This window comes from Sus scrofa, chromosome 6 (assembly GCF_054392235.1).
Source record: "Sus scrofa isolate SSC_HxYL_T2T_F1_AM1 chromosome 6, Sscrofa_HxYL_maternal_Yorkshire_Landrace_v2.0, whole genome shotgun sequence".
Lineage (NCBI taxonomy): Eukaryota > Metazoa > Chordata > Mammalia > Artiodactyla > Suidae > Sus > Sus scrofa.
The window spans coordinates 21,424,091-21,568,269 of record NC_139388.1 but is presented as its reverse complement, the minus strand read 5'-3'; the positions used below and the strand labels follow the sequence as shown (position 1 = coordinate 21,568,269).

General features: G+C 43.9%; 3 protein-coding genes and 1 long non-coding RNA gene across 9 annotated transcripts; 1 reads left to right on the top strand and 3 right to left on the bottom strand.

Annotated features, from left to right (window-relative positions):
• Positions 1-16,148: 16,148 nt before the first annotated feature.
• On the bottom strand, positions 16,149-24,421 carry GINS3 (GINS complex subunit 3). Its single transcript, NM_001244332.1, is given in 3 exon segments — positions 16,149-17,582; positions 19,555-19,788; positions 24,081-24,421. Coding segments are annotated over 3 exon segments (651 nt in total). The 5' UTR covers positions 24,267-24,421; the 3' UTR covers positions 16,149-17,351.
• A 47,327-nt stretch (positions 24,422-71,748) lies between these two features.
• Positions 71,749-92,928, bottom strand: LOC106510490 (uncharacterized). Its single transcript, XR_002344545.2, has 3 exons — positions 91,653-92,928; positions 89,310-89,374; positions 71,749-71,865 (listed from the first exon to the last, which is right to left on the bottom strand). It is a non-coding gene; the product is annotated as an uncharacterized LOC106510490 (long non-coding RNA).
• On the top strand, positions 87,348-103,253 carry PRSS54 (serine protease 54). 5 transcript variants are annotated; one of them, XM_084959843.1, is made up of 7 exons: positions 87,358-87,510; positions 88,232-88,322; positions 91,546-91,717; positions 97,459-97,717; positions 98,310-98,441; positions 101,530-101,793; positions 103,101-103,253. In XM_084959843.1, the coding sequence occupies exons 1-7, from the start codon at positions 87,508-87,510 to the stop codon at positions 103,158-103,160; spliced, it is 981 nt and encodes a 326-aa protein (XP_084815969.1). In that variant the 5' UTR covers positions 87,358-87,507; the 3' UTR covers positions 103,161-103,253. The 5 variants fall into 5 exon arrangements, with proteins under 5 accessions (XP_084815966.1, XP_084815968.1, XP_084815969.1 ...); XM_084959844.1 differs by having other exon boundaries at positions 87,375-87,533; positions 91,546-91,674; XM_084959840.1 differs by lacking the exon at positions 103,101-103,253 and having other exon boundaries at positions 87,348-87,510; positions 101,530-102,288.
• Positions 99,136-135,765, bottom strand: CFAP263 (cilia and flagella associated protein 263). 2 transcript variants are annotated; one of them, XR_014804856.1, is made up of 10 exons: positions 135,553-135,765; positions 132,730-132,856; positions 131,077-131,238; positions 126,822-126,977; positions 125,978-126,058; positions 122,746-122,901; positions 120,683-120,790; positions 103,590-103,745; positions 102,008-102,595; positions 99,136-101,692 (listed from the first exon to the last, which is right to left on the bottom strand). XR_014804856.1 is itself a non-coding variant. In NM_001244688.1 (9 exon segments), coding segments are annotated over 9 exon segments (1,134 nt in total). In that variant the 5' UTR covers positions 135,654-135,743; the 3' UTR covers positions 102,432-102,508.
• Between the last annotated feature and the right edge of the window lie 8,414 nt (positions 135,766-144,179).

Genomic DNA, 144,179 nt, shown 5'->3' with positions numbered 1-144,179 from the left:
ATTTTATGCATATGAACTCTTTAAACACTATAACCCTCCTATTATTGTCCAGACTTTGCAAGTGAGGAAACAGGCAGAGCGACTGAAATGCATGCAATAGAGCCAGCATTTGATGGGGTGTGTCTGACTCAAGAGACCATATTCTTTCTTGGGGGGGGCTGCTCCCACGGCATATGGAGGTTCCCAGGCTACGGTCGAATCGGAGCTACAGCTGCCAGCCTACACCACAGCAACAAGGGATCCAAGCCGTGTCTTTGACCTACACCACAGCTCACGGCAATGCCAGATCCTTAAGCCGTTGATCGAGGCCAGGGATCAAACCCCCATCCTCATGGATGCTAGTCGGATTTGTTAACCACTGAGCCACGGCAGGAACTCCAAGATACCATATTCTTAACACACTGTGGGTTACATGGGCTGTGCTCCAACCACACAATAAAATCATTTAAATTTATGTAGGAGTTCCTGTCGTGGCTTAGTGGTAACAAACCCCATTGGGATCCCTGGACTCCATCAGTGGGTTAAAGTTCTAGTGTTGCCGTGAGCTATGGGGTAGGTCGCAGATATGGTATGGATCCTGCATTGCTGTGGCTGTGGCGTAGCCCAGCAGCTACAGCTCCGATAAGATCTGCAGCCTGAGAACTTCCATATGCCACAGGTGCAGCCCTAAAAAGGCAAAAGAAATTTTTATAGACAAGGGATTTTTTTGGTGGGGGAGAGGGCACTTGAAATTATATACCAATTGTCTGAAGATCCACCTTGCTGGGAAGAGAATGGCTTTATCAGGTTCTCAAAGACATCCAAGAACCAGGGTTATCGACTAATTATTCTACATGAATAGTTCAGGTGACCATATCCTACACATGGGTTATCAACTGTTTAGCACAGTCTTTTTTGGGGCAGCATCCACAGCATGTGGAAGTTCCAGGGACAGGAATTGAACCTGCGCCATAGCTGCAGCCTGGGCCACAGCAGTGAAAACACCGGATCCTTAACCCACTGCCAACCAAGGGAACTCCCAGAAAAGTCTTTTAAAAAAATTCATTTTAGCTTCTCTTCTTCTACATAATCTCTCCTCTTCTTGTCCCTAAACCACATTAACAACCTAGAATGTCACCACAGAAGACTCTTTAATGACTTGGAAAGATCTTTCAAAATATAATTAACTGAAAAAGCAGGTTTCTCAAAAGACTATACATTATGACCACATTTTCATTAAAAATTCATAGGTATGGAGTTCCCATCGTGGCTCAGTGGTTAATGAATCCGGCTGGGAACTGTGATGTTTCGGGTTCGTATCCCTGGCCTTGCTCAGTGGGTTAAGGATCCGGTGTTGCTGTGAGCTGTGGTGTAGGCTGGAAGCTACAGCTCCAATTACTCCCCTAGCCTGGGAACCTCCATATGCCATGGGAGCAGCCCTAGAAAAGGTAAAAAACAAACAAACAAAAATTTATAGGTTCATTTATACACAGTAAAAAGACTCAAAGAGATTATAAGTTAATAGCTCTCATTCCTGGGTGATGGAATTGTGAATGTTTTAAAATTTCTTTTCTGGTCTTGCTTGTATCCTTTACATTTTTTGCAAGAACATCAATTGCTTTTTGTAACTAAAGAAACTTTTTTTTATCTTTTATTTTTTTAAGAAAAAGGGAGTGGTGTTCCCGTCGTGGCTCAGTGGTTAAAGAACCCGCCTAGCATCCATGAAGATGAGGGTTTGATCCCTGGCCTCGCTCAGAGAGTTAGGGATCTGGTGTTGCTGTGAGCTGTGGTATAGTTGCAGATGCAGCTGGGATCCCACATTGCTGTGGCTGTGGTGTAGGCCGGTGGCTAGAGCTCTGATTCCACCCCTAGCCTGGGAACTTCCATATGCTGTGGGTGCAGCCCTAAAAAAGACAAAAAAGAAAAAGGGAGCTTTGGGGAAGATATTTTGGAAGTAGCTGTCAAAATTTTAAGTGTATATGCCCTTTGATCCAGCAATTCCATTTCCAGGAATCTGTTCTATAAGAAAACCTTGCATGTGAACCTGAATATACACCTAACATTTCAATAAATTGTGAAAATTACTAAACGGCCCAAATCCTCAGAGAAGGCAAGTAAATAAAATAAAATATTCAATAAAATATAACACCTCCATATTTTTAAAACTGTGCAGCTGTTAAAAAAAGAAAGAAAACACAGTAGCTAGATCTCTGACTCTCTGACAAGACAAAGAGACATTGCAGGAGTTCCTGTTGTGCCTAGCGGTAACAAACCTGACTAGTATCCATGAGGATGAGGGTTCCCGGCCCCGCTCAGTGGCTTAAGGATCCGGTGTTGCCATGAGCTGTGGTGTAGATTTTTTTTTTTTTTTGTCTTTTTGTTGTTGTTGTTGTTGCTATTTCTTGGGCCGCTCCCTCGGCATATGGAGGTTCCCAGGCTAGGGATTGAATCGGAGCTGTAGCCACCGGCCTACGCCAGAGCCACAGCAACGCGGGATCCGAGCCACGTCTGCAACCTACACCACAGCTCACGGCAGCGCCAGATCGTTAACCCACTGAGCAAGGGCAGGGACCGAACCCGCGACCTCATGGTTCCTAGTCGGATTCGTTAACCACTGCGCCACGATGGGAACTCCTGTGGTGTAGATTGAAGACACGGCTCGGATCTGGCGTGGCTGTGATATAGGCTGGCGGCTACAGCTCCGATTCAACCCCTAGCCTGGGAATTTCCATATGCTAAAAAAAGACAAAAAAAAAAAAAAAAAAGAGAGAGAGAAGTTGCAGAACAGATGTATACTAAGGTCCAACACACATAAAAGCCGTGTATAAAAGTGTAAAGGCGTGGAAAGGGGACGGGAAGGAAGCCGCCATCTGTTGGTGATGGTTCCTTGCAAGGAGGCACTGAGAGCTGGACGTGGGAAGTAACGGTGAAGCGGACTTTGCATTCTGTTCTGAGTTATCTGAATCTTTTACATGTGATTTATGTAACCAAATAAAAAGCACGCGGTTAAAACATGAGAATTCTAAAATGACAAAAGCCTCCACACTCCAAGATGCATTCTCCTTTTCCAGGGGGGCTGCTAAGGGCTCCACCTGCAAACTGCCAGGAAGTCTCAGGAAGGACCAGGGTCCCCGTTACTGTCAGGATTAGAAACAGGCTCAGTTCCCGGCCAGGGGCAGATGGTTATGTAAACAGGGTACAGCCCTGCAGCACATGCTTATGCCCTAAGCAAGAACAGTGACCACGAGGATCTTGGAGCAGTGTGGAAATGAAGGGACAGAAGCCAAGTGGGAAACTGTGCACAGCGCGCCCGCCCAGGAAAGAGGCGGAGGGCGAGCCACCGCCGCTGTTGTGAGCCAGGTGGGATTCTGTCCTCTTGGTCCAAACCTGTTTCTCCCTGGGGCTTGCTCGTTGTGGCCGCAAACCTGCATGTTCTCCCCCTCCCCTACATTTAGTCACTGCAGCCTCTGCTCCCGTCACTTCTTTCTGTCCCCACTGCTGGTCCGGGCACCATCTCCCCCTGCATGATGGCAGTAGCCTCCTCACAGGCCTCCCTGTTCCCAAAGGCCATCTCTGCCAACCTGATCTGTGCCTACACAGCAGCCAGAATGGTCTTCGAGCTTTTCAAAGGTAACTCGCATCGGTTGCTTCCCTGTTTCCTCGTTGCTTGTATAATATTACATTTGCCCTGATCTGAGCCTTTGTGGTCTGGTCCTCGATGCTGCCTACAACCACTTTTCACTTCCATCTCTTGGACTGTATTCCAGCTGCCCTGGCCTTTCTGCCCCCTTCGCCACCTGGGCCTCTGCTTACCCGGCCTCCGTGTGCCTGGCTATGCCTTACTCCCAGCCTCTCTGCCACGGTAGCCTGCTCGCCTGTGCTGGATGCCCAGCCTCCCCCACTAGCCAGCATTATTCGAGGGCTCACCGTGGGTGGGATGCTGCTCTAGGCGCTGGACAGAAAACCCATTTAGTGCTCTCAAGACCCTGTGAGGAGTTCCCGTCGTGACTCAACGGTAATGAACCCGACTAGAATCCGTAAAGATGAGGGGGTTCGATCCCTGGCCTCGCTCAGTGGGTTGAGGATGGCTGTGGCCGTGTTACTCTGGCTGTGGTGTAGGCCGGCAGCTGTAGCGCCCATTTAACCCCTAGCCTGGGAATTTCCATATGCTGCGGATGCAGCCCTAAAAAGCAAAAAAAAAAGACCCTATGAGAGCAGTATGATTAGGACTCCCATTTTACAGATGAGGAAAGTGAGGCACAGAGGTGGGCAACTTACCCCTAAGTCGGGCACCTCTGAAGTGACCAAGCTGGGATTCAAGCCCATTTCGCCTCAACCCAGGGCCTGGGCCCTACGTTATGAAATGATCCTGCCTAAAACCACTGATGAGATAAAAACTGACGCTCTCCTTTTGAAGATCTGAACTGGCTGGAGAGCAGGCCGTAGGCGTCATCGGCCTCGGTGGCGCTGAACACCCGTCTCCAAGCCTTTAGTGCCCATGGTGATTTGGGGACATGATTTGACCTGTTTTTGTTTCTTTCCTGGATAGACTAAGCCATAATTGACTTCTCAAACTGCCTTTTGTAGATTTTCAAAATATTGAATCCACGAGTCCATTTCCCTACTGTAATTCTCAGTAGGGTCTCACCGCATAAAGGGGGTCAGCCCTAGCACCAGTGCTCTGGCAGCGCCCCTGGCTGCAAAAAATAGGGGACTCAACGCCTGTTTGGGTTCTATTTTTATTAAAGTCCCATTAACTTGTTTCTCTCAGAGTAATTAAAGTGTCCAGGCCTCATGCTCTGCAGCGCTGTGGAGGAGGCGCTTTTTAAAAGTCAGCATTCTGTTCTGTTCTGTTCTGTTCTGTTCACAGGCAGAGAACTTTCCTTTCCAAAGGACCCCTGGGGGTTGACATCTCAGGCTCATTCTCAGCCCCAGGTGGGTTTTCTTAGCAGATAATTTAGGAACATTCTCTGCAGTTGATCTCAAGTTCACTGAGGTTGCAGATAATATACTTTTCCTTCTATAGGGTAGGGTTTGTTTTGGTTTGGTTTGGGTTTTGTTTTTTTGTTTTTTTTTTTGGTCTGATTTTTGTAACTCAAAACCAGTTTAATGGCTTCCAGTGAATGTTAATTTCTTCCCCACCTTGTAAGAGTCTGAGCACTGCCCCAGGGCACAGAGGCCAAGTGTGAAGTTTCACTTGGCAGAGGTGTAGAGAGGCATTTTTCTCTCTACCTTTGCACTTTGAATCAGCCACACCCGTGAGAGCCGGGCCCTGTCCTCCCTTCCATGCTGGGGTGGGTGCGACTTGCTCTCTGCCAGGCGCCCCGCCGTGGGACTCTGCGTTTTAACACTGGGCACATTCTGGAACTGGACAGCTTCAACCATTTAATAAATGGAGCATCTCCTGGGTACAAGCTTGGGGCTTGGTGCTCTGGGGGACCCAGTAGGTCTGGAGTGGGGCCCGAGAACTTGCATTTCTAACACATTCACGGTAGTGCAGATGCTGTTGGTCTGGAGACCCCGCTTTGAGAATCACTGCTGCAGGACTTTGCTTCCATGTCACTCCCCCGGGAGGCCTCCCTACGAGCCCCACCCTGACCCCAACACACACCCCCTGACTTGGGATGGTGCTTCAAGCTCTCAGGCAATTTGTACGGGCTCTTGCTTGTGATGGTCTGGTCCCTGCTTCCTTCCCCCACTTCACTGCCTGTCACTCCTCCTCGTCCTCCACGCTCCTGCCATCCAGGCCCGCTTTCCCATCCTCAGAACAGGCCAAGCCATGGACCCCACTGTTTCCTGCCCCAGGGTCGTGGCTCTTGCTCCCCTCACTCCAGGAAGGTTCTTCCCTGGGTTCCTCACCCGGCCGATTCCGCGTCCTGACTCCGAGAGGCCCGCTATGAACATGCGGGGTGAAGAAAGTCCCTGGAGCTGATTTCCCTCACCCGCCCTTTAATTCACATCACAGACCTTGTTGGAATCAGATCTAATCCACCGTGGGAATGTAAACCACAAAGGCGGGGAGGAGGGACCCTTCTGCTGCCTGCTGAGGACCCCGCACCCGGTGCTGGCGGAGGAGAGCATCACTGCAGAAGTGAAGGAATGGGGTCAGGTCCTGCTCTCAGCGAATTTGCATTGCAAGAGGCTGGAAAACCAGCCAGGCTTGCCCTGTGGGCTCCTCTTTCTGCAGACCTCCCTGCCACGGGGCCAACCATCAGCCACTGGGCACTGTTTTGAGCAAGGGGGTGGGGTGCGGTTGGAGGGAGGCAGGGGAGGTTTGTGAACAGCCCAGCTTGCAGATTAGACACATATAATCCAATCCAGAGGGCTGCGTTGTGTTCTGCCAATTGAGATACCAGATGAAGCAGGCCAAGGGCCCCTGGGGCGAGATACCAGGCAAGAGAACTTTTCAAAAATAGCAACTTGTATCTCAGGAATGAGCCTGAATTGTCAATGACAGGAGCAGTGTTCTGAAACAGAAAGCGGAGTCCTATTTATACTGCAAATCCTGGTGACGTGACATAGGCATAGCTTAGGTCAGTTTCCCCAAAAGACATGCTTAGGAGTGATGGCGTTGGTGATAGCTATAGAAGCTGTACTCGGAGGACCAAAGCCGAAGAGAAAGATGCCTGGTGGTGTGGTAGGAAGAGATGCCCATGGCTCCTGGCTGGGCTCTGCCACTTACTGGAGCCGCTAAGAGCTGCCTTCAGGATCAGCAGGATGTGTGTTCGCACCCTGGGCTCAGCACCTGTGACCTTGGGCAGCTGCTTAACGTCACTTAGCCTGTCTCTGTCTCTGGAAAAGGAGGAGAAAAAGTAATTTTGTTTTCAGGGTTGTTGTAAAGAGTACATGAGATATCAAGATAATGTGTATAAAGCTGATATTGCAGTGCCTAGCACAGAGTAAGTACTCAATACATAAAAGCTATTATTAGCTACAACACTGAGACGTTTTAATCAGGTTAGAAAAACATAAAATTTACCATCTGAACCACTTTTAGTGTACAGTTCAGCAATGTTATGTGTATTCACGTTGCTGTGCAACAAATCTCTACAACTTGCTCATCTTGCAGAACGGAAACTCCGTATCTTTGAACAACTCCCCATTCCCCCTTCCCTCAGCCACCTTTTTCTCTGTTCGCAAGAGTCTGACTGCTCTAGGTATCTCATATCAATGGAATCACACAGTATTTGTCCTCTTGTGACTGGCTTATTTCACTCAGCATAACGTTCTCAAGGTTTATCCATGTTGTAGCAGGTGTCGGAATTCACTTTTTCTTTCTTTCACTTCTTTCTTTCTTTCCTTTTTAGGGCTGCAGCTGCAGCATGTGGATGTTCCCAGGCTAGGGCTGTAATCGGAGCTGCAGCTGCTGGCCTAGGCCCCAGCCACAGCAATGCCAGATGTGAGCTGCATCTTGGACCTACATACATCGCAGCTCACGGCAACACCAGATCCTTAACCCACTGAGTGAGGTCAGGGATTGAACCCACATCTTCATGGATTCTAGTCGGATTTGTTTCCACTGAGCCACAACAGGAACTCCCTCCCTTCTTTTTAAGACTGAATATTCCATTGTACATCTATGCCCGCCTGCCTGCCTGCCTGCCTTCCCCTGTCTCTTTCACGGCCATTCAAATGGGTGTAAGGTGATATCTCATTGGTTTTGATTTGCTTTTCCCTAATGATGAGTGATGTTGAGCATCTTTTCTGTTCCACCAGCTCTATATCGTCTTTGGAGAAATGTCTCTGCAGTCCTTGCCCATTTTTAGAATGGGTTGTTTTAGGTTGTTGAGTTGTAGGAGTTCTTTATATAGTCTGAATATTAACCTCATATCAGAATATGATTTGCAAATGTTTTATCCATTCAGTACTTTGCCTTTTCATTCTGCTGACAGTTTCCTTTGATGCACAGCAGTTTTGATGTTTGATGTAGGCCCTTTGTCTCTTTGGGCTTTTGTTGCCTGTGCTTTTGGTGTCATAGCCAAGAAATCATTACCAGATCCAATGTCGTTAAGCTTTTTTCCCGGGAGTTTTATAATTTTAGGCCTATGCTTAGGTTTTTAACCCATTTTGAATTAATTTTTGTACATGGTGTTAGGTAAGGGTCCAACTTCTTCATTCTTCCGTAGTAAGAATGAACTTTTATATTAAAAATTCTCTTACCTCTTCCTGCCTATTTTCTCTTCTAGTGAAAAAAAAAAAGTAGGTTAAGAACTTTTCTATTCATCAAAAGATTCTACAAAGAAAATTAAAAGAGAAGCCACAAACTGGGGGATTTTTTGTAACACAGATAACTGATAAAAGATTTGTGTGCAGAATACTTCTATAATCAGTAGGAGAAAAGACAAACGACCTCGTAGAAAAATGGACCAGACTCATAAAAAGGAATTTCACAGAAGAGGAAGCATGAATGGACAATGAACATATAATAAAATACTCAGCCTCATTAGTGCTCAGGAAAATGCAAATCAGCATCACAATGAAGTATCATTTTATACCAATTAACTGGGCAAAAATTAAGAAATCTAATAAGGAGGACTCTTCTACATAACAGATGGGCGAGTAAATTGGTACATGTTGGCAGTATCTTGTGACGCTGAGCACTCACAGACCCTACAAGCCAGCAATTGAGCTTTTAGGTGAAATTCACCCCAGAGAAACTCTTAAATACATGATTCAGATGTGAGCACAAATGTGCATGATGACAATGTTTGCCATAGAAAAAAGGACTGGAAATGAACCAAATGTCCAATGATAAGAGAATGCTTATGGAAATTGTGGCATGTTCCCAGAATAGAGTATCATTCAGCAGTAAAAATGAACTGTAAGAACCTAGCTGAAAGTTAAAACGTAAAATTGAGTGAAAGAAGCCTGGGCGCGGCAGGGTGTTATTTTTACGGAGTTCAGAACCAAATCAAAAAACCACATTCATTAGAAATAGAAAACAAAGAGGTACTAAACCTAAAATCCGGAAGAGTGATTTCTCTGGGGGGTGGAGGCAGCAGGCATGCAGAAGGAACCAAGAAACTGACTATGTTCTAGAACTTAAGTGAGTGCAAGTTTCCTGGGTGTTCTTGTCTTTACAACATAATCTAAAATGTGTTACACGAATTCTTTTACATAGATTAAATGTAACATGGCAAAGAGTTATTCTATAGCCTGTAGACCAGTTAATCCTTGCACACCCCTTCAGCACCAAGCTTTTGGGCAGCAGCCACTAATTTAGGGAGATTGGAAGAGAAACTCTCCATTCCTCCACCGTCTGTTTATTTTGGGAAGAAGTTGGAAGGAGCAGGTGGGCATGGCCTCTGAGGCCTCCAAAAAAAATTCTGGGCACCAAACCCAGAGTAGAGGCTGGATGTTGATGAGAAGAAGCACAAAGAAAGGTCCTGTGGCCAGCAGGAGAGAGTTCGATGGGTGACCTGTAGATGGCCCAGCTCCCAGTCCACCCTTAAACTGGGAAAACTGGCCTGCGACTTCCTACCCTTTGGCCCAAGGCAGACAGGGAGTGAGTGGCCATCAGGCAGACATCTACTACCCATTACATTCCTAGAAGGGAACAGGAGTGACACTACCCAACAAAGGGGTCTCCGTGGGGGCCTGAAGACATAACTCTTTCCTGAGAGACTATTTCACAACGTACGTCCCCAAGGGACCCTGCCACACCATGTGAATGACATCAAAGGGGGTGTGTATGCTTCAGCCAGAATTAAGTAAGGCAATCCATCCATCTCCATTTAACTCAGCTAAACAGTTCTCTCAACAGATACATATACAATAAGCCAAGACATTTCCCCCACCCCCCATGGTTTCTGTTTTATTTGCAGTGGTAGAAAAGCCTTTTAAAATCACAATCGTCTTGGAGGTCCCGTTGTGGCTCAACGGAAACGAATCTGGCTAGCATCCATGAGGACGGGGGTTCGATCCCTGGCCCTGCTAAGTGGGTTAAGGATCCGGCGTTGCCATGAGCTGTGGTGTAGGTCACAGAAGCAGCTTGGATCCCGCGTTGCTGTGGCTGTGGCGTAGGCCAGGGGCTACAGCTCTGACTGGACCCCTAGCCTGGGAACCTCCATATGCCACGGGAGCAGCCCTAAAAAAGGCAAAAAGAATAAAAATTAAAATAAAAATCACAATGGTCTATGGATAGAACAGCCTTTCAAATGGAGTAAGGTTTTTCCATTTTTACTGATTTCTTTTAAGAATGCTTTAAAATACCATATGATATCACTTATATGTGGAATCTGAAATACTATACAAATGTAAACCCAGACACCTACAATGAATTCATCTTCAAGAAAGGAGGCAAGAATATAAAATGGGGAAAAGACAATCTCTTCAGCCAGTGGTACTAGGAAAACTGGACAACTGCATGTAAATTGATGAAACTAGAACACACCCTCACACCATGCACAAAAATACACTCAAAATGGTTTAAAGACTTCAACATAAGACATGACACCATAAAAATCCTTGAAGAGAACACAGGCAAATCATTCTTTGACATGGTCTCTGAAATGTTTTCTTAGGTCAGTCTTCCAAGGCAATAGAAATAAAACCAAAAAAATGAATGGGACCTAATCAAACTTACAAGCTTTTGCCGAGTGAAGGAAACCACAAACACAACTAAAAGACAACCTACTGAATGGGAGAAAAGAATTGCTTATGATGAAACTGACAAGGGTTTAAGCTCCAAAATGTACAAACGACTCATATAACTCAACAGCAACAACAAAACAACCTAATTGAAAAATGGGCAGAAGACCTAAAGTGACATTTCTCCAAAGAAGACAAATGGATGGACAGTAGGCACGTGAAAAAATGTTCAACATCGCTAATTATCAGAGAAATGAAAATTAAAACTACAGTGAGGTACCACCTCGTACCAGTCAGAATGGCCATCATTACTAAGTCTACAAATAACAAATGCTGGAGAGGGTGAGGAGGAAAAATAATCTTCCTACACTCTTGGTGGGAATGTACACTGGTACAACCACTTTGGAGAACAGCATGGAGGTTCTTCAGAAAACTAAATATAGAACTGCCATACGATCCTGCAATCCCACTCCTGGGTATATACTGGGACAAAATTATAATTCAAAGATACATGCACCCCTATGTTCATAGCAGCCCTAGTCACAATAGCTAAGACACGGAAACAACCAAAATGCCTATCAGTAGATGACCTGATTAAGACGTGGTGTATACACACACACACACACATATATACATACTGGAATACTATGCACCCATAAAAATGAAATAATGCCATTTGTAGCAACATGGATGCAACAAGAGATTATCATGCTAAGTGAAATAAGTCAGAAGAATAAAGGCAAATACTGTGTGAGATCACCTATATGTGGAATCTAAAATATGGCAAAAATGAACTTAGCTACAGAACAGAAACAGACTCAAAGACATTGAGAACAGACCCGTGGTTGCCAAGGGAGAGAAAAGGTGGGGAAGGAAGGATTGGGTCTTTGGGATTAGCAGAGGCAAACTAGTGTACACATGGGATGGATACACAACACGGTCCTGCCGTAGAGCACGGGGAACTATATTCAATATCCTGCGATAAACCATAATGAAAAAGAATATTTATATATAACTGAGTCACTCTGCTCTACAGCAGAATTTAACACACTGTTAACCCACTATATTTCAATTAAAAAATAAGTAAAATAAACAAAGTGATTTTTTTTAAAAAAGCCTTAAAAATTGGAGAGCTTGATTTGCACTGCTGACTCCACCTGAACATGATGTATTGTGTTACATGGTGAGCTCTCCCTAAAAATCTTTGAAATGATCTAGAAATTCAGCCAGTAGGATCCTGTGAAATGTTGATCAAGGGCTGAACTGGCTCAAAGCCTGAGAAAATACTTCCGGAATGCTCAGTGACTTCAAGAAGAGCATGTTACATAATTTTTATCTGGATTCTTGGATGAAGAAATGAGTGAACACAAAATGCTAAATTAGAAAATGACAGTGTCTTTTGAAGAGTTTTTTAAGTGTTTTGCTCTTGAATCTAAGAGATAGCCAAGTGCCAGGCCCTCTTGTTCCCATTAAGATAAAGCCCCACTCTGGGAACAGCCGTTGTCATCTCTCCCTCCCATGACCCCTGCAATGCTGGCTTTTTAATTTTTTCTTTTTCTTTTTGGTCTTTTTTGGGGCCTCACCCGCGGCATATGGAAGTTCCCAGGCTAGGGGTCTAATCGGAGCTACAGCTGCCGGCCTACACCACAGCCACAGCAACTTGTGATCCGAGCTGCATCTGTGACGTACACCACAGCTTATAGCCACGACGGATCCTAAACTCACTGAGCGAGGCCAGGGATCGAACCTGCGTCCTCATGAATGCTAGTGAGATTCATTTCCGCTGAGCCACGATGGGAACTCTGATGCTGGCTTTTCATACTGGTTTTGGTCTCTAGTTTTTCTTCAAGCATCAAAATGCCTCCTCACCACCCCTTTCCATCAACAAATCACACCATCTTTCTCTCCCCTCTCTCGTCTCTTGCCCCTGAATCCATAGCTTTTAGCTCATCATTTGCTTTCTGCATCTAAAGAAACAATCTTTAGGGCAGAATTTTAGTTGCCCAAAGGGATTCCTGCAAATCATGTGAGAATCAAAGAAACTTCTCTGTCAAGGGCGATACAGGAGCAGAGAATGTCATAAAGATATAATCCTCTGGGCTCTTTTTTTTTTTTTTAAACTGGCCATGGGTGGGAGATGTTTGTAAGGATTAGCTTGTTCTACATGTTCCCTTTACTGATTTTGAAGCAGGAGCAGTGCCCAGACACTCTCTTCAGAGCTGCGCTGACACTTGTTAATGATGTTGGCGTATAAAGCCATGCTCATTTTAAACTCATTTAGACACAAGGGAAAATGAGCTAGCATGTGCCAGAAGGGAAAGAGGAGGAAATCAAGTAACTGGTGTCAGAGGGAGAAAGCAACAAGTTTATGGTACAATCAAAGAGGCCTTTTCACATCAGATGCAAGTACTGGGGGGAAAAGTGAACATTTCAGGTGAAAAGCAAATACTCTCTCCCTTCTCGATTCTCTCTACGCCAGCAGCTTCCGCCTGTACAATCCCAGGTCCTTGGCTGGCCCCAGCTATGCACCACGACGCAGCAGCGAAGACTTTCCAATACGCCTGACTTCTGAAATTAATGTAGGGAGGAGTCTATTGCTGTTTTGCACTCCAAACTTGCTCTCAAAAATTATTGCTCCCCAAACGCAACGTAAAACTTGGCATTTTATTTTAGAACAGGAAAAGGACCTTAGTGGAAAATCTGGTGAAACCTAACGCCTGTGGCTTAGTCAATAGTATCTGATAAACGTACCATGATTACATAAGACATTAGGGAAAGCTAGATAAAGGATACAGGGGAACTGTCTATACTATCTTTACAACTATTCTATAAATCTGAAATGACTTCCAAATGAAAACGTTTAATGAAATGATGCCCCTTTCGTTGACTGACTCTGACAGATAGGAGACCTCTGGCTTCTGGGGCCGCCTCTTTTGTTCTGTCCTTTAGACCACGACTCAGGCACCAAGAGAGCAGAATGCTTGTCTCACGTCCTTGGCAAGCAAGTTGTGTCTGACTGTGTCTGGTTGTACGGTGTCTCCTTTGATTAACGAGGCAGAAAGGCAGAAGCCTGGAACAATCAACAAAATGAGCTCAAACAAAACCAGGCTGGGCCTGTGTGGCCTGGGTCAACCATTTGCCTCACAAGAGGGCAGCTGTATACTGACTTGCCTTTAATTCACTATACATTTTATTCACCACTCATGAATGATGGGAGGTTTATTGCCCATTCAAAATGGTAATATCAATAGTTAGAGAGTTCCAAATTTTAAGACACTTTTCTTTAGGTTCAATGCATTTAGTTCTTTTAAAAATTGTTTCTTTGTGTAATCAATATTCAAATTTCCAGTTTAATAAAACTAAACCAAAGCAAACCAAAACCCAAAAATTTCCAGTTTACCTACGGTTGAAATTAAGATTTTTGTGCGTGTGTGCTTTTTAGGGCTGCATTCGTGGCATATGGAAGTTCCCTGGCTAGGGGTCTAATCAGAGCTACAGCTGCCGGCCTACACCACAGCCACAGCAACACAGGATCCAAGCCATGTCTGTGACCTACACCATAGCTCAAGGCAACACCAGATCCTTAACCCACTGAGTGAGGCCAGGGATCGAACCCACATCCTCCTGGATCCTAGTCGAGTTCGCTGACTGCTGAGCCACCAAGGGACTCCTGAAATTAAGATTCTTGAAGTAATTCTTACAGTTTAAGCAACTATCCTATGTTTTGTGCAACAGGTTACTTCAGGGATAGAATTTTCTCTTGAAGACAAAGGTACTTCCAGAAACACGAGTACAGCCTTTGCAATTATCTTCCACAGCCAAGATCAGGGTTATAGACCATAGTTTCACTTAAACACAGTTGTTCTAAGCATAGAGATGGAAAGTACTCCTGGGATTTCTTGAAGATTGCTGGACCAGAAGAGAACAGAAAGAGCACACTGACTTCTGTATGAACTTGCATGAACTTCTCAGTATTTCTGCATTCCAATGTCACTACTTTGGACACAGTATTCCAGACACTTCTCAGGTTCCGCAATGCTGAGAGATGAACAAGACACTATAAAACGCTCAGAACTCTCTTAGGCGGCAGAAGGTGATTTTTTTTATTGAAAATAAGGGACAGATTATTTCTGCTATAGAAACAGTAAGAAAATTCAATACCCAGTCGCTGGGGTAAAGATGAACTTTTTTAACAAATGGTGCTGCTATGGCAGAGTGGCCTTTTTCTGCGAAGGGAGGGTTTTGAGCAGAGGAGTAATCTGATTTACTTTTAAATAAGACCACTCTGGCTGCTCTGGTGAGAAGAGTCTGAAGGCGAGGAGGGCGGATGAATGCAGGGAGGCAGTGGGAAAGCGACCCCAACATCCCCAACAGGAATGGAGGAGGCGGCGGCAGGGAGACAGGGAGGTCCTGCCAACCATACGGAGATGCAGAGCAAGAGCAAAAGGGCCAAGGAGGACCACTACATCTGTCCTGAGCAGTGCGGAAGGATGGAGTTGTCAGAAACAGAGATGAGAAAGATGACAGGAGGGGGAGACTGAGAGAGAGTAAGACGAGAGCCTCAGTTTTAGCCGCATGGGCTCAGACGTCCCGGTGGAAAGTCCAGCACGTGGTCGTCTGGGGTTGAAGGGAGAGGTCTGGCTGGAGATGGCATTTGGGAGCCATCAGTGTAGAGATGGTGGTATTTAAAGCCCGACACTGGAGGAAGTCAGAATGGCCAGAAGAGACCTAAGGACTGAAGCTGAAGACTTCCAAAACGCTGAGGCCACAAGAGCGGGAGGAACTGACCTGGGAGACCGAGTCTTGTCCCCTCCTCTAGGAAAGTCCAGCTTGTACCCCAGGGAAAAACCTGAAGACAGTGAGGTCTTCTGTATATAACTAAGGCCAACTTAGGCCCGAGTTACCTGGGAACAGAGCCTTTAAGGGAAAGAGCACACATTCCCCTTGACTGGAAGAGCGAGTTGGTATTTGAGCTCATTTGTTGACTTATTTTGAAAAATTCAGCTCTTTGGCAAAGGGAGCAAATCATAATCCAAGAGTGATGTGGGGGACGGCTGCAGGGGGGAGAGGGCTAGGAATTGACAGGCTCGAAGGCAAATTTGTAATTAGAAATGGGGTTCAGACGCTCCTTGTAATGTAACTCGTTCAGAACTTAAGATGGAACAAATTCTGAACGTGTGCACTCATGTATTCTTGGCATGTGGCCGCTGAGCAAAATTTTTAATAAGAAAAAAAAAAAAGGCAACAGCCTGAGGATTGACTTTGCAAACAAAGCTGTCTATGAATCCAAAAATTAAACAATATGCTCTTCTCGCTGACAATGAATTTCATTTGCAGGCCCTGACTCTACGTAAAAGCTCTGCCAGTAATGGAAGTCGTCGTTCTTTTTTAGGACACGGCACATCCCAGTGGAGAATGTCCCCGACATTTATGAGTATTGTGCAAACAAAAGAGCAGTTGCTAAAACATGGATTTATTTGGACATTACTGTCAAATACAATCAGACAAAAATTCTCTGATAGCTTTGCCTGATCATCTGCAGGACTCCAGTTACAGAAATAGAACTCGGACAGAACGTATGCAGGGGCAAAGAGGATCATTTATTTAGCACCAAAATCAAATTATAAAAACCTCAGTTCCATCTTAAAACAGGCATTTAAAAAACATTTTTGACATTCTAAGTCTGCCCCACAACATCGGCACAATTTGGAGACTGAAACCCCACCCTAATTTCCAACGACACAGGCAGTGGTGGGAAGTTGGAAGGGGAGCCAACAGTGTGGAGACGGCTGCCCCTCGAAAGGCCCAGGGGGTCCCAGGAAAGCTGTGCCCGACTCTGCCTGAGGTTTCCTCCTTGATCGCCCGGGGAAGGGTTTTGTGGTTGCTTAAATGGATTCTTAGTAACAGGTCAGGAATCTTCTCTGTCATAACATTGCGAAATTTATTGACGAGAAAAACAACGCTCACGACAGCCACGCTGCTGAGCTTCTCAAACAGCCCTCTTCATTAGGCAACCCTGAAGCTCTGATTTCAATGTCACATGGGCTGGTTACCACCCTTTAATAACTACTTTGCAGTTCCAAACGACTCCCTGACAGCTTTGCTGGGGAGGGAATGGCAGAACCTTGCCACTGCTCTAAAGATCTGAGGCAAAGCAAGCTCAGGTTAACCCTTTCCCGTCACTACAGAAGAGGAAAGCAACGTCTTCTCTTTAGTAAAAACCATGCCACTCATCAGCCTTTCCCTTTGCCTTCCTAATTCCTGGAGACAGTTTTTGGAAATTGGGGTAACTCCCCACAGGCAGGTGGTAGGGGATATTTACAGGTAGGGCCAGCATCCTGGGGGGGGCTGTCCTTTGTGGCACCATGAGGAAGATGAGGCATGGAAGCTCAAGAGAACATTCTGTGAGCAGGCGAGGAAGGCCCATTTCCACCCATGCTTTGGAGCTGGTGGAACTGGACATCTAAGGCCGTCCCCACTCCCGTGAGGAAACCCACTTCCAACTCTATTGCGACGTAGGTATTGATGATCCTTATTTGTGAAGGGCTTGGACTTCTCCCTGGCCGTGGGCCCCTGGGTCACGCAGGCCTGGGCTGGGGGTCAACAGGTGGGACACCCCCAGCATATCCTTTCCCTACCCAATGGTACCCCTCCCAACACTCCTGCAGGAGAGAAGCCGCAGGATGGGACGTGATGCTGGCCCTTTCCAAGGCGAGCTGGGCTTCATCAAGGACACACAGAGGAAGACGTCTAGAGGGAGCAGTTCTGTGTTCTTCCGGCCTTCAGTCTTCCATGTCAGGGAGTTTTCTCTTCTTGTAGTTCTGAACAAGGTTGGAAGCTGTGATCTGAGATGCCTGGCCCTTCTCCCAACACTGAAAGTCATTCAGTCCTTTCTGCCCTGTTTGAAACAAGCCTCTCTCCATTTCGTCCAGCCTGGCTACCAGTGCCGAAGTGTCTTCGTTGTAAGCGTTCTGGGCGGAGTCCATGATGCGGCGGAAGCGGCCAATAAACGTCTGAGGAAGAAGAGAGAGAGAGAGAGAGAGAGAGAGCGAGCAATCAGATACATTTTTAATCCCTGGACGTCCACACTGCGTGAAAGGGAAAGATCTGGTTTAGGACTTGGTCTGAGTCTCCACTGCTGCTCAGGCAAGTTACTGCGAGTGGCCGAGTCTCGGTCTCCTTGTCTGGACTGTGATGAAAATCCACTGAAGCAACATGTGTAGAGCACCCGGCAAATGGCGAGCTCCTCAGAAAGCACTCCCCGTTATTATTAGAAACAAAGGCCATAAAAATGTATTGTGGGGAGTTCCCGCTATGGCTCAACGGGATCGGGGGCATCTTGGGAGCGTTGGGATGCAGGTTTGATCCCTGGCCGGCACAGTGGGTTAAGGATCCTGCATTGCCCAGCTGAACCCAGGATGCAATTGCAGCTTGGATCTGATCCCTGGCCCAGGAACTCCATGTGCCTTGGGACGGCCAAAAAAGAAAAAAAAACCTACTGTGGTCACGTGCAAACAGGTTTCAACCAGAAAAGCCTCCTGATTTAACTGAATGCAGTTTCTACTTTTTTTCCCTTCCATCTGAGGGCAGGAGGGAGACATAGGGTCTGCGAGTGTCATTTTATCACAGGGCTCTGAGTCCACGCCACAAGCCTTTGCTGCAGTTTCTTCAACTGCCTCCTGGTGGCGTCATCTTCTGTGTAAACAACCTTAATCTACAACACGTCAAAGCAGTGATGCAAAATGAAAACATGTCACACCCTAAAAAGGGCAGTCTTCCAATTCTAAAACATGCTCTCGTGACATCCTAAGACAGACGGATCCTCCTTTTCAGCTTTCTGCTCAAAAGAGTTTCATCAACTCCAACTGTCTGCAGTCGAGGTATTGAGGTCTTTGTCTGAAAGGACAGCAACAAAGTTTTCCTTTGCTGCCCACATTAAAAGCAGCACTGGGACATGTTAGGCCAAACAGCCCTGGAGGCTGAGGGAGGGTGTCTCCACAGTCCAGGGAGCAAACATGTTTTGAGCCAGCACTTCTTGTAAAGCTAGAAACAGGGAAGTAAAACCTGAGCTGGAAAGGATGGTTTCTTCTAATATTAACAGAGTAAAAATAACCTTGGAACATTCAAGTCAGATTATACTGTAAAGGATGGTGACACATGAATAACACTGCTTTGTCCATGCAAAACAGTGGTCACAGTTTAGTAAGTGACACTGCATAATCTCACGACACCTTTATAATTTTGGCATTATCATCATCTCCATCTTACAGGTGCAGAGTTGATGCCTAGAGGACTCAAGGAGCTTGTCTGAGTCACACAGCTAGTTCGTGGCCAAGACAGGATGTGACCCCAGAACAGGGGAGAGGAACAAGGAACCAAATGATGGGTGTATCTCCAACAGGAATCCTCAGGCCTGTCCTGAGGCCGGGCTGGGACTATGTATTTAGGTGTCTGTCACCTGTAATCAACCATCACCCCTTTCTAATGGCCAGGACTTCCTGTTGGCCCCAATTCTTAGCAAGCACATATGAAGAGGGGCAGACAAGGAGTTCCCACTGTGGCTCAGCAGAAACAAACCCAACTAGGATCCATGAGGACCCAGGTTCCATCGCTGGCCTCGCTCAGTGGGTTAAGGATCTGGTGTTGCTGTGAGCTGTGGTGTAGGTGGCAGACGAGGCTCGGATCCCGAGTTGCTGGGGCTGTGGTGCAGGCCAGCCGCAACAGCTCCGATTCAACCCCTAGCCTGGGAACTTTCATATGCCACGCGTGTGGCCCTAACACACACACACACACACACAAAGTGCCGGACAAGTCACACGTTAAGTGCATATATGATTGGCAAACACAGTCTAACTGCAGGCTGGCCTGGAATAATAATAAACTGATGATATAAATCATACACTTTCCCGGGTAAGAGTCTGGTGGCTGCCTCGGCTGGCTCCCGAGACGTGTGCAATGCCACAGGTTTTCACAGCCATGACTTGCCTGCAGGAGAGCCTGGGAGATGTCTGCATTCTCTGGGCTGTCAAAATGCAGGAGCTGGGAGCCGAACCCGTAGAAGTGAGGCCCCATTTTGTGGAGGTCCACCACGTTGGCATCTGCACCGAACACCGTCCTCCAACCCTCCTGGTAGATCTTGGGAAGTTCCACCGAAAGGATCCGCCGCTTGTTGTCGAAAAGTCCTTTTGCTAGCCACAAAGGGAGCTCAAGCTTGGAGCCCTGCACGGGACAGGATCGTAGACTTTAAACACATATAACACGGGAGGGAGACGTGCCTGACAAAAAGGAAACGGCCGTGGCCTGAGGGAATATCAGTGCTGCTTGAGGCGAGGGATGGTCAAACGCAGACAATGTAGCTGTGACTTGAAGAAACGAACTGTGTGGGCTGATGCTGGCATGTGCTAGGTAGAGGGTGCCTACATAACCAGCTCCCAGTTAGCACCTTGGAGGCTGACTCTCCAATGAGCTTCCCTGGGAGACAATATTTCATGCATGTTCATTGTTAGAATTAAGCGTGTCCTGCATCCAGCCCCGTCCACTGGGACAGGACTCTTGGAAACTTGTCTGGTTTTCTGCAAACGGCATCTCATGCACCCTTTCTCTTTGCTGATTGTGCTCTGCATTCTTTCATCGTATTCACATTTAAACATTAAGTATGACTATCTGATGTGTCTTGTGAGTCCTCTTAGTGAATCATCAAACCTGGAATTGGGATCCTTTGGGATCCCTTGTACAGACAGAAATGGAGAATCTATCATCAGAAGACTCAGAAATCAAGAAGCAAGAGGAGATCCTGCTGTGGCTCAGTGGGTTAAGAACCCAACACAGTGTCTGCGAAGATACGGGTTCAATACCTGGCCTTGCTCAGTGGGTTAAGGATCCAGCATTGTTGCAAGCTGCAGCGTAGGTTGCATGTGCGGCTTGGATCTTGTGTGGCTGTGTCTTGGCATAGGCAGCTGTAGCTCTGATTCAACTGCTAGCCTGGGAACTTCCATATGCATCAGGTGCAGCCCTAAAAAGAAAAATAAATAAATCAATAGAATAAAAATTAAAAAAAGAAAGAAGCATTACTAGAGAAAAGAGGGACATTTGACAATAACAAAAGGGTCATTAAATTCACAAGAAAAATATAAATATCTGTCTAAACTGACAGAAGTCTTAAGAGGAAACTGAAAAATCTGTACCTATAGTGGGAGACGTTAACATATCTCTTGAGATAAATAAGAAGTAGCAAACAAAACTCAGTGAGAAAACAGACAATCTCAACAAAATAAATAACCAACTCGACCTCATTTATAGGTAGAGATCACGTACTGTGGACCATGACCTCAGAGTATGCAGCTTTTCAAGTGCATATAGGTTAAACTGATCTCATGCTGGGGCTTAAAGCAAGTGTTAACTTTTGAAAAACTGAAATGATTCAGACTACATTCTTCGACCACTGGGAATTAAGCCAGAAATCAAACCCAAAAATGTACAGAGCAAAATCCCCAAATGTTTGGACCTAAGCACCAGTCTTCTAAATAATCCATGGGTCAAAGAAGAAATCACAATGAAAAATCAGATTAAATGAAAATCAGATTAAAACTTGTGAAATGTAGTTAAAGCTGTGCTTAGGAGAAATGCCCAGCATAAAGTTGAAAAATCAATGACCTACGTACCCATCTCAAAATGTTAGGAGAACAAAGAAAATTAAGTCCAAAGAAAGTAGAAGGAAAGTACTTTAATTAAGATAAGAACTTAATGACCTAAAAGTACAAATGAGAAAGTTGACAGAGCCATTACTTAGTTCTTTTAAAAGCCTAATGCAAGAGTTCCCATCGTGGAGCCCGGAAATGAATCCGACTGGGAACCATGAGGTTGCAGGTTCCATTCCTGGCCTCGCTCAGTGGGTTAAGGATCTGGCATTGCCGTGAGCTGTGGTGTAGGTCGCAGACGTTGCTTGGATCTGGCATTACTGTGGCTGTGGTAGGCCAGCAGCTGTAGCTATGATTAGACCCCTTGCCTGGGGACCTCCATATGCTGTGAGTACGGCCCTAAAAAGACAAAAAAAAAAAAGACAAAAAAAAAAAAAAAGGGACTAATACAGTTGGTAAACTCCCAGTAAGACTAATTAAGAAAAAGATCACGGGAGTCCCCACTATGGCTCAGTGGTAATGACTCTGACTAGTATTCATGAGGATGCGGGTTGATCCTTGGCCTCGCTCAGTGGGTTAAGGATCCAGTATTGCTGTGAGCTGTGGTGCAGGTTGGGGCTTGGATCCCCCATTGCTGTGGCTGTGGCGTAGTCCAGGGGGTACACGTCCGATTCAATCCCTAATCTGGGAACTTCCATAAGCCTCAGGTGCAGCCCTAAAAACACCAAAAAAAAAAGAGAGAGAGAGAGAGAGATCATAATTTCTCAATAGAAAGAATAAAAATCCAGACATAGTTATAATTCTACAGATGTTTAAAAAATAGTAAAAGGCGGAGTTCCCATCCTGGCACAGTAGCTAACGAGTGGTTAGTGGATCCAACTGGGAACCATGAGGTTTTGAGTTCGATCCCTGGCCTTGCTCAATGGGGTAAGGATCCAGCGTAGCCGTGAGCTGTGGTGTAGGCCACAGACGTGGCTCAGATCCCGCGTTGCTGTGGCTCTGGCGTAGGCCGGTGGCTACAGCTCCGATTAAACCCCTAACCTGGGAACCTCCATATGCCGTGGGAAGCAGCCCTAGAAAAGGCAAAAAAGACAAAAAGACAAAAAGACAAAAAAAAAAAAAGAATAGCAAAAGGCTATAATTAAAAAAAAAAAAAAGAGTAAAAGGATGTTCTGAGCAACATTATACCACTATATTTAAACATTTAAATATTCAAATTCCTAGCAGGAGGAAAACCAACATATCAAAAGTAACACAAGAATAGAAAATCTGAATAGTCCTATATCTAAGAATGAAATTAAATATGTGACGTTTTACTCAAATTTCCCATGCAGAAGAATCCTAAATAATTTATGCAGACACTCTGCCCTCAAGGAATGGAGCATAATTCCCCACTCCTTAAGCATAGCTGCACATAACAACTTCCTTCCAGAGAGAACAGTGTGGAAAGGGTGAAAAGAGTAATTTACAGTGAAGAATCCTGACAAACCCACCTCAGCTAAGTGATCAAGGTTCCTATCACCATGATAAGTCATGCTGATGGTGTATACACCCTGGTAAAAGGGCACTTGACCTCTATGCTCTATGGTCTTCCTCCTCAAAACACTGTCTAATTATGAGAAAACCATCAGACAAATCCCAAATGAGGAACATACTCTACCAAAAAGTGGGTCAGCACTTCACAAAATTCCTGATCATTAAAACCAAGGAAGGTCTGATAAACTATCAAAGCCATGAGGAGCCTAAGGACCCATGGCTACTAAATGCAATGTGCTGTCCTGGATGGGATCCTGAAACAGAAATAGGGCGTTAGGTAAAAAAGAAGGAAATACGAATAAAGTACGTAGGGCACATCTCTGTCTACCAGTGCGCAAGAGAATTAAACCCTTCACTATCATATTGAGTTTTCCGTCAATAAAGAATGTCTAAATTCTTTTTTACAATGAAGATAAACTTTAAAACATTATTTAGAAACACGGAGGTGAATCTTGAAGAAACTCTGAAAAACATAGACTGTGGAGATGGGAAGGGACATAGCAAGGCAAGGCCTGCTATGTTTTGTTATAAATCTTTTGGTACTATTGACTTTTTAAACTTTGCATATGTCCTACTTTGAAAAAAATTAAAACAGACCAAACAAAAACACCCTTCTAAACAAAACTCAGGTTAAATAGGAAATCAAAAATAACCATTACAAGCCAAGTTCCTGGGACAAACTCGTATTTGAAGTCATGCAGTCTTAGGTTCGAATCCAAGCTCACCGCTTATGAGTCCCTGGCCAAGTTACCCAACCTTTCTGAGCTTCAATTTCCTCCCATGTAACAACACTTAACAGTAGGGTTGTTGAAAAATTAAAGGCTAATACACGGAAAACTATACTCCCCCTGCCCTATCCATGCTGGCAATAAAACTCAGTAAATGGTAGGTGATACTGTCATCGTTATGCAGGAATGAAATTAGCAACTTGGGGCTCCCCGATATTATTTGCTCCTACAGAAGCAAAAACTTTTGTTTTAAGGCAAAAGTGGTCAGAACCATTGGTCCTCAAGTATTCAGTCGGTGCCAATTCTAAAGCAAGAACACATGCCGGGGAGAGAAGACACTGCTGAATTTGGTTGGTTTCAAAACTGAGTGTGGGAGGGAGCTCAACGACTCAGTGTAAATTTCGTTTCCGTAAGGGTCGCGGAGAGTAGGTAGGGAGAAAGACTCTAGAGCGCGGGGAATCGGCGGACAGAACTCCTTTAGCGCACTTCCGGGCCCCTCCTTAAAACTACAGATCCCAGGAGGCAGGGCGCCCGGTCATGCGGCCCCAGGGCCGCAAGGCCCACTGGGAGTGGTAGTCTTTTGGTTAGGGGATCCGCGCCAAAGGCTTACCTGTGGGATCGTGTTGTCTGTCTCGGCCCCTCCGCTCCGGTCCAGGAAGAAAGTGCCGAGGCGCGGCATGGGGATCTCAGTGCGCACCGGGAGCTTTTCGTGGGACATCAGGATATCGTCCAGGGAAAGAAAGTTCTCCTCAGGCCCCAGCGCACCAGACTCCACCCGGAAATAAGCCTCGGACATGGCGGCGGCTGGAGCTCCTCTGCTTCCACTCTCGTTGTTCTGGAGACCTCGGGGAGTCAGGGATGTAGAAGGAGGAGGAGGTGGCGGTGGCTGAGGCTGGTCAGGATTTTGAAGGTTGAGGAGGTCCTTGCGGCCACCTGGTAGGATTCAAACTCTTTTCCCGCGCCCGGGGTTGGGCCAGACAGAAGCAGTCGATCTAGGCGGGTCTTCCCAGGAAGAAGCAATCGACAAAATCTGCGGATTTGGTTTTGCGCAACTCCGTGGTGAGGGAGCAGTAGGTGGATCCGCACTAAGTTTTCTTCCCGCAGTGTAGCCCAGGGTGAGAACTTCAAAGAGAAGCAGGAAATGCCTTTGAAGCTGCAAGAAGCGTCTGCACTAGACTGAGTTATGTGGTCTTTTAAATGTTTACATGAAATTAAAAACACTTTGCAGTACATTTAGGGGCTTAAAAAAGACCATTGCGCCCTTCCTCTCAGGCCTGATCCAGTCTGGCTTAATTATTACAGTTTGTCAGTCTCTGAGAATCTCTGTTAATCTTGAAACATTAAAAACAAAGCAACACTCTAACACTAGCCCCTGACAGTCATTACAGACTTTTCGGAGGAGGTATAGTAGGGTAGATGGGGGGGTGGGTGGGTGGAGGAGCACACGTGGCTTGCAGAGGTCGTCAGTCTATGTCAGGACCTCCCGGTTCACCTTACCATCAACGGCTAACTCCATTTGTGGCTTTTATTTTAAATCCTTAAAAGAAGAAATCTGATGGGCAGTTCATCTCTTTTTGAGGCAGGCCACAATGGTCATAGGTGGCAAGACATTCCATAGATTGGGTGCCTGTCAGGTGCCATCACTGCTCTGGTGGGAAGGGGATGTGATACCAGACTTGGGGGCGTTAGTCAGGGCTATGGATGGTGGCAGTGTTGAGAGAGGCACTACAAAACTTACTTCATAAATCAGGACATTCTGGGCTATAGAGCCATGAGCAGAGGGTTCATGGAAAAGGAATGTGTATTCATCATGTTTTTTATTTTCTGTCCTTTATGAAGCTTTGATATCTTGGGGCCTTGCAGCTCGGGTAGGAACTGTTCCTCCCAGGGTGAGCTAATTCCTAGAGTCGCAAACAACTTGCCTGTGAACATGCCTTCCATGTACAAACTAACTGATCCAGAGCCCATATCCCAAGCCTTTATCTAACTCCCACATACCAAACCAGTATTTCCCCGCCCTAAATCACCCCAGGGCCAAGAACTGGACAGATGGAGACCAGCCTTATTCAAACTATCCAATCCTAAATTTGTTTAAACCTGCCTACTCTGCCTCACCCATTTCTTCCCACAGAAACTACACTAAAGGCTCTGGGAGTGTTTTCAGGGTCCTTCAGTAAAGGGGTGTCCTCCCCTCCCTCCTTCTGCCTCCTGGCAGGCCCGTCAGGTACTTCCCTGTGTGACCCTACATGACATGATATGCTCCTTTCTCTTGGGAAGGGTGAGCATTGAAACTTCTTTCAGTGGCACAGACCACTCTGTCATCACTCAGTGATCTCTGTAAGTTAAAGCCTGGGCATCGGCAAGACAAGAGGCAGTGGGGGAGGCGGGCAAATCGTGGGAAGCCTTGAGAGCTCTTCTAAGGGGGTTAGCCTATTCCATAGGAAATGGGAGGAAAAGTGTAAGGTTTTTGAGCCACTGATACCATATATCTGAGCTTTAAGTAGAGAATTCTGGCAGTGGGTGAACAGGGAGCGATTAGACACAGGGAACCCCGTTTAGAAGCCGTTCAGTGAGCCGTAACTGGCAAGTAAATGGATATAGAAAAGAAGGATCGAGAAGGTCAGAGATGATTGAGGTTTTTAACTTAGTTGATTAGGTGGATGGAGGTGTCACAAATAGATGTGCAGAGTACAGGAATATGGGCAGCTGGAGGCAGAAGATGAGTCTGGTTTGGCACTCATGGAGTCTAGGAGCCACTGAAGGGGCTGGGCTGCAGCCCAGTGGAGAAACCAGCCTTGAATTTTTAGTTCTCTATTTTGTGGGAGTTACCCAAGAGTCTTTTTCTGTATCATATTTTCAATGTTTAGTTTGCTCTCCTATTCAATACAAAAATAAACCTAATTTATAGCCAAAACTTATAATGCCTCTGATGAAATGGATCTAGAGTACGGGACATAGTTTGGATGGAAATATAAGTTAATTTGTCTAATTGAAGGCAATGTGTGTTATTTGCTGACAAGGATAGTAAGCTATTTTTGATGTCGAGACGGTTGAGATGGATGCTTCATGATCTATCAGTGCCAAAGGAAGGCATTATTTTTGTTCAGAGACTAGAATATTGGCTTAAACTCAAATACCACAGTTATTCTGATACTAAGGTAACAGGCCAATGTTTGAGATAAAATCAGAGTACCTTATTTTTCTAATTTATTGTCACGGCTCATTGTGAAACTCTTATTCATCGCTTTGATGTTTTTACCCTACTTAATGTTGTCTCCTCGACCTAATAAGTGAATAAGCTAAAAAAAATGAAATGAGTGTAAGTCTGAGCGTATGATGCTAAGCATTTGCACTAATTCATTGACATAAGTGGCACATAGTTTATCAAGTAGAGATCGGTTTACAGCCTAAATTATAAAAGCCAGTAATGCTTCTTTTTTCTATGAAAGCTGGTGTTCCTTAGTACCTAGCCAACCAATCTATGCACCAGAATTACACCAAAGAGAATTTCCGTATATTTATAATCTTCAGACTATATTCAGTAAATGTGCAATATATGGAATTTCAGTCTTCTGAAAAGTGTCCACTGAATCCCTGAAAAAAGAGAGTAGCTTTTCCTCGCCAGTCATTTCAAGATTGCGCAATTTTAGACCTGTGGAACTGTGCAGCATAAAGCAAAACCACCAGCAGCTTTAAATTTGTTTTGAATCCCAGTGCTTTCTAAAGTTCTTCCATTGGGGAAGAATTTCTCACAGTGGGGAGGCTGTGATGCCAGTGACAGAAATGCAGATCCAGGGTGTGGGGAAGGGCACATGAGGGGTGGGGCAGGAAAGAAAGAAATGCATTGGACTCTACCCTCCCAGTCACCTGCTCGGCCAGAAGTTTTAGGCTGTTCCTTGATCCCTCACTTGGTCCATCAGCAAACACTGGCTCTACTTTCATAGTTTTTCCAGAATCTGACCACTGCCCATCATGCTGGTCCAGGCCACCATCATCTCTGGCTGGCAGTTACTGGTGCTTCCTATCTAGCCTTGCTTCTGTCTATGACCTCTTTATCGTTCCTTCAAAACCTCAGGCACTCTCATTCCGCTGGGCTTTCCACTGTCTCTTCTACTCCCTAGAATGTCTTTCGCTCGGATTTCCACATGGCTGGTCCTGTTCAGGTGTTTCCTCAGAAGTCACCTTGAATAAATGAAGCAGTCTCAACAAGGCCTTCCCTAGCCCCCCATCCACAATTTATTTTATTTATTTATTTTTGCCTTTTGAGGGCCGAACCCCTGGTTCATGGAGGTTCTCAGGCTAGGGGTCGAATCGAAGTTGTTAGCTGCCAGCCTACACCACAGCCACAACAATGTGGGATCCGAGCCATGTCTATGGCCTTAACCTTAGCCGTGTCTATGCTCCTTAACCCACTGAGGGAGGCCAGGAATTGAACCCGCATCCTCACGGATGCTAGTCAAACTTGTTTCTGCTGAGCCACACTGGGAACTCCCAATTTTTATGTGTGTGTTTGTCTTTTCATTTATTTATTTTTTGGGTTTTTTTTGTTTGTTTTTTGTTTTGTTTTGTTTTGTTTGTTTGTCTTTTTAGAGCCACACCTGCAGCACATGGAAATTCCCAGCCTAGGGGTCGAATCGATGCTGCAGCTGCTGGCCTATGCCACAGCCACACCAGATCTGAGCTGCGTCTGTGACCTACACCACAGCTCACAGCAATGCCAGATCCTTAACCCACTGAGTGAGGCCAAGGATCAAACCTGCATCCTCATGGATACTAGTCGGGTTCTTTACCACTGAGCCATGACAGGAACTCTTTCATCTACAATTTTAATCTCCCCCACTGACACCCAGTATTTCCCTCCCTTTTCCCCTCAGCACTGACTTCTAATGTCCTGTGTATTTTACTTATTCATTTTGCTTATTGTCACCCCTATTAGAACATGAGCTCCGTGAGGACAGGGATTTTATTTTGCTATATCCTCACTGCCTAGTGTGTGGTAGGCACTTCATAAGTATTTATTGAATGAATTTGTGGTTATTTGTAGTAGTGATATTTTCTTTTAAAACATAAAATAAAAACAATGGATCAGTTTTAAGTAACTAATAGTACAAGTGGGGCAGCTATTACAACAGTCACAAGCGGTAGCAGTAAAACATTGAAAACATTGACTGAAGTGCTTAAAAATACTTTGCCAAGGTACAGGTTCAGTCACATTTAACATTTCTAAATCCTTGAGCTTCAGTTATTATTAATGCCATGATGAAAACTCATTGACTGGGCTCTGCTCACTTAAATTCGTTAATGTTTGGTGGAATAGTATTGAGTTGGATCTTTATACCAACTGTAAAAACTGGAATGCTTGGAGTTCCCGCTGTGGTGCAGTGGGTTAAGGATCTGGTGTTGTCACTGCATCGGCTGGGGTCACAGCTGTGCCACAGTTTCAGTCCCTGGCCCAGGAACTTTCCATGCTGAAGGTGCAGACAGAAAAAAAAAAAAAGGAGATAAGATTTAAAATGGCTTAGTCTCTCACCCATGACACATTTCTAACAGCCATTTATTCTTAATTGCTATGTTACTTCTGGGATCCGACAAGCCTGGGTCAAACTTCCATCACTTTAATTGGCTCCGTGACTCAGGCGAATTATCTATTGGAAGCTTAGATTTTGCATCTATGAAATGGGGATTCTATGATACCAGCTCAAGAGTTTTGGTGAATTCATTTGGAATGAATGAGCCAGTTTATGAAGAGCACTTAGCTCAGGGCCTGGCCCCTGTAAGGGCTCATTAAACATCCTCCTTATCAGCATTATTTGTACCGTGTTTATTCATTGCTGTATCTTTTTTTTTTTTTTTTTTTTTTTTTTGGTCTTTTTGTCTTTGTAGAGCCGCACCCGCAGCATGTGGAGTTTCCCAGGCTAGGGGTCTAATTGGAGCTGTAGCTGCTGCCCTACGCCATAGCCACAGCAAGGCAGGATCCAAACTGCGTCTGCAACCTACACCACAGCTCCTGGCAAAGCCAGATCTTTAACCCACTGAGCAAGGCCAGGGATTGAACGTGCAACCTCATGGTTCCTAGTCAGATTCATTCCCACTGTACCACGACGGGAACTCCTCATTGCTGTATCCTTAACATCTCAAACAGTACCTGGCGCCTAGCAAAAGCACTCAGTGAACTTTTGTGAAATAACTATCATCATTCACTATTGTCGTCATTGATCAGGGCTTGGCTACATTTGCCTCCAGCCCTAATTCAAGTTTCTAAATGCCCTTGACGATGATAAATTATTATCTTTCTACTTTTCCATGCAAACATTCAGTTAGAATTTCTTTCTGAGGAGTTCAAAGCCTTAAAATTTTTTAATTTTGAAATTACAGTATTATGTTTGCAACCTTATTATGTAAGGTTAATGGATTTAAATCACCAGAGTTCATTTTTACATAATGTAAGTGTTCTTTTCAGTTGAGCTATTTCTTGAGCACTGCTTCAAAACGCCTTCAATGAGATCAAAATAAATTGATGGGCATGATGCGACCTTCTGTGTGGGTAGTGCTGATTTTAGATTCTTCCCACAGTCTTCAGCAGAAATCGTAAATCCATCTTATATATTCAGAGATTTTGTCTCTGTGTGTGTCACCCTCATAACTTGGCAAAGGAGCAGATATAGCATCATTATAATAGGGGTAATTCATTTAATCCAACTTTTCCTTTTCTGTGCTCTCAGCTCCATAAAAATACCCTTTCCTCCCATTCATATATATATATATATATATATATATATATATATATATATATATACCTTTTTCTGCTAATTTATTATATAATTTAAGCCATGGTCTGATAGCCAGAGTTTCTCCCAGTTCAGGTGGAGTGGAGTTCGTCTGAGGAGAATATGGGGGAAGAACAGCTGTCATTTATTCATCAAGATGTTCAGATGCCTATTAGATGCCCTGGGGCTGCTGATGTGAACATGTAGAATAAAATGACATGTTCTGGGTTGTGAAGGAGATTGGTGCCCAGTAAAGGGAACAGGAGCATGAGGTGATAAGATAGATCTGTGTCTGAAATCTCGTGGAAGTTCAGAAGGAGTGATGGATTTTGACCTGGACAGAACAGGGGTTTACAAAGGCTCTGCCAAGGAAGAGGCGCCAGAATGGGGCCTCTGAGAGTGAGTAGGACTTTTCTTACAGGCCCACCAATGCAAGGAAGGATCATCCTAGACCCAAGGATCAACTCTGAGTAAAGATGTGTGATTGTGGAAGTTCAGAATCAAATTTTTCTTCTTTTGAACAGGTGCCTCCTTTTGCCTTGCATATGCTGGCTAGTGCCTCTGCCAGCTGTCTGCTTACCTGAATTTTCACATGGAAAGTAACAGAAAAATCTAATTCAAACCTGCCTAGGTGACAAGAGATTCTAGACTCCAAAACTGGAGCGCAGGACTTCATGATTGGTTGGTCCAACAGCCCAAGGAGGTCACTAAGAATCTATCTTTGCTTTGCTCTGCACATGCTCATGTTCAGCTATGGCTATTCCCCTGAGGTCACAAGATGTTTACCACTTAAGTTACCAAGGACCTTTGTTCTTGTCCAAGCAAGGAGAGCATTCAGTCCCAACAGAGTCCTGACATTCACCATCACTGATAGGTTTAGATCATAAGCTCACTCCTGAGCCAAGAACTATAAGATCCAGAACTAATTAGTTAAGTCACTCAAGGCCCATCTTTAAAGGTGGCATGGGGTCAGGGTCCCTAAAACACATGGGCTGCACAACAGGGGAGACTGGAGGCCAACTGCTGACAATCTAGATGCTTTTAGGAAGGAGGATGCTGGGAGAGAACAAATACTGTCCACCACAGTCACTATCCAAGGGAAGAATTCAGTATCACTTCCTCTCTCACCTCCCCATATCTAGCCTTTCAATAGATCCTGCTGATTCTTTTTGTCATACTTTTGTCTCCAAAATTACCTTTGTTCAAGCCTTCGTCATTGCTCACCTGTATCCTCAAAATGCCTCCTGACTGGTTTTCCTCTGCCTCTGTGCTCTCCTTCCTCCTAAGTTCCTTCGCACTTTCCCATAGTGATCCTTTTACCCCAAAGATCTGATCCTGTTACTCCCTTGCCTACAACCCAATGCTCCCATGGGTTATTGAATAAATTCTAAACTTCCTGATAAGTCATATGTGTTTTCCATGACCTGTGTATTTGTTTGCTAAGGCCACCATCCCAAAATACAGCAGACTTGGCGGGCTTAAGCAACAGGTCTCCTCACAATTCTGAGGCTGAAAGTCCAAGATCAAGGTGTCACTGGGATTGGCATCTCTTGGGGCCTCTCCCCTGGGCTTGCAGAAGGCTGCTTTCCTGCTGTATTATCACATGGCCTTTCCTCTGTGCATGCGTATCCCTGATGTTTCCTTCCCAGAAGGACACCAGTCATCCTGGATTAGGGTCTCTCCCTTATGAACCCATTTTACCCTAATTACCTTTTCAAAGACTATATTTCCAAATACAGTTGTGCTGTGGACTTAGCACTTCAATATATAAATTCAGAGGAGGGGCACAATGCAGTCTGTAATAATATGCTTTCCATCTTCATCCTCTGATACTTGCTCATCGTTACCCTACAATGAACCTTCCCAAAAAGCAAAGATTGGCTGGAGATGTCTGATTGAACACAACCACACATACCACCCTCCTTCCTGCCTCCCCTCTCCTGAAATGCCACCTTCTGTCTCTTGGTGGGTATTTTATATCTCTACATGAAACCCATAAAAACACAGGAAAGCTATAAAGAGTGCCACCAGAAGAGCAGGTTATACATGCATTCCTTGTGATATAGAAAGCAGATGGGATCAGATTGATAGAAAAACTGGAGCAAAGAAAAACACAGCTCAAACAGGGATAGAAAAAAATACTACCAAGAAAACTAGAGCATTTCAGGGATATTCTAAGCTCAGGCAACAGATACCTGGAGCAGGAGGAGGTACTGGGGGGAGAGATGAACATCTGTGTTCATGAGAGCAAGTCGGGGCTTGCTTCTCCAGCACAGGGTAGAATCGAGAGGATGTCAGCAAGATGAGCTCGGCCCCTGTGCGAGGATGATGTGAACTTGTGAAGTGGCACAGATTTTTGGAAGGCCCCCCAAAGTACATGCTCATCACAAAGAGGAAGACACACTTTTACAATGGAAAGAGCTGATGGTCACCACCCTACGGAAGTGATCAGACCTGACACGCTCATGGCAGGACAACCTGACACTATATGCCTAGCGACGTCAGGCGGTAGAATGTATGCTGAATCACCTGTGAAGCATTCTTGCCCAAACAGTAAACCTGAATCCAATCGAGCCTCTAGACGTAACTTTATGAGAAATATGGGAGTGAGAGAGGAGGGTTTGAGGAAGAGTTAAATAATACCCAGAGGGAACAAGTAGACAAAATCAGAATGTGGAGCATCCTAAGAGGGCATCACTAGTAAAATATTATCCCAGGGGATCTGGTGCCTTGAGTGCAAGGCAGAAGTTTATGTCTCAGACTTAAGATGGTGCTTCAGAGCCCTCTCGGTTGTGCCAGAATCTCTCTGAGACTCTTAAGGGCCTGCCTCATCGCTCCTCTCAGCTAGATATCAGGGCCTCTGAGGCGTCTAGGGGGAAGTCCACTAGCAGCTTCACAGGGAACCCAAGATTAAACAAAAAGGCATCTCTCCGAGAGCTTGATCCGGATGTAATGGGACAGGACTCTGGAGGACTCTTGGAAAAGGATGTGTTTGTTTTCCATGTGAGCCGCAGTACAGATGGTCTTCATCTTATGATGGTTCTACTTACAACTTTTCAACTTTGCCACAGTGCAAAAATGGCACACATTCAGTAGAAATCATAAGTAAGTTTTGAATTTCAACCTTTTCCCAGGCTGGTGGTAGGTGGTAAGATACTCTCTCCTGATGCTGGGCAGTGGCAGCCCCAGCTCCCCACCAGCCACACCATCACAAGGGTAAACCACCCATACACAGACAGCCACTCTGTTTTCCACTTCCAGTGTTGTTTTCAAGAAGTTACATGAGGAGTTCCCATCATGGCGCAGTGGTTAACAAATCCGACTAGGAACCATGAGGTTGTGGGTTCGATCCCTGGCCTTGCTCATTGGGTTGGGGATCCAGCGTTGCCGTGAGCTGTGGTGTAGGTTGCAGACATGGCTCGGATCCCGAGTTGCTGTGGCTCTGGCGGAGGCCAGGAGCTGCAGCTCCGATTGGACCCCTAGCCTGGGAACCTCCATGTGCCACAGGAGCGGCCCTAGAAAAGGCAAAAAAAAAAAAAAAAAAAAAAAAAAGAAGTTACATGAGACAGTCGACACTTCATTACACAATAGGCTTTGTGTTAGATGATTTTGCCCAACTGTAGAATAATGTTCTGAGCACACTGAAGGCAGATTAGACTGAGCTATGACGTGGGTAGATTAGGTGCATTAAATGCATTTTCAACTTGTGAGATTTTCAACTTATGATGGGTTTATCAGGATATAACCTCATCAGAAGCTGAGGAAGATCTGTAATGTGTGGCCAGAAGGAAGACCATGGCAGTTTTAAAAACACAGCTTGGAATTCCTGTTGTGGCTCAGGGGGTTAAGAACCCAACCAGTATTCATGAGGATGCAGGTTCGAGCCCTGGCCTTGCTCACTGGGTTAAGGATCTGGTATTGCCACAAGCTGTGGCATAGGTCGCAGGTGTGGCTCAGATCACTCATTGCTATGGCTATGGTTGTAGGCCAGCAGCTTCAGCTCCGATTCGACCCCTAGCCTGGGAACTTCCATATGCTACAGGTGCAAACTGAAAAAAAAAACAAAAACAAAAAACCCACCACCACAGCAACAAAACAGTTGTTTGAATCTAAGTACTGGGTACATGAGTGTCCATTATACAATTCTTTTAACTTTTCTGAATGTGAACATTTTTGTAATAAGAGCTGAGGGGGGAAAAAAAAGACCAGGGAAAATGATAAAAACGTTCCCAACTTCTTTAGTCATTAAGGAAATGCAAATTAAACCCAAAATGCAATACCACCCACCAGAATGGCTAAAATGAAAAGGACAGAAAAATGTTGGCAAGACTATGAAGCAAGTGGAATTCCTTCATAGACCACTGGTGGAAACATAAATAGGACAACCATTTTGGAAACCTGCTGGCAGTGTCTACTAAAGCCCACATACATCTACCCTATGATTCAGCAATGCCCCCTCCAAAAAAAAAAACAAAACTATTTAATGTCCATCAAAAGATATATAGCAGCTCCCTTGAGAGAGGTTGCAAACTGAAAACTACCCAAATGTACATCAACTGGAGGAGGAACAGATAAACACATGTTTATGAAATGGAATGCTCTCCACCCACCAGAATGATAGACCCACAACCACGCTGGACAATGTGAACGAAGCTTGCAAACAGGCAAAGTGAAAGAAGACAGATATAAGAGTACACACTGTATGATTCCACTGTTTTAATTAAGATTGATGCTGGAGTTCCCGTCGTGGCGCAGTGGTTAACGAATCCGACTAGGAACCACGAGGTTGCAGGTTTGATCCCTGGCCTTGCTCAGTGGGTTAACGATCCGGCGTTGCTGTGAGCTGTGGTGTAGGTTGCAGACACGGCTCGGATCCAGCGTTGCTGTGGCTCTGGCGTAGGCCGGTGGCTACAGCTCCGATTCAACCCCTCCTGGGAACCTCCATATGCCACGGGAGCGGCCCAAGAAATAGCAATAACAACAACAACAAAAAGACAAAAGACACACACACACACACACACACACACAAAAAAAAGATTGATGCTAACATCTTAATAAAGATAACAAATCTGGAGTTCCCGTCGTGGCGCAGTGGTTAACGAATCCGACTAGGAACCATGAGGTTGCAGGTTCGATCCCTGGCCTTGCTCAGTGGGTTAACGATCCGGCGTTGCCGTGAGCTGTGGTGTAGGCTGCTGACGCGGCTCGGATCCCGCATTGCTGTGGCTCTGGCGTAGGCTGGTGGCTACAGCTCCGATTCAACCCCTAGCCTGGGAACCTCCATATGCCGCGGGAGCGGCCCAAGAAATAGCAACAACAACAAAAGACAAAAGACAAAAAAAAAAAAAAAAAAAAAAAAAAAAAGATAACAAATCTACAGCAATAGAAGTCGGGATAGTCACCCTTGGAGGGGCAGTGACGGGAAAGGAACACAGGATGTCGGGGATGTTCTCTTTCTTGATGTGGGTGCTGATGAAAAGGATGGGTTAAATTTGAGCAATTTTCTGTATACACGCTGCATTTCAGTAAAAAGTAAAGAAAGAAAAGAAAGGGGAAAAAAAAGAGCCAGCCCTCTTCTCCCACAAATACTGGACACTCAGCAGCTGTGTCATTTATCCCCAGGATAAAGCCTTGACTGGAGCTCTCTGAAGTGGAACTTTTAAAACTGGTTCCAAGTAAGTCAGGACCCCGATAACTCCTCTCAGAATATATCAACCTCCTCTTTTTCCAACAGGTGGGCTGTCTTAGAAGACCAAAGATTGACTTTCTTCCCCCTTTTTCTTTCTTTTCTTTTTTTTTTTTTTTTTTTGTCTTTTGCCATTTATTGGGCCGCTCCCACGGCATATGGAGGTTCCCAGGCTAGGGGTTTAATCGGAGCTGTTGACGCCAGCCTATGCCAGAGCCACAGCAACGCGGGATCCGAGCCGCGTCTGCGACCTACACCACAGCTCAGGGCAAAGCCAGATCGTTAACCCACTGAGCAAGGGCAGGGACCGAACCCGCAACCTCATGGTTCCTAGTCGGATTTGTTAACCACTGCGCCATGACGGGAACTCCTCTTCCCCCCTTTTCAGCTGCACCTGCGGCATATGGAAATTCATGGAGTAGGGGTTGAATCGGAGCTGCAGCTGCCAGCCTACAACACAGCCATGGCAACGATGGATCTGAGGTGAAACTGTGACCTACTCCAAAGCTTGTGGCAACACCAGATCCTTAACCCGCTGAGCAAGGTCAAGGATCAAATGTGCATCCCCACAGAGACTATGTCAGGTCCTTAACCTGCTGAGGCACAACGGGAGCTCCCAAGATTTACTTCTGAGTTACAAAAATAGACAGAATGACAGACAGAGATATTTAATCCTGACTCCCAATTCTAAGTATGGACAGATAGCCAAGAGTCACCAAATTAGGGAAAAGCAATACCAAACAAGGAAGCAGCAAACTCAACCACAGAAAAACTAATAACCAAAGAAGTGGAATTAATGAAGCCATCCAAAAACTTTAAAATAATTATAATAAATACTTTCAGAGAGAAGAAGCTGCAAAAGGAAAAAAAAAAAACAGTTTTTGGAAACTGAAAAATAACACTGTGGAGTTCCTGCTGTGGCACAGAGGGTTAAGAATCTGGTATTGTCTCAGCTTGGGTTGCAGCCGCAGATTGGATATGATCCCTGGCCTGGGAACTTCCATACGCCATGAGTGAGGCCAAAAAATAAAAAACTGAAAAAAAAAAAAAGCACCACAAATACACACACACACACACACACACACTTGCAAAAACGTGACGGAGTTCCTCTTATGGCTGAGTGGGTTACAAACCTGACTAGTATCCATGAGGACGTGGGTTGGATCCCTGGCCTTGCTCAGTGGGATAAGGATCTGGCGTTGCCGTGAGCTGTGGTGTAGGTCACAGACGTGGCTCGGATCTGGCATTGCTGTGGTTATGGCGTAGGCTGGCAGCTGCAGCTCCAATTCAACCCCTAACCTGGGAACTTCCATATGCCATGGGTATGGCCCAAGAAAGAAAGGAAGGGAGGAAGGAAGAAGAACGTGGTAAGTAGGCCACGTAGTCAAAGAGACTCAGGTGAGGCTGCTGTGGAAGATGAAGCCGAGGGATCCTCGCAGGATGTCTCACCAAGGTGCAGAAAGATGGAGCCTACCAAGGGAAAGCTGAGACATGCAGGGTGGATCTAGAGCTATTAACACCCAACAGGCACTATAGAAAGAAATCAGAGAGAATGGAGAGTAAGCAATAAAATGAGTAATAAAAGAAAATTTCCCTTGAGAGAAGAAATAAACCTTTAGATTAAAAGGGCTCACTCAGCTCTAAGCAGGAAAAATGACAAGATTATCTGTGCCCAGACACCTGATGCTGCCAATTTATAATCCTAAGGACAAAAACGAAACCCAAAATGTTTCCACAGAGGACAGCTAGGTTACTGACAAAGAAACTTTTAAGAATTAGACTTGCTATCAGACTTCTCATTAGAAACTCTGGATGTTAGAGCAATATATTCAAAGTTTCGAGGGAAAATGACCTTGAATTCAGAACACTAGATCCAGGCAAATTAGCATTCAACAGTGAGGCCGATATACAGGTATGTTCAGAAAGGTCAGAACTCACAGGTTTTGCTGTCCATAGACTGAAGATTAATACTCACTCAAGGATGTACTTTATCAAAAACATAATTAAAATGGATCCACAAAAGAGGAAGATGCAAGATCAAAACCATGAGTTACTGACATTTCTATTCCTGAACCCAAAACTCTACTTGACATACACACACAAAGCCCACAATAGCTGGAATGATGGTCTCAAACTGTCACTGTACAGGGTTGTGCAGAGTAAAAGGATCTGGAACCGAGATCTATAGGCAAAAGGGGAGACACTCTATGTATATTTTCGGCCACACCCACAGCATGTGGAAGTTCCTGGCCCAGGGATCAAACCTGAGCCACAGCAGCAACCCAAGCTGCTGCAGTGGCAATGCTGGATCCCTAACCTGCTGTGCCACAAGAGAACACCTATATTTTTAAAGTTTGTCTATTTTGGAGTTCCCATTGTGGCTCAGTGGGTAAAGAACCTGCTATAGTGTCCGCAAGGATGCAGGTTCAATCCCTAGCTGGTAGCTGCAGCTTCAAATTGACCCCTAGCCTGGGAACTTCCATATGCCGCAGGTGCAGTCCTACAAAGAAAAAAAAATCAATTTTTTCCAGGCTTGATGGAATTTTCTGACTAGGAACCATCACTTTTTTCATCTTTGATTCCCCAATTCAGGGCAGGATAATTAGTATGTAGGAAATATTTAATAAATGTTGGTTGAAATACTTAGAAGAGTCAAATTCATAGAGATGGAAAATTGAATGATGGTTGCCAAGAGCTGATGAGGAGGGGAGAATGAGGGGGTTATTGTTTAATGTGTGCAGAGTTTCCGCTTAGGAAGGTGAAAAAGTTCTGGAGGAGGATGGTGGTGAAGGTTGCACAACAATGTGAATGTAATTAACGCCATAAATTGTACTCATTAAAAAAAGGGTAAAATGGTAAATCTTATGTACCATTACTACAACATGAAAAAAATTTTTGATCTTTTAAAAAACCCATTCTTTTCCATTATAGTTTGTCCTAGGACAATGAATAGAGTTCTCTGTGCTATACAGTAGGACCTGGCTGTTTATCCCCTCCGTGTAGATGAGCTTACCTGTGCTACCCGCAACCGCCCACTCCATCCCTCTCCCAATGAAAAAATATTTTTAATGTTGGATAAATGGTATAATGAGCAGATTAATGACCCACCAAAGATATCCAAGTCCTCGGGGAACCTGGAAATGTGTTGCGTTACCATGGCCCAGAGGAGTTAAGATCGCAATCAGCTGGCCTTGCGATGAAGAGATTATGCTGGAACATTCATCCCAAGAATCTCTATAAATGAAAGAGGGAGACAAGAGAGGGAGTCAGAGAGATGTGAAGGGGCTGCGCTGCAGGCTTTGAAATTGGAGGAAGGGGCGATAAGCCAAGGAATTCAGAAGCTGGGAAAGGCAAGGAAATAGATTCTCCTCTGAGGCCTTCAGAAGTAACAAGGTCCTGCTGAGATCTTGATTTTAGCCCAATGAGACCCATTTCAGACTTCTGACCTCTGAACCTGTAGGATAATAAACTTGCATAGTTGTAAGCCATTAAGTTTGCTGTAAATTGTCACAGCTGTAACAGGAAACTACAGCAGAAAGAAATGCCATGATTAGAAAAAATGTTAAGATACAGCCACATTCAGTTTATATTTCTATGAAATATTATAGACACACCCAAAAGGCGTAATTATCTGATCATCTGTTTATCCAGGTCTTCACACAGGGAAGGAATAAGTAATTACAATGCAAATCTCATCATTTTTCCTTGAAAGCATCAATGGTTCCTACAGCCTGAAGAGAGAGCCTAAAGCTTTGCCTCTAACTGGGCTCTTGCTGGCAGTTTTGGGCTACTCCTCTGCCTCTTCCTCTAGAAATGCTGGATTTCTGATAGTGTCCTCATTCTGCAAGTCCGTTCATGCCTCAATGTCTTTGCCTCGCTGTTCCCTCTGCTTGGACTGCCTTTTCCTCCTCTCTTCACCTGGCTAGTCCATGCTTGTTTTTGCTTCTCAGCTTGGTTCTCTCCTCCACAAGGCCGTCTCTAACCTCCAGCTTCAGCTACATTCTTTTTTCATCTGTGCTGCAGAGTAGCATCCACTCTAGACAATTATACGAATATTGTATTTCAATGAAATTCTTTGGACTCCTCTGCTAGATCGCAAGCTCCTTGAGGTAGATTTACTCATTGACCTATGCTGCTATTTGGTAACTGGTTGCTAAAGTGCCTCAATCAAGCTCCCTCAATATACACGAAAGAAATATGTAATGAGCCTTACATTGTTTTGAAAATACAGCCTGGAGAACTGGATTGAATAAGAAATAGTAATGGTATCTAACTCTGATATATAAAAAGATAATGTAATACCCTTCTAGTTTTTAGAAAGTCACTTTTTGGTTTTATAATTTGATTTGATTTTAAGCAAAGTTTAAACTCCTCCTCTTAAAAGTCAGCAACTCTAACAAAAAGACATGCTTTTTTTTTTTTTTTTTTTTTGCACTGATCAGACTGACAATGATTTTAAAAATTTGAGAAGACGCTATGTTAGACACAACTAGAAATTAGCTCATCATCATTGGAGGGTGTCAACTGAAAAAAACACACAACCTAAAAGTTGAGAATTATGTTTTATTTGGCAGACATTCTGAAGATTTCAAGCCCAGGACATAGCATCCCAGATAATGCTGAGAAACTGCTCCAAAGAGGCAAGAGGTGAGGGATCCAGGATATATAGGAGTTTTTGCAACAAATGACCAGGTAGTTAGAGCATCAAAAGATAACTTTTTTTTTTTTTTTTTTTTTGTCTTTTTGCCATTTCTTGGGCCACTCCCGCGGCATATGGAGGTTCCCAGGCTAGAGGTCCAATCGGAGCTGCAGCTACCAGCCTATGCCAGAGCCATAGCAACAAGAGATCCGAGCTGCGTCTGCGACGTACACCACAGTTCACGGCAACGCTGGATCCTTAACCCACTGAGCGAGGCCAGGGATCAAACCCGCAACCTCATGGTTCCTAGTCGGATTCGTTAACCACTGAGCCACGACAGGAACTCCAAAAGATTACTGTTAACAAAAGAAAACCAGACATCTCATGTTAGGGCATTTAGCATTCTATGTATGGGAAGATGCAAGAGGCTCAATGAAATGATTCCTTTGATGTGCACCTCAGCCCTCTAGGGCCAGTATCTTGTGTTTCCTCAGGGTGCACCCTCAGGCAGGGGCAGGTGTAGTGGCTGACTGCTAGATGGGCTTGGCGTGGGCAGCCCCTTTGTTTCCATCCTGAGTTCCATTAGGGCTCGAGAAAAAGCCAATACCAAAAGCTTACATACTATATGTTTCCACTTATATAACATTTTTGAAAAGACAAAATTTTAGAAAAGAATAGGTTGAGTAGGTTGCTAGGAGTTCAGGAACAGAGAAGGGACAGAAAAGAGTTGGGTAGAGTTAAAAAAGAGAAACATGAGGAGTTCCCGTGGTGGCTCAGGGGTTAATGAATCCGACTAGGAACCATGAGGTTGCAGGTTCGATCCCTGACGTTGCTCAGTGGGTTAAGGATCCAGCGTAGCCGTGAGCTGTGGTGTAGGCCACAGACGTGGCTCAGATCCTGTGTTGCTGTGGCTCTGGTGTAGGCCGGTGGCTATAGCTCTGATTAGACCCCTAGCCTGGGAACCTCCATATGCCAAGGGAGCGACCCTAGAAAAGACAAAAAAAACGAACAAAAAAGCCAAAAGTGACAACTGACAATGAGAGGAAAAATGATTAAAAAACAAAAACAAAAACATGCACAATAAAAAAAAAAAAAGAAAAAAAGAGAAACATGAGAGATGCTTGTCATAATGGAGCTGTTCTGTATCCTGACTGTGGTGCTGGACACCTGGGACCTACACGTATGTTGTATGGAGCTAAAAACACATAAAGGAGTGTAAGTAAAAGAGAGGAAATCTAAATAAGGCAGTTAAAGTCTATCAAAGTCAGTGTCTTGGTTGTTATTGGATAAGAGTTTGGCAAGATGCTACCATTTGGGAAAACTGGGTATAGGATGCATAGATCTCTTTGTATTATTTCTTTCTTTTCTTTCTTTTTTTTTTTTTTTAGGGCTGCACCCACAGCATATGGAGGTTGCCATGCTAGGGGTCTAACTGGAGCTACCAGCTGCCAGCCTATGCCAGAGCCATAGCAATGCCAGATCTGAGCCATGTCTGCAACCTACACCACAGCTCATGGCAACATTGGATCCTTAACCCCCTGAGTGAGGCCAGGGATTGAACCCACAACCTCATGGTTCCTAGACGGATTCGTTTCTGCTGTGCCATGATGAGAACTCCTGTGTTATTTCTTGTAATTGCATCTGAATCCACAATTATCAAAAAAAAAGTTGAATTAAAAAAGATGCAGAACAATTTGATCATAATATGATTTTTGTAAGAATGAGGGCTACCAATTTATAGACATGTTAGCCTTTGCATATTAAAATATGCATATTAATGAAAATAACTGGTTTCCTCTAGGAAGAACTAGGAGACTGAAGGAGGAGGAGGAAGACTTATCTTCCACTACATAATCTTTTGCATTTTGCTATTTTAAACCTGGGTAAGTCTTGCTTTTAAGTGCCTCGAGAAATTTAAAAACAAAGCAAATGTGAGGCTTGAATAATTTTTTTAAATCAAAAGTAAACTTTCATTACCAAGTATGAAATTACAAAGGATCATTACAAAGTCCAGTAGGTACAAGCTTCTATCGCTATGGACTACGAAGATCCTCTGCCTCTTTCAGCAGGCGTGGGGGTGGAAATCAGGACTTTTACTGGGAGGAGGGGAAAGGAATGCTGGGCAAGTGCCAGCGGCAGGCACCCCCTCTGGAAGGCCACCTGTGCCTCCCACCTTACAAATCTGGGGATGGAAGGAGGGTGTCACTGCACCCCACGTACCGACAAGGCACCATTTGCCCACATTCTGCTGCTGACTTGGGTAGACAGCCCGTTGACTCCACTCCAATCCACCAGGGCTCAGCCCCAGGGGAGGCTTTTATCTTCTGAAATATCATTACACATAATTTAAAATTTAAAATCGATCATCAGTCCCAGCCAGGTAGGTGTTCTTATGTATTAACATGTTGAGGTGGAGGGTGTGCTGAAGATAAAGAAGCGCCAGGCTTCTTTGGAGCCAGAAATTGATCCCAGGTGGTGAAGCTGCTTGTGGCCATTGTCTGACTTTTAGAAACGGATCTAGTTTGTTTAGCGAAACACGATCGCTGTTACCACGTTATCATCACCAGTTCTTTTCACCTCCTGATGGTGGATCATGTTTGCCTGATATCTATGGATGAAACTTCTTCTTGGGAGATAAAGATTTTTATTTAATAAAAAATAGAAAAATTAACATGAGTCTCTAAAAATACACTTTCAAAAGCCTGCGCTCCACACTAGCCGTAGACAAAAGACAGCATCACACAGCTGAAATTTAAAATGTGAGATTTAAGGAGTTCCTATTGTGGTACATCGGAAACTAATCTAACTAGGAACCATGAGGTTGCCAGTTGGATCCCTGGCCTCGATCGGTGGGTTAAGGATCCGGCGTTGCCACAAACTGTGTCGTAGGTTGCAGCAGCAACTCGGATCCGGTGTGGCTGTGGTGTAGGCCAGCAGCTGTAGCTCTGATTGGACCCTTAGCCTGGGAACCTCCATATGCTGCGAGTGTGGCCCTAAAAAGCAAAAAATAGAATAAAATGTGAGATTTAAAGTACAAAAAAGAATAACTTGATTTTCTGACAAACAGATCAAGAACTTATCTTTTAAAAAACCTTTTTCCCTTCCTCCCATCTCCAGCCAAAGATCTAAAATATTTCAGACCTGAAAGATGCTCAAATCTGTCAGTGCTTAGCAGCTGGGAAACCAGTGCAAATAGAACATGACACCTCCCCAAAACCTACTGTTCCTGTTCTTAGCACACAACAAGCCACGTTACAGACCGTGAAAAACATAAGCCTTGTTGGTTATACTGACAGTGATACCAGAAAACGTGTTTAATGCCAGAAACTGAGCATTCAGTTTTCTTGCAAGCAATGCAGTGTGAAAAAAAAAATATATATAGCAAAGTGGTAACTTTGGCAGCTAGTAAGTTTAAGAAATAATTTACAAAAACACAAGGGAAGAAATAGATCTCAGATTTACTTTAAATTCATGGTTTTTATAAAGTTTCTTTTTCTTTTCTTTTCTTTTTTGTTTTTGTTTTTAGGGCTGCGCCCATGGCACATGGAAGTTCCCAGGCTAGGGGTCAAATCGGAGCTTCAGCTGCCAGCCTACACCACAGCCACAGCAATATGGGATGCTAACCACACCATGGCTCACGGCAACACTGGATCCTTGACCCAAAATCGAGGCCAGGGATCAAATCTGCATCCTCGTGGATACTAACCTGGGTTCTTAACCTGCTGGGCCGCAGTGGGAATCCCTAACGTTTCTTTTTAATGGAAAACGCTCTCTGTTTTGTGGAAGTTAGATCTTTGATACACTCTGGTATTTACAAATGAGGCCAGGCTTAGGCAAAGCCTGAGTGTGTGAGAGAGTTATCTTCAGTGTCCCCTTGAGGCATGGATTCTGTCACTGGACCTGGGCACTCCTTCGGAGACCTCTGAGAGCCCCTTCTCTTTAACCTGCTCAGTCCCCAGAGGCACCATCCACTGGTGCTGGTGCCCTTGCTGCTTTTACTGGTGTCCTGGCAGTATTCGCTGGGTTCATTTCTAGGGTGATCAAATGTCCTGGCTTGTCTGGGACTGAGGGATTTCTCGGCACACAGGATTTTTAGTGCTAAAACTTAGTCCCAGATTAAAGATTTAAATAGAAGACCTGAAACTACCAAACTTCTAAAAGAAAACACAAAGGAAAAGTTTCATGACATTGGGCTTGGCAATGATTTCATGGCTATGACACCAAAAACTTGGGCAACAAAAGAAAAAAAAAGCAAAAATAGGACTATATCAAACTAAAAACCTTCTGCACAGCAAAGGAAACAACCAACAGAATGAAATGACAACTTCTAGAATGGAAGAAAATATTTGCAAACTGTTATGTCTGATAAGGGGTTCATTTCCAAATCATACAAGGAACTCATACAATGCAACCACAATAATGATGACAACAAAACTGAGGAAAAATGGGCAAAGGACCTGAATAGCTATGTCTTCAAAGAAGTCATATAAATGGACAAAGGGTACATGCAAAGATGCTCCACATCACTAGACATCAGGGAAATGCAAGTGAAAATCACAGTGGGATATCCCCTCACACCTATTAGGATGGCTCTCATCAGAAAAACAAAACGTAACAAGTGTTGGCTGGGATGTGGAGAAATTGGAACCCTGTGCACTTTGGTAGGAATACAAAAATGTTGAAGCCACTGTGCAAAACAGTATGTAGGTTCCTCAAAAAATTAAAAATAGAACTAACATATGATGTAGAAATCCCACTCCTGGGTATATAGCCAAAAGAAATGAAATCAGGATATTGAAGAGATAATCTGCATCCCCATGCGCAGCATCACTCACTTGAGCCAAGATGGGACGATAACCCAAGCGCCCATCAGCGGAAGGGTGGACGAAGAAAATGTGGCTTATACATGCAACGGAGTATCATTCAGCCTTAAGAAGGAAATCCTACCATTTGCGACAACATTGATGGGCCGGGAGACATGACGCTAATGACATAATTCAGTCACAGAAGGAGGAGCACTGCATGGTTCCACTTTATGAAGTATCTAAAACAGTCAAACTTACAGAAGTAGAAAATAGAATGGTGGTTGCCAGGGGAGGGGGGAAGGAAGATTGGGTATTGTGGATCAATGGGTATAAAGTTATACAAGATGAGTAAGTTATAGAGGTCTACTGTATGATATGGTGGCTATAATTTTTTTTTTTTTGTCTTTTTAGGGCAAATGGAGGCCTAAGGAGGTTCCCAGGCTAGGAGTCTAATTGGAGCTGTAGCTGCCAGCCTACACCACCACTATAGCAACGCCAGATCCGAGCCCTGTCTATGATCTACACCACAGCTCACGGCAATGCCGGATCCTCAACCCACTGAGCAAGGCCAGGGATCAAACCCGTGTCCTCATGGATACTGGTTGGGTTCATTAACTGCTGAGCCATGACGGGAACTCCCAAGTGTCTATAATTAACAATATGGTGTTTTGCACTTAAAACATTAAGAGAGTAAATACTCTATTAAATGTTCTTTTCACACATGCACACTTACCCAAGGCAAAAGGATACGAGGGAACTTCTGGAGGTGGTAGATATGTTTATTTCTTTTACTATGGTGGTGACGGTATCATGGATGTGGGCATATATCCACACCCACCAGAATATGTACATCAAATATGTACTTTTGTATATAATTTCTACCACCATAAAGCTGTAAAAAAATGAGGTAGGATACATAATTTTATGAATGCTCTGATCAGTGCCCTGCAGCAGATATGAATAATCTCAATGATTTTGGCATGGCAATCTGAATTTAATGCTAAGATATAAAATCGGATTTGAAATGTTCCCATTTTAAGACTAAATTATCAGGATTTCTTAAAAGTAAAAACAAACACAATTGAGTCAATCTTGTTCTCAAAGGCTAAGAGGTGGAAGTAACCCAAGTGCCCAGTGGCAAATAAACGGATAAACACAACGTGGTCTATCCAACCAGTAGAATGTTATTCAGCCTTCAAGAGGAAAAGAATTCGGACACTTGCTGCAACATGGATGAAACTTGACAACATTCTGGGGAGTGAAATAAGTCAGTCACAAAAGGACGAATACTGTATGATCCACTTCTGCGTGCTCCCTAGAGTAGTCAGATTTATAGAAACAAAAAGAAGAATGGTGATTGCCAGGAACTGGTGGATGGCGGAGCTGTTTAAGGGGTGCAGATTTTCAGATGGGGAAACTGAAACGGTTCTGGAGAAGGATGGTGGCTATGGTTGCACAACTATGTGAAAGTACTTAATGCCATAGTATGTACTTAATGTACACACCGAATGTACTTAATCCCACTATACACAAACTGATTAAGACGATAAATTTTGTTACCTATATTTTAACATTATACACTTTGCTGAAATTTATTTACTTTTTCCTTTGAGCTATAAATATACTGGCTTTAATGCAGAAAAGTATAAATACTGAAAACATCCCAAACAAGTCTTTGTCAACCCACGAGAGCTAACACTGCAGGCATCAAGTATTTTAAAGAATACATGTGAAATTCTAAAGGCAACACCACCCAATTGAGGATAGTAAGCTGAGGTGCAAAATGACTCTTTATTTTCCATTTTCTTTTTTTTTTCTTTTTTTTATTTTCCCACTGTACAGCAAGGGGGTCAGGTTATCCTTACATGTATACATTACAATTACATTTTTCCCCCACCCTTTGTTCTGTTGCAACATGAGTATCTAGACATAGTTCTCAATGCTATTCAGCAGGATCTCCTTGTAAATCTATTCTAAGTTGTGTCTGATAAGCCCAAGCTCCCGATCCCTCCCACTCCCTCCCCCTATTTTCCATTTTCTTTTGTGTCTTTTACTTTGTGCTATTCCCTTCAGACAGTTACTACGGACCAGGGATGAGCAAACCATGGGCCATGGGACAAATCAGATCTATCATCTGCCTTAGTCCATGAACTAAGACTATTTCTTAAATATTTTTAACTAGTTGAAAATATTATTTTATATGTGAAAATGTAATTTTTTATGAAATTTACATTTTGGTTTTTAAATTATTTAATAAATTTTATTACATTTATAGGGGTACAACAATCATCACAACCAAATTTTATAGCATTTCCATCTTGAACCCTCAGTGCATCCCCCCACCCCCCAATCTGTCTTATTTGGAAACCATAAGTTTTTCAAGGTCTGTGAGTCAGTATCTGTTCTGCAAAGAAGTTCATGTGTCTTTTTTTTAGATTCCACATGTAAGTGATATCATTTGATGTTGGCGTCTCATTGTGACTGACTTTACTTAGCATGCTAATTTCTAGGTCCATCCATGTTGCTGCAAATGCCGTTATTTTGTTCCTTTTAATGGCTGAGTAATATTCCATTGTGTATATCTACCACATCTTGATCCACTCCTCTGTCAATGGACATTTAGGTTGTTTCCATGTCTTGGCTATTGCATAGAGTGTTGCAATGAACACTGGAGTACCTGTGTCTTTTCAAGTCATGGTTTTCTCTGGATAGATGCCCAGCAGTGGGATTGATGGATCAAACAGTAGTACTATTTTTAGTTTTCTGAGGACTCTCCATACTGTTTTCCTCAGTGGTTGGCTTTTTATCCTGTTCCACTGATCTATATTTCTTTGTGCCTTTCTTATATGTCTTATATGTCTTTGTGCTTGTACCATATGGTTTTGATGACTGTGGCTTTGTAGTATAGTCTCAAGTCAGGGAGCCTGCTTCCTCCAGCTCCATTTTTCTTTTTCAGGATGTCTTTGGCTATTCTGAGTCTTTTGTGCTTCCAAATAAACCTTAAAATATTTTGTTCGAGTTCTGTGAAAAATGTCCTTGGTAATTTGATAGGGATTGCATTGAATCTGTGGATTGCCTTGTGTAGTATAGTCATTTTGATAATATTGACTCTTCCAAGAGCACAGTATGTCTTTCCATCTGTTTGTGTCATCTTTGATTTCTTTCATCAGTGTCTTATCAGAGTACAGGTCTTTTTTCTCTTTAGGTAGGTTTATTCCTAAATATCTTATTCTTTTGGATGTGATGAGAAATGGAATTGCTTCCATAATTTCTCTTTCTGATCTTTTGTTGTTAATAGATAGACACTTTTTTTTAATTTAAAAATTAAAAAATAAAATGGAATCAGTGCTAGGCAAACCATGTCTTATATCTTGATAAATTTCCTCTCCATCATACAGTAGGTATATTTTGATTCACCTGCTCATTCAAATTGAGGTCCCATAGCTGAAGGATTCTCTGTCTCAGGCCCTGTTGTTGGAAAGGCAGGTTTTTTTTTGTTTTGTTTTGTTTTTTGTTTTTTTTTTTTGTTTTTTTTTTGTTTTGTCTTTTTGCCATTTCTAGGGCCGCTCCCGCAGCATATGGAGGTTCCCAGGCTAGGGGTTGAATCGGAGCTGTAGCCACTGGCCTACGCCAAAGCCACAGCAATGCTGGATCCGAGCCGCGTCTGCAACCTACACCACAGCTCATGGCAACGCCGGATTGTTAACCCACTGAGCAAGGGCAGGGACCGAACCCGCAACCTCATGGTTCCTAGTCGGATTCGTTAACCTCTGCGCCATGATGGGACCTCTGGAAAGGCAGGTTTTGAAGCACAGGACCCTAATTTCCCTCCAGCCCTGGATACAGTGCATGACTCATGGGTGTGGCTTTAAAATATGAGCTGGACCAATCAGCTTCCTCTCTTGACTACCAGTACTAATTGACACAAAGTGCAGTTAGTCTGTTGGCACTGGACCCAGAGTGGGGAAAAAGAACAGGAGGGAGAAGAGGCTGAGAGGGACCCCTTGCTCAAGGCCTGCAGATTCAGCCTTCTTTGGATCACACAAGGATTCGATTCTTATGATACCCTCCTTGCACTAGAGCTACTGGGACAGGGCTTCTTCCCCCAACTCCCCAAATGCTGGTTGTACTCATTGAGAAATCTTCTGTAGTTAGAATCACTTAATAAAATTGGACTTTATGTGCATCACTATAATAAAAATAAGCTTGGGGAAATTACATAGTCTATAGCAGTGATTCTCAGCAGGGGGTGATTTTGTTTCCCAAGGGATATTTGCTAACTTTTAGAGACATTTCTGGTTGACTGAACAGGAGGGAGAAGGTCTGTAAGTGCACAGGCTTCTAGTGGGTGGAGGTCAGGGCTGTCCACCACAACAAGGAATGCTCTCTCTCAAAATGTCAGTAGGGATGAGCTTGAAAAACTCTGCCACAGAGGACTGGAGCCTTTTAAAAATATGCACAAGAATTTATTCAGATCCTTAATTTCCCAAATTGAAAACATTTTAAAAGTATTTCCAATCTCTAAGACAGAGGTGATTGAGGATGTCAATTTTTTTTTTCCTGGCTCAGAATATATTCATTGTTGATTTGTCCTTAGGAAACCAGCCTTCCCCACTCTCAATCAGTGTGGTTTCTGCCACGTTGACCTGGGTGGTCGTGGAACTCAAGCTGGTCAATCACAATAACAACCCTTCCCACACTCCTATTCCCAATAGTGATGTGACCAAACCAGACCTATCCTGGGGCCTGGAGCATGCTCTTCCAATGGGGGATGCTGTGAAGGTAACTCTGGCCACCTAGACGGGAGCACCTGGCTAACCTGGGAGCCTACAGAGACAGGTGAGATGAGAGGTGGGAGGAATGAGGCTGGGTCCTCTCGTTCAGGCATTAGATCTAGTTATGCCAGAGCCACCCTCTTCAGTTTTCAGTGACATGTGACATACCTTCCAGTTTTAATGTAAGCCACCTGAAGTTGGATTTCTGTCACTTAATACAGAGAGATGAAATAGCTCAGATGGTTTCTTTGTCATGCGTTTAGCAAAGCATAGGAAAGGCTCCTATGGTAGAGTGTGTGTGTGTGTGTGTGTGTGTGTGTGTTTAAAATATCAGTGCTCTTTGGAATCTACCATTCTTGTTTTTCCCAACAGAAGATCCATAGCCATATAGCTTGCTGCCACCCTACCTACCTCACTCCCTGTTGGTTTTCTCCCAATATATTCTCCTCTCCCAGCTGAGTCACAATCCTCACTGCCTTCAGTTCTTTATGCCTGCACTTCTCTTTGTACCAGTGTCTACCTGCTGATCTCAGAGAGCTGAATGTCAGCTCATGCTTACTGAGCACTGACTAGGTGCCCTACACTCTGCATGTATGTGGTGTGGTGCATGTGTGTGGTGTTCCTTGATCTGTAACAGCTCTCTGGGCAGGTATTATAATTTTTCTCATTTTACAAATTAGGAATTTGCTCAAGATCTCTCAGCTCATGAGAGAATGACTTGGGATTCAAATCAAGTTGGTTGGGTTCTAGTGCCTGTGATCTTAACCCCTGTACCACACTGCCATCTATTTTTTTTTTAAGACTAATTGAGTCAGGGAAAAACTTCTATGGAATTCAATCAATACATTTCTGAGTCATTTTTTTCCTAAAGAGGCTTAAATATGAAGAAAGCTGCAACCTTTCTGTATTTGCGGACTGCCTCTCATAATCTCAAGTCATTTGCTAATAAAATACAGGTTCCTAAAGTTTCCACAAAAGGAAATGTAACTTCCATAGTTCAGGGCTGATCTGCCAGCTGTAGAACACTATGTAAACTTTTAAATCACTGTTTGACAATGCATAGGCAATGCTTAGTAATATATAGTGCCACGTGCCTCTGTGTCAGCATTTCTGAGTCATGGCCGGGAACCTATAACAGCCAAGTGACATATGCTTTAATGGGGTCTGACTCACTTATATAAGCCTCATTAACTTGACAGAGTTTGTTTTATAAAATTGAGGAGGACTCTCTGAACTTTGATTTTTTTCATCTCTATATATAACAATGATATGAGCTCAAAATTATCCCCAGAGCCTCGTGTGACTTCATCTTAGTCATCGCCTAACTACTCTTCTTTTATTTTGGGTGAAACTTCTTAAAAGTGTAGTATTCTCCTTGACAGGCTCACCTTTTGCTCCATATTCACTTTTCCACCCCTTCCAGCCTGATTCTCTGGTTTCTGCTCCCTCCATGTCCCGAACTTAACCACAAACTTCTAGATCCAACGGACTCTTTTCAGATCCTACCTGGTTTGGCTTCTCTGCAGCACACTATCTGCCATTCCATTCTTCTTGGTATTTTTTTTTCTCTTCTTGCATTTCAGGAGAGCATTCTTCCTTGGTACTTCTCTTATCTTTCAACATTAATTCTTTTTGAAGTATAGTTGATTTACTATGATGCGTTAGTTTCCGGTGTACACCAAAGCGATTCAGTTATACACGTACATACATCCTTTCTTCTTCAGATTCTTTTCTTCTATAGGTTATTACAAAATATTTCAATGCCATGGAGTTCCCCTCATGGCTTAGTGGTTAACGAACCTGACTAGTATCCACGAGAACTTGGGTTTGATCCCTGGCCTCGCTCAGTGAATTAAAGATCCAGTGTTGCCATGAGCTGTGGTGTAGGTCGCAGATGTGGCTGTGATGTAGGCCAGCAGCTACAGCTCTGACTGGACCCCTAGCCTGGGAACCTCCATATGCCACGGGTGAGGCCCTAAAAAGACAAAACAACTAAAAAAAAAAAAAACCCAAAAAACAAAACCCAAAATATATTTCAGAACTAATTTTTAGTCTCTCCTGCTGGCTGCATTTTTTATTCTTCTCTTTCCATACAAATGTTCTGTCTTTATCCCTTTTCCCTTTCTAGTCTAAACACTATCTGCCATCAATCTATCCTCTACCCCACTGTCTTGGGGAATCTCTCTAATGTAATCTGAATAAATCTTGGGGTTCCCAGTGCCCATCTCAGCTTGGTATGGCATTCAAAGAAACACACCCCAATTAAAAACACTTCAGGAGTTCTCGTGGCTCAGCAGTTAACAAACCTTACTAGCATCCATGAGGACATGGGTTCAATCCCTGGCCTCACTCAGTGGGTTAAGGATCTGGCATTGCTGTGAGCTGTGGTGTAGGTTGCAGACGCAGCTCGGATCCTGCATTGCTATGGCTGTGGTGTAAGCCAGTGGCTACAGCTCCAATTCAACCCCTAGCCTGGAACTCTCCATATGCCACGGGTGCGGCCCTAAAAAGACAATAAAAAAAAAATTTAAAAACACCTCAATATTCATGTCTATGTCTTTTTTTTTTTTTTGGTCTTTTTAGAGCTGCACCTGCAGCATATGGAAGTTCCCAGGCTAGGGTTGAATCAGAGCTGCAGCTGCCAGGCTACACTACAGCCACAGCAACACTAGATACAAGTCATGACTGTGACCTACACCACAGCTCATGGAAATGCCTGATCCTTAATCCACTAAGCAAGACCAGGGATTGAACCTGTGCCCTCATGGATACTTGTCAGATTCATGTCCACTGAACCACGATGGGAACTCCTCACTTCTGAGTCTTAAAGAACATCAAAAAAGGTCCTATTCTTTTTTTTTTTTTTTTTAATCTTTTTGCCTTTTCTAGGGTCACTCCCGCAGCATATGGAGGTTCCCAGGCTAGGGGTCTAATTGGAGCTGTAGCTGCCGGCCTACCCCACAGCCACAGCAACGTGGGATCCGAGCCGCGTCTGTGACCTACACCACAGCTCACGGCAATGTCGGATCCTTAACCCACTGAGCAAGGCCAGGGATCAAACCCGCAACCTCATGGTTCCTAGTCGGATTCGTTAACCACTGCGCCACGACGGGAACTCCAAAAGGTCCTATTCTTAATTTCAGATTCTGCCTCTCCAAAGCTTTTTGCCTTATTATGCAGTCACTTAAAAGAACATGGTAAATTTATATGCAGTGGCCCGGAAAGCCAAAATGATTAGCATACCCTTCAGGAAAAACAAAAAACAAAAAAACCAAATTGCCAACAAAGATGTATACTACAATCCCATTTATGTTTTTCAAAGAATGTATGTGAAGGGGGAAGGGGTGGGGAGTGATGGATGGGGAGTTTGGGGTTAGCAGATGCAAACTACTATATACAGAATGGATCAACAACAAGGTCCTACTGTGTAGCACAGGGAATAGTATTTGATATCCTGTAATAAACTACAATGGGAAAAAATATGAAAAAGAATATAAATGTATAAACAAATCGCTTTGTGTTACACTAGAAACTAACACAACATTGTAAACTAATCTTCAATAAAATAAATTTTTCAAAAAGTATATGTGAGGAGTTCCCATGATGGCTCAGTGGGAACCCTACTAGTATCCATGAGGACGAGAGTTCGATGCCTGGCCTCGCTCAGTGGGTTAAGCAACTGGTGTTGCCACAAGCTGTGGTGTAGGTCGCAGATGCAGCTCGGATCCCGACTGGCTGTGACTGGCAGCTACAGCTCTGATCCGACCCCTAGCCTGGGAACTTCCATATGCTGAGGGGGTGGCCCTAGAAAGACCAAAAAACAAATCAAAACAAAAAAGTATATGTAAGGATATCTAGGAAAAAGTTCAACATGAAATGATTAACAGGTGGTGATCTCAGGGTGAGGTGACGGTGGAGGGAGAGAGGAAGATAGGAATGGAGGGTTTTTATACACAAACACACACACACACACACACACACACACACACACAGAGGTGTTAGCAATCATTTTAACCTTTTTGTGTTGTTTAATATTTTCAAAGAAAAATTTTCCTGAGAAACTAGAACCTTTCCCACAAGGAACACAGAAAGGATGTCCCCTCCCACCACTTCCTTTCAGCATCACACCGGAAGTCTTGGCTAACATTACACAAACTAAGTAAATAAAAGGTATTTTTACTAGGAAAGAAGAAATAAAACCATCTCTGTTTGCAGGTGACATGATTTTCGATGTAGAAAATACAAAAGAATGCATGAAATCCTGGAGCTAATTAACAATTTACACAAGGTGGTAGGATAAAGGCTGACATACAAAAATCGATTGCTGGAGTTCCCTGTTGTGGCGCAGTGGAAACGAATCTGACTAGTATCCCTGAGGACGTGGGTTCGATCCCTGGCCTTGCTCAGTGGGTTAAGGATCCGGCATTGCCGTGAGCTGTGGTGTAAGTTGCAGACATGGCTCGGATCTGGTGTTGCTGTGGTTGTAACATAGGCCAGTGGCTACAGCTCTGATTTGACCCCTAGCCTGGGAACCTCCAAATGCTGCAGGTGGGGTCCTCAAAAGCCAAAAAAAAAAAGTAAATTGCTTTCCTCTACACCAGCAATGAACAAGGAGAATCCAAAATTTAAAAAGCAATGTTTTTATTAGCATCTCTAAAAATTAAATACTTAAGTATAAATCTTACAAAATATGTCTAAGATCTACATGAAAAAAAACTACCGTGTTCTAAAGAAAGGAATCAAAGGAGATCTAAATAAACGGAGAGAAAGTTCATGTTCATGGATAAGAAGACTCAATATTATCAAGATGTCAGTTATTCCCAACTTGATCTCTAGATTAAACACAATCTTAATCAAAATCCCACCAAGTTATTTTATAGATATCGACTGATTCTAAAGGTTAAATGGGAGTTCCCATTGTACCTCAGAAGTAACAAACCTGACTAGTATCCATGAGGACACAGGTTCGATCCCTGGCTTTGTTCAGTGAGTGAAGGATCCAGCGTGGCTGTGAACTGCATGTAGATTGCAGACGTGGCTCGGATTCCGGTGTAGGCCAGCAGAGACAGCTCCAACCGGACCCCTAGCCTGGGCATTCCCACATGCCGTGGGTGCGGCCCTAAAAAGACAACATAAAATAAATAAAAAAATAAAAATAAAAATGGAAAGAGTTTATACGGAAGAGCCCCCTTGCGTCTCCATGGGTTAAGGACCTGACGCCACTGCAGTGGTTCTGTTTACAGCTACGGCTTGGGTTTGATCCCTGGCCTGGGAGCTTCCACCTACCACGGTCATGGCCAAAAATAAAAAAAAATTAAAAAATTAAGTTTATAAGGAGAGACAAGAGACCCAGAGTGGCAAACACAGTATTGAAGGAGAGGAATAAAGGCAGAGGCTGACACTACCTGATTTCAAGAAGTACTATAAAGTTAGTCATCAAGACAGATTTTGTCAATCATGTTTCCTGCTGCAGAAGCCTGCAACTCTTCATTAATCTTCATAATGACTGCACCAGAGGGTGTCCCAAGCCCTATGTGAACATAGACAGTTCAGATTCAACGTGGGGACGGGGATGACAGGAGGGGACCAAGACAGAAAACACTAGGTCATACTTATGTGGTGGACTATTTGGACTGCTCCATCATTGTTTTGACTGCCCTGAACCTCCTTCCCCACCTATTTCTGGAACTTGCTTTTCTGCCCACTCAGCCATATGGTGTGGAGGAAAGGTGGCCAGAAAAGACTCCATGCCCTGGCGAGGGTTAATTGGGTCAGCAATGAGTATCCGTTCTTTCCTTTTCTCCTGCAGCATGGGAAAATCAGAGTGCCCCCATCCTGTATCCTTTGGTCCACACGTGGGCATTCCAAAGTCAGGGCAATCAGAGCCCTTCACTGCTTTATTAACCTGGGAAAACTAAGAGGATGTTTCAAGTGTGGAGAATATTCACTCTCTCTCCACTACCAATGTGGTGATCTCTGTAATTTTTTTTTTTTTTAAGGGTCGCACCCGTGGCATATGGAAGTTCCCAGACTCAGGGTGAAATAGGAGCTGCATCTGCCTGCCTACACCACAGCCACAGCATCGCAGGATCCGAGCCACATCCACGACCTACACCACAGCTCACGGCAACACTGGATCCTTAACCCACTGAACGAGGCCAGGGATTGAACCTGCATCCTCATGGATACTAGTCGGACTCGTTTCTGCTGCACCACAATGGGAACCCCCTGTAAATTTTTTTTTATTATGGTAAAATACACATAAAATGGTTAAGATAGTAGTAAAGTTTATGCTAAGTGTAAAGTTCAGTAGTGAGAAGTACGTTCACTACTTATCATTAAGTAGTGTAACTAATTTCACCTTGCAAAATGGGAACTCTTGTCCTCATTAAACAATAACTCCCCATGTCCTCCTTCCCTCGACCCCTGGCAACCACCCTCCTGCTTTCTGTCTCTATGCATTTGACACGCTAAGTACTTCATATAAATGGAATCATACAACCCCTACAGTTTTGTAGTTGTTATTTACACCAATGACTTAAAGGAACGTTACTGAACTGAAATTGCTTACAGTTTATAAACACTTTTAGTATATTATATTCTGACTATTGAACCACTATAGGCTCACCAGCCCACATTTTAGTTTCTGGAATTTCCCAAACGAGCCATAGTAGACCGCATCTTCATTCATTTTCCTAATGAGTGTACCAGATGGTATCCCAAGGCTGTGTGTATGTCACTTGCTCAGTTTCAACCTGATGACAGTTCTGCTTCAGTGGCTGAAACTGTAAACCAGTGGTTCCTCCGCTAGGGTCAATTTGTCCTCCCCCTAGAACATCTGGCAGTGTCTATGGACAGATTTGGTTGTCACACTGGGGGATGGGTACTTCGGATACCTGGCAGGTAGAAGCCAGGAATGCTGCCAAACATCCTGTGATGCGCAGGGCAGCCTCCACAATATGCCCACAATTATCAGCACCAAGTGTCTGCCGTGATGGAGCTAAGAAATCCTGATTTACACACAGGTGGCATTTCCCTGCTCCACGCTGACCACAATTTACCAATCAAGCAATCGCAGTAGACATAACGGAATTGAAAAGTGCCTCTTCCCTGAAAGGAGATCCAGGGAAGTCCTAACAGCTTCAGTGTACTACCAACAAAAATATTTCTGAAAAGAGATGTTAGAAAAAAAGGTCTCCCAGTGTAGTGATTACAAAACATGACCATACGTGATGCTTTTCTAACCTCTTTCTGTATCTTGCTTTTTACATGTTTGGCGTTTTACAGTGGAAACCAAAAAATTTCACCAATCATATATATATATATGTGTATATATATATATATATATATATATATATATATATATATATTTTTTTTTTTTTTAAGACCGTACTTGAGGCATACGGAAATTCCCAGGCTAGGGGTCAGATCAGAGCTGCAGCTGCTGGACTGCACCTCAGCCACAGCAATGCCAGATCCTTAACCCACTGAGTGAGGCCAGGGATGGAACCTGCATCCTCATGGATACTAGTCAGGCACATTACTGCTGAGCCACGATGGGAACTCCCAATCTTCCAATCTCTGGAGAGGTGATGGCTTGGACCCCTTCTTCTAGTTATTGTGCAAAAGCCCTTTCAACTTCCAAGTGATCTAGAAAATGGATGTTACCACCGATGTGTTTCTTTGCAGCAAATAATCTCACATGAATTTCACCATGCCACATTTAATCTGAAATGTATGGGACTTAGATAATTCTCTCCACTTAGCAGCCAACATCCAATGGCAGCAATTCTCAAAATTCCAAGTGTTCCCTGATTTTTTCAGAGCACAAGAGGAAGTGAAACTGGCACTTTAGACATTATTTAAGAGTTCTAATGTGGAAGCGATCAAGACTAGCCCCAGAATCTAGAGGCTAGTTGGTGATTAAATGAATCTCTGAGTTTAAGTCTGTGATGTAGTTCAACTCCTTGTGTGATGCTGAGAGATACCAGGTTGTGTGTGAGTGTCTTGCTGTGTGTCTTGTCCATTAGATTCTTGTTACGGTTTCAGAAGACCCAGCCCCAACTGGTTTGAACAAAACAAAGGCAGTGACATAGCTGAGCAGCCCCCGGGGGAGCTGGCTTTGAGACAGTGGAGTAAGGCACTCTCCATCTCTTGGTCGATGGGCCCTGCTCACCTCTGGGGTTGGCTTCATGCAGCTGTCAGGGGACCACGGTTCTCCTTTCCCATCCTTCCAGACTCAAGTCCAGCAAGAAAAGAGAACAAAGGACCTTCATCTCTCCCCTGGAGCCCATCCACAGCCACGGGGCCCTCCATGAGCACAGGCCATCCCCTGGTGGGGAGGGTGGAGTCCAGCACATCCAGGCACAGGACTGAGAGGGAGGAGGGGTGGCCCCAGGGACAGATTTGCTGTTACTTGCCGAAGGGGAAGTTGGTGCTGGACCACCAAAACAGCAAGTGACTGCTACTGGCATAAAAAACACATACCTATAATGAAACAAAGTAAAAGAAACCCCAGAGCCAGGTAACTTTTTGGCATTTAAAATTTATCTTTTCTTTTCTTTTTTGTCTTTTGTCTTTTTAGGGCCACACCCACAGCATATGGAGGTTCCCAGGCTAGCAGTCCAATCGGAGCTATAGCTGCCAGCCTATGCCACAGCCACAGCAAGCATTTTAAAACTTTCCAAGTGTGTTTATGATTGTTTCCTGGCTTGTTCCTAGCAATGCTCTCGTGACTTAGTTAAGGCAATGGCTATGCTCCCTCTTCTTGGGGGAGAAAACTAAAGCCTCACATGGCTTGCGTGATGTCTCTGGTCACTCTTGGACAGTAGCCTGACTAGAAGCCACATCTTGGGCTCCTAAAATGACTCTCTACTTATCCAGAGGACAGAAGTGCCAAGTGTTCAGTTTAAGATTATGTGACACTTTTTTTTTTTTAATTAAAAAAATGAGAGTTCCCAACATGGTGCAGTGGAAACAAATCCTACAAGGAACCATGAGGTTGTGGGTTCAATCCTGGCCTTGCTCAGTGGGTTAAGAATCTGGCGTTGCCATGAGCTGTGGTGTAAGTTGCAGATGCAGCTCAGATTTGCGTTGCTGTGGCTGTGGCTGCAGTTGTAGCTCTGATTAGACCCCTAGCCTGAGAACCTCCATGTGCCGCACATGCAGCCCTAAAAAGACAAAAAAGACAATTAATTAATTAATTAATTTAAAATGTTAAAATAGCAGTGTCTAATTACTTCAGGTAGGTGAAAGAATCTACTACCCAGGCATCTGCATGTGTTCATGGTCCTTGCATTGCAACGGGAGTGCTTGAGGGAATCATTTTATTTCCAGAGTCAAAAGAGTATGATGAAGATGTAAATAACAGCAGCTGGACTTCCAGGCTGTCTGTGAAATCATAAAATTCTCAGCAAACAGAAAATATGAAAGGCTTTCAAAAGATGTGCACTCTCTGCCCTTGGTTTTAATCTGAGCTGTCATTCAAGGGCAGCCTTCTGTAGAGAAACAGCCTTGGACTCAGAGCATCAAGGTTTGGGGAAGCGAACAGCTGTAACCCGGAAGTAGCTGCTTTCCTTCCTTTTAGGGGTTAAAACCTTTCTGAAAGGTGCTGGGTGGATCGAGCCTTTGTGACTTGTTTGGTGGTGCTCTGAACACTTCTTGTCTCCATTCCTAATTTTAGAGCCAGCAGCTGTCACTGCTTTGTTCTAACACGTCGGTAATTTTCCATCCCTTTTGCTTACTTGTATTCCCCTTATACAGCTAATCACTTAACTCTGCAAAAACTTCTAACTTGGTTGCGCCACTTTTTTAACGCCCAGGGAGGATGCGCATGTCTTACATGGTCTATCACTTAGCGTTTTGTCATTTCTGTGCCTTAGTAATCACTTTTTTAAAAATTAAGATTTTTCTCCTTTGAAGTATCACCTTTTATTTCACCTGCATATACTCTATGCATAATAAACATAATACAGACATTCTTATGTTATTTGCTAGGGTTGGAGCACACCATGTTTTACAGGTTAGGACACTCAATGCTTTTCATATTCCTAACAGAAAGGTTGTTGTTTCTTTCTTTCTTAGTTGTCCAGTGATTTTGCAGAATTCCTTGGGTGCTACAACAGTGCCTTGGAAGTGTTTTACAGGTGGTATCACAACTTTATTTTTCTATTTTAATTTCATATGATCTGGGATTTGCTTCAAAATAATCCAGATGGTGGGGAAGGGGATACGGGTTTATGAAACAAGACTGACTATGGTAACGGTTGAAGTGGGTGGTGGAAGTATGGTGGTTTGTCATGGTCCTCTCTCTACCTTTGCGTATGCTTGAAAATTCCCATGATGACAAGTTAAAAAAATGTTTTTGCAAAAAGATTGTTTCTAATAATGTCCCTTTAATAAAGGTGATGCCGATAGTACAAATACTGCCACCTATAGGTGGAAAATATCTAACACCTGTTTTTCTCTGATAGGTTGCAACACCACAAAGACAGAAAACATAATCCTCCTTTCCAACCTAGGAAATAGCAACTCTAAAATGTTATTGCCAATATCATTACTTCCTGAGAACTCTCCATAAATATGAATTGCTAAGGACAACACACATAATTTTCTTGCAATCTCTTTTCAGTAAAACTAGTGTTTGAAAAGTTCAAGTTACATTTTCATATAAAAACCCATGATTTAAAAAAATTTGAAAATGCCAAAGCAGAGTATAATAAAAAAATGTATTTTTTCGGAGTTCCCATCGTAGCTCAGTGGTTAACGAATCCGACTAGGAACCATGAGGTTTCGGGTTCAATCCCTGGCCTCGCTCAGTGGGTTGGGGATCCGGCATTGCCGTGAGCTGTGGTTTAGGTTGCAGACACGGCTTGGGTCCCGTGTTGCTGTGGCTCTGGCGTAGGCTGGCAGCTACAGTTCCGATTAGACCCCTAGCCTGGGAACCTCCATATGCCGCAGGAGCGGCCCTAGAAATGGCAAAAAAAGACAGAAAAAAATGTATTTTTGACACTTCAAGTGTTTTTGGTGACTTGAGAATAGTTTATATTTTAAGATCTCATGTTCATATGAACTCTGTGTTTTTCACATGAGTCCACAAGAAAAAGGTTTTCAAATTTGATGAAAATGTAAGAGAAATTTCTTTAAATTATATAGAGTAGACACAAGTAACTTTATGCATACCACAGATGAGTGATAAAAATAAACACTTTGGGGGTTAAACAGGATGGTTTGGAAATTATACTTGAAGATTTTGATAGTTCTGAAACCAGAACAAGCACAAAGTTGCCATCAGTGTGTATTTCAAGCCTCCCTCCCTCTCTCCCTCCTGTGATTAGAGCTACATGTTCACTAAGCCGCCTTTATTTTCTGAGGTATAATTTTATTCTACATGGTTGTCTTGTGTATGCCTTTCAGATAAAGTTTATCTGAATTTGGCCTATAAAAATTCCAAGAGTAACAGTCTTTTCTGAGATGGCCTTGCCTAATATTGTCCCTTTGTTAACTGTTTCTGCAAGACCGTATCTACACTCTTCTGCTCCTTACTAGATATTCTAAGTAGGATGAAGTTTCACCCTGTAATGAAAATATGTTACCTTGATCCTGTAAACCAACAATCTCCCAATGTGAACAGACCAATCATCAGTAATGAAAGTGAATCAGTAAAATAAGAACAATAAAAAAACTCCCAACAAACAAAAGTCTGGGACCAGACAGCGTCACAGATGAATTCTACCAAACAGAGAAGAATTAACAACTATTCTTCTCAAACTGTTCCCAAAAAATTGCAGAGGAAGAAATGCTTCTGAACTCATTCACTAAGACATCATCCTGATATTAAAACCAAAGTATGACAAAAAATAAAATTATAAGCCAATATCACTAATGAACATAGATCAAAAAATCCACAACAAAATATCCGCAATCCAAATTCAACAGTGCAGTAAAAGAATCATACACCCTGATCAAGTGGGATTTATCCCAGGGATGCAAAGATGGTTCAATATCTGCAAATCAATATAATATACCACATTAACAAATTAAAGAATAAAAAAAAGTTCATCTCAAGAGATGCAGAAAAAGCTTTTGAAAATTCAACATCCATTTTCATAAAAACTCTCAACAAAGTGGGTATAGAGGGAATATACTTCAACATAATAAAGGCCATATATGACAAGGCCACAGCCAACATCATACTCAATGGCAAAAGCTGAAAGCATTTCCCCTAAGGTCAAAAACAAGACAAGGATGCCCACTCTCGCTATTTTTATTCGACATAGTTTTTGATGTCCTAGCCACAGCAATCTGACAAGAATAAAAGGAATCCAAATTGTAAAAGAAAAAAAACTATCACCATTTGCAGATCACATGATACTATACATAGGAAATCCTTAAGATGTCACCCAAAAACTACCAGAACTCATTAATGAGTTCAGTAAATTTTCAGGATACACAATTAATATACATAAATATATTTTGTTTCTATACTAACAATGAACTATCAGAAAGAGAAGTTAAGAAAACAATCCCATTTACAATTGCATCAAAGAGAATAAAATACCTAGGAGTAAATCTAAGCAGGTGAAAGACTTACATTTGAAAAACTATAGGACATTATGAAAGAAAATGAAGATGACACAATCAAATGGAAAGATATTATGTGCTCATGGTTTGGAAGAATATTGCTAAAATATCCATACAAGAATTAATATTGCTAAAACATCCAAACCCAAGGCAATCTAGATTCAATGCAACCCATATCAAAACACAAATGGCATTTTTCATATAACAAGAACAAATAATTCTGAAATCTGTAGGGAAACACAAAAGACTCTGAACAGCCAAAACAATTACAGAAAGAACAAACCTGGAAGTACCATATCCCCTAATTTCAAACTATATACCTCAAAGCTATAGTAATCCAATAATACAGTACTGGCAAGAAAACAGAAATCATAGATCAGTGGAACAGAATAAAGAACCCAGAAATAAACCCACACTTACATGGTCAATTAAACTATGACCAAAAAAAGGCAAGAATATACAAGAAAGAAAAGACAGTATCTTTAATAAATGATGCTGGGGAAACTGGGCAGCTCCATGAAAAAGAATCAAACTAGACTACTTACAGAGTTCCGTCATGGCTCAGTGGTTAACGAATCTGACTAGGAACCATGAGGTTGTGGGTTCGATCCCTGGCCTTGCTCAGTGGGTTAAGGATCCATCATGGCCATGAGCTGTGGTGTAGGCTGCAGACGTGGCTAGGATCCCAAGTTGCTGTGACTCTGGCGTAGGCTGGTGGCTACAGTTTCGATTCGACTCCTACCCTGGGAACCTCCATATGCCACGGGAGCAGCCCAAGAAATGGAAAAAAGACAAAAAACAAACAAACAAGCAAAACTAGACTACTTACTTCCACCTTATTTCCACCATACATAAAAATAAACTCAAAATGGATTAAAGAGGTAAATATAAGACCAGAAACCATAAAATTTCTAGGAGAAAACATAGGCAGTACTCTCTTTGACATCAGTCTTATTATTTTTTTTTTTTGGACATGTCTCCTAAGGCAAGGGAAACAAAAGCAAAAATAAACAAATGAAAGCACATTAAATTTAAGAAGCTTTTGCACAGTAAAGGAAACTATCAATATAACAAAGGCCAACTACTGAATGGGAAAATATATTTGTAAACAATATATCCAATAAAGGGTTAATATCCAAAATACACAAAGAATTCATTGAACTCAACATCAAAAAGGCAAACAACTCAATTAAAAAACAGGCAGAGGAACTGATAGAAAATTTTCCAAAGAAGACATACAGACAGCTAACAGGTAGATGAAAAGATGCTCAATATCACTAATTATCAGGGAAATGTAAACCAAAACCACAATGAGATATCACCTCACACCTGTCAGAATGGCTGCTACAAATAAGACCCAAATAGTAGGTGTTGGCAAGGATGTGGAGAAAAGGGAACCCTCATACACTCTTGATAGGAATGTAAATTTGTACAACCACTATGGAAAACAGCATGGAGGTACCTCAGAAAACTAAATATAGAACTACCATATGACATAGTAATCCCTTTTCTGGGCATATATCCGGACAAAACTTTCATTGAAAAAGATACATGCACCCCTATCTACACTGCAGCACCATTCACAATAGCTAAGACATGGAAACAACTAAATGTCCATCGACAGATGAATGGATTAATAAGATGTGGTATATAGACACGATAGAATACTACTCAGCCATAAAAAATAACAAAATAATGTCATTTTCAGCAACATGGATGGAACTAGAGACTCTCATATTAAGTGACTAAGAAAGAGAAAGACAAATACCATGTGGTATCACTTATACCTGGAATCTAATATATGGCACAAATGAAACTACCTACAGAAAAGAAACAAACTCATGGATTTGGAGAACAGACTTGTGGTTGTCAAGGGGGAGGGGGAGGGAGTGGGACGGACTGGGAGTTTGGGGTTAGTAGATGCAGACTATTGCATTTGGAGTGGATAAGCAATGAGATCCTGCTGTATAACACAAGGAACTATATCTACTCATTTGTGATGGAACATGATGGAAATAAAGTTAGAAAAAGAATGTATGTGTGTGTGTGTATATATATATTTGACTGGGTCACTTTGCTGTACAGCAGAAATTGACAGAACACTGTAAACTAACTATAATAGAAAAATAAAAATCTTAGACACATGCACCCGCATGTTCATTGCAGCACTATTCACAATAGCCAGGACGTGGAAACAACCCAAATGTCCATCGACAGATGACTGGATTCGGAAGATGTGGTATATATACACAATGGAATACTACTCAGCCATAAAAAAGGATGACATCATGCCATTTGCAGCAACATGGATGGAACTAGAGAATCTCATACTGAGTGAAATGAGCCAGAAAGACAAAGACAAATACCATATGATATCACTTATAACTGGAATCTAATATCCAGCACAAATGAACATCTCCTCAGAAAAGAAAATCATGGACTTGGAGAAGAGACTTGTGGCTGCCTGATGGGAGGGGGAGGGAGTGGGAGGGATCGGGAGCTTGGGCTTATCAGACACAACCTAGAATAGATTTACAAGGAGATCCTGCTGAATAGCATTGAGAACTATGTCTAGATACTCATGTTGCAACAGAAGAAAGGGTGGGGGAAAAAACTGTAACTGCAATGTATACATCTAAGGATAACCTGACCCCCTTGCTGTACAGTGGGAAAATAAAAATTAAAAAAAAAAAAAGAAAAAGAAAAATCTTAAAATAAAAAAAGTAAATAAATAAAAGATAGGCAGAGGACTTGAATAATATTCCTCCAAAGAAGATACAAAAATAACCAGTTAGTACACAAAAGATGCTCAACATCACTGATCAGTAGCGAAATGCAAATCAAAAGCACATTAAGATACTACTTCACACTATTAGGATTGCCAATATACAAAATAAACCAAAAAACAACAGAAAATAACAAGTGTTGGTGAGGATGGGACCTAATTAGGACCCATGTGCACTGCTGGTGGAAACGTAAAATGGTGCGGCTGTTGTGAAAAACAGTACGATGGTTCTCATGGAATGACCATATTTAGTAATTGCACTTCTAGGTATGTAACCGATAGAATTAAAAGCAGAGACTGGAACAGATATTTACATACCCATGTTCATCGTAGCATGCATCACAATAGCTAAGAGGTAGAAGCAACTCAAGTATCCATCAACAGATACATGGATAAGCATAACGTGGAACACATGTACAGCAGAGTATTATTCAGCCTTAAAAAGGAAGGAAATTCTGACATATGTCACAACACAGATTAACTCTGAAGACATATGCTAAGTGAAATAAACCAATCCCCCCCAAAAAAATACACTATGATTCCACTGATATAACCCAAGTAAACTAGTCAAATTTATAGGCACAGAAAGTAAAAAGATAGGATGTGAGGAACTAGGAAAAGGGAGGAGTGTGGAGAGGTTGTTTAATGGGAGTTTCAGTTTTGCCAGATGACAAAACTTCTGGGGATGGAAGGTGGTAATGGTTGCACAACAGTATGAATGTACTTAATGCCACTTAATAAAGGTACTTACTGTACACTTAAAAATGGTAAATTTTACTACAAACAATAAGTGCTGGAGACGGTGTGGAGAAAAGGGAACCCTATTACACTATTGGTACGAATGTCCACTGTGCAGCCACTGTGGAAAACAGTATGGAGATTTCTCAGAAAACTAAAAATAGAATCACCATTTGATCTAGCAATCCCACTCCTGGGCATCTATCCAGAGAAAACCATGAGTCGCAAAGACACATGTACTCCAGTGTTCATTGCAGCACTATTTGCAATAGCCAAGACATGGAAACAACCTAAATGTCCATCGACAGAGGAGTGGATCAAGAAGATGTGGTAGATATACACAATGGAATATTACTCACCCATTAAAAGGAACGAAATAACAGCATTTGCGGCAACATGGATGGACCTAGAAATGATCATGCTAAGTGAAGTCAGTCAGACAATGAGACACCAGCATCAAATGCTATCACTTACATGTGGAATCTAAAAAAGGACACAATGAACTTCTTTGCAGAACAGATCCTGACTCACAGACTTTGAAAAATTTATGGTTTCCAAAGGAGACAGACTGGGGGGTAGAAGGATGTACTGAGGGTCTGGGATGGAAATGCTATAAAATTTGGTTGTGATAATTGTTGTACAATTATAAATGTAATAAAATTCATTGAATAATAAAAGGTAAATTTTATGTTATTTAGATTTTTTTTTTTTTTGTCTTTTTGCTATTTCTTTGGGCCGCTCCCGCGGCATATGGAGGTTCCCAGGCTAGGGGTTGAATCGGAGCTGTAGCCACTGGCCTACGCCAGAGCCACAGCAACGCAGGATCCGAGCCGCGTCTGCAACCCACACCACAGCTCACGGCAATGCCGGATCGTTAACCCACTGAGCAAGGGCAGGGACCGAACCCGCAACCTCATGGTTCCTAGTCGGATTCGTTAACCACTGCGCCACAACGGGAACTCCTGTTATTTAGATTTTACCACAATGAAAAAATAAAATAAAAACTAAAAAAAGTAATTTGAACAGAAGTTGAAAATTTAAAAAATTGTCAGGTTGCTGAAAAGGAATAATTTTTGAAAGAAATAATTGAAGAAAAATGGGGAGTTCCCGTCGTGGCGCAGTGGTTAACAAATCCGACTAGGAACCGTGAGGTTACGGGTTCGGTCCCTGCCCTTGCTCAGTGGGTTAAGGATCCGGCGTTGCCGTGAGCTGTGGTGTAGGTTGCAGATGCGCCTCGGATCTCGCGTTGCTGTGGCTCTGGCGTAGGCTGGTGGCTCCAGCTCCGATTCAACCCCTAGCCTGGGAACCTCCATATGCCGCGGGAGCAGCCCAAAAAATAGCAAAAAGACAAAAAAAAAAAAAAGAAATAATTGAAAAAAAATGCTATTTAAAAGCATCATCTTAATTTGTACCATTTCTGAAACTTTCCAATAATATCTTCAGAATTTCCTTCTTTGCCTGGCACTGTACCAGATACTGACTGGATATTGTAGGCACATAAAACCTTAACCCAGCCTTTAAGGAGAGGACACCGTTGGTGGGAAAATGAGACTGGTGTGGGAAACAAGTGAGTAAGAGGAAAAGGCTGTATGTTATTAAACTTAAATAACACAGAAAACAAGTTTAAGAGAGAAGAAAAAAAATTTCAGGAGGCCTGATCTTGGAAGAAAAAAAGGCCTAAAAATGAGAGGTTTGAAAAATCTTAACATTGCTGTAAATTTATGAATTCAAGTCTTCAATTTGGAACTATATCTATTCAGTCAAACAACAGTTACTAAACACTAACTTGGAGTAAAAGAGGGGACTGAGAATTTATTTTTAAAAAGATCCTTTAATAAACACATTATGGCTGTTAAAAAAAAATCTGCAAACTCACCATTCCTTTAGTTTTCACATCACAGGAACTAAGTTATGACAGTGGCCAAAAGAGAACTCCCTGAGGACTCAACTGTGAGCAGTTCCAAGGCCGTTTCCGACGTGCACGGTGCCATGGAGTTGGCCTGAGTCATTTGGGAAGCAATGGAAAAAAACTCCTAACCAAGCAGCAGATCTGCTGCCTCTAGCCCAACTGTGCTACCCAAGGTGACCCAGGCAAGTCAGCCCCCTTTCTGGAAACTGAGGGAGTTGACAATCTTGAGTTCTGACCTTTCTTTGTTTTTAAAAATTTTTATGATAGTTGATTTATAGTATTCTGTCAGTTTCTGCTGTACAGCAAAGAGACCCAGTTATACATACACAGAGTGACCCAGAACCCTTTTTCTCTGAGTTCTGTCCTTTCAAGCTCCAACATTACCCATGGTCCTTTGCCGCTGGTCACAGGGCTAGAACCAAGAGTTTGACTGTGGCTCTCCTTGAGGTAACACTTGCAGCTCAGTCAATGAGCGAGGAAGAGGACAGAGTGGAGGCTCCCAGGCAGGGGAGTGGCCTTCCCTGGCAGCCAGGTAAGGAGAGCTTCTCTCCGCAGAGAGGTCTGAGTGAGACAAGCAGACACTCCATCAGGTGTTTCCTCTTGTCCAGTACTCGCCCCCAACCGAGTGGGTGTTACACAATCCCACTTCCAGGTGTGCCTCTGAAAAACCTCATCTGTGTTCCAAGCGGGATGCCCATTTGCACCTTCCCACACAAACGAGTTTGGAGTACTTTTAACTTGCACAAGTGCAAAACAATTACCTGTTGGTCATCTTTTTTTTTTTTTTTTTTTTTTTTTTTTGTCTTTTGCCTTTTCTAGAGCCGCTTCCCACGGCATATGGAGGTTCCCAGGCTAGGGCTCTAATCGGTGTTATAGCCACTGGCCTACACCAGAGCCACAGCAATGCCAGATCCGAGCCACGTCTGCAACCTACACCACAGCTCACGGCAACGCCGGATCCTTAACCCACTGAGCAAGGCCAGGGATCGAACCTGCAACCTCATGGTTCCTAGTCGGATTCGTTAACCACTGCGCCACGACGGGAACTCCCCATGTTGGTCATCTTTTTAAAAATAATTTTGATCACAGCTTTCTGAAGATTGGGTTTCTTGAGATTTTATTTACAATTCAAGCTTCCACTCATTTTTGAGAATCTCTTCAAACTGACCATAAGGAGGTTGAAACATCATTACTGTAGGAGGTCTTTGTCTTTGCCAACTTCATTTATTTATTGGGTCAAGAGACGGGAAATGTCACCCCCAGCTGCCTCTTCACGCCACTTGACACCCCTGGGCCTTTGGGAAACAGGGGGTTTTGAGGGGGTTTTGTTGGTTGGTTTTGACAGAAGTGTCAGCAAATGGGAGTCTTACCTTTGATCTTCCACACAAAAAACAGGTACGCTAATGAGGTCCCTTCTCAGCCTCCGGGTTCACGTGTTTTCCAAAGATGCTGCAAAGGCAATGGGGGAGCGGCTGGAGCCCCAAGTTTCTGTGAGGCAGATATAATGTTCCAGTGCCTGCCAGACACACACTTTTCCTGCAGCACCCGTCAGTCAGCCTGGCGAGCCTCGGCTTGGAGGGCATTTAACAGAAAGCCCAGGTGTTAAGCCACCTTGGAAAATGAGTTAAAAGAAAAAGCCACCTGACACCAATGAAGCAAAAGAAAAAAAAATTGTAATTGAAGTTTTAACACTTTCAATAAGTTAACAAAATAGGCACCTTCTTTCCTCCCTCCTTCCCCACTTCCTTCCCTTCCTCCCTTTTCTTTCTTTTTAAAGCAGTTCCTTCCAAAAACAGTCATCAGAAGCCAGGTTTCCCAGGTTAGCTTTTGAGCACTTTTCTCTTGCCATTTGCAGATAGCAGCTTTACTGCCAAGGAATCCTCAACGTAGAAACTTTTAAAGGTTAATTTTCTTGAGTGCCACGTTTGGCTGCACTTTTGGGAAACGTGACTGTAGAATGTTGCAAGCAAGATCGCCCCCTACCGGCCTCAATGATCACCACCCTAAGAGACGGTGGGGTATTTGGTTGGCGGAGTGGCTTGAGGGATGGAAATATTTAATTACACGAGTTCACTGGCTGGACACTCTTGGACAACGGAGAGGTGATAATGTTTATATGGTCACTCTAGGAAATGCATATAAGCTCAGAATTTACCCAGTTGAGGGGGAAAGTGTTCCCATTTCTGTTGGAACTCTCCTGGAATCCTCTAAGCCTCTGAAAAATTTATATTGTCTAAAATGAATAACATAATGATATATACATATATGCCAAAGCCCCATCACAGATTAATTAAACCTGAGCCTCTGGGGTGTGACCAGACACTGGCATATTCAGGGGCTCCCAGGTGATTCCAGGGCATAGCTCAAGATGACAACCACATCCACAGGGGATCCGCTGCTAATTTCTCAAGAGCAGCACTTCGCTCACACCTGCTCCAGATCTCAACCAGGTGACCCCTCCTTAGGAAGGTGTCTTCCTGCCTTGTTCTCTCAGTGCTCCAGGACACACAGAACACAGTTCTCCCAAAGCATTTCCTGCCAGACTGCAGGCCTTCTGGGGGTGGGTACCAGGCCTTCCTTGGATCTGTTTCCCCAGAGCCTAGAGCAGGGTCTGGCATAGAGGGGAGCCTATGAAATGCAGAGTGAATGAGTGAGGGCATGAACAAAGGGGTGTGGTGGTGTGGGTGGTGTAGTTGGTGTGGGCGGGTGGGTGAATGAATGAATGGAACCACGGTCTTTCTGTCCCTTGTGTTTCTTCCATCTGCTCAGCTTCCCTAGAGCTTTCAGCACAGAACCTCTGAAGGCTCCTTTGGGAGCAGAATTTTCTTTCCTCCTACAGGTTTATTCATGCAAAGTTGGAAGGCAGTTGGAAGGCATTTCAAACTTCTTAATTGTCAAGTTTCTCACACCATTACATCCAGCCTCCTCTGCACATTGGAAATCACCTGGGCAGCTTTAAAGCCCTGCTGGAGCCCAGTCGCTGCCCCCAGCATCTGATTCAATTGGTTTGTGGGGAGACCAGGGCATGCAGGTTTATAGAAGCCCCCAGATGATTTTAATAGGCAACCACTATCACAAACCACTGTATGCATGCTTGGTTGCAATTTTTTTTTTTTTTTTTTGTCTTTTTAGGGCCTCACTCTCAGCATATGGAGGTTCCCAGGCTAGGGGTTGAATCAGAGCTGTAGCTGCCAGCCTACACCACAGCCACAGCCATGCCAGATCTGAGCCCCGTCTGCAACCTACAGTACAGCTCATAGCAACAACGCTGGATCCTTAACCCACTGAACGAGGCCAGGGATCGAACTTGTGTCCTAGTCAGATTCCTTTCTGCTGAGCTACGATGGGAACTCTGGTTGCAGTATTCTTAACTCATTTTATTTCTCAAAGTCCCAAACCATTTAGAAACTGAACGTAAGTTTCCCTTTGGGGACGGGAAAAGGATGTTGAGCACAAACATGGTAGAAACTTTGAACTTGCTCTAGAATTTGATGCCCTTTCTTTGAGCGTTATCACTTTCAGGATCAGCCAACCTCTGGAGCAGATGATTTTCTCCCCTGTCCACAGGCCGAACCAGGTGGTCCTGAGGGGCGGGGTGAGAAACTGGGCAGCAGCCAATGAGGAAACAAATTGATCTGTTGATGTAGTTCCATGCTGCTCAAGCTTTAATGACTTGAAAACGCTGGAAGGTTCATTCAATCTTTCTTTCCTGTAAATAAAGAGAAAGAGCAAGGTGATGCCAGCCTCCTACCCTGACAGCCCAAGGCTTTCATATTCACGCGGATCATATCATGTATTGAAATGCAGCAACAGCACGTTTCATATTATAGCCAAAATATTTTTAACTCCATAGGTTTTGTTAAAGTTATACCTTGCTATTGAAGAGACAAAATGCCTACACTCCTTGTTTTAATTAAATAAGTTTAAATATTTGTTGTGTTGGGTGACATTTCACTGGTAACGTTGACTAATTCTCTTAAGACAATGTGACAAAACACAATTCACTTAATATTCATGACTAATCCTTAAGTAAGATGTGATCCTGTCCAATGCCTTCGCAAATACGAGTTTCCCTTAGTTCAGGTTTTTCGAAGTTAGCATGGCAAAGTACATGTAATATGAAGTTGACCATTTAAACAATCTGAATGTGTATAACTCAGTGGTGTTCCAACAGATTTACAATGTTGTCAACCAGAACACTTTCATCACTCCCCAATCCATTAAGCAGTCATTCTCCATCCCCTTTATCCCCATGTATTATTGTATGATCCCATTTTGATGAAATATCCAGAAGAGACAAATCCATAGAGACAGAAGCAGATCATTGTTTGCCTGGGGCTGGAGAGGGAGGGTGGGGGAAATAGGGAGTGACTGCCAGTGAGTTTGGGTTTTGCCAATGGTAATGAAAATGTTCTAGAATTGACTGTGGTGGTGGGTGCATGAATTTGTAAATATACTAAAAGCCACTGAATTTTAAACTTTAGGCAGGTGATGGCATGTGAACCATATCGCAATAGATGTTTTTAAATAAACAACAAAATGCTTAATATCTAACTTCCTGAGCTCTGAATAAGCCTCAGAATTGGGATAGGGACTGTGTTAAAAATTACTTTAATTTAAAAAATTTTTATCAAGATGCAACTGACCTATAATACTGTGTAGGTTTGAAGTGTTCAGCATGTGATTTGACCCTTGAACAACGTGGGGGTTAGTGGCGCCGACCTGACTCCTCCACGGCCCACTTCCAACTGAAAACCCTCAAATCCAAGTATAAATTTACAGGTGGCTCTTTGTATCCACAGTCCCATCCTCAGATTCCACCAACCTCAGATCATGTACATGTATTCATCGGAAAAAATCCACATGTAAGTGGACATTCGTGGTCCAAACACATGTTATTAGGGGCTCACATGTGCTATGTTTTTTCTTACACGAACAGTAGGGAGTGGATACGCTGGACGAAGGGACAATCGCGTCCTGGGTGGGACCGACAGGTTGGCAAGAGACATCATCACACTGCTCAGGATGGCACCCAATGACAAACTTACGAATTGTTTCTTTCTGGAACCTTCCACTTCCCACTTTAGTTGACTGAGAGTAACTAAAACCATGAAAAGCAAATCTGCGGATAAGGGCAGGTGTAGGGCGTGGAGGGGGGGGTGAATGTGGGTAAGGTGAGAATTACGGTATTGTTTTCTTATTTAATCACTATTTTTATGATTAGGGAAGAAAACAGTTGTTCTTTTAAAAAAGGATCATTCAAATGCGCAAGAATCACCTTCTAGCTACCTTTGCTCTCCAACTTGAGACCAATACATGAATGAAAAGCAATTGCCTTGGGGGCTGACCCTCCTCTTGCCCAAGGCTCCAGAGGAGGCTGAGGGCCGGTGACCTGGCTTCATCAGCAGGCAATTTTAACAGCAGGTTCTGGTGCTTGTTTTCTCAGTAAATGGCTGGCATAGCCCAAGAAGAAAGGTAAAGTTCACCCACTTTCTTGAATATTTATTTGCGGCTGGGTGCTGGGACTAATGCAGTAGTTGTAGTTTGATGTTTAATCACTGGCTCAGAAATTCTGTTGCCATAGATACAGAGGACTAGGATGATGTCACTGCTACCATTTGTCTCATGAGCTGGTTAAAACTGACCTTTAAAACTTAAGCTTAATTATCTTTACTGCCAAAAGAGGCCCCTAGGGAATAAGCCTTAATGAATTCGTATTTTGACAATCATTTCCTTCTCTCCTCATTATTAAAACTGATTTTCTGGGTCTGCCAGTGAATTCCCCCGGAGCCTCTCTGAATTGCACATTTTCCAAATCCGCATTAAGATAAAAATCCTTATTTGCACCCTGCCTTCTCCCTGGAGAGGAAGCAGTGAAAGGAGATCCCAGGAAGAAGGTGGCCTAATTCCTTCTCTTGGTCCCTACACTCTCTCCTTCAGCCAACACAGCAAGGTCTTGTTTTGCAAATGCTCTAGAAAGTCTATAATGAAATAAATGTAATTCTATAAGTCCATAATGAAACTCAACATAGTTTGATTTTTTCAAAAAGTATCCCCACAAATGATGTGAAATATCAGCCATGCTCTCACGCTGCATGTCCATGTGTCAGCTGCAAAGTCCACAGCCCGTAGGCTCAGCTCATCTGACGACACACACGAACACACATCTTCATGCATTCATTCTTTGAACAAATGTCCTAGCAACTGAGGAATCACCAGTGAACAAAAGAGACAAGGAAACTAGCCTCATGGAGTGGGGAAGAATGAAACGAAGCAAATACTCGCAGAAGTAACTCTACTGTCCCTCTGGTGTTAGGTAATGATGAAGGGACGTTTAAACTAAGACCTGAACAGTGGGACTCCAGATTTTCTGTATAGGGGACAATTTAGGACAGTATTCAGGTTAAAGAAAATGACCATTGCTCAAGTCAGAGAAGGGAAGGTGATGGATAATTTCCCTCCAAACACCCCTTTATCACCAATACTGGACATAATGAATGAGGTAGTCAGAGGAGCAGGTGCAAAGACCCTGAGGTCAGTCTCCTAGTACGACATTCCAAAAAAGCTGTAGGACTTCTGCCGTGGTGCAGTAGGTTAAGAATCCGACTGCAGCAGCTCAGGTCACAGCTGCAGCTTAGATTCAACCCCTGGCTTTAGGAACTTCCATATGCCATGAGAGTGGCCAGTTAAAAAAAAAAAAGCTATAAACACAAATTCCACTGTAAACAACTGGATGTCCAACTTTTTGGTCTCAGAAACCCTTTACTCCATAAAAATTACTGGGGACTCCAAAGAACTTTTGTTTATATAGAGTATATCTACAAAAAATAAAGTATTAGAAATTAAAATAAAATTTAAAATGATCATTCAAATTTTAATTCTCTAAAAATAATAAACCAACTATATGTTGACATATTTTTCAGGACAAAAGACATTTAGGAGAAGAGTTGCATTAATGTACATACTTGTAAATCTCTTTAATGTCTGTCTTAATAGAAGGCAGCTGAATTCTCACATCAGCTTCAGCATTCAATCTATTGCAATGTTATTTTAGTATATGAAGCATATGAAGAAAATTGAGCTTCCTACAGATAGGTAGTTGGAAAAGGTAGGCTATTTTAACGCCTTTTTATTTATTTATTTATTTATTTATTGTCTTTTTGCCTTTTCTAGGGCTGCACCTGCAGCATATGGAGGCTCCCAGGCTAGCGGTCCAATCGGAGCTGTAGCCACTGGCCTACGCCAGAGCCACAGCAACACCAGATCCGAGCCACATCTGCAACCTACACCACAGCTCACGGCAACGCTGGATCTTAACCCACTGAGCAAGGCCAGGGATCGAACCCGAAACCTTATGGTTCCTAGCTGGATTCGTTAAGCACTGAGCCACGACGGGAACTCCTTAATGGCCTTTTTAGATAACCGTAGGGATCCTTCTTTGATACTATGTCCAAACTTAACAATTGATAGTGTTTCCTAAAGGGTTAGTTGCAGTGTTGAATGAGAAACCATATCAATATTTTTTTTATTCTGTTATATTGAAATTCATTGGTCTGCCTTGCTTTTTTTTTTTTTTTTTTTTTTTTTGGTCTTTTTTAGGGCCCACACCAACAGCATAGGGAAGTTCCCAGACTAGGGGTCCAATCAGAGCTGTAGCTGCTGGCTTACACCACAGCCATAGCAACCCAGGATCTGAGCCAAGTCGGCGACCTACACCACAGTTCACAACAACACCCAGATCCTTAACCCGTTGATTGAGGCTAAGGATCGAACCTATGTCCTCATGGATACTAGTCAGATTCGTTTCCGCTGAGCCACAGTGGGAATGCCTGCCTTGCTCTCTGAATATATCTTTCACCCATGTGTGACATGTTAACATCATATTTTGGTCATTTGTAAAATACTGGTTTGTTGAGTTGTGCAGATTTTCCAAATGTTTTCATTATGTAAACGTTATAAATCATGTTTGTTAATATTACCACCTGACTCATCAGATTCGTATTTAAATGTTGGAAAGCTGTCAGGCTCACAGTGGTCAATACAATTTTTCCAAATGTTAATTTTCACATGAAAGCTCAAATTTCATCATTGCCAACACATACTTTAGTTGTTTTCATTGAAATGACAGCCTCACTTCATTTATTTTCAAGAAAATGTCTGCCAAATACTCAAGTCTGAATGGTCATCATTTGTAAGTCACACTTTCAAGTAAAAATGATGTTCCATAATAAAGGGGACTAGTTTGGCTGGCAACTCATTCACAAAGTGCTTTTCGCTTTTCTTTTTCTTTCTTTTTTTTTTCTTTGGTCTTTTTAGGGCTGTATCCGACGCATGGAGGTTCCCAGGCTAGGGGTGAAATAGGAGCTGTAGCTGCCGGCCTACACCACAGCCAAGCAACACCAGATCTGAGCCGAGTCAATGACCTATACCACAGCTTATGGCAATGCCAGATCCTTAACAGACTGAGCAAAGCCAGGGATCGAACACACATCCTCATGGTTACTAGTTGTGTTCATTACCACTGAGCCACAACGAGAACTCCAAAATGCTTTTCCTTGAGATAACCATTGTCTTTCAGTTTGCAGAAGAAATTATGCTTACCTCCTATTTCATTATGCAGAATATTTTAAAAGCTTGTACTGTCCCTCCCATCTGTCTCAGTAAGCCGATGTGGAAGAATCTAGGATGTCTATTTCTGCAGTGAGGCAGAATGTCCTAAGGGCCACTCTGACAGATGGGGCACCAGTCTTCAACTGTTGTGTTCTATTGTGAGGGACCCCTGGAGTCCTTCCTTAATTAGGCGTCTGGTTTAGACATATCACACTTTATTCCAAAAAAAGATCTTTTCATTCTAACTCTTACTCAGCCAGTGCTTATTGGCTGATAAATGTTAAAGATGTGATATATTTTTGGAAATATAGTAATCCTTGTTAATAACAGATTTTTTTTTGGTTTGGTTTTGGGTTTTTTTTGTTTTTTTTGTTTGTTTGTTTGTTTGCCTTTTCTAGGGCCGCACCCGCAGCATATGGAGATTCCCAGGCTAGGGGTCTAATTGGAGCTGTAGCCACCGGCCTACACCAGAGCCATAGCAACTCAGGATCTGAGCCGAGTCTGTGACCTACACTACAGTTCACGGCAACACAGGATCCTCAACCCACTGAGCGAGGCCAGGGATCCTAGCTGGATTCGTTAAGCATCGCGCCACGACGGGAACTCCCATAACAGAATGTTTTAAAAATTGACTGTTTCGAGCCACGGCAACGCCAGCCAGAAGGATGGCAGCCTGCATCCAGTAAGTGCTCCTTACTCTGAAACAGTAACAGGTGCTTATTCAAGAGAAAGTACCCAGAGGCATGAGGCCAAAGCAAAAGATCCCCCTCTCCTCCTCACCTCATAGTCTCAATCTGCGCCTCAGGGGTGTGGATGTGGTCTTTCAGATATTTTCTACATCTGCTTTTTTTATAATATATGTAAAAAAAAAAAACCAAAACAACAAAGCCAGAGATGAGCTCACAGTCGGCAGCCTGTTTTTTAGCTTGCTTTTTTTCTCCTTCAGTAGTTGATGACCAAGACCTTTTGGGGGTCCAGGCATTGGGTGGCACTGCCCTCTATGTACTGGCTGAGAGTCCTGATCCAGCAGAATTTGTTCTCAAAAGCATCAGTATCGTTGAGCACGCCCGTCTTTACTAGAGAAAGCAGACCACCAATGCAACCTGCAAGGGGATCCTTGGAAAAGGGCAGCTTTTATCCTTCGAACGGTGCCAGCCTGTGGCTAGACACCATGGCCTCGGAAACTCCAACTTCCCAGACAGCAAAAGGGTCCTGGGTGGAACTGGGCAATTGCCAGCCCCACAGAGCAGGAGACAGCGGAGGCAAGACATGGGGGTTTGCTGTTGGATCAGGCTCTTGCTATAGGGGATCCCAGTGCTCCAACAAAACATGTGTAGCTCCCATTTTCCACTTCCGTCAGGGCTTGCTTTGGTCATTGACATTGAGAAATACAATGACAAGTTGATTTATTTCATGTCCAGGAAAAGTTCCTCCCAGGAAAACGAACTGTTATGTTCACCCAGCATAGTCAAGCAATGTTGTTTCTTTAGTATAATGGGTTATGCAAAAAAAAAAAAAATCCTTTATGCTTGCTTATGGAGACCTGTACAAAAACATTTTCTGCAGGATTATTTGCTAATATTTTAACAAGAATTTCAGTAATATATGTAACCCCCCAGAAAACAGGTCCAGCCCTGCTATCCACTAAATGGTAATCATGATTTCATCAGACATGGTGGTGGTTGGCAGATGGAGGAAGTCTTCCTAAATCACCTTGTACCTTACTGTAAGATGGAAGCATCCATCCCACCTTGCTCTTCTTCTCCTCTCTCCTCCTCTTCCTCTTCTTCTTCCAGTCTCTGTCCCTATCTTCTCATCCTGTTCTCCCTGACTCCATGCTCCACCCACAGGTCTACCACAACAGGGCAGTCTGGTGTAAGATAATAGGGAGTGGTGGGGCCTGTGGCAGTCTAAGAGAATGGTTGGTATGGAGGGGGCAGCCACCCCTGAGCTCCAAGCTGCCCATGCTGGAATGCAGGCCAAATGTTACCAGATACTTGGAGGGCTTTTCTGTTTCTTTTCTTTTCTTTTCTTTTTTTTTTTTTTTTTAGAGAAGTCAGAAATCCATCATTTTATGGAAAATCTTTTAATGTTTTTAATTGTTGGAAATAAGTCCAGTTTTATTCATTATATGGGGTCATAAATGGGCCAGTTCCAATCTGCAGAGTGCCAGCCAGGCATCTCTGAGTGATGAAGGTGCCATGTGCATGGTGGGGGGTGGGAGTAGGAATGGGAGCTCTTCATGTGTATGCAGGTGTGCATGCCTGCATGTGTATGTGCACACGTGCACACTTCTATACGTGTACGTGTGTGTGCATGTGTACTTTACGATGGTCTTCAGTCTTAAGCAATGAGAGGAGTTAGTTGCCTTGTGACATTTGGTTTTCATCCTTCCAATCCTCAGCGGCTGCTGAGGCATTTGTTGCATGGGACCCGGGCCAATAAAGATCTGTGATGTGGGGTCACCATGTCAGCTCTTGGACACTCAATGCTGCACTGGAGACCCTAGCCTGGTCTCCAGGTCCAAAATTCAAACACGAAGTCCAAACCTCCTAGTTCGCTTTTGCACTGCAAATCTTTAATGCCTGCGTGCATACACACTCATGTCTGCCTTGGACTTTTCTGTCCTTCTAAATAGTAGGCAAGGTTTTCTTTCCTACACAGACTGTAAGCCGGTGGTTGCTGATGGAATCTGGCCATGGCTACCCCCTTAAAATAGGGTCCCTGCTCTCTAGCCCCTAAGGTTCCCACTGCTCCCGATTCAACTCTTACAATGCTGACAAATATCAGTGGTGTTTTAGCATTGCATCTGTCTTGTTTTTTCATAGTGTGAAGAGGAATGTGAAATAGTCTTTGTACCCAAGTCTCTGTCACAAAGTAGGAAATGGAAGCTCAGTGGACAAGGTTGTATGTTTCATGAAAAATGTGAGGTTGTATCTCCCACAATGCACAAAAATAAACTCAAAATGGCTTAATGACTAAACATAAAACCTGACACCATAGAACTCCTCAAAGAGAACATAAACAAAACATTCTCTGACATCAACTGTACAAATGTTTCTTAGTTCAATCTCCCAAAGCAATGGAAATAAAATAAAAAATAAGTAAATGGGACCTAATCAAACTTACATGCTTTTGCAAAGGAAACCTTTAAAAGAAAAGAAAAGGCAACCTACAGAATGGGAGAAAATAGTTGCAAATGATGCAACTGACAAAATATACAACTCATACAACTCAACAACAACAAAACAAACAACCCAACTGAAAAATGGGCAGGAGATTTAGACATTTCTCCAAAGAATATATACCAATGGCCAGTAGGCATATGAAAAGATCTTCAACATCGTTAATTACTAGAGAGATGAAAATTAAAACTACAGTGAGGCATCACCTCACACTGGTCAGAATGGCCATCATTAATAAGTCCACAAATAACAAATGCTAGAGAGGCTGTGTAGAAAAGGGATCCCTCCTACACTGTTGGGTGGGAATGTAAACTGGTACAACCACTATGGAAAACAGTATGGAGATTCCTCAGAAAAGTAAAAGTAGAACTACCGTACGATTCAGCAAAACCACTCTTGGGCATGTATCCAGAGAAAACTACAATTCAAAAAGATACATGTACCTGTATGTTCACAGCAGCACTAGCCATAATAGCCAAGGCATGGAAACAACCTAAATGTTCATCAACAGGTGAATGGATTAAGAAGATGTGGTATATATACACAATGGAATACTACTCAGCCATAAAAAATAATAAAATAATGCCATTTGCAGCAACATGGATGCAACTAGAGATTCTCATACTAAATGAAGTCAGAAAGAAAAAGACAAATACCATATGATATCACTCATATGTGGAATCTAATATGGCACAAGTGGGAATTCCCATCACAGTTCAGCAGAAACAAATCTGACTAGTATCCATGAGGTTCAATCTCTGGCCTCGCTCAGTGGGTTAAGGATCTGGCATTGCTGTGAGCTGTGGTGAGGTTGCAGACACAGTTCGGATCTGGCATTGCTATGGCTGTGGCCCAGGCCAGCAGCTACAGTTCTGATTTGACCCCTAGCCTGGGAACCTCCATATGCCACAGGTGTGGCCTAAAAAACAAAATAAAATAAAACAAAATACGGCACAAATGAACCTATCTACAGAACAGAAACAGGCTCAAGGACATAGAGAAGAGACTTGTGGTTACCAAGGGTGGGGGAGGAGGGGGATAGACTAGGAGTTTGGGGTTAGTAGATGAAAACTATTACATTTAGAATAATAAGCAATGAGGTCCTTCTGTACAGCACAGGGAAGTGTATCCAGTCTCTTGGGATGGACCATGACGAAAGATAATATAAGAAATAGATAATATAAGCTTGTCAGTGACCACTGTTGTTTGGATTGCTGAAGAGACCTTATTAGGCGATAGTCACCGGACATGCAAAGAAAATTCTTAGGCATAAACGCTACTCTAACCACAGGATCAGTCAAGTTTTCTTTGGTCAGAAGCAACGGAAACTATCTCTGACTCTTCGGCCATGGAGAAGTTTGCTGCTGGGGCCTGAGCTTTTCACAGAGGGGCCCTGTCAGGGAGGAGCCCTCACTGCGGCCGCAGGGCCAGAAGGGCCTGGGTTGGCCTGACCCTGTGGCTCCAGCTGTTTTGGCCTCTCTGCCTTTTGGCTCAAGACTCAGATTCCAGGGAGGGGAGGATCTGAGGGCCTGGCTAGGGTTTCAGGTCCACACCTGGGCCTGTGGGAACAACAGGCCTGAGCGGTTTTATAGACCCAATTCACAAAAATGAGAGGATGGCTAAAAGAGGTTCCGTGAAATATAAAAATAGTGATGAAAAATAGACATGTAAATACTGTAATTCAGGAAAGGAGTGGCTGCGACCCCAGTGTGATTTACTTCTGCTGGGATGATGAATCTGAGAGCATGATGTGTTTGAGAAAGCAGCCAAAATCAAACCAAACGACAGCAACGAACAAATCCAACGGTGAGAAAGGAAGCACAGCGATGACTACCTGCAAGTTACCTTTTGCTCTCTGGGGAGTCTGTGAGGCCGGTTTCTAATGTGTGGTCTGCTGCAATGCTCAGGCCCTTTTGGTTTTGAGCATCATTGCAGACTGGGTGGTCTGAGGAGCTTTCTCATTGCAAAACGGTGCAGAAGACACATCCTTTGACTTATCTTTGCTCCCACAAAAGCAGCTTTAGGAGGATATTTCAAGAAAAATGAGCTGATAACACAGTTGCTTTAGAGGCAAGTGCTCTGAGCAGCACAGCTGTTAAAATACTTAACTCTTGGAGACGGTGGGAAACCAAGCCGCAGTCCCAGGCACTGGCGCCCTCTGGTGACCAGAGGCAGAAGCAAACTCTCTGGAAGAGATGATCTAAGACACCCATAGATGAAGAAGAAACCAACTCGCACTAGGAAGTCACATAGGAAGGCAAGCCAATCCGTCTGAGAGTTAACAGATAACACTGAAAACATATTTAGAATTACCCCGCCCCCTCAAACAGCAGATCTTGGAACTGTCAGATACTGAATATAGAACAGCTACATATGAAATAGTTGAAGAAATAAAGGATGCAGGAGTTCCCGTCGTGGCACAGTGGAACAAGTTTGACTAGAAACCATGAGGTTTCGGGCTGGATCCCTGCCTGGTCTCTCTCAGTGGGTTAAGGATCCAGCATTGCTGTGAGTTGTGGCGTAGGTCACAGACGCAGCTGGGATCCTGCGTTGCTGTGGCTGTGGTGTAGGCCGGCAGCAACAGCTCCGTTTGGATCCCTAGCCTGGGAACCTCCATATGCCATGAGTGCAGCCCTAAAAAGCAAAAAATAAAATAAAGGATGCAATGACAAAAATGAGGACCAACAACAGACTATCAGAAACAGAGATCTTTTAAAAATTATTTATTTATTTATTTAGTCTTTTTAGGGCCACACCATAGCTTAATGGAAGTTCCCAGGCTAGGAGGCGAGTCAGAGCTGTAGCTGCAGACCTACACCACAGCTCACAGCAACACTGGATCCTTAACCCATTGAGAGAGGCCAGGGATCGAACCCGTGTCCTCATGGAAGCTAGTCAGATTTGTTTCCACTGAGCCACGACAGGAACTTCAGAAACAGAGAGATCTTGAAAAAATGGATCTTTGAGAAATAAAAATGTTTGTCAAATTGGAAAAAACCTCCAGAGGATGATTGAATTGTTAATTAGACATAGGTGAAGAGGGAATTAGTAAACTGAGAGGTATAGCCACAGAAATCACCCAGAATGCAGCACAGTGACACAAAGACAAAAAATATGAAACTGATAATAAGAGATGTGAAGGATAGAATAAGAATGTCTAATGTATGTCAGTTTGGAGTCCCAGAAGAAGAGAGAGCCTGAAGAATAGGCAATTTTGAAAAGGTAATAGCTGAGATAGTTCTAGAATCTATAAGAAAATATAAAAACACAAAGACAGGAAGTATAACGTACCCTAAACAGAACATAAAAAGAAATTCATACTTCAACCCACCTTAGTGAAAGCACAGTACACCCCAAACAGGAAGGTGTTAAAAAGGGCTAAAGGAAAGGACAGATAATTTATAAGGAAACAACAGTTATGTTGAGGCACCCTTTCTCACAGCAATGGAATCCAGAAGATAGGGGAAGAGCACCTTCTAAAAATTGAGGGAAATAATTCTCAACCTAGAATTGCGTACCACTGAAACGGCTTTTTAAGAAAGAGAGGAGTTGCCGTTGTGACTCAGAGGTTAATGAACCCGACTAGCATCCATGAGGACATGGGTTTGATCCCTAGCCTCGTTCAGTGGGTTAAGGATCTGGCGTTGCCTTGAGCTGTGATGTAGGTCGCAGATGCGGCTGAGACCCCACGTTGCCATGGCTTTGATGTAGCCCGGCAGCTACAGCTCCGACTGGACCCCCAGCCTGGGAACTTCCATGTGCTGCGTGTGTGGCCCTAGGAAGACAAAAAGACCAAAAAAAAAAAAAAAAGAGAGAGAGAGAGAGACACACACACATTTACAGATGAGCAAAAACTGAGAAAATTTTGTCATTAAGAAATCCATACAAAGAAACTTCTAAAAGATGCTCTTCAGGAAAGAGGTAGAAGAAGGAGATATAAGGGCCTAAGATAGAAAAAGGAAGAGTAAACAAATAACACAATAAATATTATTTAAATCCAAACAATCATTGAATAAAATCACAATCATAAATCATCATAATAATTTTAAAAGTATAATGTAACCAACCAGGACCTACTGTATAACATGCATACATCTGACTTCATTAAAACTAAAATTAAGACTTGTTTATTCAAAATTCATAAATAAATTAAAAGGAAAAACACAGGCCACAACTGGTAGAAGATACTCGCAATATAGAAAAGGAGCAATACTCACAAAGTAATAAGAATTCCTCTATAGCAGTAAGAAAAAGGCAAGCAACCCAACAGAAAAAAAAAAAAAAAGACAAAAGACACAAGCATGAACTCGTAGAGGCGATAAGCATGTGGGAAAATATCCAACCTGATGAGTAATTAGGGGAGTGCAGATTAGCAGGAAGATGTCATTTATATCTGTTGGACTGGCCCAAAGTTAAGGCTGACAGTAGCAAGTGTTGGAAAGGATGTAGACCAGTAGTAATCCACAGAGACTGCTTATAGGAGTGTAAACGGGTACAACCACCTTGGAAGAGAGTTTAGTATGACCTTCTAAGGACAGATATATCCTAACGGCTCCTCTGACCTGGCAACCCCACTTCTAGTATATATACCTGAGGGAAACTCTTGCCCAGCTACTCAATATATAGTTAAGTTTATATATACACATGGATAAACTTCATATTAAACAAAGAGCAAGAGAATGAGAGAGAGGATGGAAGACGTAGGTAGATGCCAGATAATGGTAATGTCCTACCTCTTGGTTGTGTGATAAGTTTGATTTAAAGATTTTAAGGTATGGAGTTCCCGTTGTGGCTCAATGGTTAATGAATCCATGAGGTTGCGTGTTCGATCCCTGGCTTTGCTCAGTGGGTTAAGGATCCGGCGTTGCCGTGAGCTGTGGAGTAGGTTGCAGACGAGGCTCGGATCCCACGTAGCTGTGGCTGTTGCTGGCGGCTACATCTCCGATTAGACCCCTATCCTGGGAACCTCCATAGGCCGCGGGAGCGGCAGAAAGACAAACAAACAAAAAAAGATCTTAAGATGTGATTTAGCCACACCTGACGTATGCAGAAATTTCTGGGCCAGGAATCAAACCAGAGCCATGGCAGTGACAACACTGATCCTTAACCCACTAGGCTACCAGGGAACTCCCTTAAATGTTCTTTTTATATTAAATAACTTTATTTTATTATTATTTTTTTTTTGTCTTTTTGCCATTTCTAGGGCTGCTCCCTTGGCATATCGAAGTTCCCGGGCTAGGGGTCTAATCGGCTTGGATCCTGTGTGGCTGTGGCTGTGGTGTAGGCTGTGATTCGAGCCCTAGCCTGGGCACCTCCAGATGCCGTGGGTTCAGCCCTAAAAAGACAAAAAATAAATAAAAATAAAAACCATTTTCCAAAACCGCAACAGGACATGAAATGTTTTCCAGATGGAAGAGCAACCAAGTAGACTAGAAATCCAACCATCACTGTCTCTCAGGATGAAACTTTCAACTTCCCGAAAGAAATGTAACGTCTATGTTCAATCTGAACACCCCGAACTGAACATCTGACAGAACCGCCAGAACATGCTATGACTTCTGATGTCCTTTAATTGAGAGTTAGGATTTTTCTTCTTTCTTTCTTTTTTTTTTTTTCCTGCTTTTTAGGGCCACACCTGCGGCATATGGAAGTTTCCAGGTTAGGGATGGAATCGGAGCTGCAGCTGCTGGTCTACGTCACAGCCATAGCAATGTGGGGTCCAAGCCACATCTGCCACCTACACCGCAGCTCAGGGCAACTGGTGGAGCCTTAATCCACTGAGCAAGGCCAGGGATCAAACCCACATCCTTATGGATACTAGTTGGGTTCTTAACACACTGAGCCACAAAGGAAACTCCAGGATTTTCTAACTTAACAAAAATAAAGAGTAAAAATAGAAAGTGACAGGCTGAAAAACTACATCTGTTTCATGCTGTCACTGTCCTGGATATGGGGCCCTTGGCATATGATTGCAAATAGATTTCCTCTCAAAGATGTAAAATAAAAATTTTATTATTAACCTTAAAAAATTACATAATTATTTAAAACATTGCGACAGATTTTTAAAAAGATTTACCTAAAGTTGATGGTCTGTTTAAGTGGCCCAGAGAGGATGGAAATTTGAGGCCCACTATCTATAAGGTCTGCTGACCCCTGTAGGATTCTGAGCCTTTCTTACAGTGTTTTTTACTAGATCCTTCCTGTGAGGAGTGTTTCTGGCAGCTTGCACATGGCTTTTCATGTAGAAATAAAGAGGAATCTGGAAAGAGTTGGGATCTTGTGCCTTAACCTCAGCACCCCCACTCTTAAAGAGCAGCCCCTGACTTTGCCCTAATCACTGCTTCTACTTCCAACCCCTCTAAAGGCAGCATGCGGTCCAGGCTGAGAAATGCATATGTGGAGACTGCTGACCACCCTGGAGTTGGAAGGATCTGGGCTGGAGCTCTGCCCACGTTTTCCAGGTATTCGGTTTTAGGGAAGTGACTTTCCCATCCGGAGGCACCACGTTTCCATCTGGAAAGTTGGGTAATTCCCTCCTCCGGGCAGCTGACCGTGAATCATGAACATGAAAACCTATGTGAAAGCTCTTTGAGACCTGCAACGCGGAGCAGAGTGAAGGATCAACAACTTCCGTTTCTCCCACTGCCAAAAATCTTTCCCATTCCGTCTCCCAGAAGAAGCCAAGACCGCCTTGGTGTTGGAGGTGACGGAGGCTGGTGAGGCACATAGGTTGGATGCCAGGGAAACCGTGAGGGGAAGAGATAGAAGCTTCTCTCTAGCCAGGCTTTGCTTTCTGTCCGGTCGTCCTTTACTCCATCAACCATTCATCTGTCTGTCCAATAAACAGCATTTATGCACCTGCACCAGCAGCCTGCGAGCCCTCTGGTCCCAAGGAGTTAAATCTTATCACAATGCTGTCAACACTTTTCTGCAGTCGTGGCGTTTACGCCGAAGCCAGAGCTATCTATAGTGGCCCGAATGCAGATCCACCTGCCCCTGTGGTCTGGCAGGGCCCTTCTGGTAGCTCTAGGTGTACCCGCAAGCCAAGAGGCTAAAGAAAACTAGGCTTGAGCCTCCAGGAAACCATACTGGGGGTGTAAGAATGTTGTTAGGAGTTGAAAAAAACCAAGCCACCCACGTCGTGGGCTTCCTCCAGTCCAGTCAGAGAGACTCAGATAGACATAGGGCGGTACTAAGAAGGCAGACAGGCTGCAGCCACAACTGGACAGGACTCTGTGATCTAGCGAGAGGGATGTCGTCTCGGCTAGACTTGGAGAGAGCCAGACTTCCAGAATAGCCCTGCCAAGTTCAGGAAACAGGCAGGCTTTTCATCCTGGCTCCTCCTGCATTCCCTGTCCAGACATTTGCTTGGTGACACCATGGCAACCGTGATGCCACAATGGAACACTCTTCCTGAGGTGGTAGAAGGAATCCCTCTGTTGGGCTCTGCGGTGTAAGGCCCGAGTGAGTGCATTTCTCCTTTAGCAGGAGCAGTTCACCGAACAACTCTGAGAACCATCCTGACAACAAGAAACACCCGGGGTCATGAGCCGAACATGGTGACTAAGAACGGCAGGCACAGGTTCCTTGGGCTACTGTGCATTGTCTGAGGCGAGGGCAGGCCTGGCGGTTCGGTGGAGGGGGGAGCACGCCTGGGCTTTGAATTCCAGCTCCTCCACTTGGCGGCTGTGACCTTGGGTGGGATTCTCAATGTTTCTGAGTGTCAGTTTCTGAATCTGTAAAATGGGGGTGAGAGTGCCCACCGCACAGGGCTATTGTGTCAGCGACCTGAGCGAATTCCCAGGGCTGTGACTAAGTAAAAGTAGGAGCTGTCACCAGTTAAAAGAAAACCCAGCATCTCTTAGAGCTTACTTAGCAGGAGGGCAAAACCAGGGTGGGCTTTCACGGAAACCCTGCATCTTCTTTCACGAGCATTTTATGGCTACAGATTAAGGCAAGGGTTGGATTCCACGAGTCAAAAAATGACCCTTTTCTGAGACCCAGCTCTGGGGGAAACCTGGGGATCCTGGTTGGATTGTGGAGAAAACTGACCAGCGTGGGCTGCCTCTTCTCCTTGCGCTTACAAGCTGCCACTAAATATTGGTGCTGGGCGGCTGGTCCCTGGCTCTTTACCGCACGGAACCAAAAAAATAGGGATGTGACAGGTCTGTTTCCCACGTCTCGGAAGCTTTGCCAGAGGAAAGAAAGGGACCCTGGGGGAAACCGCCACCTGAGGGAGGAGAGGAAAAGCCCATGTGTTTGGATGTTCTGTGTTCACAGCTGCCCATGGTGTCTGCGCGCTTCTCGCTGGGGGTGGCTGCGATGAGAGGGATGTTCCTGGTGCTGCTCTGCGTCTCCCGATCTTCCGCCAGTGAGTGTTGACTTTAGCCGATGGTGGAACCTGGGAGGGGGGTTGTCCCGGGAAAGGAAATGGTCCTTGATGACCAGAGAGGGGCTCAGAAAGGGGCTCAGGGGCTGGTGACTCACAGTGCTCTGCTCCCAGCAGCATGCGTTGCTGGTGGGAACCAGGCAGAGAAATGGAGCATGGGCTGTGGATGGAGGAAACTGTGGCTTCAGCAGCCTGATGTCAGGGCTAATCCTTGGTGAGAGGAAGCTCAGGAAAAGAGGCCTTGGGCTGCAGAGAGATCCCCTGGGCAGCAGGTTGGCTGAGACCCGCCTCCCCACTCACAGCCCCTGCCCTGTTCTTCCTGGGGCCCACCTCCCAGCTCCATCAGGACGTCCTCCCCAAGCCTGGATGGGGCCTGAGATGCATCTTGCACACTTGGAACCCAGGCCTTGCCTGGTCCCTGAGGGTTTCTACTTGAGCACTGTTGTTCTGAAGCTCTTTACCCTTAAACTTTTATCATTATTTCAAAACTGACCCCTTGGGGCAGGGAGGTGCCTTAGAGACTGCCTGGTCTCAATTGGCAGAAGTGACAGCCGCAGCCCCTTCCCTGACCTCCAGGACCAAGATTCCAGATTAGAAAGGGGCAGCTGGGGAGGGGGCACCTGAGTAAAGCGGGCTCTGCCCTGCCCTGCTGCCACCCCAGCTGGCTCTCTCCCATCCTCCTGGAGTCAGATGGGAGACAGGAGAGAGCACCCCCTGCCCTATCTCCTCGCTCACCCGTGCACTCACACACTTGTCAAGAGAACTACCTCACCTTCCTAGCCACTCCCGTCCTTGCGACCCAAGGAGACAGACAGAGCAAGAGCCTCCCCTGTGCCTCATAAAAAGCCTCAGGGCAAACATTTCCTCTCTGAGACAGATGTCCTCATTATATCCTGGCCTTTCAAGGGTTTTATAAGGTCTAATGAACCGGCCAACCAGAGCTTTGAAAAAACAAAAGTCATCACACACCTGTAGGCTTTTGCTGGGTTGGGAAGGGTTGGTTCGTGCTGCGTTCACTGAAGATGGCCAGTGTCCTGGTGGGGGAGAAAAGGAATTCCTGTCTTTGGTGACTCTGAAGCACTTGGTGGCCTTATAGACATCCTCTTGCTAACAACCAGCTCTGTCACTGTTCTGGCAAAATCTCCAAGTGTCAAGTCATAGGGATGTTTGGTTACATGGTGCCCTAGCACGGAGAGGTCTGCCGTGGCCCTTTAAGGACTATACTGAAGGTTCAGTCGACTCCAGCACCATAGTTTGGAAATTCTCTGTCACTGATGCTCACCTCAGAGGTCACCTCCTGGAGGAAGGCCTCCCAGATTTAATGCTCTGGGCAGAATCCATGCCCCCCTTGTATACTCCAGGCACACTCCCTGTGTCTCAGGTCTCTCTGTGCACTGTCACTCTTCAGTGTGTCCATCTCCCCCATGCATTGTGACCTCCCCGGGGTGGGGAAAGGATCTTGAAATCTTTCCCTGTTAGCCCAGCCCCGAGCTTAGCAAGGCTTCTGTACAGTTGGAAGAATGGCTGAAAAAGAAGCCACCAATAACCTGACCTTGTTAGCTTGTATGACCAACCACAAGACACACAGGACCCAGGACTACTAATTTTTTTTTGGCAGCACCCATAGCAAATGGAAGTTCCTAGGCCAAGGATCGAACTCGTGCCACAGCAGCAACCCAAGCCTCTGCAGTGACAATGCTGGATCTTTAACCTGCTACACCATAGGAGAACTCCGACAGCCACCAATTTAGAAACAAGCACTGGGTGCTCATGCAGTGGCAACTGGAGTAGTGGTTTACACGGGGCAGTAGGGGGATGGAATAGTCCACTGGGCTTAGTATCATCAGTCATGGGGATACACCTCTTCTCTTAGGAGAGGCGTGTGTTACCCCGCCTCTCTAAAAAGGAAACTGAGGCCCAGAGAGGCAAGTGATGCTCCCCAAGTCTCAAAACATGAGGGTCAATCAGATCTGGGACACTAGTGGTTCCCAACCCCAAATATACATTAGTGTCCACCTGGGGAGCTTATTAAAAATACCAGTGCCCAGGCCCCATCCCCAGGTGTCTGGGAAGGGCTGGGCAGCAGGCACACGAAATGTTCAGCCGGGTCGAGAACCCCTGTACCCCACTCTGAGTAGGCGAGGATGAGATGGGCACCCCTGGGTCCAGTGAGGAGCCCTGGCCTGGGGACAACTTGGGAACAGGGCATGTAGACTGTTGAGGGAGGACACAGGGCAGTGGGGGGAGTCAGCATCCAGGGAGGGTGAAACACCCATCCTACAAGGGTGCCTGCAAAGGAGCCCCAAGCTGGGGCTTTTGAGTTTCAAAAGGTGCTTCCTGGTTATCATCCTAACACTCTCCATGGATCTATGACTACAAAACATACACACAGGGCAATACAGCCACCTTGGGTGTATGGAGTTTGGATTCATCTGGACCAACCCTGTATCCTACCAGCCATGTAACTTGGACAAGGGCTTACCTGTTCTCAAGCTCAATTTTCTTATCTGCAAATCGAAAATGACAATGCCCCCTTCTAGGAGGGCAGGAGGAACTATATGAAGTTGTGGAAATCAGCAGTTCTCAAACCGTTTGGTCTTAGGACCCCTGTATCCTCTTAAAAATTATTGAGAACCCCAAAGAGTTTTTGCTTATGGAGTTAATATCTTTCCATATTTAGCGTATTACAAATTAAAACCGGGGAAAAATTTAAAACATGAGAATATCCGGGTTCACACATGCTATTAGCCCTCAGTGTGAAGAAGACATCATGTAGTGTCTGGAAAATTCCATGTACTCTTCTGAGAGAATGAGAGCGAAAAGAGCAAACGCAGCCTTAGTGTGCTCATAGTTTTAACCTTGCAGGCCCCAGAAAGGGTCTCAAGGACGCCCAAAGGTCCCAGACTACACCTTAAGAACCGCTGATGTATATAAAACGTTCCAGACACCAATTATTTGCTAAGTGCTGAGCACTCAAAAGATGAGAGTGATTATTGGCAGCCTAACATTATTTTTAGATTCAAAGATGCCACCAAGGGTCTCTTATAGGGAAGAAGACCCACTAGGAAACTAATCGAGGGTAGCAGGATTAGTGGTGACAACACGGAGAGCCAGGAGCGGGTAAGCAGCAGGAAAGCGAGGGGGTCCTGAGGTCTGGTTAGGCAGCGGCGGCCCCAGCAGTGAGGCCCCTGCACACCCCCTGCAGGTTGCGGCATCCAGAAAAGCAACATTGTGGAGACTTCAGAGGAGGGTCTGGTCAACGAAGAGGAGTTCCCATGGGTGGTGTCGCTGCAGGATTCCCAGTATACCCACCTGGCTTTTGGCAGCATCCTCAGTGAGTTCTGGATCCTCAGCATCGCATCTGCCTTTCAGAACAGGCCAGTACCTCTGCTTTGGGCCCAGGCTGGCGCACCGGCATGGGGCGGGGGGCTCTGCTTCCTTCTCAGCTTGGGGAGGCCTGGGAGGCAGATCCCTGGTGACAGAGCCACAGGGCTTTTTACCAGCTCCACTGCTTGGCGTTTGTCTGGGGGTCCTACAATCAGCAGGTGCCGAGGTTGGCGCGGTGTGTGTGTCTTCCGCTGTGAGGGCTGTTGGCTGCTTAACTGCAAAGGGAAAGGATCTTTTCTCCACTACCCGCTCCCCCCCCCACCCCCCGCATGTTACTACAACCACGACGGCACTAACTCTCGGTCCTGGAGGTCTCCACTGCTTGTCCTGATAGGGGCCCTCACCGTAAAACACTCACCCCGGGCCTTAACAATGAGACTGCCGCAAGTACCGGCACGTGGAGAAAAGCCTTGAAAAGCATCTATCTCTGGATGCTCAGAATACACAGGCTTTCGTTTTCTTCTTCCAACCTCTCTATGTTCTCCAAATTCTTTACAACAAATGGGCATTCTTTCAAACCAAAACACCTATATGTGCTATTAAAGAAATAACTTTTGTTAGTAAAACATCTCCCTTTCCGACCCAGTGATTTCACTTCTGGGTATCATCATTAATGAAAATTTTTATGCATAAAATTGTTCCTAGGATGATTAATTACATACAAAATGCTGGAAATGTAATGTCTGATTATCATGGATAAATTATGATATAGTTACTCTTCTATCTAGCTTATCATATAACATATGTAGTATACGAATACCATCTATAATTACACATAGATCTATCTATTACATGGACATATATGTGACATGTATCTTATATATTTATACATTAGATATACACAGAGCACAGAAGGAAAGGGTTAAGTACATAATCTAATTATGCTAAATGCATTATAGTATAAACCCTTGGTCGAATATTCTGCAGCTGCTGAATTTTTTAACAGATGATTTGTCTTTTTCAATTGAAAATAATGTATTTAAATGAAAATATCTGTAATACTATGAGAACCAAAGGGTATATAACAAAAAGCAGCTCCCCCACCACCTCTTTAGTCATCCTTCCTCCCTTGGGCCATTTCTGTCACCACTTTATCGGGCGCTCTTCCCTAAACACTCCATACACTCATGGATGTCTCTATACCCATAGGTCTCTCCATATTGACTCATATCTATTGACACAGAGAGAATTTTCTCCCCCACCCCGCCCCGTGTTAATCTGCTGGGGCTGCCACCACAAAATAACACAGGCAGGGTGGCTTAGACAACATAAATTTATTTCTCACCGTTCTGGAGGCTGGAAGTCCAAGATCAAGGTGTCAGCTGTTTGATTTCTCCTGAGGACTCGCTCCTTGGCTTGCAGGTGGCCACCTTCTCCCTTGTTCTCCCTGGCCACTCCTTTGCATGCACACATTCTTGCTGTCTCTTCTTCTTATAAGGACACCAGTCCTGCTGTATTAGGACCCCACCCTGTGGACTCATTTAACCTTAATTACCTCCTGAAAGGACTTATCTCCAAACACAGTCACATTGGAAGGTAGGGCTTCACCTATGAATTTGAGGGGACATAATTTGGTCCAGTACAAACTGGTAGCACACCACACACATTATTCCACTCTTAGTTTGTTTCACTCTGTCATGAATGTTGGGCAATCTTTTCTTATTAAGACATAGAAAGCGACCTCATTATTTTCATTAGCTAGCTGCCCAGTATCCCACAATGGATGTATCATAATTACATAGTTCTCTAATAATAGAAATCTGGATTGTTTCCAGTCTTTCCAATAGTAGCAAAAAATGCTGCAGTAGACATACTTGTGTATACGTTATTTTACACACATGTAAATATACTGCAACAAGAGTAACCCGGGAGTGGAAAAACTGGCCTAGATCTTGAAGGCTATGGCCAACCAGCCCTCAGAGAGGTTCTGTTTTCTGTGTAGTATTTTCATCACTGCTATTTTCTATCTGGTCTGCTGTTTTGGTTTTGATTTCCTCTTTGACTCTGGGTTTTATTAAAGACTGTTTTAAAATATCCAGCTGTTGGGGTGTTTTGTTTTCTAACACGATTAAATTTTGAGTTAGACTGCCTGGCGATCTATTAAGGAATTTATTGAGGTTGTCTTTGTGGCCTACTATGTGGTCCATGTGAATATTTTCCACAGGTAAATTAAAAAGCTCATTCTCTGTCCTTGGAGTACAATTTACTATATAAAATTGGGGCAGGGAGTCCAGTTGATCAGTCCTAGGCTGACTGAGACAAATTATAAGCTTCTGGCTTTTCCCTCTTCTATTTCCTGGAATTTACTTCATGAACATTGTGTCCCTTGCTGCAGATATTTATAACTGAGGTCTTCACTGTACAATGAATTCCTTATCATCATTAAAAGCCTTTCTTTGTCTTACTGCACGCCCTTCTGCTCTGATGTTCAGAATAAAACTCCTGCTTTTGGTTTTATTTTAGATTTTTTTTTCTGCTTTGATTGCTTCCTGTTTTTCTTTTCATTATATGGCTTTTATCTTGTATGTCTCTTCCGACAAATCTGGAAAGTCTGAATTTGTGTTCTGGTGTTCATCTTAGGGTTGTGATTTCACGGAAGACACCCAAATCTTCTACTTCTCTCTGGATAGTCCTCTCTAGATGCTACTGTGGCCAACACCAGAACTCCTGTCTGTTCACGTCTTCCCTCCTTCTCCACGACCACCCAAAATTAATCGGTTATTTATGTAGTTTAATGTTTACCTTGACTCATATCCATATTTGCACACTCTTGTTATTTCATACAGTAGCTGTAAATAAATAATAGTTTAGATCCTATAAAAGATGAGAAAATTGGTGTGTACACCCATCTCTGCTTTCTTTTCAGCTCTAGTTACACCATGTGATTACTGCCAGGGTTGACATTACTACTCCAATCTATAACTTTAAAAGTTTTTCTTTCGTCTTAATTTTAGACTCCTATTATAACAAATTCCATGCATATTGACAGCCCCTTTGCTGGATTTTCTCCATTCAACACTAGAACTGGCTAAAATTTGCCTTCAAGTACTTTTTTAAAGGACTCCCCAAAACCGTATTTCCTTGGGTTTTGCATATTCAGAAACGTTGTGCTGCCCTTCAATCTGAATGACCACATATGTATAGAATTCATAGATCATATCTGCTCCTACTGAAGACTTATTAGGCATTTCCCACTCCTACTCCCCAGCTTCTGATATTAAATCTTGCTGTGGAGAAGTCTGCAGGCATTCTGATTTTTTCGTCTGTAGGTGGGAGACCACACATCATAGTATGCCCGGGAGAGGGCTGGTTTCCACCTATAATATCCTATTGTTAGTATGCCCTTTCACTCTCTCAAGTTCCTGGGGTTAGGCAATAAATTAGGGACCAAACTTAAGATGACTGAATCCACTTTTTCGTGGATGCCCAAGGATTCCTTCTTTGTCCCTGAAGTCCAGCAACTTTACTGGTTATGCTGGATCTCTCCCAGATGCTCCTCCAGATCCACGCCCTACTCTGTTTACTCTGCTGGGTCCCAGGAGGCTGACGTGTGTGGTTTATACCAATGGGCGCTCTTGTCTTCTGGATTCCAGTTGGGTTTGGCCAAAAGGAGCACCAGCAAGAGATGAGAAGGCGGTGGGGGCGGAGGGGTAGTGAGGTCAGGGCCCTCATTCCCCTGACAGGATCTGAAGACTGGCTGCCTCCTCCACCAAGTGACCCACTCCCCACAGCTGTGTCTGACCACTCCCTCCCACCAGCACCCTGTTGTTGTCTTGGCAGGAAGCTGCGAATGCCACCCGGAACCCCAGCACACTGCACTGTTCCTTGTGGTTTCCCAGCATCCTGCAAGACCTTTGTAAAGAGTCCCGTGGTTAAACTTTCCTTGATTTACTTTAATGGAGCATGCCATTTGTTTCCTGCTGGGAGTTGTCTCAGTGTTGATCATTCTGTGGCATTTTTCCCAGAGGCTATGGAGTACCCTTCCATGCTGTATACTCAATTCTCATTTCTGAATGATGTTCTTAAATTAGATCTTGAAATTTTTTTTTCTGTTTATTTTATTTATCTTCTTTGTGGTCTGCTGGCTCTCTGCTGACTGCCATATTTGTCATTTTTCTCTCTAGTCTTTAAAAATCTTTTGTTAATGTCTATTTCATTTTGGTCACCTTTCCCTTCTGTGGCCCTCATTGTGTTTTCTGTGGTCCCTGCTCTCCTTTATGCTGCTTCCATACTGGCCTTCATTCTGGTCATGGTTTCACTTCTTTACTTTCCATTTCTTTGCTGAGAAGCTTGTTTGGCCAGCTTTTTGTGACTGCGACAATAGGTATCATCTGTAACCCTCTATACTTGGGCTGTTTCTGTCAGCTTGTCCTCTGATTGTGAGGTTTGGTTCTCTAGTGTCTCTTAGTTTTATGGTATTTTCATTTATTTCTCATTATCGTTGCTCCTTGGGTGATTCCCGAGAAGGGGAAAATACCCAATTGACTATCATTATTAAAATCAAAATTTCTCTGAAGTGCATGTGCCAAGTATATAATATAGATAGATGCTGGAATTAAAAGGTTAAGTGTGTAGAGAACAGACCTGTGGTTGCCAAGGGGGAGGGGGAGAGAGTGGGATGGGGTTAATAGATGCAAACTATTGTTTTTGGAATGAATAAGCAATGAGATCCTGCTGCATAGCACTGGGAACTATATCTGATCACTTGTGATGGAGCATGATAATGTGAGAAAAAGGAATGTATATGTGCATATGTGACTGGGTCACCTTATTGTACAGTAGAAAATTGATAGAACACTGTAAATCAGCTATAATGGAGAAAAATAAAAATAACTAAAACTTTAAAAAAAGGTTAAGTGTGAAAGTCAAGAATCACCTTGGGTGTGACTACAACTATGTAAAAATAAATAAGTACAGAAAAAAGATAATCAGCCATAACATAACAGATTATCTTTAGGTGGTGGGGCATATGCTATTAAGATAGAATTCTCAAGATCCTATGGGCTTACAAAGGAGGGCATACATCCAGGGGTTCAGAAAAGATTTCCTGAAAAACTACACTATATAAAATAGATAAAAAAAACAAGGTTCTACTGTGTGGCACAGGGGACCAATTTCAATATCCTGTAATAAACTATAATGGAAAAGAATATGAAAAAGTCTATATATATATATGTAAATGTATGTGTGTGTCTGTGTGTGTGTGTATATATATCTCTGAATCACTTTGCTGTACACCAGAAGCTAACATAATATTGTAATTCAACTATACTTCGATAAAATGGGGAAAAAAATTTCCTGGGGACTCGGTTCAAAAGAGTGAGTAAAAATTTGGAGTTCCCGTCGTGGCGCAGTGGTTAACGAATCCGACTAGGAACCATGAGGTTGCAGGTTTGGTCCCTGTCCTTGCTCAGTGGGTTAGGGATCCGGCATTGCCGTGAGCTGTGGTGTAGGTTGCAAACACAGCTCGGATCCCGAGTTGCTGTGGCTCTGGCGTAGGCCAGTGGCTGCAGCTCTGATTGGACCCCTAGCCTGGGAATCTCCATGTGCTGCGGGAGCAGCCCTAGAAAAGGCAAAAAAACCAAAAAAAAAAAAAGAGTGAGTAAAAATTAGCTCAGGGAAGATGAGTTGGATGAGTGCTTCAGACTGAAAAAAATAACAGATATGAAAACAGGGAAGTGTGATGCTTCCTTGGTGCCTTGACTTCTCAAGATCCCCTTGCTCTCTCCAGGAAGGATGCTGTCGCTATAGTGGGTATAGCTAAGATGGATGCAAAACTGATTGCTCACGAAGAGTATCCAGTCAACACCATCATCATCCATGAGGACTTTGATAATGTAACGATGAAAAACAACATAGCCCTGCTGAAGACAGACACGGCGATAAAGTTCAACAGCCTGGTCCAACCCATTTGCTTCCTCGGCAGAAAGCTGCATATGCCACCCACCTTGGAGAACTGCTGGGTGGCAGGATGGAATCCTACATCTGCAGTTAATGCCTTCCTTCTCCTAGAGGAGGCTGTGTGTGTGCTAGCAGTGGGGCTGACTGGGATGGACTGTTCTAGCGCTTAGCTCAATAATTCAGGTGGCCTAAGGTTCTAGAGTTGGGCTGGAACCCTCGCTTAGTCAAGATTCCCAGCACTTGCCCTCTCTGAGGCCATTCTTAGTTGGTCTTATTTCTTCTATTCCTACACCAAAATGGAAAGTACATGGGCAGCGAAGCCTGAAAGGGTGCAAGGTTATGGAGGGCCAGGGGACATTATTCCTTGAACCAGGGCTGACAGTCCCCCTGTCCGAGCCAAGCTTGTTTTCTTCTGTGCTTGGGAAGTAAACAAGGAAATGCATTCACCCTCCGCAGATGTGGAGGAACATGAACATGTTCTCTGCCCAGGTTCACATTCAAGTTCAAAGCAAGGTAGTTTTTAGTAAAAAACTCAGATACAGGTTCTGATTTCCATGAGGAAAAGGGGGTTTCTCCGAACATTTCCCACTCACTCCCCTCTGGATATGTGAGCGGTAATTGAGTTGACTTGGGGGAAGTCTTCTCGTTAATCATTCTTGGGCTCTCTGTTGCATGGTCCAGACAGGAAATCACATGACGATGAGTATCCTGAGGAAAATCTCCGTGAATGACATCGACCTGTGCCCCTTAAACAAAATCCAGAAGACAGGATGTGGCAATCACATAGAGCTGGAAACCGACTCCGTCTGCTTGGTAAGAACACGGTGGAGTAGAAGCTGCTTGCTGAGAGTAAGCAGCGGTCACCTCATGGGGCACCTTGGGACACCCCCTTGCTGGATGGTGAGCTCTGTGAGGGCAGGGACGGTCACCTGGGATTCACCAGCATCTCTGGGGTGAATAGCACCTGCTGAATGAATTAACCAGCCACTGTGACATGACTAAGCATGGCTAAATCACGTATTTCATTAGCTCAAAGTTTGAAAGAGCGAGTCCAAACCAGACATGCAGCAATGGTTTGAGCATGCCTACTATGCGGGGTTGCTGTATTGGCTCCTGTGCAACCCAGACTGATGCTATTGCTCATCAGTTATTAGGTCGCTTTATCTTTTATTACTTCCTGTCAGAAGCCTACCCTCCACCCAGATGAGGGCTGTCCAGATGTGGCTGTCTTACTGTCTCAGGAAAATGTGTAGAATTCACAAACACCTGTATCCACATCTGGAAAAAGTGTGGCTTATGGGGGCCACATAGTTAATAAATGTTAAAGACAAGAATCCATCTCTGCCAGGTTTCCACGTAGTTTCCCTCCTCTAAAATTGTCTAAGATGCTGATCAACAATTTTCCTCAAAGAAATCTTTAGGATTCCCTAATGGGGAAATTTTTTTACCAGAAGACCTGGAGGAATTTTTTAGAGAAAAGGAAAAAAAAATACATACATGTGGCCAATTCTTCCCAAAAGTCATTTTATTGTGAAAGCATGAAGGACTGCCTTTCATCAGGTTGCTGTTCCAAAGTTGGTTAGATGTTGACTGACTGCCTATGTTGTACTGGGCTCTCTGCCAGGTAGAGGACTGCAGCAACATCTTAAATCTGAGAATGTGTTAAAATACAGTAGAAGACGTAGCTGTTTAACAAAATCCTGCCATCAGCCGCTCCATCGATCTAGTGCCACACTTCATCAAATCTTAGATGCTGTCAGTTTTAGAAAGCACCATTATTTTTATGTAACACCAAGAGATAGAAAATGCTGCTACTTAAACTCTGAAATGAACCAATTAAAAGACACATCCCATTTCAAAGATGCTAATTTTTTAAGAGCATCTTAGGTTCACTGGAATATGGTAAGCTGCTTATCTTCGAATGATCACCTCTTTAAACCACCTGCAAAGTTGAGACTGGTTTTTAACTGTAGTACACTGGTAAATAGTCCTTTGTTTTTGAACAGAACTGTGCTTGCAAACCATCTCAAATAAATGGTGACTGGTCTACCCAGGATCCTCCTAGGAAATGGGTTCTAATGTCCAGAGGTCCTCAAAGCCACACTTTGCCCTTGTAGAACAAACCACACGGGTTCAGTGTCTGCCCTGATGGGTCCCCAGAAACCCAGCAAAAGCAGAATCACTCTGAACTCACCCATTTGGTCCCCACTACTGTTAGAGCTTTTGCTGAATGTCAAGGTTGAGATCACACAATAAACGAGCTCTTCCATGCTGTGGTCGCTCCCCCGGGAGAGGAGGCAGGGCTGCTCCAGAGGAGCACCTGGTAATTTTCATCTCCACTGCTTGAGCTTCAGAAGTCTCAGCCTTCCAGGTTATGGGGAAGAGAAAAAGCAGCGTATTCTACACCTAAGTGGAATGGTGACTTGTGAATCCACACAATGGCTGGGGACATCAACCACACCATCATCTGTCAAACGTTTGGTCCTGAATTACATTCTTTTTCTTCCTCCGGCTGTAAAAGCACAGTTAAAACAACCTGGGAGTGGGACTGGTTAACAGAGGGGACATCACTCCATTCTTGGCCAGAGAGCCTCTGTGCCCCAGGCAGACAAGAGCCTGTCCACCACTCAGTCCTGGGACGACCAGCCAACACTCAGGGAGGAAACCTCTACCCTCTGCTGTTTGGCAGCAGTGGATGAAAACAGGACGTAAAGAACTGAAAAATCACGAGTCCCACCCTAAAGTGCTCCCTCCCATCTGATGAGAGGCAGAGAGCGAAGTCCAGGAGGTCATCCCTATGTGTGTGATTGTGCGACGACCGGGCATTAGGGCTGCCTTGCAGAGCCTGCCTCCCTCTGCTTCTCAACGTTGAATCTGTTCAGCTTGTTCCCCACTGCCGACTGCAAACCCCCTCCCTCCATGCCTCAGTCCAAACAGTGAGAGCAGTGTGACTGCCTGGCCCCCCAGCAAGGCAGGTCACACAGGTCAAAGTTGGCTGGCTAGCCCTTGATGATAAGCCCCCTCGGGGACCAGGGTGGACCTTGGGCCAGGCCTGGTGGGGGGTCAGGCGAGGTTAATTATACCTAGTAGCTGTCTTGTTGCTCTTCCAGCCTTTCTCAGTTTTTCACATAAAAATAATGGCTTTTCTAGACACCAGGGTCAAGGCAGCTAATTGTTGACTGAGTGCATCCTGTATGGCAGGCACTGTGCTCGGAGCTCTGCCGGACCTACAGGCACTGACTGTGCCCCCACCTGAGCTCAGAGAGAATTAGGTAACCTGCCAGGGCCCCATGTCTAGCATGCCAGCTTCCACCCCACACCTCACAAGAGAAAAGATCTGCGCAGCAGAACTCCAGAGCAGAGACAGGTGAGAGCCTGGGCAGGGGGCAGGGCAGGGGCACTGACAGGCAGCTGCCCGGCTGCAAAGGCTGTGAACAAACACAGCCCCTGACCCTGACCCTGACCCTGACCCTAGCAGGACCGAGGGCGGGAGGGAGCAGCTTAAACAAAAGATGGAAACGAAATAGAAAGCAAGGAAGGCGGGAGCATTCCAGACCAGAAAGGAACAAAATATCAACACTGAGGAATGAGAAACCAAAAGTGAGGGAGGATTTGCTGCATGGACTGGAAAGGGGCAAGGAAGCGAAATGGGAACCAGGATGCTACAGGCAAACTGCAGGATTGTATAATAAAAGGAAATAATTTGTACAATAAAAGGAAAGGTCATCTTGTTGGAATCTGCGGTGGTGGTGGCCTAGACTGGAGATAGTATCCTATAATCTACCCCATTTCCAGTGAGAACCAGTGTAAAACATTTCTAGAACAGATAGTAAATTGTGCAAGGATATATTAAAAAAGAAAAGTTTTTCTAAGACCCAAAGCCTTCTGTCCTTTGTCACAGGGGGACCCCGGAAACCCAATGATGTGCCAGCTGAAGGAACTGAGTCTGTGGGTGCTGAGAGGAATCCTGTCCCAAGGTGGTGAGAAGTGCCCTGGCCTGTTCCTGTACATGAAGGTGGAAGACTTTAGCGACTGGATCACGTCCAAGACCAAGAGGACCAGCCCTCCCCTGTCTTCTTTCCACCACTGGGAGAACACAATTCATCTCTCCGGCTACTCATCGAATGCTGCCGTGACACAGCAAACACAGTCTGGGCTGAGCCAGGTTGGATGGTCCCAAGCACACCTCCAAGGACAAAATAGGGCCACCATGCATTCAGAGCCAACAAATGGCACTCAAGCGAGTCTAGACTTTAGGGAAAAGGGTCTAAGGGAGTTAGGCAGGACTGAGGTGAACATACAACCCATGTACTATGACTACTATGGTGGGGATGCTGGGGAGGGCCGGCCTCTAGCAGGTCAGAACAGGTTACATCAGCCCCAAGCAATTACCTTGTTTTTCTTTGTGCTTGTTTTCTTTTGTAATTGGATCTTAGTCTAGGAGTTAACCCTCCAAACTGAAGACTAAGCTCAGAACGCTGAGTGCCAGGCATTCACCATGTTGCTTTGGTGTCTCTCTTTGAGAGCTGCATGGCTGGCTGCTACGGACAGGCCCACGGCACAGACTGGGCGGGCTCTCCCTCCTCTGTCCCACTCCTGCCTGCGGGAAGGTCACTTTCTTGTGTGCTTGTGAACTAAATGTGGGCTAACAAGTGACAAACCATTAGAGTGCCCTGTGGTTCTTTCAGTGTTAATGGTTCCCAGGGCCAGGCTGTGAAAACCCTCCCCAGGGGCCGAAGTGGCCTGGGAGGTGACAGGCAGCCTGGCTGGAGAGTCGGGGACACTAGCCAGCACAGGGAACAGTGAGAGGGCCCCATGACTAGAAAGGGGCTGATTACTTTAATGGGTCACTTTTTGGTGCAGCCGTAGCCTGCCTCTCGCTATTTCCCAGGGGGGCAAATTGCCTGCAACTGCTCATTGGTGGTTTTCATTTTATTCCAAGCCTTGCGGTAGCCTTTTAAGGACATCTGCAAAAAGGAAAGAGGGGGAGAGGGGGGGAAGGTCATTTAGGACAAAAGAATTGTGCCTATCCTACCGTGTCCAGTCCTGGGATGGTACGAATGACCTTGTGCAGGGGGCAGTGTTTGCAGGCCCGCTGTAGACAAAGGCCACTTAGGGGTGCCTGGAAGATTCTTCTAAAAAACTTATTTCTGTTTCATAAAGTGAGAAATTGCAGGTTCCTGCTGGGATTCTCTGCTACTTCTCAGCCCCAGATCTGATGGGCCCAAGTTTGGATGCTAATTTATTTCCCTGCCACCAAGTGACTATGGAAAAGCAGGAGAAAGGACTGTGGGAAACAGAGCTGGGGTCCACAAACAGAGCCAAGCTTCCCAAGCGACCTGAGTGGGTTTTTAGCTACTCTAAGGATGTCTGATGTGCCCTCAGTGTACAACCAGGCCTGCGGCAGTCTGGGTGCTTTCTGGTTTTTGACGCCAGCATATTGTTTGCACTTTTCCCTTTTCTCTCCCACAGCTCACAAGAAGCGAGGGTGCTTCTGTGCTCCCTGTACTATATGAAAAGGCTGCGGGTTAGTCAACATCGAAAACACCCTTGGCAACTATGTAAATGCATGGAATCGGGTTCTGAGGGATATTAAAAATCCATTATTATCTCAACTTTTAAAAACCTGGTTTCTCCATGTATAAAAGAGCAATCACTAAATTATTATAATGGGAGGAGGGGTTCAGAAGCTTCCATAATTCATTAACAAAAGAAGCAACTAAAAACACACTACTACTAGAGTTTCTTTCTGATAACCTGAAAAGACTCTGTGCTCCAACCAGAAAAAGGAGCTTTAAGCAGGGGGAAGGGGGAACCATCCTTTATTTTGGTATAAGAGTTGAAGCAACAGCTGAGCTTTCTCATAGACATCGCGTGTCCAAACGCCTGTATTCTTAGCTCAAAAAACAAAAAAACGAGAGGGGGCAGAAGACACCGGGTTGGGAACTCCCTGTGACTCACCTCTGCGATCTCCACTTTCCTCTCCCACATCCTGATGGTCTTCTCCAGGTCCCCATTTCGGATCTTCTCCTGGACGTACAACATCACCTGCGGCACCCGGAACTCCGCCAGCTGCTTCCGGAGCTGCTTGTTCACAGCCATGGCCTTGGCCCGGTCCTGGGTTGGGAAGGACCAATTAGACTGGGGGCTCCCTGGACCAATGAAACTTGGTTCCCGCCTCCTGGGACTTACTGGCCCTGGTGTCCCTCCCCAGTTTCAATGTAGTTCTAAAAACCATGATTACATTTTCAAAGGAGTGGGTGAAACCACAAGACTCTGATTCTTTACAGATTGTGGTGCTTCCATTGAGTTCAGAACACTAAGTGCAGGCTAAAACAGTCTTTTTTCCCCTCCCTTCCTTCCTTTCTCACTTCCTCCTTTATTAAGGAATATGTTTTACTCAGGGGCTTTTTTTTGTTTTGGAAAAATTCTGTAAGTACACTTTGATTAGACAAACTTCAATTAATTTTCATGGTTTTTTTTTTTTTTTCAAACTATACGTAACACAACATTTCCCATTTTAGCCACTTTTAAGTGTACGGTTCTGTGGCATTCCGTACACTCACACTGCTGTGCAGCCTTCATCACCATCCATCTCCAGAACTTCGCACCCATCAAACACTAACTACCCAGCCCCCTCCCCTCAGGCCCTGGCAACTACCATTCTATTTCCTGTCTCTATGAATCTGACTACACTAGTAGGCACCTCATGGAAGTAGAATCATACAATATTTTCCCTTTTGTGAATGGCCAATTTCATTTGGCATAAATGTCCTCAGCGTTCATTTACATAGCATGATACAATTTTTGTAGCATGTCAACATTTCTTTTCAAGGAGGAATAATATTCTATTCTATGTATCTACACCACGTTTTGATTGTCCATTCATCTGTCAGTGGACACTTGGGTTGCTCCTACGTTTTGGCTATTGTAAACAATGCTGCTACAAACACGGTTATACAAATACCTGTTCAAGTTCATGCTTTCAATTATTTTGATTATATACTTGGAAGACAACTTGCTGGATCATAAATGGTTACCCACTTTTTTGAGGACTCTGCCTTTTAAAAAATTACTACACAGTAAAATTTGTCTTCTTCTTTTGAGTGGATTTTTGCTTTTTTCTTTTACCCTTTTATCATTATAGTTGATTTGTAATGTTGTGCCAATTTCTGCTGTACAACAGAGTGACCCAGTCTCACACACACACACACACACACCTTTTGCCATGTTATCTTCTATCATCATCTATCTCAAGACCTTGGATATAGTTCCCTGTGCTATGCAAGAGGACCTCATTGCTTACCCACGGAGGGATTTTTGAGTTGGCATTGTCCTTTCCATTGTTAACAATTGTTTTGAATAGGCAATACATTCAATTCAAGTGGTATAAAAGTACACAATGACAAGTACACACTCCTCTCCCCAGTAACGCAGATCCCCTTTCAAGAAGCATACACTATTTTTAGATTTGGTGCATCTTTCTAGAAATCTATAACCACACAAACCTATATGTTTAGCTTTTTGGCCCAGAGTAGTCAATTCTATTGACTTTTATTCGTCCAACTTTTTTTTTCTTCACTTAATCATGAAGATTCTTCTGTATAGACACATGAAGAATTTACTCATTCTTTTTTTTAATAGTTGCATAATTTTCCATTGTGTGAATATACACCATAAGTTAACAAGCCCCCACCAACAGTTGCTCAGCTTCTCAGTCTCTTACAACAAACGGTGCTGTGATTACTAATAATCTGGGTATACATCTGTTATAAAATGCAAGTATATAAGCAGGGTAAACGACTTGCTCATCGAAGGCAGTGGTTGGTTCTCAACTGGGGGCTATTTTCTCTCCAGGAGACATTTGGCCATAGCTGGCGTCATTTTGTTTGTTACAACTAAGGGAGTGCTACTGGCATCTAGTAGGTTGAGGCCAGGTATGCTACAAAACACCCTACAATGCACAGGACAGCCTCCGCAACAAAGAACAAAGAACCACCTGATCCAAAATGTCAGTAGTGTCTCAGTTGAGAAACCCTGCCCTAAGCACATGTGTGTGTATGATAAATGGTACTATTTGCCCTCTATAACGATCAAGCCAATCAGACTTTGCAGCAGTGTGAGACTGCTCTTTTCCCCATTCTCCCAACACAATCTTACTTTTTCATGTTTGTCAGTATAACAGAGGGAAAATGGTATCTCATTATAGCTTTATTTTGTGTTCCTTATGAGGGAGGAAGAACTTTTTTTGTATGTTTGAGATTTTTAAGCTTTTCTGTAAACTGTTTAAATCTTTGGCCCATTTTTTCCCTTTTTTAAATTCATTTATAAAACTAATTAATTTTTTAAGAAAATTAGTTCCTTGTGATGTTAGATACAATATTTATCTAGTTATTTGTCTTTTGGCTTTGATATTCTTCATGATCATTTTTGCCAGGCAGAAAAAAATTTTATTTGTATATAACTGACATTATTGATTTCAGGGTTTGTGGATTTTAGATTTTTAAAGTCTCCCCTATTCCAAGATCATAACAAAAATAGTCCCAGGGAGTTCCCGTCGTGGCGCAGTGGTTAACGAATCCGACTAGGAACCCTGAGGTTGCGGGTTCGATCCCTGCCCTTGCTCAGTGGGTTAACGATCCGGCGTTGCCGTGAGCTGTGGTGTAGGTTGCAGACGCGGCTCGGATCCCCCTTTACAGTGGCTCTGGTGTAGACTGGTGGCTACGGCTCGGATTAGACCCCTAGCCTGGGAATCTCCATATGCCGTGGAAGCGGCCCAAGAAATAGCAAAAATAAATAAATAAATAAATAAACATGTCAGTTCTGTCACGATATCTTCCAGATAGCTGCTGAATTATCTTACCTATTAATTACCTATTAATTTAGCTATAAAATCATTAGAATGAAATCTACAAGATTATAGTAAAAAAAAAAAAAGAATTTTGTGGATATTCTTATTTATTTTTCCAAAAGAATTTTTGAGTCGGTTTATTTAAGCCCTTCAAAAAATCTCCTTGTTATTTTAATTGGAATACTATTATTTCACAGATAAACCTAAACAGAACTAACTTATTTATTATGTTGAATTTTCCTAGCCTAGCACTGTCTTTTGACTCCTTGCTTCACAAAGTACAATCTGTGGCACTGGCATCACCTGGAAACTGGGTGAAAATGCAGAGTCTCAGGCCATTCCAGACCTATCCAGTCAGAATCTGCTTTTAACAACATTCCCAGGTGATTGGTCTTCACCTTCTGGTTCAAGAAGTACCGTTTTAGTTCACTTTGAAGCAACCCAATAAACTTTTTTTATTAACCTGTTTTCAGAATGTAACGATATTTTGTCGAGAAGTGTTCAGTGCATATCTACTATCTATCTGTCCAGGGTGACATACAACTGTGGGGAGACCTAAAAATGTACCCGGAACCATCAGTGGACACTCTTATGAGGATGATGACTACAGAACACCTAATAAAACATAATGAAGTAACAAAAACTAAAGCATTACAAAAATATTAGCTGGGAGGACCAGGGACTGCAGCCCCTACCCAGCTTCCCAGTTGTAGAACAGGAGTGAAACTGCAAGAAAGACAGGCCATAGTTCCCTCTGTCGGCTCCAGTGCAGTGGTACAGAGATTTTGCCCAAAGGGAGAGGCTGAAAAACAGAGTTTTCTGGAATTCTGCCTAAGAAGACAGACTTTATTTGGAATAGTGTGTGGGGAGTTCATGCCTTAGGACTTTGTGGAAAACAATGGCGAGCTCTGGGGTGAGCAATCAAGATGAAGCTGATAGTTCCAAATTAGTAGCAACAAGCAAAACAGTTAATCAGCTAGATGCTTAACTTAACCAGAGAAAGAGACAATTAAGAAGAGCCTTATGGCATGAGAGCAAACTTCAGTGACCAGCAACACTTTGCCCCTGTGAAGAGACCTGACTTTAATTAGATCAGAATGTGGAGCAATTAATGTCTTGGGATGTTAAAGCAATAGAGCGATTGGCTAGTAATGAATGGAGGCTACTGCTGGGTGTAATACTAATAAAGGTACACCAGCCGGAAGTTAAGCTGGAAGAGGAGGCGTCAAAGAGAACTCAGCTGAAACACCTATCATCTCTGGTGGTCAGGGAGACTATATCCATGAATCAAGGCTGAACCTTCTGGGGAGCCACATCAGAAGCTACGAACAGCAGGAGAAAAAGACTTTACTGAATTAGTCCAGACAAACCACTAAACAAACAACAAGCAAAAATAATGACAAGAACAAGATCAGTATCCTATGTTGCTAAAATACATTATCTAAAATTTTTAGTTGTCAACAAAAATCATGAAATAAGAAAGAAACAAGAAAGTGTGACTGAGCAGAAGGATTGAGATGGCGGAGGAGTAAGATGTGGCCCTCACCTTCTCCCACAAACACATCCAAAAAAAAAAAATCTACTTGTAGAACAATTTGCACAGAACATCTACTGAACACTGGCAGAAGACTTTAAATCTCCAAAAAGAGGAAAAAACCCTTCACATAACTGGGTAGAAGAAAAGGGAAAAGAGAGAGAGAGAGGAAGAAAAGGAATCAGGATGGGACTAGCACTCCTGAAAAGGAGCTGTTAAAGAGGAAAGGAACTCACACCCTGGGAAGCCACCTCCATCTGGGGAGATCAGCCGAGATGGAGGGACCTCAGAGCCATGGAGAAAAATCACAGCAGTTGGACTGAGGAGGGCAAAGCAGAGTGAAAGCATCACAGATCATCTGCACCACTGCCCCGGGACACCACAGCCTGAGACGCTCCGGTGGGGGCTGGGCACTGGGACTCAGGCTCCAGAGAGAGGCCGGTTCTGGGGGCAGGACCAGGATTGGCTCTGTGGAGACAGCCTGAGGGGTTAGGGAGTGGTGTGCCAGGGCTGGGGGGAGTGGAACACCGCAGCTGAGGGAACCTGGGAGGTCTGGGCCCGTAGGAGAAGCAAGGCACCATTGTTGGGGAGGGCGAGAGGAGGAGGGGCAGACCACATAGGAATATCTTTCCCTGTGCACTGGCAGACTCTCAGAGGGCAGGGCGCCTCTGACGCAAGCTACCAGTAGCAAGACACCACTTTCTCATGATACGGGTGACCAGGCGCCTCTTGTGTGCGCTACAGGTGGCCAGGCGCTTCTTGTGTGGCCTAAGGGCAGCGAGGGGTCTAAGTGTGGCACGGCACCTCTTGCATGATCTACAGGAGGCAGGAACAAACCACAGAAGTTGTCTCAGACACCAGAGTGGGGGCGTGGCCCACCACCACTAGGGGTCTGTGAACAGGCACCACCTGCAGCCCCAGTCACCTCAGAGGTTGGCAAAGAAGAGGGCACTACAACTGAACATCATCTGCTGTTGCTCTCACTCCCCTGGGAACACACCCCATCTACTATTGCCACTGCCAAATGCTCAGGGTGGTAAAAGAAAAAAAAAAAACAACACCAAACCTATTGTAAAAAAGTGATGATTAAACACAAGGAATAGCAAAAGGACAAACATGAACATGTTTAAAAAGGACTTCAAAATCATAAATGTGGGGAAGGAAAGTAAGTACATCTAGATTCTTTTTTTTGGAATGTGTTTGAGCCTGTATGACTTATCAGGCTAAAGCAAGCAGATATAGGAAGGGGTTAACAAACTTGAAAAACAGGGCAACCACAAATCAAAAGCAAACATTACACTCACAAAAACTAAAAAGAAAAGGACACAAGCATAAAATAAAAGGAAATCATCCAACTGAAAAGAGAAAGGAACATAGGAGAAACAGAATCAACTGGAAACAAGGTTTAAAATGGCAATAAATGCATATTTATAAATAATTACCTTAAATATCAATGGACTGAATGCTCTGATCAAAAGACATAGAGTGGCAGATTGGATTAAAAAAAAAAAAACAAGAGCCTACAATATGCCGTCTACAAGAGACTCACCTTAGGGCAAAGGACACGTATAAATTGAAAGTCAGGGGATAGAAAAAGATATTTCATGCAAATGGGAAAGAGAGGAAAGCAGGAGTTGCAATACTCATTTCAGACAAAATAGACTTTAAAACAAAAGCCATAAAGAAAGACAAAGAAGGACACTATTTAAGGGTAAAAGGATCCATTCAAGAAGAGGATATTACAATCATCAATATATATGCCCTTAATATAAAAGCACCTAGATACATACAATAAATACTAACAGACATAAAAGGAGAAATTGATGGGAATACAATAATAGTGGGAGACTTTAACACCCCACTCACATCAATGTACAAATCCTCTAGACAGAAAATCAATAAGGCAACAGAGATCCTAAATGACACAATAGAAAAGTTAGATTTAATTGACATTTTCAGGACGTTACATTAAAAAAAATCAGAATATACATTCTTTTCAAGTGCACATGGAACAGTCTCAAGGATTGATCACATATTGGGGCATAAAACTAACCTCAACAAAATTCTCTCACCACAAAAAAATACAATACCTTTTAAAATTGCACCCCCCAAAATTAAATACCTAGGAATAAACCTAAGGAGGTGAAAGACGTATACGCTGAGAACTATAAAACATTAATCAAGGAAATTAAAGAGGATTCAAAGAAATGGAAAGATATTCCATGCTCCTGGATTGGAAGAATCAATATTGTGAAAATGGTCATACTACCCAAAGCAATCTACAGATACAATGCAATCCCTGTCAAATTACCCATGAAATTTTTCACAGAACTAGAACAAACAATCCAAAAATTTATGTGGAACCATAAAAGACCCAGAATTGCCAAAGCAATCCTGAGGAACAAAAACCAAGCAAGAGGCATAACTCTCCCAGACTTTGGACAATATTACAAAGTTATAGTAATCAAGATAGTGTGGTACTGGTACCAAAACAGACATACAGATCAATGGAACAAAACAGAGAACCCAGAAATAAACCCAGAAACCCATGGTCAATTAATCTTCAACAAAGGAGGCAAGAATATAAAATGAGGAAAAGACATTCTTTTCAGTAAGTGGTGTTGGGAAAACTGGACAGCTGCATGTAAATCAATGAAACTAGAATACGCCCTCATGCTATGCACAAAAATAAATTCAAAATGGCTTAAAGACTTAAACATAGGATAAGACACCATAAAACTCCTAGAAGAGAAAATAGGCAAAACATTCTCTGGCATCCTCATTTTATATTCTTGCCTCCTTTATTGAAGATTAATTGACCATGGGTTTCTGGGTTTATTTCTGGGTTCTCTGTTTTGTTCCATTGATCTGTATGTACAGATATTTTCCTAGGTCAGTCTCCCGAGGCAACAGAAATTAACGCAAAAAATAAACCAATGGGACCTAATCAAATTTAAAATCTTTTGCACAGCAAAGGAAACCATAAAAAAACAAAAAGACAAACTATGGAATTGGAGAAAATAGTTTCAAATGATGCGACTGACAAGGGCTTAATTTCTAAAATATACAAACAACTTATACAACTCAACACCAAAAAGCCATCAACCCAAGTGAAAATGGGCAGAAGACCTGAATAGACATTTCTCCAAAGATATACAGATGACCAACTTGCACAGGAGAAAATGTTCAACATCACTATTATTATTAGAGAAATGAAAATCAAAACTACTATGAGGTACCACCTCATACCTGTCAGAGTGGCCATCATCAACAAGCCAACAAACAACAAATGCTGGAGAGGGTGTGGAGAAAAGGGTACCCTCCTACACTGTTGGTGGGAATGTAAATTGGTACAACCACTATGGAAAACAGCAGGGAGGTACCTCAGAAAACTAAATACAGAACTACCATATGACCTAGCAATCCCATTCCTGGGCATATATCTGGACAAAACTTTCATGAAAAAGATACATGCACCCCTATGTTCACTCCAGCACTATTCACAATAGCAAAGACATGGAAACAACCTAAATGTTCATCAACAGGTGAATGGATTAAGAAGATATATATACACAATGGAATACTACTCAGCCGTAAAAAGGAAAAAAATAATGTCATTTGCAGCAACATGGATGAATCTAGAGATCCTCATACTAAGTGAGGTAAGTCAGAAAGAGAAGGACAAATACCATATGATATCACTTATATCTGGAATATAATATACAGCACAAATGAACCTTTCTATGGAAAAGAAACAAACTCATGAACTTGGAGAACAGACTTGTGGTTGCTGAGGGGAGAGGGAGGGAGTGGGATGCACTGGAAGTTTGGAGTTAGTGGATGCAAACTACTGCATTTGGAGTAGATAAGCAATGAGATTCTGCCGTAAAGAACAGTGAACGATATCTACTCACTTGTGATGGAACATGATAGAGGATAATGTGAGAAAAAGAATGTACATATATATGTATGACTGGATCACTTTGCTGCACAGAAGAAATTGACAGAACAATGTAAATCAACTATACAAGAAAAAATTTAAAAAAAATTTAAAAAAGAAAGAAAGTGTGACCCACACAGGGGAAAAAGCAGACATTATAAACTGCCTTTGAGAGAATCCACATGATGGACTTAGCAGGCAATGTCTTCAAAGCAGCTATTAGAAACAGGTTCAAAAAAGTAAAGTAAACAATGTTCAAAGAATTAAAAGACTATATGATGATAATTTCTTATCAGAGAATATTGATAAAAAGGTAGAAATTCTTTTTTTTTTTTTTTTCTTTTTAGGGCTGCATCCATGGCATATGGAAGTTCCAGCCTAGGGGTTGAACTGGAGCTACAGCTGCTGGCCTCCACCACACCCACGCAATGCCAGATCTGAGCTGTGTCTGTGACCTACACCACAGCTCATGGCAATGCTGGATCCTTTAATCCACTGAGCAGGGCCAGGAATTGAATCCACATCCTCATGGATACTAGTCAGATTTGTTTCCAATGAGCCACAATAGGAACTCCCATAGGTAGAAATTACTTTAAATAACTTAAGATACAAATAAGAACCAAATAGAAAATCTGAAGTATTTTCAACTCAAATGAAAAATTAACTAGAAAGCACTACATTTAAGACAATAAAATAAATAATCAGTAAACCTGAAGGTAAATTAACGAGATCATACACTGTGAAGAACACAGAGAAAAAAAGAAGAAAGAAAAGTTTCAGAGAAATGTGGAATACCCCTAAGTGCACCAACATATATGAAAACTTTCCATCTTTGATAAAAAACACTAAGCTATACATCCATGATATCCAACAAACTCCAAGTAGGATGAGTGCAAAGAAATCCACACCTACATATATCATACCCAAAATGCTGACTAACTAGTCAAAGAGAAAATATTGAAAACAGCAAAAGAAAACAATTCAACACATACAAGGGAAGTCCAATAACATTAATAGCCAGTGCCTCTTCAAAAACAAAATGGAGGCCAGAAAGCAGCATGATGATATATTCTAAGTGCTGGGGAAGGGGGGGAACCTGTCAACCAAGAATCTTACATCCAGCAAAACTATCTTTCAAAAATGAAAGATAAGTTCCTGCAATGGTGCAGTAGGTTAAGGATCCAACTGCAGTAGCTCAGGTCACTGCAGAAGCATGGGTTTGATCACTGACCCACTGCAGTGGGTTAAAAATCCAGTGTTGCCTCAGCTGTGGTGTAGGTTGCAGCTGTGGCTCAGATTCCATCCCTGGCCTGAGAACTTCTATATGCTATGGGTGTGGCCAAAAAGAAAAATGAGAGAAAGCAATGAGATCTTGGTTTCTGATACTAATTTCAAATTAAAGGACCCAGGACTCCTTGGAAATATGGCTGATTCTAAGACTGGGGCAGGAAATACACTCAAAGAGCCTAGAGCATCTTCTAGTTTCAGAAAGGAAAGAGGTGCTCAAAACAAAACACACACATACACACACACTCTACAACCCACAAAAATAAGAACGTGTCAAAGGAACACAAAAACCAACTAAAAGAGCTCCCAATGGCCAAATTGGAACAATGGAAGCAACAAAATAATGTTAGATTATAACCCAAGGTACAAAATTAATAACTAATGAGTTGATACTGATATCAATAAATAATTTAACAAATAAATAAATGGGGGAGGATTGGCAAATCTCCCACATAAAAAATTCTAAAAAATTATAACTTCCTACGTCTTAAGAGTGGGCTTCGGGAGTTCCCCTTGTGGCTCAGCAGTAATGAATCCAACTAGTATCCATAAGGATGTGGGTTTGATCCCTCAATGGGTTAAGAATCTGGCATTGCTGTGAGCTGCAGTGTAAGCCTCAGGTGTGGCTCAGATCCAGTGTTGCTGTGGCTGTGGTAAAGGCTGGCAGCTGCAGCTCCTATTTGACCCCTAGCCTGGGAACTTCCATATGCTGTGGGTGTGACCCCAAAAATCACACACACACAAAAAAAGTGTGGGCTGTGCACAGGAACTTCCTTCCCCAGAGTGAAGCTGAAAAGTGGGGACCTCATCTCAGCCAGGGGATCAAGGTTAACATCAGCAGCGAGAAGTCATTTTGACAGGATGCTCTCTTGATGAGATGAGATGAACATGGCACAGTATTTCTGTAGTTCTCCTCCCAAACCAAACCGCATAACCCCTGTCTAATCATGGGGGAAAAAGAACTAATCAAATCCTAATCAAGGAGCATTCTACAGAATAACTGGCCAGCACTCCGCAAACCTGTCAAGGTCATCAACAACAAAATCTGAGAAACTGTCACAGCCAAGAGAAACCTGAGGAGGCATGACATTAACTGTGGTGTCCTGAACAGCATCTTGAAACAGAAGAACAGTAGGTAAAGATGAAGGATGTGTGAATAAAGAATAGACTTTACTTAATAATAACATGTCAGTATTGATTTATTTTAATAAATGTATTCCACTAAGGTAAGCAGTTAATAATAGGAGAGACCAGGTGTGAGGGATTTGGGAACTCTCTGTACCAGCTTCACCATTTTCCTGTAAATATAAAACAGTTCTAAAATTTAAAGTTTGTTTTTTAAAAATGAAGGAAAAATAAAGACTTTCCTGGATAAATAAAAACTGAGAGAATTCAATGCTAGTGGACCTGTCTCACTAGAAATTCTAAAGTTACTGTCGGGTGTTACTGTCTTACAAGGGACACCCAACAGTAACTTGAATACAAGAAAACAAATACCACAAGTAAAGGTAATTATGTAGGTAATTATAAAAGACAATGTCATCGCATATTTTCCTTATTTTAACTGATTTAAAAAGCAATTTCTTGGAGTTCCCATCGTGGCTCAGTGGTTAACGAACCATACTAGCATCCATGAGGACACGGGTTCCAACCCTGGCCTCACTCAGTGGGTTAAGGATCCGGTAGTGCCATGAGCTGTGGTGTAGGTCACAGATGCTAGCTCGGATCCCGAGTTGCTGTGGCTGTGGCGTAGGCTGGCAGCTACAGCTCCGACTGGACTCCTAGCCTGGGAACCTCCATGTGCCGCGGGTACAGCTCTAGAAAGACAAAAAGACAAAAAAAAAAAAAAAAAGCAATTTCTTAAAAAATCGGTATATAATTTTATATTGGACCTATGGCATAAAAAATGTAATATAAATTTTCAACAACAGCACAAAGGAGGCAAACCAAAATGAAGCTATATTTGATTAAGAAAATAGCACCAGATGGTAACTCAGATCTACAGGAAGAAGTGAAGAGACCACACAAATGGTAAATGGAAGGTTAATATAACACATTCTGTGAACATACTGCATCTCCTTTCTCCCTTCAGTTTTTGACCCCCTTCTCACACCATTTACAAAGTAACCCATAATGGATCATAAGCTAAATTTAAGACCTATAAAACTCTTAGAAGACATAGGAGTAAATCTTCATGATACTAGGTTAGGTAAGGGTTTCTTAGCTATAACACCAAAGGCACAAACGCAAAAGCAAAAGTTGAAAAAACTGGATTGCACCAAAATGAAAAACTTTTGTGCTATAAATGATAACATCAAGAAAGAAGGATTTCCCATCGTGGCTCAGTGGAAACGAATCCAACTAGGAACCAGGAGGTTGTGGGTTTGATCCCTGGCCTCGCTCAGTGGGTGAAGGATCCGGCATTGCCGTGAGCTGTGGTGTAGGTCGCAGACACAGCTCAGATCCCACGTTGCTGTGGCCGTGGCGTAGGCTGGCCTACAGCTCTGATTGGACCCCTAGCCTGGAAACCTCCATATACCACGGGGTGTGGCCCTAAGAAGACAAAAGACAAAACAAAAAACAAACCAAAGAAAGAAAGAAAGAAAACCCATAGAACAAGAGCAAATACTTGTAAGTCATATACTTGATAGGGAATTTGAATCCAGACTATGTAAAGAATTCTTATAACTGCAATAATAAAAAGACAAATAACTCAAAAACTGGTCAAGGGCTTTGGATATACATTCCTAAAAAAAAAAAAAAAAAGATAGACAAGAGGCCAATAGGCCTATGAAAAGATGCTCAATGTCATTAGTCATTAAGCAAATTCAAATCAAAACCACAAATGAGATGCCACATCACATCCACCGGGACAGCATTAAAACAAAAAAAAACTAAAAATAACAAGTGTTGGTGGAGATGTACAGAAATTAGAACCCTCACACATACATTTTTGATGGGAGTGTAAAATGGTGCAGCCACTTTGCAAAACAGTTTGGACATTTCTAACAGACATTTTTCCAAAGAAGATATGCAGACAGCCAACAGGCACATGAAAAGATGTCCAGTATCACAAGCATCAGGGAACTGCAAATCAAAACTGCACTGAGATATCACTTCTCACCTGTTAGAATGGCTATTATCAAACAGACAAGAAATAACAAGTGCTGGCAAGGATGTGAAGGGAAAAAACCCTCACGCGCTGCTGCTGGAAATCTAAATTAGTGCAGACACTATGGAAAACAGCATGGAGCTTCCTCAAAAAACTAAAAAAGGAACTACTCTACAGTCCAGCAATTCCACTTCTGGATATTTATTCAAAGAAAACAAAAACACTAACTCTAAAAGATACAGGCATCAACATGTTCACTGCAGCATTATTCACAATAACCAATACATGGAAACCACCTGTATATCCATCAATGGATGAATGAATAATGAAACTGTGATATATATATACACACACACACACCCCGAATGAAATACTATTCAGTCAGAAAAAGAAGGAAACCTTGCCATTTGTGACAACACAGATGGATTTGATAGCATTATGCTAAGTGAAATAAGTCAAAGATAAATACCTATGATCTCACTTATACGCAGAATCTTTTTTTTTTTTTTTTGTCTTTTTGCCTTTTCTAGGGCCACTCCCTCGGCATATGGAGGTTCCCAGGCTAGGGTTCGAATCGGAGCTGTAGCCACCGGCCTACGCCAGAGCCACAGCAACGCAGGATCCGAGCCGCATCTGCAACCTACACCACAGCTCATGGCAACGCCAGATCCTTAACCCACTGAGCAAGGCCAGGGATCGAACCTGCAATCTCATGGTTCCTGGTCAGATTCGTTAACCACTGCGCCATGACAAGAACTCCCAGAATCTTTTTTAAAATGAGTTCAAGTTCTTAAATACAGAGAGCAAATCTGTGGTTGCCAAAGGTGGGGGTGGGGGGCAGTAAGGGGTGGGTAGAATGACTGAAGGGGATAAAATAGTACAAACTTACAAACTTCCACTTATAAAATAAGTAAGTCCTAGGGATGTAATATATACATGGTTAACTAGAGTTAATAATAACTGTGATGCATTTTTATTTTATTTTATTTTATTATCTTTTTAGGGCCGCACCCACGGGATATGGAGGTTTCCAGGCTAGGGATCAAACTGGAGTTATAGCCCTGGCCTACGCCACAGCCACAGCAACACCAGATCCCAGCTGCGTCTTCAACCTATACCACAGCTCACAGTAACGCCGGATCCTTAACCCACTAAGCGAGGTCAGGGATCAAACCTGCACCCTCATGGATCCTAGTCAAATTCATTTCTACTGAGCCATGATGGGAACTCCCCTGTGTTGCCTATTTAAAAGTTTCTAAGAAAGATTTTAAAAATTCTAATCACAAGAAATTTTGTAGCCATGTATGGTGATGTATGTTAACCAGACTTACTGTGGTGATCATTTTGCAAAATATACAAATAGTGAATTACGTAAAAAAAAAAAAAAAAAAAAAACAAGGAGTTCCCGTCGTGGCGCAGTGGTTAACAAATCTGACTAGGAACCATGAGGTTTCGGGTTCGGTCCCTGGCCTTGCTCAGTGGGTTAACGATCCGGCGTTGCCATGAGCTGTGGTGTAGGTTGCAGACGTGGCTCGGATCCTGCGTTGCTGTGGCTCTGGCGTAGGCCGGTGGCTACAGCTCCGATTGGACACCTAGCCTGGGAACCTCCACATGCCGCGGGAGCGGCCCAAGAAATAGCTAAAAGGCAAAAAAAAAAAAAAAACCAAACCAAACCAAACCAAACAAAACCCCACAGTTTGGCAGTTTCTATAAATGTTAAACATAGAGGACCCGCATATAAACCTCAACTCCACTTTTAGCTATATGTATAAGAGAAAAGAGAACATACATGCACACAAAACTTACACGTGAATGTTCACAGCAGCATTATTCATAATAGCCAAAAAATGCAACAACCCAAATATCCATCAAACCGAGAAATGGATAAACAAAATGTGGTACATACAAGGAAATATTATTTATCTATAAAAAGAAACAGGTACCGATTCATGCTGCAACATGAATCTTGAAAATATTGTTAAAGTAGCACATTGTACGATCCCTTTTATATGAAAGGTTCAGAAAAGGCAAATTCGCAGAGACAGAGAGCAGATTAGCAGTTATCTATGGCTGGAGGGTGGGAGTGAAGGGAGGTGCAATGGAGGATTCCTAATGGGTATGGGCTTCTCTTTCCTTTTTTTTTTTTAATTTTTTTTTTGTCTTTTTGCTATTTCCTGGGCCGCTCCCGCGGCATATGGAGGTTCCCAGGCTAGGGGTGGAATCAGAGCTGTAGCCACCGGCCTACGCCAGAGCCACAGCCAGAGCCACAGCAACTCGGGATCCGAGCCGCGTCTGCAAACTACACCACAGCTCACGGCGACGCCGGATCGTTAACCCACTGAGCAAGGGCAGGGACTGAACCCGCAGCCTCATGGTTCCTAGTTGGATTCGTTAACCACTGCGCCACGACGGGAACTCCTCTTTCCTTTTTTTAAACTGAAGTGTAGTTGATTTACAACAACATGTTGGTTTCAGGTGTATAGCACAGAGATTCAGTTATACATACATTTATACACACATATATGCATAGATATATACACATACACACATATATGCACATATATATACAACATACACATATATTCTTTTTCAGAGTCTTTTCCCTTATAGCTTATTACAAAATATTGAGTAGAGTTCCCTGTGCTATACAGCAGGTCCTTGTTGGGTATCTATTTTATATAGAGTCGTGTGTGTATGTTAATCCCAAACTCCTAATTTATCCCCACCCCCCCCCCAAGGGTTTTCTTTCTGAGGTGATGAAAATGTTCTAAAATTATTATGTTGATTGTTACACGACCCTGTGAGTATACTATAAACCATTAAAATGCATACTTTAAGTTGGTAAAATATATATGAATTATATCCCAGTATAAGAGCTGCTTAAAAAAAATTTAAGAAAACATACTAAGTAATGACTGCCAGGCTTTTAAAAACTGATTTCATGTTTTACTTGTAACCTAATAAATATCAACCCAAACAAGTAAGTACCACAGGAATTCTGCATGGAGGGATCACCACAGCCTGGCTTCACCTTTGTTCCTGGCCACTCTGTACTGAGTGAACCATACTGCTTTCCTGCAAAGGGTAATGGTTCTCCTTTAGGGATGTAATACAGATGCCATGGCAAACTGAGTCAGATGTAGTAATCCTGTGGCTTTGTGGCCATTGTAGGCAGGTTTGGGGTCACACACACTACTGGGGACACTTCAGGCTCATTCAAGACAATGACACGAGAATGAACTAAGAGGCTTTTTTTTTTTTTTTTTTTAGGGCTACACATACAGCAAATGGAAGTTCCCAGGCAAGGGGTTAAACTGGAGCTGCAGCTGTTGGCCTACACCACAGCCACAGCAACATGGGATCTGAGCCATGTCTGTGATCTATACCACAGCTCACGGCAATGCCGGATCCTTAACCCACTGAGCGAGGCCAGGGATCAAACCCTCATCTTCATGGATCCTAGTCGGGATTGTTAACTGCTGCTGAGCCACAAAGAGAACTCCCTAACTGAACTAATGGCTTTAAGGCTGACAAGGCATTGTCCTGCTGATCACAGGGCTGTGACATCTCTTTCGCAGATGTGGAAACTGAGTTCTGTCTAGTTCAAAGGCTTGTTTGAGGCTAGCGACCAGCACCACCAAACCTGCCACCAGGCCTTCTACACAAGGCCATCACTCATCTTCCTCACCTTCCCCCAAAAGCCCCTTTGAGTCGTATCCTAGGTGAGCATAACTTACAGAAATTTAACTCTGTGCTCAGTAAAGTAATGAGAACACCACATCCCAGTGCAGATGCAGGGCGCTCTGACGATGCCACAGGTTTTCACACAGTGACCACGACCCTGGAGTGGGTGCGGGACAGAGGCCACAGGTCTGACACCTGAGCATCTGCTGTACCGAGAGAGCTACATGTTTAAAGAGCCTTCTCTCCTTTACACCGAGCGTTAACTTTCTGGGGGGCTGTGGCCTTTTCCTCAGACCAGTTACATTAGGACATGCATGACACATTTTTGGCAAGGGTGTATACACAACACTTTGAATTTGGTAATTTATGGGTCACTTAAGGAATTTTCAAGGGTACTTTGGACTTCACACCATCTCTAGATGATTTCATGGTTTCTGACTTTGGATTCTAACCCAGCAAGAAAATGCAGCACCACGGTCTCCGGGTGCCACCTTCTCCTTTGACAGCCTAGAGCTATTCTGAGTTTTATGCTCTAGGCTTTTTTAGACAAAAACCAAGGTGGCCTAGATCTTAGTGAACACTGACTTAAGCCCTTGTAGACAAAAGGAGAAAAACACCAGAAGCAGCATGTTTTACCCTCTCCTACCTCCTCTGCTTGTAGGGTTTCTTTTTCAATTTTTTCCAGTAACTCTTTTCTCAGCAAGAACTCCTTGTCCAGATTGACAGACATTTCCATTGCTCGTTGTAGCCTGCTCTGAAATATAACAACACGGCAAGTCTTGAGTAAAGAGGATTGTTTGGAACTATAAGAAAGATAGACAGCTCTTTAGGAAGCAGGAGAATAGCAGGGCCGTCCAGGCACTTGGGCCTGCCCCTCTCACAGCTGATCAGAATCCCGGTGCCTAAGTGGCAAGGAAGGAGAGGCCCTCGGAAATCTTGTCCTCACCTGCAAAGCAGCCAGACACACAGAGACCCAAAGCCCACCCCACCACTTAACTAAGAGAAATTAGCCCTGGGCAAGTCCCAGAACTGCTCTACAGTTCTTGGGCTGGTTGCTTGTAGCATTGTGGAAGGGCTTAAGGGAGTCAATCCTAGTAAAGCCTTGAGTGCTGTGCCTGACACATGGGGAACACACAGCGGACAGCCACCACCACCCCTCCCTCGGATGCAGAAGGAGAAGCATTCCCCACGAAGTGGGCGTGGCTGCGATCCACTGTACAGGTGAGGGAGCTGGTTCTTAGGGAGGAGAGCAGTTAGCCCAGGGTCACAGAGCCAAGGGGGATCCAGGATTTGATCACAGGCAGTGTGATTTCATGGCCCACGGGCCCCTCGGATTCTGACCAGAATGGCTCCCACTCTGCCCGCTGTTGCCTGTGCTGCTGCAGCCTGGGTATCACAATCAATCAGCACTGTGCATTTAGACATCCTAAACCAGATCAAGCCCTGGACCTGGTTGTTGCATGTTATAGACCAGTAGCTCTGCTTCAAAGCCCTGGCTTTTCTCCACAAGACCAGACTGCTCCTGTGCTACACAGTAGTAGGTCAGGGGAAGGGGGCTGGGTGAGGTGGGACATGCCCTGGACTAGCATCTATTCCATCACAAACTTGCTTGAATCTGGCAATTACTCTGCCTCTTTGGGCCTCGTGTTTGTCATTTGTAAAAGGAAAACGTTGGGCAAACATAAGCCTAGTCTAAACACATTTGAATTCACATTTTTAAATGACATCAGGTGGGCCACGCGAAGCTTGCCTGGGAGCTACCTAAGCCCATGGCTGCTGTTGCCACCTAGGCTCTAGGCCAGGGCTCAGCAAGCTTGCTCTGTAAAAAGCCAGATAGTAAACATTTCAGGCTTTGCAGGCCAAGAGGTTGTGGATATTGTGTGATTACTTATATTAACAAGAGAAAAAACAAATTTCCATAAATGTTTTATTCATAAAATACTTAAGTATAATATTTTGGAATACAGGTCTACTAATGAGAAGAATGGAATTTCTGGGGGAGAAATCAATTTTGCTTACTTGGGTTTCAAAGGTGTGCTCCATCAAAGCAGCGGCAAATCGTCCTATGTAAAAAGCATCCTGAGCTCACAGGCAAGCAGGCAGGATACACAGGCCCTTAGCTAGCTGACCACTGACTGCTGCATCAAACAGTTGCCAGCAGGGTGGCCAGACAGTCTGGTCTGCCAGGGACAGGCCACGTTCACGTGCACAGTTTGTGCTTAACTGTCAACAGTGTGTCTTTCTCTGCAAAGAGGGTTCTGTATGGATGAGGATGTAGTTTTCCGATGTATAGCTAGTAACATTTCCTTTGTAGGGTTTTAAGCAGGGAAGTGCTTATTAACACTAAATTTAAAAGGGCCCTAAATGTGGCTAGTTCTCAAGACTCACTGTGCATAAAAATCACCTGGGGAGTTAAAAAAAAACAAAACAAAAAAAGATGCATGGCCCTCACCTCCTAATTCAATTGGACTAGAGTGTCTGCCTATCTTTAAAAAAAGAAAAGGCTCCTTGGATGGTTCTAATGTGCAGCCAGGGCTGTGGGGACATTCAGAATATTTGGCTCCGGTTCTGTTGGGAGAAATGAGAGACTGACAGGAGAGTGAAGAACACTGGGCTCTCAGAGAAGCCACAGTGGTGCCCTGGAACCTCGCTGTGCCAGAAAGGCAGGCACAGAAGCCTCAGGGATCTGGGCACCAGCGCGGGCCTTACTTTGTACGCGTTAAGGATCTGCAGGGTGTTGCCCGATGCCAGCTTCAGCTGGATCAGTTCTTGATTCTTTGCTTCGATCGTCTCTAAAAACTGAGCGTTCTCGATCTTCAGCTGCTGAAAGTCAACCTCGTGGAGGGCCTCTCCTACCTCTTCCTTCTGCAGCTCAGAAAGGAGAAACAACGTGCAGTTGTCACTTCTGAATATACAGCTCACACCTTGCAATTCTGGGTGAGCTTTTGGAAGTCAGTCGTCATTCAGTCATTCAACAAACTCAGACTGGGAATCTGCTTGATACCAGGCATGGTGCTAGGCACTAGGGATAGAGATTTGAGTAAATATGATAGTCCCATACTCAAGGGAAGCTCAGAGGTCACAGCATGGTGTAGTGGGACATACAGGGGCAGACAGCAAACCCCTGAGCCAGGCCAGGGGAGCATGGAAGGCTGGGTCAGGGGAGGCTTCCCCCAGGAAGTGGTGCCCAAACAGGGCTTGGGGGAAGAAGGCCACTTAAAAGTTGTTTTTAGGGGAGTTCCCGTCGTGATGCAGTGGTTAATGAATCCGACTAGGAACCATGAGGCTGCGGGTTCGATCCCTGCCCTTGCTCAGTGGGTTAAGGATCCGGCATTGCTGTGGGCTGTGGTGTAGGCTGCAGATGTGGCTCGGATCCAGTGTTGCTGTGGCTCTGGCATAGGCTGGCGGCTACAGCTCCGATTAGACCCCTAGCCTGGGAACCTCCATATGCCGTGGGAGCGGCCCAAGAAATGGCAAAAAGACCAAAAAAAAAAAAAAAGTTGTTTTTAGGGAGTTCCCATCATGGATCAGTGGAAAAAAACTGAACTAGTATCCATGAGGATGCAGGTTTGATCCCTGGACTCGACCAGTGGGTTAAGGATCCTTAAGCTGTGGTGTAGGTTGCAGATTTGGCTCAGATCTGGCGTTGCTGTGGCTGTGGCATAAGCCAGCAGCTATAGCTCTGAGTGGACCCCTAGCCTGGGAACTTCCATATGCTTCGGGTGTGGCCCTAAAAAGACAAAAAATAAAAAAAACTTAAAAAATAGAAGTTTTTTTTTAAACCTGGAAAACCCAGGACAAGTGCCATAAATGCCCTTGCTTTGATCACATGACCTTTCTGCCCTGGGAGTATATGAGTGAACTGAGTTCCCTCCTGGCCCCTGCCCACCTTACCTGTCCCACTAGGTTGATGCCATTTTAATTTGTGGCACATGAGAGCCAAAGTCAGGACTGCTGCCACTCCCGCCTGCTACTCATGCTGTGCTACCTCCTAGAAGGCATCTTCTTCCTTTTCCCCCAAATGACACAATTTCCTTAAGCCCCAACTTGACCCATCCTCCAGCTCAAACGTTCCCAACCCATTTTCCACACCAGAGGGTAACCCTCCCTCCACTCCGCCTCTGGAGGCTGTGGCTCCTGGTCCCTGCTGCTGCTGCCTCTGTATAGCAGCTACACACCCATGCCTTTTCTCCCCATCACCACTTCCCGCCCCATCAATGTCATCTCTGTAGCAATGGCTTTTAGGTTAAAGGTCACCCATCTGCCTCCCCTCTCATGATTCAGGACGCCTGAGCTTGCAGGAACCCCAGGGAAATAGGATCTCAGTATCAGGAGGCAGCGCCAGTGGGGCCTCGTTTGTTCTTACACTGAACTCAGTTTCCTCCACTGACACCTCCACCCCTGCCCAGCTCCAGCCCGGCAGCCGCTCCCAAGCACTGTGTTTTCTTCCCCACAGCAGCCCCCTCTCCTTGGCTCCATCAGTCCCAGGTCCTCTAACGGGCTTTCCTTTCTCTCCACTTCCCTTCCTACATGGACTCTAGTTTACAGATTCTTTCAAGTGTGGAGCTCTCTCTGAGACACAGTGCTCTGGGGGCACTTGAGAACAGAGTGCAGTGAGACCACCCCTTTCCTGGGGGCGCTGTGTCCTGAACCCTAGGCCGTAGCATCGCCTCCAGTTGAGCTAACTTTATCAGGTGCTCTACGACTAAGCCACCCAGTACCTGTGCGGCTATTTGGGGGATCAGAGTGGAGGATCTTATGTGTGTCCTTAGTCACTTCCTATGATAAAGTTGTCCAGCCTGTTGAGTCTCTGGGATCCCAAGTTAGTCAAAGCATCAGTCTCCAGACATGTTAATTCTCCCACCTGACTCTGTGTCATTGTCAGTGGCCACCTCTGATGCACATGCCATCAGGGCCCATGTTTGAATTAATAATAAAAATATCTAGCTAGGAGAAGATGGGGCCATGTAACCACATTCCAGAGGCCCGGGGCCATGTAACCACATTCCAGAGGCCCTGTGCCATGTCTGCCTTACTGCTTTTAATCAGGAGCCTCTAGGCTCAGCTCACCAAAGACTCACCAAAGCTTACTATTAACTGTGCCACCCAGGCCACATTCCCTGAAAGGGTCAACAAGTATGTCATGAGGGTTTTTTAAATTCAAGCCAACTCCATCTACAGATTTGCCAGCAGAGAAACTGTATTAGGTTCCCATTGCTGCTATAACAAACTTAGGGGCGTAAAACAACATAAATGTATAGTCTTACAGCTCATGAGGTCAGAACCTGAAATGGTTCTTTAGACTAAACTCAAGGTGTTGAAAGGGCTGCATCCTTCCAGAGGCTCTAGAGAAGACTTTTCTTCCAGCTTCTGCAGGTGGCCTGCATCCTTTGTTCATGATCCCTTCCTCTGTCTTAAAAAAGCATCACTCTATCCCAGCTTCCATAATCATATCTTCTCTGACTCCTACTCTCCTGCCTCCTTCTAAGGACCCTTGTGATTACACTGGATCCACTCAGATAATCCAAGATAATCTCCTCATCTCAAGATCCTTGACTCAATTCCATGAGCAAAATCCTCGGCATATGGAAGTTCCTGGGCTAGGGGTCTAATCAGAGCTCCAGCTGCAGGCCTATGCCACAGCAATGCCAGCTCCAAGCCGTGTCTGTGACCTACACCACAGTTCACGGCAAGGTGAGGATCCTTAAGCCATTGAGCAAGGCCAGGGATCAAACCTGTGTCCTCAGGGATGCTAGTCAGATTCATTTCCTCTGAGCCACGAAGGGAACTCTCTGCATCTGCAAAATCTTTATGCCATCTTTATCTTTATGTTATGTAAGGTAACATATTCACAGATTCCAGGAATTAGTACATGGATATCTTTGGGAGCACATTGTTTTACCTACCGCAGCAACCTTCAAAAAAGGGAAAAGTCCCATACCTGCCTCAATTGTAAAAGCATCTTTTTCCTCTGGACTTTGAGAGAAACATTTTTCAAACGTAGCTTATCCTTCATATTATCCTAAAAAATAAAAGCAAATTTTAATCCACTGCTCCTCTTCTTCTCTGTTGGTTTGAGAAGGTGGTAGGTCTGGGGCTGCAAAAGGAACCCTTGAACCCTAGCATTCAGTCATGTCTTTTTAGGTCTTTTATGTCTACTCAAGTTGGTGTTGCTATGGTATTTTACTTATGATCAAGAAGCAGAGGAAACTGTGTCTGCTCCATACAAAATTTTCTATTGTCTTTAAATTCAGGACAATTTGGGTATATGCTCGGGTACAGGGCCCTTTCCTGACAAAATGATCTTATGATTCTTTAGTCTGTTATTCTTTTGGTAATTTATACAATTTTTTTATTAGTTACAACACATTAAAGTTAGCAACCCTACCTATCTCCAGGATCCAAAGCTAGATATGCTATAAAATCTTTGGAAGTGAAAGAGCATTTTATGTCTCATTCTTATGATAACTGAACTAAAAGAAAGTAAGATTTACATGTCCCATGCCACAGAGTCACCAACTAGATAGGCTCACACCTTTCTCAAGATAACATATCAAATCTTGAAACAAACATCAAAATGAAAAAGAAGCTGATCTGACAATACCATGCATATTCATCCTGCCTGATTGATTTTAGCCTTGATAAACTTGCATTTTAAGATTCATATTTCGAGGAATGTAAAGAATCTGCATACATGGGCAACGCATGTGGTGGACCAAGTGGAGTGGGCTGCCCGTTCTATGAATCTATTCCCCATGCTAAGCTCTAACCACCTGCCAACTCACCCTCCGGCGGTTCATGTCTTCGATGTACTTCATCACTTTCTGAGTGGCCAAAATACTCCCTTTCTTCTTGGATATGGTCTTTAGAATATCCTTTTTAAACTCATGCACTTCTCTCTGAACTTCAATCCATCGAATTTCAGCTTCCTCAATGATGGCCTGGGGGAGTCAGCACCAAAAGAGAAGAGTTTCCAAAAATTCTCAAGGACACATCCGTCCAAGGAAACCTTAGTTCTCAGCCCTATTCTGTCCCAATACATAAGCTTTTTTCTTAGAAAGATATCCCTAAGATACAAATTGGACAATATGGAGTTCCTGTCCTGACTCAGCGGAAATAAATCTGACTAGTATCCATGAGGATGCAGGTTTGATCCCTGGCTTCACTCAGTGGGTTAAGGATCCTGTGTTGCCGTGAGCTGTGGTGTAGGTTGCAGACGCAGCTTGGCTCTGGAGTTGCTATGGCTGTGGTGTAAGCCAGCAGCTGCAGCTCTGATTTGACCCCTAGCCCAGGAACTTCCATATGCCAGAGGTTCATCAGTAAAAACCAAAAAAAAGCGAGTATCAAAAAATTACAGTATCAATATAGAGGAGAAGAACAAACAAAAACAGGGCCTTGAGTATCTCTAGAAACATGTATTTCCGTATCTGAAACATTATTTATCCATTAAAAATTATAACATTAATATCATATCATACCATATACAAAAAAATATCTGGAAGGCTATATGCCAGGACATTAACCACAGTTGTATCTGGAAAGATGGATTAGTAGGGAGGCAAAGAAGCACTCTTACTATACATTTCTGTATCTTGAAAAGAGATATTAGGAGTTCCCGTCGTGGCTCAGTGGTTAACGAATCTGACTAGGAACCATGAGGTTGTGGGTTTGATCACTGGCCTTGCTCAGTGGGTTTAGGGTCTGGTGCTGCCATGAGCTGTGGTGTAGGTCGCAGGTGCGGCTGGGATCTGCCATTGCTGTGGCTCTGGTGTAGGACGGCAGCTACAGCTCTGATTAGACCCCTAGCCTGGGAACCTCCATATGCCATGGGAGCGGCCCTAGAAAAAGCAAAAAAAAAAGAAAGAAAAAAGATGTTATAAATGAATCTATGTACTAATATGGGAAGACATTCTTACGTAAAAAATATTTTACAAAATAATATGTTTTTGTAAAGAAATTCATATACACATAGAAAATAATCTAAGCTTGAGGAGATAAGTTCAAGAGTCAACAGAAACTACCTCTAGGTAGTAAGATTGTGAATAATTTCAAATGTTCTTGTTTTAGCTTACCTGTATGTTCAAATTTTGCTACAACAGAGATTGTTTTTAAACAAGAAAATACAAACGCACATTATTTTAAAAAAGTGAAATGAATAGCTACAGAGCAGATCACCTTTGTTGAGGCTCTTTCACTGGGCACCAAAGAGCCAAAGCATCTTCCTTCACCACTAGCGTCTGGCCCACCCTCTTCCCTCCCCATGATCTTCACATACCAGAACATACATGCACATTAAATGCTATTTTCTATGCATCACGTTCCTTCTCAGTTTTTCTCACTGGGGTTCTGCTTTCTAAGACATCAAAAACAAATTCCTCTGCCTGGCTTTCCACAGACCTACTCACCCTGATTTCCTAACATAGCTCCCAAAGCACCCTCTTCTCTAATCACACCATCCTCTTCAAGGTCATGAACTTGCCATGTTCGTTCCCACCTCCACTTCAGTGCTCGTCTCATTCACCTTACCTAGGGTGCCCTTGCTTTCCTACTTCTTAAACAAATGCCATCTTTCTTCAAGGCCATGCCACGTCCTATGTCCAGCCCCAACTCCTCAACAAAGTCTACTGTGACCACTCCTAGCCCACCACCATAATGTGTAATCACACAATCGAGCATGTCAGGACAGTGCTACCACATCCCAAGCTCCTTTAACATGTTAGAATTCAACAATGCCTGTTTGGAAAGAGAAAGAGGGGGAGAGAGTGAGGGGCGGGAGGGAAGGAGAAAGGGAAAGAGGGATAGGTTTATGCAGTACCAATGTTCCATCAATGGAGACCTGAGTCCACTGATCTTTCCTTTTCGAGGAGATGAGTGTGATTCTCTGTGTGCCTCCATTTAGAAATGGAAAAATTTAGAAACAGAACAGAAATATCTATTTTTCATACAACATGGCTATCAAATGCAAGCCAACAATGTCATCCCATGGGCAGTCAAATTAAGAGTGACATTTCTTCTCTGGAGGAAAACTGACCACATTGGGGTCCAATGAGACATGAGCCACAGTCATTCATGTTGCATATCGAGGCTGTCAAGGGATTTTTCATCCAACTAACTGACTTAACCTGAAGCCCCTTGTATTATTAAGGAATTATTATAAAACTTTAAGGGCATTTATAGTACTGTTTTTTAAAGAATTCATGTCTTAGAAATATTTACAGATAAATGATATGTTTAAGATTCATTTCAAAAATAGCCCAGGGACTTATTATGAGGGGGAAGTTGGTAGGGATATGGAGGAAATAAGAGTGGCCATATGTTACATCATTAAAAAGTCTATAAATAACCTAGAAAGGGTGTGGAGAAAAGGGAACCCTCCTACACTGTTGATGGGAATGTAAATTGGTACAGCCACTGTGAAAAACAGCAACAGCGTGGCACCTCAAAAAGCCAAAAATAGAGTTGCTATATGATCTTGCAATCCCACTCCTGGACATGTATCTGGAAAAAACTCTAATTCAAAAAGATACATGCACTTCAATGCTCACTGCAGCACTATTTACAACAGCCAAGACATGGGAGCAACCTAAATGTCCACTGACAGTGAGTGGATAAAGAGGTGGTACCCATGTACAGTGGAATAATACTTAGCCATTAAAAAGAGTGAAATAATGCCATGTGCAACAACACAGAGGGCTCTAGAGATTTTGTTGTTGTTGTTGCTGCTGTTGTTCAAGCTCATGGCCTGCAGAAGTTCCCCTAGGCCAGGGATCGAACCCAAGCCATAGCAGTGACAATAATAAGTCCTTAACCACTAGGCCACCAGGGAACTCTGGGACCTAGAGGTTATTATACCAAGTGAAGTAATTCAAAGAGAAAGATAAATACCATATGATATCACTTATATGTGGAATCTAAAATATGACACAAACGAACTTATCTATAAAAGAGAAACAGACTCATCAACATGGAGAACAGGCTTGTGGTTACCAAGCGGGAAAGGGAGTGGAAGAGAGATGGAGTGGGAGTTCAGGATTAGCAGATGAAAACTATTATACACAGAATGGATAAACACCTACTGTATAGCACAGGAAACTATATTCAAAATCCCGTGATAAACCATAATGGAAAGAAAACACACACACACACATATATATAACCGAATGATTTTTCCGTACAGCAGAAATTAACAACATTGTGAACCAACTATACATCAATAAAATAAATTTTTTTTTTCTGCCATTTCTTGGGCCGCTCTGCGGCATATGGAGGTTCCCAGGCTAGGGGTCTAATCGGAGCTGTAGCCACCGGCCTACACCAGAGCCACAGCAACGCGGGATCCGAGCCGCGTCTGCGACCTACACCACAGCTCACGGCAACGCCGGATCGTTAACCCACTGAGCAAGGGCAGGGACCGAACCCGCAACCTCATGGCTCCCAGTCGGATTCGTTAACCACTGCGCCACGACGGGAACTCCAATAAAATAAATTTTAAAAAGAGAGTGGCCATGTGTTATTATGTGTGGGTGTTGAATACCTAAGGGTTCACTGTGCTGGCTTCTCCATATTTGTGTATTTTGAAATTTTTCACTTTAAAAAGTTTAAAATTTGAGGAGCTTCCCTCATGGCTCAGCAGAAACGAACCTGACTAGTATCCATGAGGATGCAGGTGTGACCCCCCTGGCCCCACTCAGTGGTTAAGGATCTGGGTTGCCAAGAGCTGTGGGTAGGTCACAGATGGGGCTCGGAGCTGGCGTTGCTATGGCTCTGGTGTGGGCTGGAAGGTAGAGGTAGCTTCAATTCAAACCCTAGCCTGGGAACTTCCATATGCTGTGCCTCCTGCCTAAAATAAATAAATAAATAATTTTTAAGTTTAAAATTTGATATCTCCTCAAGCAGGTGGTAAGTTCCTCAAAGGCATGCCCTTGATTTTTTTTAACCTAATTGTGTGTTTCTCAAATTAGCAATGATTATATAAACTATAATCTATATAGTAGGTACCTCTTGCTGAGGCAGGGAGGATGGCCTACAGAAAGGAAGTACCTCGTGCTGCTGCAGGTCCCGTTCGGCGTTTGCCCTCATGTGCCTTATTTCATCCTTTGTGTCTTCCAGCTCCCTCTGCACAAGCTCGCATTTTTGGTCTACACTGAGGCCTGTCACACGGTCCACACCTGTGCGGGATTTGGATCTCCACTTGCCTCGTAACTGTAACACAAGAAAAGCAAAACCATTGGTCTACTAGGGACTGGTTATACAGCAGCCCAAGAGGGCATCAAAAGGACCACTCAGACCTGCTAGGGATCACTGTGAACGACAGCCAGAGGGGATCAACTCAATGTGAAAGGAGACTGGATACTGAGCCTGAGGTGATGTTCTTTTCACAAGTCCACCTGAGGTGCTGTGCCAAGTACATCAAAGGCCTACACTTGACAATGAACTGAAAATAAAGAAGGGGCAAAAAGACAAAAAAAAAAAAAAAAAAAAAAAAGGGAGTTCCCATCGTGGCGCAGTGGTTAACGAATCCGACTAGGAACCATGAGGTTGCGGGTTCAATCCCTGCCCTTGCTCAGTGGGTTAACGATCCGGCATTGCCGTGAGCTGTGGTGTAGGTTGCAGACGCGGCTCGGATCCTGAGTTGCTGTGGCTCTGGCGTAGGCCGGTGGCTACAGCTCCGATTGGACCCCTAGCCTGGGAACCTCCATATGCCGTGGGAGCGGCCCAAGAAATAGCAAAAAGACAAAAAAAAAAAAAAAAAAAAAAAAAAAAAAAGAAGGGAAAGTGTCTCGAGGGTGGGAAAATCGTGAACCTACCACAGACTAGCATTCAAGTCAGAGTCACAGAAAACCTGGAGCTCAGGGCTTCCTGAGCGGAACACAGGAGAAACACTGCATCTGGGGCCATGATGTGCAGTAAAAAAAACAAATAGACCCAAAATTTGGATTTCCTAGGCAATGAAGCCAAAGGTCAAAAACCAGTGGGCAAGGAATGTGTGGACCTGAAGATGGGATTGTTTGGCCCTCAAAAGATAGACCTATATACAGTTTTAAATCAAAAAAAAATTTGGAGTTCCCGTCGTGGCTCAGTGGTTAACGAATCTGACTAGGAACCATGGGGTTGCGGGTTCCATCCCTGGCCTTGCTCAGTGGATTAAGGATCCGGCACTGCAGTGAGTTGTGGTGTAGGTGGAGGACGAGGCTCAGATCCTGAGTTGCTGTGGCGCTGGTGTAGGCTGGCGGCTGCAGCCCCGATTAGACCCCTAGCCTGGGAACCTCCATATACCGTGGGTGTGGCCCTAGAAAAGACCAAAAAAAAAAAAAAATTAATTACCCACATTTGAAAAATCAGAAGATTTCACCAAAATAATCCAATTATTGCCAGATTCTCTTGAAAAATCAGCTGCTCTGGCAATACCAGGCTGTTTGGCTGGCCCTTTGAGATGGGAGAAGCACTCCAGTGCCCATACCAGGCCCATCTTCACTCCTTTAAGTGGCAGGCCAGGCCCCATATACATTTGGGTCCCTCAATTTAAGGGAATTATTTCAAACAAAGATGGTCTGGGAGTGTCAGTCCACCAGGTGGAACCTGATTCTGTTCATACTCAACTGAAGGAGAAACCTTGGCAGGGAAGGAAGAATCCAAAGTAGAACGGGGAGAAAGTCACATGAGGAAAAGAATTCTTAGGTCTTGCTGCTATACCTGTGCAATTTCTGCTCCTGATATCTTAATTTCTGATAATCGCAGAGATCGTTGGTCCCTGGGTTCCAGTTTATTGTAATATTTTTCAAACATCTCTGTCTCAGTTTTGAGCGCAGAGTTTCCATAGCTGCAAGACAGAGGGTGCCTGGGTAAGTTCCACCAATATAGGACTTGAACCCCCAAATAGCTAGTATTTAACACTTCAGCTTTGTAGGACCCTCTGCAAGATACTTAGCCTCTTAGTGCCTCACTTTCCAGATCTTTAAAATGGGAATAATACCAGTACCTATCTTTTAGGGTTGCAACAAGGAATACAAAGACTTTGGGGGAGTTCCCACTGTGGTGCAGCAGTAACAAACCTGACTAGTATCCATGAGGACTCGGGTTCTATCCCTTGCCTAGTTCAGTGGGTTAGGGATCTGGCGTTGCCATGAGCAGTGGTGTATGTCACAGATGTGGCTAGGATCCCAAGATGCTGTGGCTGTGGCATAGGCCAGCAGCTATAGCTCCAAATCAACCCCTAACATGGAAACTTCCATATGTCAAGGGTGTGCCCCCCCCCAAAAAAAGGCTTTGGGACAGTGCCTGGCACACAGTACATGCTATTTAAGTATTTGATATATTTTAAATATATATCGAGGGGTTTCCACCGTGGTACAATGGGTTAAGAATCTGACTACAGCAGCTAGGGTCACTGCAAATACACGGGTTCAATCCTCTGCCCAGAGCAGTGGGTTAAAGGACATGGTGCTGAGGCGGCTGTGGTGTAGGTCACAGCTGCAGCTTGGATTCAATCCCTGGCCCAGGAACTTCCATATGTCACAGTGCAGCCGTAGAAAGAAAGGAAGAAAGAAAAGAAAAATATATCTAATGAGCCACAAAATTCAGAGCACTGGGATTATAGGCATACCTTGGGGATACTTCAGGTTCAGTATCAGACCACCTCAACAAAGAAAATATCACAATAAAGTGAGTCACATAATTTTTTTTAGTTTTCCAATGCATATAAAGTTATGTTTATATTGCACTGTAGTCTACTAAGTATGCAATAGCATTATGTCTAAAAAATGTACATATCTTTTTTTTTTTTTTTTTTTTGGCCATGCCCAGGGCATGTGGAAGTTCCCCAGCGAGGGATGGAACCCGAGCCACAGTACAGACCCGAGCCACTGCAGTGAAAACACTGGATCCTTACCCTGCTGTGCCACAAAGGAACTACAAAAAAGTGCATATCTTAATTTAAAATGCTAAAAATGCTGAACATCATCTGAGCCTTCAGTGAGTAATAATCTTTTTGCAATAGTAACATTAAAAAAAGACTGATGACAAATCACATAATATAATAATAATGAAAAAGTTTGAAATATGATGAGAATTACTAAAATGTGACAGAGACACAAAGTGAATAAATGCTGTTAGAAAAACTGGCACCAACAGGCTTGTTCAATTCAGGGATGCACAAAACCTCATGGTGTAAAAAATGCAGTGTCTTCCAAGCACAATAAAGCAAAGTGCAGTAAATCAAAGTCATGCCTATATACTGAAAACTGCTATGTTTCAAGTATCTTCTAATCCATGTGTGAAATTCCTTCTGAATTACTCTGTTTTTGAAGGTACATATAACCACAATCTTCAGATGTTTCCTTTGGTTTAAATTCCTCAGCTCTTTTATTTCCAGAACCCAGTGGATCCACTAGAAGTTTATTATAAATGGTGGGAAAGCTTTGTATAGATGGTTTTTAAACAACTAGAGAGACAAACCTAGTTTATTCTGTATGTGCCAAGATTATGACCCTTTTAATTTATATAACATTCATACATATGAGTGTGTATAATACATACATATGTTTGTAAATGTATATATAAGGGAGAGAACAGCTTTGATATTTTCATACATCATTGAGCTAATTCCTATTTGGCTGAATTTTAAGCTTAGTGGGAAACGTTCAATGGAAATATCAAAGCAATTTTCTTTTTCAGCATGTAGTGTTCCCACCTGAGTCTTAATCCTAGCACTAGCACTGACTAGCTGTGTGACCTTAGGAAAGTGACAACTTCTGTGTCTGTTTCCTCACCCACTTCTTAGGGTTACTGTGCCATTATACAAGACTATATATGCAAAATACTTGGCACATAATAAGCACTCAAAAGATTGTAGCTATTTTAGTAATAATACCTCAGTTCTGACCTAAGCTATTTATTAACATATAGAAATAACATCTATTCTGCTGCCAGGTCAGGATATTCTTCCAAAAAGTTGTACAATTAACCTCAACTGCATCATGGAATCTTGATATCCAATATATTTGTTATAGTAGATACAAAACACACTGCTAAAATTACAGAACATTAGGCTACTCCGTCTTTGCTGTCGACCTCCACGCTTATACTCTGGTTCAGGTGTAAGTTGCCTCATACTAAAAACATCTCAATAGCTTCTTTTCTATCGTCTGCCACATTAATTTAATCATAGAATCTTAGCACTGGAAAGGGGTTTAGAGGTCACCCGGTCCAACCTGCCACCGCACAGTAGAGAAGCGGCTAAGCACGGTGTGGCACCAGGCTGAAGCTCTGGCTTCACCAATTAGGTTCTGGGCTTCGCACCAGTTTCTGTTTTGGCTCCATCAGTGGCTTCTTAGCTCCGTGGCGGTGGAGATATAGGAATAAAGAGCAAAGGTAAACGCCTTCCCCACTTTTTGGGCTGGGGCTGGGGGTCTCAGTTTCCTCAGAGTTCACTTCGGACTTCGATTATCTCGGTGCTGGACCGAGTTTCGACCTCACACTCTGAGGAGGGGCCGCCCCCAGAGGCCGGCCGGCTGGTACCTGAGCTCTTCCACCAGCCCGCAGAGCTGGATAATAGGTAGCTCGTTCTCGTCCTGGGCCTGCGCCTCGGAGGCAGAGGTCTCAGAGTCCTCATCCGTCATCACTGCAGAAGCTACCCTTGCCAAAGCCAAGGGTGACGAAGGGCGCCGGGTGCGAGAACCCACGCGTCACTCGGGCTGCGACCAAGCAGTAGGTTGCCAGGGCGACCCCGACGCATGCGTGAGGAGGCGGGGCTTCCTGAGGCCTCGCCCATCGATCCCAGCCCAACTCCTCGCTGCCGGGAACGTGATAGCTGACCTTGGGTGGACACCTAGGCGCCTTCACGGTGTACTTTTACTGTCATGCTTTTTAAAATGAGCTACGGTTTGCTCAGCGCTTACTGTGCTCTTGGCATCGTGTTAAGCAGAGTTTATGAAAATCCTTGCAACACTTGTTACAGTATCTATTCTTTTCTTTATGTATTCTTCAAATAAGGAAACAGAATCAGAAAGTTCGATTTGTGGGGGTGTCTTCTTTCTCTTACCTCTCTGTGAGGCCTCTACTCTGCTTACCACCCCGGGCTTCATACATACTAACTGCAGTTTCTCTGGAATGCCAATAATCTGTATTCCCGGAAGGAAAAAAACTTAGCTGATTATTTAATGGGTATAAATTCAAGAGACATTTGTAAATTGACATTATGTACTATGTTTTGAGAATCCTGGAAGAAGGTATGGAAGCAGACCATTCTGGCTTTCAAGGAGCTTCTAGTTAAATGAAGAAATAGCCCCCAAACCAGCTGTTGCAATCTGGAGTGATTATGGTAATATCTTTTCATAATGATCAATTCATTTAATCCTCAAAACAATCTTATGAAATTGGTATTATTATCTTCCTCTTACAGATCAGGAAATTGAGGAATAGAGTTAGATGAGTGGCCCACAGCCACCCAGGAATGGAGTTACCCTCCAGCTAGACCTAAATCCCTGCTGTTGACTTCTAAACTGATGTACATCATGGCAAGGATCTGCAAGGCAGCAAGGTATCTGTCTGTCTGCTCCCACCAGGACGGAGGTGGACAGAGAGAAGGATGAGCAGACTTCTTTGAGGGAGGGTGGGCAGACTTCTTTGAGGGAGGGTAGGCCTGGATGTGGTTAGAAAGCAGGCCGTGTTAAACTGCTTAGAATGAGGGTCAGCCACTCCCTGACCCTCCCTGCCTCCCAAGAGACACCTGTTAGTATCAACACATAGTCACAGAACTCCAAAGGACTTTGGTTTTGAGGCTTAGGATGCACAAGTTTAGAGCCAGAGCTACTAGAGATGAAAGCAGGGAGGCTGAGCCCTACTACCCTTCTCTTCTCTCTGCTGCTGGGGCTCTTGGGATGGGCTCTGGAACCAATGGTTAGTATACTCACATAACACGTAATGCAAATGGGAACCAGCCTCAAGAGGGCCCAAAGCAAGAAAGAGCTCTGAAGCAGGTCTGGCTCTGGTGCAAACAGCCCCCATCACTTGGGCAATGTGATACAGCAGACCCTAGGGTACTGGAAGTATCAGTGGTGGGAAAAGATGCAGCAAGAAGCTTAAAGCCAGATCTACTGAGAGAATCATAATGCAGGACCTGGGATTTTGGAACAAGGCCATGCACTCGATGGCAGGGATTTTCACACCTTCTGAGAAATTGCACCTAGTCTGTTACTAGACCTTGGTAGAGGCAATACTTGACCATGCATCCAGTCCTGCCCATCATGAGCTGAGTCCTATTCGAACTACCACATCATAAAGTTGGGCATGCCTAGTCTCAATCCATTGTAAAATGGGAATGGTTTATCCAGGATGGAGTCCCAGCAGGCCCAGAGAACATAAGTAAGTGGCATGAGCAGGTAGCCCAGACCAACATGTCATAAACCACATTTGCTGAAGTACCTCCCCCCGTTTCACACTTGTGACCATATTAAGGAAGGAGACAGTCATGACCAGTTGAAAAAGGAAGGTAAAACTTGAGTTTGGTTTAGGGAGTAGGCTGGCTTGCAATTTGGGTACACGCCAAAAATGGACAGTGGCTGCACTGCAACCAGATACATGGGACACCTTGAAAGACACTGGAGAGAGAAAACCTTCTCAATGGGCAGAGCTGTGAGTGGTGCCCTTGCTCATCTATTTTGTGTGGAAGGAGAAGGGATCTCAAATGAGAAGTCACCTCAGGGGATTCAGCTAATAGGCAACTTTGACGCAAGGACTCTCCACATCAGCCTGGCTGAATGTTAGAATGGGGCTATAGCCTGAGAAATTTCCTCCCCAACCCTCCCTCCCTTTTTTTTCCAAGCATGAGACGTGCATCATGTTTTGAAGTCTCTCTCTGTCTACTCCTGCTTCTTTTCCTTTGTCCATCACAGGCATTTCCCCAGTAAATAAATCTCTTCATGTCTAATTGTCTTGGCTTAGAGAACCAGAATGAACACAAAAAATAAATTTTAATCTTAAAGATATTATTCAGATTTAGTAATACATTACATGTATGAACTAAAATGTGCACTTGCCAACCAAAAATATTACACTTTGCTGTTCACACAGTTTCACTGCTTTACAATTTTTTAAATTGCGGTAAAAAAATACACACAATTTAACATAACATAAAATTTTACCATTTAACCCATGTCTAAGTGTTCAGTAGTGTTACGTATAGGCACATTGTTATGAAACAGACCTCCAGAACTTCTTTTTTTTTTTTTTTTTTGTCTTTTTGCCTTTTCTAGGGCCACTTCCCACGGCCTATGGAGGTTCCCAGGCTAGGGGTCTAATCGGAGCTGTAGCCGCCAGCCTATGCCAGAGACACAGCAACGTGGGATCCGAGCCACATCTGCAACCTACACCACAGCTCATGGCAACGCTGGATCCTTAACCCACTGAGCAAGGCCAGGGATCGAACCCGCAACCTTATGGTTCCTAGTCGCATTCGTTAACCACTGAGCCACCATGGGAACTCCAACTATCCTCCCCATCCTTGGTATTTGCTATGCTTTATTTTTTTCCCACAACACTTACCATAAATAAAATGCCATGTGTTTTAATTATTCACTTCTTTTCTCCCCAGCTCCACCCCCTGCCAACTGAAATATAAGCTTCATGAGGGAGTTTCATGTTTTACAGAGCTTTATCCCGAGTACCTAAAACAACATCTGACATACAGTAAGTGCCCAGAGATGTTTGCTGAATCAGTGAAAAATATCAAGGGAGGACTACGAGGGGTTTAAGAGCGCAGGTTCTGGGATCAAACAGACTCCCACTGGAATCTGGACACAGTCATTCTCTTGGTGTATGAGTGACTCTGGGCATATCTCTCATCATCTCTGTCCTAAAGTTTCTTCCTTCAGAAAAAGGTGAATAAGTGGGATCAGTACCCATCTCGTGGGTGGCTGGGAAGATTCACCAAGGCAAAGAGGAAGTGCAGAAGGGATGTGACAGGAGATGTTCTTAGTCTAGTTCTACACTCCATTCCCACCATCTTCCCTCCACTCCCACCTGCGAGGGAACAGTAACTCTCGAGGATCAGCAGGGAGGCCATTGAGCTGGCACCTGCTGAGTAGTCCCAGACTCTAGAGAGGAAAGTTAAAGTCAGTTGGGCAAGCCTCCTTCTTCTGGGCTTAAATTAGACATAGGATCCTCCTCTGAGGTGGGCTGGGAAGGGAGGGAAGATGGAGCCTGTTCACAGAGACAAGCTTCCATGCATTACCCCTTTCACATCCCTCCCTGAAATCCAGAATCCAGCCTTGCATGGTAGAGAGTGGCAGCTTCCTCTCCCTGGGGTGGATGGGTGTAGGTGGTCTCAGAAAATATTTGCTTCTCCTCAAGAGCACAGCCAGCCTCGGTCATCGGACTGCCAGATGCACTGGCTCCCTGTGAACCACCGCCTTCCAACATCCATGCCCTTCAAAAAAGCCAATTAAATCACATAAACTCTGCTTTCATCACGCCCCTGGTGAGTACTGGTTATCAGGACAGCTGGTTTTCAGAGACATAAATTACAAGATTCAGTTATCTTTCAAGGATATCTCCTTCCTGCCCACTATTCAGTCCTGGCAATTTAGCACGAAAAGTTGCTTGGTTTTAAAATAAGCACTGAGAATACAAAGGGAAGAGTTGATACGTTGAGGCTTCCTGCTCCTGGCAGGAGAGTTCACATGAATAAAGCTCATCATGGCATCCTCTCCTCACCCGTGCTGCCTGCTGACTCTCCCTCTGCCCCTTCATAACACCACCTCTCCATCTCTGCTCTAGAGATGCTTCCATTCCCACAACCCTAACCTTCCCTCCTAGATGCCCTGGAAGAATGTTTCCTGTGGACTCCATTTCCCAGGCTCCCTTGCCTGCTGACTTCTGGCTGTTTTCAGCCAATAAGAGGGGTACTCACAGGAGGCAGGGGGTGGGAAGAGAGAGCTTCCAGGGTATTTCTTCCCTGCTCCTTCCCTGCTCCGGGACCCCAGTTCAGGTCGGGCTGAATTCCTTGAAGACCATACTTCCTGACATCCCCTCATTCACAGGGCCAGCCCTCAATGGACATGGGTTTCACCATCTCTCCCCTTCACTTGACATCTAGAATGCTGCTGGTCCCTGGATGCCTCACCGTCTTTGTTGGATCCCTTAGCTCTCCTGCCCAGGTGGTTGTAAATAGTCCTTTTACTAAGGTCTCTTCTGTTGAAATGAGTGGAATTCTGTTTCCTGCAGGACTCTGACTAACAAGCGCCTCTGGACTCCACCTGTCTGAGGAGTTCATCTCAGCTCCAAAAACTGTCAGAGACGTTTGCTGTGAAGATATCCCTGGGAGAGACAACTCTTGAATAGAAAGTCATTCACAAGGGTAGACCATCCGTTCCTTTTCTAGGAGTCAGGCTTTTTAGACAGGAAGTACAAGGCATCTAAAAGAAGTAGGGAAGGGGCTGCCTGAAAGGTGGGGGAGTCAGGTGCAGAGTGTTTTAGCGGCCCAGGGTTCCAGTCCTGACTTGGCTCCTGGCTGCTTAACTTGGATAATTCACTCGATGTTTTCTGCTTTTTAGGGCTGTACCTGCGGCATATGGAGGTTCCCAAGCTAGGGGTTGTGTCAGAGCTACAGCTGCTGGCCTACGCCAGAGCCACAGCAACACGGGATCTGAGCCACATCTGCAACCTACACCACAGCTCATGGCAACGCCAGATCCTTAACACTGAGTGAGGCCAGGGATTGAACCCGCAACCTCATGGACACTAGTCAGATTTGTATCCACTGTGCCACAACCGGAACGCCGTTGCTCAATGTTTTTGTCGCTCAGTATCCACTGCTGTGAAATGAGGATGACACATTTTAAGTGATGACTCTATGCCTCTTACAAACTTCCTCTTGGGCTCAAATGGGACAGAGTAAGAGAAAGTAGGAGTTTGGAAAGTATGATGTGAAGATGGGAATTCCAGCACCTCTTTCATCTTTAAGCAGCCACTGCCCTGGTTTGTCATCAGGCCATAGCAGATTTTTATGAGAAAAACTGACTGAGCTTGAAAGTTTCAAAAATGATAATTGTGATAATTGCCATTGTTATTTCTTAATATATTTATTACCAGTTAGGTAGCACTATTGTTGCTTAATGAAAACACGGCAGTTACTGCTTCAGTTACTATTTGTTGAATGCTCGCTATGGGCTAGATGCTGTGCTAACTAAGCATGTTCTACGCCTTCCCTTGTTGCATCCGCCTGATGGCTCTTTGAGATACACGTACCTTTTTAACCCTCATTTTACTCATGCAAAGACTGAGGTTCAGAGATGTTTAGTGGCTTTCCCAAGGTCACATAGCTATTCTGGGTGGGGCTGAAATTTAAACCCAGCTTCACCCCACTCTGCTCTGTCCTCTCATCATATTTGCCCCATTAGAGCAGTGTTCTCAGCCAAGGGGGTGGAGGAGACTATTTGCTTCCCCCCACCCCCTGCCGGGACATTCTGTAATGTCTGGAGACATTTTTATTTGTTAAAACTGAGAAAGAGGGGTAATACCATTTCTGGAGTGGAAGCCAGGGATTGTGCTTGCATTAGTTTCCAGGGCTGTCATAACAAATCACTGCAAAAGGATGGCTTAAGACATCTCACAATTGTGAGACTTGTTGTCTCAAGTCTAAACGTCCAAAAGCAAGGTGTGGGCAAGGCCACACTCCCTCTGAGGGCTCTAGGGAAGAATCCTTCCTAGCTTCTCTTGGCTCCCAGCAATCCTTGGCATTCCTTGGCCTGTAGCTCTATCACTCTAATCTCCTCCTCCATCTCTATGGCTTTCTTCCTTGCGTCTTAGGTGGCCTCTCCTCTTTGCATAAGGGCCCTAGTCACTAGACTCAGGGTCAGCTCTTTTTTTTTTTTTTTTTTTTTTTAGGGTCAGCTCTAAATCCGAGATGATTTCGTCTCAAGATCCTTAACTAATCACCTCTACAAAGATCCTCATTTCAAACGAGGTCACTTTCTGAGATTCTACATGGACACGGATTTTCAGGGATGCTGTTCAACCCACCACACTCATAAATACGCTGCAACACACAGGACCATCTCCCACAGCAAATAATTATATCAAAATATTGCTGCTGCTGAAGTTGGGAAACCCTGCTTTAGAGAGAGTGATTTCTTCTCTGGGAAGCAAGACCATGTGTCTCTGAAAGTCTCAGAGCAGCTTGAGATCCAGAGGCCACCCTCTCCCTCCACTTTTCTGGGACCCCTTTTCTGACAGCCTCCAGTATCTCCATGTGGATGCTGCCCCCTGCCTGGCATCTTTGTAGAGCTATGCAATTTGACTTAAGAATCATCTGCTCAGATCCACCCAAAATATTAAGCTTCAACCATAAATAAGTGCCTGGCCTCTTCCCTCCAAAATCAAAGGAACTCAGGCTCACAGGCAAATGACTATTTGCATGTTATGGCAAAGGGACTAGCCCTTCAAAGTGAACCATGATCTGATGGCTGCCAAGGCGTTTTCTTCTAGTCTTTCAACAAATATTTGTTGAACACCTACTATGTGCTTGGCCCTGGGGATACAGCAGTAAGCAGCAAGGCTGGTGTGTCTGCTCACATGGAGTTCCCAGTCCATGTAAACAATTACAGTCCAGTCGGGGCGTGCTACAACAGGGAGGTACAAGGCACGCACATCTCAAGGGGTCATGGAAGGCCTCCCGGAACGAGTGAGTCTAACCTGAGATGGGAAGACTGAGTAGGATTCAAATCCGGGTGAGTCTGACTCTTTAGTCCAAACTCAAGCACAGCCTTAGCCCCCAAGAGAAGACCAAGAGAAGAGTAGTATTAGAGAAGAGAAATCCTGTGCAAAGGCCCAGAGGAGAGCGGGCAGGTTTGGGGAATTGAGAAAAGGTTGTCTAGACGTCACCCCTTTAAGAAGACAGTAGGGAGGGTCATGACTTACTCCCACCTTCTGGTTTATCTCCAGAAAATCAGAGGCATGTAGCTTAGGGCCCAGGGCCATGGTCAACACCACTTGTGTCTCCTGCTTCCTCTAGATCATAGAGGAGCAAAGGGGTTCAGATCCTGGGTTCGGAGGTGAACACAGCCTGAGTTCAAATCCCGTCCCAGCTACTTACTTGTTTTGTGGCTTGGAGCAAGTCACCTCACTGAGCCTCATCCCTTAGAACCATAGTGCTGCCCCCAGCAGTATGTATGTGTGTGTGTGTGTGTGTGTGTGTGTGTGTGTGTGTGTGTGTGTGTGTGGGCGCGCATGCGCGTCTAAGGGGGTCATGAGACCCTCCTGTAAGAGCTCAGCACAGGGCTTGGCACCCAAAAAGAGCCCAGGCCTTCGGGTCTGTTTTTTTCTCATCTTTGGCCATGAGCCCAGGTCCAGCCTCCTCCTGCATCCAGTTTCCAGGGAAGCTCTCTGGGCTGAGATGAAGGGTGCAGGAAGTGGGGAAAGAAAATGGGCCCTCTGTTAGGGCATTCTTTTTTTTTTTTTTTTTTTTTTTTTTTGCTTTTTAGGGCCACACCCACGGTATATGGAGGTTCCCAGGCTAGGGGTCGAATCTGAGCTGCAGCTGCTGGCCTACACCAAAGCCATAGCAACGCAGGATCTGAGCCGCATCTGTGACCTACACCACAGCTCATGGCAACGCCAGATCCTTAACCCACTGAACGAAGCCAGGGAATGAACTCAAAACCTTATAGTTCATTCGTTTCCACTGCACCATGATGGGAACTCCGGGGTATTCACTTTTTAAAAAGTATGCTTAGTTATAGAGTTCCTACTGTGGCCCAACTGTTGCCACAGCTGTGGCGTTGGTCGCAGCTCTGGCTCATATTCAATTCCCAGCCCAGGAACTCCATATGCTGTGAGGCAGCCAACAAAGGGGGGGGTAGTTAATTAAAGAATAACATAGACCAAAAGGTACACAAATCATAAATGTATAGCTTGACAACATTTCAAACACTGAGCATACCTGTGTAACCAGCACATGGCTGGAAAAGCAGAACATTACCCAGAAGCCCCCCAAAGACTCTTTCACTGCTGCCATCACCTCCGTGGGCAACCAGGACACCAACTTCTGAAGCAGGCAGAGCACTGCCTGTTTTTCTATTTATACAAGCAGAATCACGAAGCACAGACTTCTTAGTGCCTGGCTTCTTTTCCTCGCCATCGTGTTGATG

What these genes read in the sequence shown, in the direction of transcription:
- PRSS54 (XM_084959840.1), top strand. An exon ending in GCATCTGCCTTTCAGAACAG is followed by an intron (nt 91,718 to 97,458) that starts GCCAGTACCTCT and finishes TGCTCTCTCCAG; the next exon opens with GAAGGATGCTGTCGCTATAG. An exon ending in GATGGAATCCTACATCTGCA is followed by an intron (nt 97,718 to 98,309) that starts GTTAATGCCTTC and finishes TGCATGGTCCAG; the next exon opens with ACAGGAAATCACATGACGAT.